Genomic DNA, 144,179 nt, shown 5'->3' on the forward strand with positions numbered 1-144,179 from the left:
CTCTCTCCCTGCCTTGGCTGTTGGGAAAGGCATGTCCTGCCCCACCTCTCAGCCAACCAGTGCAGGCAGTGTGGAGTTGTGTGTGTCTCGGTTCACTGTGAGGTGGGAGAGCTGCATGGAGCCCAGCACAGTGGCTTTAGAGCAGCCACAACCAGGGCAGCAGTGCTTAGCTGGTGGCTGGGAGGCAGTGCAGGGCACACACTGAGGGCAGGGCTAGTGCTGGGGGCTCTGAGGGCAGAAGGCTCTAAGAGGCAGGGGGATGGCACTGGGAGCAAAGATAATTCTGGGGGCTCTTGGGGCCGGGCTAGGACTGGGGAGCTCTAAGGGGTGGGAGGGCCATAAGAGGCAGGGGGCTGACACTGGGGGCACTGAGGGATCTGGGGTGGGGAGCTGGCACTGGGGAACTCTGGGGGCAGGGCTAGTAGTGAGGGGGCTATGGGGGCAGGGCTGGCAAGTGGGGTATACTGGGGCTGGAGCTAATATTGGGGACTGGAGGCTGGCACTGGGGGGAGTCCTGGGAGGATTTGGAAACAGGAGACTGGGCTTGGGAGGGTCTGGTGGGGGGTGGGGAGGGAGTTGCAAGGGGTGGGGCGCTGGTACTGAGGAATTTGGGATGGGGGGCTGGCACTGGGGGCCCTGAGGGCAGGAGGCTGGCACTGATGGGTGTTGGGTGCAGGGGACTCTGGGGTCAGTGTCTGGCACGGGGGGGGAGGGCCCTAGTGGAAGGGTGGGAGTTCTAGGGGTTAGGGCTGGCCCTGGGGTTCTCTGGGGGTTGGGGCTTTTTATATCACGGACCAGTAGCATTTTATTTGCATATTTGAATATTCATTATTTGCACAATGACTATGCAGACAGGCAAATAAAATCATATTGGTCCACCAAAAGCTTGTGAATGGGTTTGCTGGTCTGCAGTATTTAAAAAAGTTGGGAACCACTGCTATAAAGTTACGCACCTTTTTAGAAGGATGAATTTAAGGCTAAGCTGTTTCTCCTCTCTGCTATGATGCTAGGCCTACATTTTATGTGCAAGAGTTATTTCTTCGTTTGTCAAACCCATGTGATCTGTTACTGAGCATTCTTGAAAGCATCCCTCTCTGTTCCTTATCTTTCGGCAATTTCTCCTATCCGCCTCTTGTGTTTTTTTTTTTTCCTTCTCTACTGCCTCCTAGACTAGTCAATGTTAGGCTTGTCTAAAGTCACGTCAGCTTAGTTGTTTTTTTAGTTATGGAGGGTTCTGAGCATCATAGCAAATAATTCAGGTTTCTTCTTGCTTTGTAGTTAGAATACTATGTTGTCGTATAAAATAATCACTGATAAAATGTGTAGGTGATACAAACATTGGAGGAGCGGTAAATAATGGGTTACTGATACAATGTGATCTGGATCAGTTGTTAAGATGGGATCAGGCAAACAAGATGCATTTTAATATCACCAAATGTAAATGTATACGCCTAGGCACAAAGAATGTAGGCCATACTTCCAGGATGGGGGACTCTATGTGGGGAAGCAAAGACTCTGAAAAAGATAGGGGGGTTGCGGTGGATAATCAGCTGAACGTGAGCTCTTATCTTATAACGATAGCCTCAGGGAGCTTTGTCTATTTAACCTTTTCTTTGTTAAGTTAAGGGGTGACTTGATTTCAGCCTATCAGTATCCACATGGGGAACAAATCTATATATTTGAGAGAGTTTGTGCTTCTGTGTCCATCCGTCTGAGAGTCTGTTTGTTGAATAACTCTTCCTAAACTATCAGAGGTAGGACTACCTAAGCTGGTATGCAGCTTCCACTTATCATAACTTAAAGCAAAGTCAGGGTTTGATTATACTAGGACAATGGGATGTGCATAGAATGTGATTGTTTCTCATCAAATGGGAAGGGAGGGCTGTAATAGCAGGGAAAGTTAGACCCCAGAATAACCACAGGGGCCAGCAAGGACTCCAGCCCCAGGGTATGTCTACACTACAAAGTTAGTTCGAACTAGCGGGGTAATGTAGGCATACCGCAATTGCAAATGAAGCCCGGGATTTGAATTTCCCGGGCTTCATTTGCATAAGCGGGGAGCCGCCATTTTTAAATCCCCGCTCGTTCGAACCCCGTGCCGCGTGTAGCCACGTGGCACGAACTAGGTAGTTCAAACTAGGCTTCCTAGTTCGAACTACCGTTACTCCTCGTGGAATGAGGAGTAACGGTAGTTCGAACTAGGAAGCCTAGTTCGAACTACCTAGTTCGTGCTGCGTGTAGCCACGCGGCACGGGGTTCGAACGAGCGGGGATTTAAAAAATGGCGGCTCCCCGCTTATGCAAATGAAGCCCGGGAAATTCAAATCCCGGGCTTCATTTGCAAGTGCGGTATGCCTACATTACCCCGCTAGTTCGAACTAGCAGGGTAGAGTAGACATACCCCCAGGGAGCAGCCACTGGCTTGGAAAAGCAGCCTCTGACATACCAACCTGGCCCCAGGGAGCAGCTGTCATCTGTCAGCAGGGCCTCTGCCACCTTGGGCTGGCCCCAGGGAACAGCCACTGTCCTGGGCTGCAGCCGCTACCCTGAGCTAGCCCTGAGGAACAGCCCCTTCCCTGAGCCCTCCTACATTTTCCAACCTTGTTCCTTATTCCTGCACCCCCATCTTGTGCCCGGAGCCCTCACCCCTTTCCTGGAGCCTCTCCTCACCTCCAACCCTGACTGCACACCCCCAGCCGTCTGTCCTGAGCCTCTCCTCACTCCAACCCTGACTTCTGCACCCTCTATACTACCAGGTCCCTGCCCTTACTCCTCATAGCCCCAAGACCCTGCCCTGACTCCTGCACCTCCACATCTCCAGCCTCCTGCTCTGAAGGACTTGATCAACACTGGGTAATCTTCAAGTATTTCATAATGGGCTCTTCAGTTTAGCACAGAAAGATGTGACATGTTTCAATGGTTGGAAGTTAAAGCTAGACAAATTTGGATCAGACACAAGGCATACGTTTCTAATGGTGACAGTGATTAACCATTGGAACAATATACCAAGGTTAGTGGTAGACACTCCATTACTGACAATTTTTAAATAAGGAACTGGCTGTTTTTCTAAATGCTCCCCACTAGGAATTATTTTGGGGCAAGTTCTGTGGCCTGTGTTCTAAAGGATCTCAGACTAGATGATCACAATGGTTCCTTCTGGCTTTGGAAACTATGAATCTGTGAATAAACTGCTCTCAGTTCTTCAGTTGGATATGGCTTTGTGTCAGTGCGCTGAAACAGTCAGAAACCAAAGTGACTGGACTCCAAAGCTATCCCATCTATTACATATGTAATAGTGAAAACCTAATAAAGATTCAATCAAAACCCTTTGAAAGAAGAGCTTAAATTACATGCTCAGTCTAGATTAGTGTTTCTTAACTTTCTTAAAAAAATAAGTATCCCTAGTACCTACAGTTTTCAGACACACAACATTTTTTTCTACCATTTCATCACATTTGTTTAAACAACTTAATTGTAGCCGGGCAGGTGAATAAAATTTTGGGTGTAAAAAGTACAAAAAATAATTAAGTGATGTAAAACTTAAAACAAATTCAGTTTTCTCCAAATTTCAGTTGTTGGCATGTCCCTGAGACTTCTCCCGAGTACCCCTAAGGGTATTGGTACCACTGGTTGAAAAACACTTGTCTAGATTATCCCTAGTGGAGGCAGACAAAATCAAAAGTGACCACTGCATGGCGCCACTGCACCAGTATTTCTGAGGAAGTAGGACAAATGTATACAATTTTCAGGATTTCTCTTTCTTGGCTATATCTCTAATGCATGATTTGCTGTTTCTAAACAAAGCAGATGTTTCCCACTGTTCTCTCATTGCTGAAATAAACTTAGAATGAGTGATATAGTTTAAAATGTAAGCAAACATTGCCTCTCCATGGAAAAACACTGTCCATTTTTTGTTGTATACAGTAGTCTGGGAGTTATCCAGTAGCAAAAGATCGACAGAGACTAACTTCACTGCACTTTCTTGAAGAGAGAGAGAAGTCTCATTTTCTTCCTGCCAAAAGCTTGAGAAGAAGGGGTTGACTGTACAGGGGCTGTCTCCATGGCCTCCTCCTGAAAGTCTGAGGAGGTAGAAAGGACAGTTTAGTGGTGAGATCTATCCATTCATTCCCCCTCTTCTAGCCACCCAGCCTTTAGGAGATGAAAGAATTTCTCCAGGTGACTTCTAAGAGGTCATCTTGGGAAACAGCTGATCCCAGTGGCTTTCCCTCTACCAGGATCAGTAAGAAGTAGAAAAGTGGGATAACTCTTTGGACATAACTGAAGCCCATGCAACCATTGCTGGCATTCATTGCTGTAAAGTGCTTTGTGACTCTTGACGGAAGGCGGGGATGCCAGTCATTATGGTAGTAAAGTATTGCTATGATTTTTTTCATTTATTTTTTTTAAAACCCTTTACATGTTCAAGCTTAGTTTGGAGAACAAACTTCATTTTTGGTTGCTCAAGCATTGTCCTTCTAATAGCCATGGCCTAATTAATTTGTAAACTATCTTAAAATACTGCAACATCTAAACTGGGTCGTGTGGGCTTCTGCAAACTGAGGTTAGCTAGAAAGAAAACAGTGCCTCTTGGGACAGCGCTGCTCTGCAGTTGGGCAGTTATCACTCTCATTGAGATGCCAAGCATTTGCTCTGGTCTTGCGGTATCCCCTGAATACATCACTCTGTTAAAAGATCTACCGGAAATTTCAGTTAGTTCAGTTTAAATGCTTAGGCTAAAAATGTTCAAATCTGTCTGGAGAAATAGCTAGGTACCTCAATCTATGGATAGCTAGGCACCTAAACCTAAGGAATTGTCAGCTGGTTGTCAATGGTGTTGTGCACACAGAACCCACTGAATTTCAAAAAATTCAAATATTTAAAAGTAGAAGTGTTACCCGGTATTGCTTGGGTTCTTAACTCACTTTGTTTTTGTTTTTTGGAAAATACAATGAAAATGTACATGCTTCTCATTAATCATTGCTCTGGGGTGGGACTGGGGATGAGGGGTTCAGCATTGTCTTCCCTGAGGAGAAAGGACAACCCCAGACCTCTCTCATTTCAGTAGCTTGGGGCCAGGTGAGAAGTGCCCCTCCGTGACTGCTGTAGCTCCAGTGGGCACAACCGGGGGGGAAGAGGGGTGCATGTCCTGTGGCTGGGGCAGGTCCAGGTTTGTTTGCTCCCTTGTGCTCCCCAGCCAGAGTCAGGAATACAGCAAACTGTGCAATTTCCCTTGGCTCCCTGATGACAGAAGACAGCCAGCAACGTTCCCGTACATTCTGAGTGTCCCGAATCTGGGGGCGGGGCAGAGCTTCCCTCCCCCACTAGCTTCCCTAAAACTAAAGGGCATCTAGGTTGAGGGAGGCAGGAGGCTCAGGGCTGAGCAGTCCTGGATAGTGTGCGCGCGCCCCCAGACAGCCTCTTTCACCTGCCTGGCGATTTTGTGTCTTTTCTGTATAGTTTTCTGAGATGCAATCCCATTCTGGGTGCATCCCATTTTTCTGGCACAACCAAACCTTTACCTTTCAGGAAGCTGAAGACCAAATTTGGTAGACCTAGCTCTTACGATTTAGGAGAAGTTCCTAACCAAATGGACACACGGACAATCGGAGAAACTCTCTCAAATATATAGTCAATGGCTGGGATAGAAAGGTGTTCTGAGTGTCCTTACTTTCCAGAAAGATCTCTGATCTGCAACCCCATTTTATAGATCCATTGTACCAAATGTATAAATGGGGATCAGCCAGAAAGTACACAGTAATCAGGTAATTGATGCAGCAGTAATTTGGCTCTGAAGGATACTCAGTTGACAGTCTATTATCTTTGACAGGTTTGGTGTGAATATTTCCCAAGCAATCTGAACACCTGTGAATGTAGGTGATATTTGGTGAGCTTCTGGGTGTCTTTTAAAAAAAATCTGTTCTAGGAATTATATGAGAAAGTTGTGCAGCCTGTGCTATGTGGGAGATCAGACTAGATGATCACAATCATTCCTCCTGGCTTGTGAATCTATGAAAAATTGTATAATGAGTGGAATCAAAATGCCCGATCCAAACACCTGCCAACTCTGGGCAGTATGAAATCCAGACCCAAAGGTTGCTATTTTAACTGACCCTAGTGTTTTCCATTTCCTTTTTTGTTCATGCTGACATAAAAACAGAGGAATTTAAACAAACACACACAAAAAACCAACCAAACAAAAAAAAATCCAAGTTTTTGTGAAGGGCTTAATCTCTCCTATTGTGATGCAGTGCATGTGTTACCAAGTCTGTTCTTTTTGCTTATGGCTTTGTGCCTGCATTTGCTGATTGAGAAATAAGCCAAAAACCCTGTAGACACTGAGTTTGGTTTTGGAAAAACTTGTTGCAAAGCCACACTCTGGGCTGGTTCAGATCTGGGAGCTTAGAACCTCCAAATTCAGGGAATTAGTATGAATTTTTCTGGTTTTGGCCCATATTTCTTCATGATTTGTATCAGAAACTATTTGAAAATAATGATTTCTCAAGGTGGTTCTGGACCAAACCTCTCACTCTGCATGATGGGCGAATCCAGATCCTGTTCCATAGCCAAACTCTGCTGCTCAGCACCATCTCTAGGTATTTTGTCTTGCTCATTTAAGCCTGGAAGTGAGTTTCCTTAAACTCTAATATCAGTGTGTTGGGTTCATGGTATGTGCTTCTTGTGGGACATGACAGTATTGGCAAGCCTGCATCCCCACATGACTTTTTTGCTAGTGATTTTTTTTTTCTTATTACATTTAGTGCTCTGTAAAGTCACTCTTCTGTATTGCATTATATCTCAGCCGCGGAGACATTATCCATTATGTGTCGACAATAAAAATATATATTGTAGGGATTAATCCTATATTGGTAAGGGAATAGACTCTCTGACCTACTAACAGGCCTTTCCATTTCCAATGCCCATGATGCTATGAAGTCAATGGCATGTCAGAGAAGTGATGGAGCGAGAGAACAGACAAGCCCTTTTTCAGTTCACAGAACCCCAATTCTTTATTAATCACAGCTTGCACACAATGACATACAGGAAAATAGCACTAATGAAGAGTAGAATATGCAGGCAGCAACCTCCAGGGGGTAGGGACAACTTCAAAACGGCAGCTATTTTAGGGGTTATGTTAGGTTTGGTGATACCGTACTTGGCACAAGAGCCCTGTCTAATGATTCCTGCTGCATCAGCCCTCTTTTTCTAGATGTCTTTAAAGTAGGTCAGGTTAACTAACACTGAAGTGAACAGGTCATGTTGAGTGGAAGTCATCAACAGTGTTAAAAAAATGCAACAACCAGCTCATGGGTTCCAGGTGGAAATATTCAGTAGCCTCTTGTATTCTTACACATGTAATACAGTAGTTTCAAATGAATATCATAGATCATAGCATCTACAGATACAGCTACTTGATGCTGATTAATTGCTCCATCAACAAATCTTCAACTGGCGAATTAAGCTTGAGACAATTAGCATTTTTTATGGCTGTTGTGTACCATTTAGAATTTTTCATAGCTAGCTGTTTATAATATTCAGCTTCTTAACTTCAGCTCAGATTGATGTTGCTTGCCTTCTTATTGGTAACCCTTATTTAAAAAGTAATATTTGTTGCCTTTGATCTGATGAAGGCAGACAAAATAAACATTGCAATTAATGGGTTAATCGCCTGTTCATTATAAATGTAGATGTAAATAATTATGAACACACAATGTTTTAAGAGCATTTTATCTGGACAGCTTCATGTGGAGTCACAATACCTGTGACTTAGTTATTGTTTCGACAGAGCTTATTGATTACAAAGCCTTCTTGGCTATTAAGCGATGATTGGTCTCTAGCACCATAGACCTATTACTGACCTCCTTGGATAGTTAGAATTAAAATTGCAGGGAATGGAATTAGACTTGGGCTGCTTCAAATGAACAGACCTAGCAAATTCAACTGAGTGGAAATAGACAACATCAAAAGCCTGTTACAGGACATGTAAGATTATGAAATAACTTGCATAATGCAATACTTGTATTTTTTAACAAAAATGTAAGTATTTACAAAATAAGATCCAAGTTTTTTTAAACATCAAGCAAATCATTCTGCAAAGAGACCATATTGTTTTCATTTTTGTTTTTTGTTTTTGTTTTTATTGAGTTCTTGATTTTTTTTTTTAAACCATGTCATACATTTCCCATACTGATATCGCATGATCCGTAATAATATAGGCAGGGGAGTTTACTAATGGTGGGGATGTGTGGCATCCACCGTTGCTTTTTTCAGCCAGACAGTTCCACCTGGAGCTCCTTGTTTCTACGGACCTCTGCAGCATGCCTCTCCTGGAAAACATCAAGAAGGGAAAGGTTAAAACTCTTCCTTGCTGAATCTGCCCAGGAAGATTCTTAATGGCAACTCATTGCTCTGTGTGTACAGTTCCCTGTGCATCAGTAGCACAATAGTCTTCTGAGGATGTTGCTCATATAGGACCCAATTCTCCAGGCCAGCATGAGGCCTACTGAATATTTAAATTCGACTTCAGTCCTATTTTGAGGTCTTAAGTAGGATTTAAGTGGGACATAGGCTTTGTGGAACACCCTCTGCATAGGGGGAAATTTCACCCTAAGGACCAATTCTTCTAGGTGCTGAATGTGCACAACCCCCATTGCTTTCCAAAGTAACACTCCAAAATTTAAGCACAGCTGAAATGAATTGGCTCTAAGTAACCTTCTTGCTTGCAGGTTAACGTATCTTCCCATGTGAAAGGTGGCTATTATTACTATTTATATTACAACAGTGCATGGGGGCTGCAGTTAAGGATCATGGCTCCTTAAGGATCAAGATAGCCAGAGAGCTCACAATGTAGATGGTAGATGAAAAGACACAAGAGGAGGAAAACTAGACACATATGAGGGTGAAGAGTTGGGGAATGAGCACCAAAATGAGCAGAGATGAGCAGCAACACAGAAATCACAGGTCATCATTTACCCTAACCAGTGCCAGCAGGAGACATGTATAGTCATCATTTCAGAGGTAGCTTCTAAGGATAAGATGACAGTTTTATTTATATGTATGTAGAGATGCCCAATGCATGGGGCTGGCATGTGAAGAAAGGCGGAGATGACTGAGAGAGAATTGGACAAGCAAGCAAGCAATTGAGGTTGCCATCACCAGCAGAGTAAGTGCTAGGATCAACAGCCTGAGAAGGTACTATCTAGACACTGAACGCATGGAAGATGTGCAGTTAAAAGGGAACACTTCTAATTTAGGGCTCCATTCTGACTGCTCCTTTACAGATGCAATGTGAGGCAAAGGACTCAAAAGTCGCTCTTTACGAAGGCACCTGGGCAGGATGCAGGCAGAATGTAGCATAGAATCATAGAATCATAGAATCATAGGACTGGAAGGGACCTCGAGAGGTCATCGAGTCCAGCCCCCCGCCCTCAAGGCAGGACCAAGCTCCACCTACACCATCCCTGACAGATGTCTATCTAACATGTTCTTAAATATCTCCAGAGAGGGAGATTCCACCACCTCCCTTGGCAATTTATTCCAATATTTGACCACCCTGACAGTTAGGAATTTTTTCCTAATGTCCAATCTAAACCTCCCCTGCTGCACTTTAAGCCCATTACTCCTTGTCCTGTCCTCAGAAACCAAGAGGAACAACTTTTCTCCTTCCTCCTTGTGACACCCTTTTAGATATTTGAAAACCGCTATCATGTCCCCCCTTAATCTTCTTTTTTCCAAACTAAACAAGCCCAGTTCATGAAGCCTGGCTTCATAGGTCATGTTCTCTAAACCTTTAATCATTCTTGTCGCTCTTCTCTGTACCCTTTCCAATTTCTCCACATCTTTCTTGAAATGTGGCGCCCAGAACTGGACACAGTACTCCAGCTGAGGCCTAACTAGTGCAGAGTAGAGCGGCAGAATGACTTCACGAGTTTTGCTTACAACACACCTGTTGATACAACCTAGACTCATATTTGCTTTTTTTGCAACAGCATCACACTGTTGACTCATATTCAAGTTGTGGTCCACTATGACCCCTAGATCCCTTTCCGCCATGCTCCTTCCTAGACAGTCGCTTCCCATCTTGTATGTATGGAACTGATTGTTCCTTCCTAAGTGGAGCACTTTGCATTTCTCTTTATTAAACCTCATCCTGTTTACCTCTGACCATTTCTCTAACTTGCTAAGGTCATTTTGAATTATGTCCCTATCCTCCAAAGAAGTCGCAACCCCACCCAGTTTGGTATCATCTGCAAACTTAATAAGCGTACTCTCTATCCCAATATCTACATCATTGATGAAGATATTGAATAGTACGGGTCCCAAAACAGACCCTTGAGGAACTCCACTTGTTATCCCTTTCCAGCAGGATTTAGAACCGTTAACAACAACTCTCTGACTACGGTTATCCAGCCAATTATGCACCCACCTTATCGTGGCCCTATCTAAGTTATATTTGCCTAGTTTATCAATAAGAATATCATGCGAGACCGTATCAAATGCCTTACTAAAGTCTAGGTATATGACATCCACCGCTTCTCCCTTATCCACAAGGCGCGTTATCTTATCAAAGAAAGCTATCAGATTAGTTTGGCATGACTTGTTCTTCACAAACCCATGCTGGCTATTCCCTATCACTTTATTACTTTCCAAGTGTTTGCATATGATTTCCTTAATTACCTGCTCCATTATCTTCCCTGGGACAGACGTTAAACTGACCGGTCTATAATTTCCTGGGTTGTTCTTATTCCCCTTTTTATAGATGGGCACAATATTTGCCCTTTTCCAGTCTTCTGGAATCTCCCCTGTCTGCCATGATTTTTCAAAGATCATAGCTAAAGGCTCAGATACCTCCTCTATCAGCTCCTTGAGTATCCTGGGATGCATTTCATCAGGACCTGGTGACTTGCTGACATCTAACTTTCCTAAGTGATTTTTAACTTGTTCTTTGTGTATCCTATCTTCTAAACTTACCCTCTCTCTGCTGGTATTCACTACGTTAGGCACACCTCCAGATTTCTCCGTGAAGACCGAAACAAAGAAGTCATTGAGCATCTCCGCCATTTCCAAGTTTCCTGTTACTGCTTCTCCCTCCTCACTAAGCAGTGGGCCTACCCTGTCCTTGGTCTTCCTCTTGCTTTTAATGTATTTATAAAAGGTCTTCTTGTTTCCCTTTATGCCTGTAGCATGGTGACAGTGCCTGTCAGTACGGGTAGCACAGCCACACTGTGGACAAGAATCAGAACAACCCAAAATGGACATGAATCAGACCTGCAGTAGTGAGCTTCTAAGAATCCTAAACAGCCTTGACTGCTGCCAGTCAACTGCAGTCCATAAATAGCTCGCAGCTTTCACTGTCAAATGGCAAAGTAAGACCTAATGATATTATCAAAGAAGGTCACAACTCATTGCGATCTCATCCGAAAGAGCTGCTACAGACTGAAGCAGTCATCTGGATGCACCAGGCTGCATGTTAGCTAAAACATTTGAAAAGGAGAGCTTTTTGCAGAGGATGGTTCTCAGTCCTTTGGCTGGAGTAGCATATCACCTTTACACCTAGAATTAAGTCTTTGTGCTAGCCGAGAAGCTGCTGCAGAGGACAGACACCAGACACCTTTGCTACACAGTCAGGGCTCGTCTACATTGGCCCCTTTTCCGGAAGGGGCATGTTAATTTCAGAGATCGTAATAGGGAAATCCGCGGGGGATTTAAATATCCCCCGCGGCATTTAAATAAAAATGTCCGCCGCTTTTTTCCGGCTTTTAGAAAAGCCGGAAAAGAGCGTCTACACTGGCCCCGATCCTCCGGAAAAAGCGCCCTTTGAAGTAGGAATAAGATCCTCCGGAAAAGGGTGCTTTTTCCGGAGGATCGGGGCTAGTGTAGACGCTCTTTTCCGGCTTTTCTAAAAGCCGGAAAAAAGCGGTGGACATTTTTATTTAAATGCCGCGGGGGGATATTTAAATCCCCCGCGAATTTCCCTATTACGATAGCTGAAATTAACATGCCCCTTCCGGAAAAGGGGCCAGTGTAGACGTAGCCTCAGTGTTTTAGTTTCTATAACTTCAGAGAGCACCATCACACCTGGGTGGTGTCCTGCTATGAAACCAGTCAAGGTTCAGCAGGGACGTGGGAGTTGAGAGCTCCCCCTCACGATGTATATTGTTAGTGAATTCAATGCCCACCCTGTCTAGAAGAGCTGGGGATTTAGATATGCCACTGTGAAGGAGACCAAGAGGCTTTACAGCTGACATAGACATGGGATAGCCCTTGTATTGAGCTCAGTGTGTTGACCAGATCACCGAGAAGGGGCAACCTCATCTTTGGAATACTCACATTGAGTAGACGGCCAGCCCTGAATATTAGGTAGCTATCTTCAAAGTTCAGTGTTAAGTCTTTCTGTTCATTGTTGGACAATTTGTCTTTCCTTGGTCACTGGCTCTTATTTTACAGATCTTTTAAGTTCGATTTCTAATTGGAATAACCATTAATGGCTGTAAAACAAAGGCTGTCCTAGTTAATTTTAGATTTACTGGAACCTCTGTAAATTCAGATAGTCATGCTAACATGGGCCTATACTCAGAAACCACAGCTGTGAAATGAATTTAGGAAGTTTCCATCCAGAGTGTTTACAGAGCTGCACTGTTTCTGGCTGTTTGGCACATTTTTGGGGATAGTTTTTTCTTGCTGTCTTTTTCAGACAAACTAATTAAAAGGCTCCAACCTCATTCATGTATTTATCTCTGAGAATATAATCTGAAAACTCAATGACAAACATAAAATGACAAGAGCAACAAAGACCCATGGCCAAATGTCTGCAACTGAGGATGCCTCCAGTGAGCTTCCTATGTGAGATTTATACATTGTGTTCCTTTACAGAAACTGGCTTCATTGGGCTTTGATTGGTGTTAATCTCATCTGTAATTTGAAGGTGAAATTTCATGTGGCATCTAATTTTGTGTGGCAAATTTTGATAGTTAGGGCAGGCCTGATTTCCAGAGGCTGATCACTTGCATTTTCCACTGATGTTGGCATCCACAAATGTCATCTGATTGCAGGAGCCTTTGGCACCTGAAAATTGGGGCATTGACAATTAGAGGCTAGTTTTGAAGATTTTGGCCTCAATGTTTTATGATTGTTCCCTCTTCCATCGTCCTGGTTGCCTTTTAGTGTTTGTGGATTCATTTTTTAAATTAAGTTCTTATTTTTTTTGGCCAAGCCATGTTTTCTGGTCAGACAAGATCCCCAGTAAGGAGATGGTAATCTGTGCTCAGAAGCATTCCTTTGACTTTATGAACATGAGAACATAAGAATGGCTGTACTGGGTCAGACCAAAGGTCCATCTAGCCCAGTATCTGTCTGCCGACAGTGGCCAGCACCAGGTGCCCCAGAGAGGGTGGACCGAAGACAATGATCAAGCGATTTGTCTCCTGCCATCCCTCTCCAGCCTCGGACAAACAGAGGCCAGGGACACCAATTTTATCCCCTGGCTAATAGCCTTTTATGGACCTAACCTCCAGGAAATTATCTAGTTTTATGGACCTAACCTCCAGGAAATTATCTAACTAATAAAATGTTTAAACTAATAAAATGCATCCATGTATGTACATGTTATCAAAGGACTGTGATATAAAGGGACTTCCTGTCTGACATCAGTCTGCTTGCAGCTGATCCCTTTGCTCCCAATGATAGCTAACAGTTCTTTGAGTTGCTGGACTTTATGATGCGTAGTTAAGCACAATCCCAGGAACTTGGTTGAAACAACCAGTTGCATCCTTCTTTAGGGTATTTCACAGGACACTGCTCTCTCTGACTTGCCCAGCTCTGCTTCCTGATTTGACATCTCTGATACCAATTATCTACAGTTAAAACAATGAGATTGCATAAGATGAGTGCAAGATGGAGAAAAACGTAGCTCTAAAATGGACATCCCTCTTCATCAGCAACAGTTGAGAGGTATATACTCTTGTCTGCTGACATACAGGCAGTCCCCGGGTTACATGGATCCGACTTACATCGGATCCCTACTTACAAACGGGGTGAGGCAACCCCGCACTAGCTGCTTCCCCCCAGCAGACCAGGGAGACGCGAAGTGGCTTTTCTCAGCAGACACCTTAGCTTGAGAATAAAGGACTGAGGGAAGTGAGGTGTGGGAGAATAAAACTGAGCTCTGGAGTGATGTTTGGCTAGAGTTTCCCCTACAATATGTACCAGTTCCGACTTACATACAAATTCAACTTAAGAACAAACCTACAGTCCCTATCTTGTACGTAACCCGGGGACTGCCTGTATTAGATCCTTCAAAATAACAGCTCCTATTTATTACATACCAGCAGAGAAAAGTTACCACAGCCTGCAAAACAGGTTAAAAGGACAATCCCACATCTGGTTCATTGGCCTGTGCTTTCACCATTTGTTTTTTTTTAAAACTCTTCTGCCTCAGAGGGACGCATTAGGAATAGAACACTCTGTGCCTGGGGGAATTCAATCCCCTGGCTGTATATTGAAGGTGTCCAAAAATAGATCTAATCTCCCTCAATTAGGAGAGTGATTGCAACACAGTCTGTTATGGATGTATGTGGCTAAATATGAAACAAATGATTTATTCCACATTGTTCATAAATCCTGCAGAGAAGCCAAACATTAAACCCAAATGACCTTTCTTTGGTTTTTTTTTTCTACCTTTGAACTTGGGACCCTTGATTTTAAAAACAGACTTTTTCCATATGGGGAAAGAGGCAGTTCTTAGCCTGAAAGGGTAACAAATAAACCAGCCTGAGAGTATATCAGAGCTGGGTGTAGTCGAGATTGAGCTGATGTCATCTGATTTTTCAAAAGCAGCTAGTGATTTTGAGTGCTCAGCTTGTCACCGTAATGGGACATGTCTTTCAAAAAGCTCTGAGCATTCATCCTGTGAAGATAGCCCCCTTTTTAAGGAGCTTTAAGTTAAGGGATCTAAAATGGAGCCACCCAAAATCACAGTCCATTTTGGAAATTTTGAACGAGGGTTTCTTGCCTCCGGTTGTGTGGAGTCATGGCCTGATTACCTTTTCTTGAAGACGTTCAATAAGAGCTGCTAAATTAGCTTCACGGTTTTCTTTGATCTGTTCCATTTTCAGTATCAGCTTTTCCTCTGCCATTTTGCTGAAGTTATTGTTCTCTTCCAAAGCCTTCTGAAGGACTTCTCGCTCATGTTCTCTCTTTTCTGCCAGATGTTTCAGCACCTGGGCCTCCTGGGACTGGGGAAAAAAAAGACACATCCTGCTGAGACAATAGTCTACAGATATTCAGAAGACAGTAGATAAGGCAGCCTGAAAAATAAATAAAACTAATAAGTTAGTCTTTGATTAGAAAGGAGAAGTGCACTGAGTCTGGATTTTTGTGAGATCTGCCATTTTGTTTTTTTCTTGAAACGGTTGATAAAACTAAGGTAAGACAAATATATACTGTAGTATGTAAAAAATAAATAAATGTATTAATATTGACAGCATGTCCAGATTTTGACATTCTGAGGCCCTAAACTATGTCAAGTGTAAGAGGACCCATACCATAAAAATGATTTTCTTATTTTCACAGAAAGGACATTGAATATATAAACACAAAGCATTATGTTGTTACAGGGGAAAAAAAAGAGGATGATATAACCTCTCTTGTTTCCCTGTACAATATAGATGCCATGAATAAGAGAAATTCTTTTACTATGAATACATGAAAAAAGTTTGATTAATTTTGTTAGGAAAATATAAAGTTTATCTAGACTATATATCAAATATAATTATGAATTTTTGGTATGAAACAAGGAATTGTTGGGTTTTTTCTTTTGCCATACTATAAAATACAAAAGCTTCAGAGGGGTAGCTGAGTTAGTCTGTAACTGGAAAAAACTTAAAAAACAACAAATAGTCTTGCAGCACCTTAAAGACTAACAAACCAGCTACATGTTTTGTTAGTCTCTAAGGTGCTGCAAGACTATAAAAATATAGTGAAGGTTCCCAAAAGATAGAGGGAACCCAACACAACTTTATCCTCCTCAAAATTCACTTGGCCCAAATTCATAAAACAATCACTTGCAGTCTCAATCATGAGAATCATTGATAGCGCATGAAGCAGAAAATGGCATGCACACAAAAATACACAGTTGTAAATATGTACTGATCAAAAGAAGAAATAACACATTAATACTTAAGAAAATAAAGAAAAACAGGAGCGAAGACACTATAATACTGAGCGTGCTTGATTGTAAACAAAAGGAGGTCTTTTGGCCATTGCCAGCCAAGGAGGGTGTTATACATGATGTCACTGCTAGGATGAGTCCCTTATGAATATGAGCTTGGTAGGATTGCCTCACACCACTCAGTCTCTGACCTCACATTTTTCTGGATTTTATTGGTAATGAGTATCTATTTATTTAAGTAAGGAAGACATTAGCAAAAATTTTCCAGGAGCCAGTGGCCAACAAAATGTGGTCTTAGGATACTGATAGCAGACTTACTCCTGGAAATGCTAATTTTACAAGTGTAATTATTGCGGGGGAAGGTGTTTAGCCCTGGCCTCTCTCCTGTTAGTAATGAGCAATTAGGCCTTGTCTTCACTCCACGGAAGAGTGACATTGCTGCAATTGATCTTCTGGAGTTCAATTTAGTGAGTCTAGTTAAGACTCGCTAAATTGAACTCAGAGGGCACCCCTGCCGGTGACTGTTACTCCTATTCTTGCAAGGAGTAAGGGAAGCTGACGGGAGGATTGGCTCCCATTGGCTTCCCACTGGCTTAAAGTAAGCTGCCTCTAGCTACATATCATACATCACTGGAGCTGCATACCTTAAGCCGAACTTCCGGGTCTAGTGTAGACCTGGCCTTAGTGAAGGGCAAGGGAATTTGTGTAGCCAGATGTGTATATTTTTGTCATATTTGAGCAAAAATGTTTGTATTTAGAGACTTAGAAACTATCTGCTTTTTCCTATATCTCTTTTATTTATCAACCAATTTTGATAAACTTTGAAATGGAGTCACTTGAAATGGAGTTCTCTCTCTCTCTCTCTCTCTTTATTTTTAGAGGCCCCCATATTGCAAGTTGCTGAGCTGTCAGTTAGTGCTGTATTAAGGCATGAGCTAAGTTGCAAAGATCTGAAGGGGTGTTAGGAAAACTCTCTAGGCTCTCCCCACATCTGCTGTAAGCAAGGCTTATTTCAGTAACTCAGGTATGAGAGCATTGAATGTATGTGAGGAATTCAAATAAGGAAACATCTGATGGAGAATATTTGAGAATTCTGGATTATTAAGGTTATCATGAGACACTGTCTATACAGGCAGTCCCCGGATTACGTACAAGATAGGGACTATAGGTTTGTTCTTAAGTTGAATTTGTATGTAAGTCGGAACTGGCTCCAGATTCAGCCGCTGCTGCTGAAACTGACCAGGGGCTGACTACAGGAAGCTGGAGGCAGAATTGCTCTGCCCCCAGCTTCCTGGAATGAGCCACTGATCAGTTTCAACAGCGGCTGAATCTCGAGCCTGGGACAGAACAGCTGGGCTGCCAGGTAGGTCCCTGCAGGACCAACCCGGCAGCACCCCAGCTGCTCTACCCCAGGGTCCACAACAAAAGCCTGGTCTGCTGGGGGGGGCGCACTAGCTGCGCCCCCCCCCAGCAGACCAGGGACACGGGGAGTAAAGCCGCAGCGGCGGCGGGGTGCCGCGCCTCTGAGGTTTTGCCAAAGCAAAGCCTCAGAGACGCGGGACCTCTCCGCCTCCCTGGCTTTGCTCCGGGTGTCCCTGGTCTGCTGGAGATGGTCCCCAGCAGACCAGGGACACCCGGAGCAAAGCTGGGGAGGAGGCGCGGGAACCCGCCGCCGCTGCGGCTTTGCTCCCGGTGTCCCTGGTCTGCTGGGGACCGTCTCCAGCAGACCAGGGACACCGGGAGCAAAGCTGCAGTGGCGGCGGAGTCCCGCACCTCTGAGACTTTGCCAGAGCAAAGCCTCAGAGGCGCGGGACTCCTCTGCCTCCCCGGCTTTGCTCCCGGTGTCCTTGGTCTGCTGGAGATGGTCCCCAGCAGACCAGGGACACCCGGAGCAGCTTTTCTCCCCCCGGAGGTCGAGGTGGCGGGACCGCTGCGCTCTGGGCAGTCCCGCTGCCTGCGAGCTCCGGGGCGAGAAAGCCCTGTTCGTAAGTGCGGATCCAACATAAGTCAGATCCGTGTAAGTCAGGGACTGCCTGTACTCACCTTAAATATTTCAGTGGCAAGAGATACAGTCTTTTAAGCATGAGCACTTTATTTCAAAGTTATAGGGGATTTCAAGTCTAAAAATATGTAATTTTATCACTAGGTTTTGTATACTAGAACTATGAATTGTTTTGTTTTCCTCAAGCTATCTTTAAAAGTGTGTGTTTTAAATGGCTGCATATTGGCTTTAAAGTTCAGATTCCCTTAAGATGAATGTAGGAAGTTCAGATCTGATTTGGCTTCATTTTGTTTCTGTAAACATGAAGATGTTTTTTTTTTTCCCATACAAAAGGCTTAAGATCATTTTTTTTAATCGAAAGCTTAAAGAAAGTGAAATCCATAAGAAATCTTCAATGCATGCAATCTGCACCCTGTATCCCATTCCTCTTATTTATAGGATCAATTCCCAGACACATGAGCTTTGCTAGTTGTTTAGCATTACATTTGAAGTTTGAGCTTTGCTATTTGTTTAACACAGTTTGTTTAAAACAAAATAAAACCACTATACTTCTGATGCATGCCAACAAAGTTACAATGTTGAGACCATTCCGGGAGCTACTCAAGTCCAAAGTAAACATATTTATGGGGAATATTTGGAATAATCAACACTGTGGACTGTTCTATCAAATGAATCAGAGGAAGGAAGAATGGAGTAAAGGAATTAAATGTGGTAGAGGTCAGGTATGTGGAGATTTCAGTGAAAGTTATCCCTGTTTTCTGTAAAACACAGTAGAATCATGGAGTTTAAGGCCAGAAAAGACAACCAGATCATTTAGTTTGGCCTTGAAATATATCAAAGGCCAACAACACCAAATAGTACCCACATGCTAAGTCCAACAATGAAATTAGACGAAAATACTATAGCCCACATTTTAGGGGCTAAATTGAGTTTCCACCAATAAATGCAATTGCAGTAATAAATGCTCTTTCCTTTAACCCTCCTTGTAGTCACTGAAGTGAATGAACTGAAATTTTCTCACATGAGAGAGAGTGCTGTAATAAGTAGAGCCCTGTGTGGGTACAAAAATTGGTACCCTCATCCGCACCTGCAAAAATGATCTGTGGATATCCAACTCTATATCCTAAGGTATCTGCAGATGTGAAGTGGATATCTGCAAATTTGCAGGGTTCTAGATACAAAATTTGTATCCGCATCTGTATCTGTGTTATGCAAAGGAGGAAATAATACTTCCTTATTCGCTGTCTCCACATCATTCATGATTGTATAGATCTCTATCATAGCTCTGTCGTTCTTCCAATCTGACTATATATATATATATATATATATAATTAAATGGGGTGACCAGAACTGTTCTCAGTATTCAAAGTATGGGTGTACCATAGATTTATATAGTGGCATTATTTTTTCTGTCTTATTATTTATCCCTTCCTAATTGTTGCTAACATTGTTACCTTTTTTGACTTACAACATTTTGTCTTATATATCTGCTTACAAATGTGTAAGGCACCCTAGCACAGATCCTTTAGCTTATACTGATATTCAAGTATGCTGAAAAAGAGGCCAATGCAACAAAATTGTTTGACCCCACTTTTTTTTTTTTTAGTGGATGTTGTGAAAAGCAACTGTGATCCCAGTTTTCAAACAATGCTTTAATAGGAGTTCCAAATATCACATATGGATGCTTAGATAGACATGTAGACAACTAAATACCCATTTTAAATGTCAAAGTGCCTGTAGACTTTCCAAATGCAGGCTGTGGAGGTGTCTTTTTAAGACATTTCCAGTTGAAAATTGGATTCTGCTGTGTGCATATACAACCCTCATACCTTCTCGGTGTGGTGTAATGTGCCATTTAGTGGTACATTACACCATTTACAGAGAGAATGAATGAGTGTGCTCTGCAGCCTTAGGATGCATCTACACAGCAGGGCTAAAGTCAAATTAAGCTACCCAATTTCAGCTATATCAATTGCGTAGCTGAAGTCAAAATAGCTTAACTCAACTTTTGGCACCGCCTACACAGCAGGATGTCGAAGAAGGAGAGTCTTCAACTTCCCTAGCTCCTCGTGAAATGAAGGTTACCATGAGTCAGAGTAAGAAGTCCTTCAGCTCAACATTATTTTGAAATAAAGGCTTGCAGTGTAGACATGCACTATAACATCAGTTATTCCAAAATAATTCTGCTGTGTAGACATGCCCTTGGAGAATCAGCTGGCGTTTACTCAAGTGGTAGAGGCTCATGAGTTCCATCTGTTGGCGTTACACATATACAAGGCTGTTTTGTTTTCCTAGATTTATCTACTTTCCCTTGACAAGTACATCCAAAAATGCATTAAATCAGTTCTACATAAAGAAAGACAAAAGGATTTCTGAAATAGCAGGAAGTGAGTTGGCAGAGCAATTCCTTTTAAAGTTGAAATTTGCACTTGACTGCACACCCTATTAATTTTAAGAATATATTGGGGGAAAGTTCCCATTATGAAAGGTTCACTTGGATGCTGCAAAATTAATCCAGTTGCTGGATTTTTTTTAATTAACATGTTCAGCTGGAATTGCATTAACTTTTGGTGTATCTCAGGGTATTGTATATTGAAGAGATGATGATAATGAAAATAGATTTAAGACAGGATAAAGGTCTCCTCCTGCAATGTAAATACCAAAGACTAAGCATTTATAGAAAAAACAACACTGAGATTAAGTCATGACACTTTCAGGGAAAATGAATTTAATTGTTTCTTGCTTTTATGCATCAAAGTGAGGAATGGACTAGAACTAGACATTATGCCAACATACACAACATTGGTGTCTTCATAGATCTTTACCAGTACATCTGATTCCTCGCACGGGACACAGTCTGCCTTATTAGGTGCACTGCAGTAGTGTCTAGCTGCCCCATCTGTAATTGAGATCCCACTGTGCTAAACACTGTACAAATACATAGTGAGAGACAGATCCTGTCCTGAGAAATTATTTCTTGTATATCTGATAGAATTTGTCTGCTAGTCTGTTTGTTCAAGATCTTCTCCTAAATGATAAGCGCAAATGTGGTATACAGGTTCCTCTTATCATAATTTAAAGTGGGTTTGGTTGAGCTAGGAAAATGGGATTTGCCTGGAATGGGATTGCTGCTCAGAAAACCATACAGAAAAGGAACAGAATAACCAGCTAGGAGAAATAGGCTGGCTGGGGGTGCACCCTCCCTATCCAGGACTGTTCCAGCTCTACATCTCCCACCCCTAGGTGCTCTTTAGGGAGAGTGCAGGGGAGGGGAGCTGAAGCTCCCTCCCCTCTAATCTGTATGGGGACATTGCTGTCTGTTCCCCTTCATTAGGGAGCAAGGGGAAAGAGCACAGTTTGCTTCATTACTCACTATGGCTGGGGAATGCAGGAGGCAGAGGAATCTGGACATATCCCAGCCAGGGGACATGCACCCCTCCTCTGGCTGTGCCTGCTGGAGCTGCAGTGAGCATGAAGAGGTGCTGCTCACCTGGCCCCAAGCTGCTGCGGTGAGAGAGGGCTGTTCCTCTCTCCCTGGTGCAGGCTGCATACTGAATCCCTCAGCCCCACCCCAGAGCAATGATTTAAATGAAGCAAGTACATTTTCATTGTATTTTCTAAAAAAAACCCCAAATTAATTGAGCTAAGGACCTGAGCAAAGCCAGAGAAACCGTCTACTAATCTGCATAGGTAAAATGCACAAAAAGTGAGAAGGGAAACAAGTGCGCTGTAATGAAGTGACTGGTCAGACATTAGATCAGCAGAAGACCTAGGAATGGAATCCATGGATGAAATCTGCTCTGCTGAAGTCAAAGGCAAAATTACCATAACTACATGGCCCTCTTTTTGTCTTTGGTTTCCTGAGGCCCAGTCCTGTGTCCCTCCCATTAGCATGTTCCATTTTTGGCATCTCTGGTTTCTAATTTGTATTCCCTGTTGAGCCAGTAATGCTAAACTTTGTCATGGTTTTGCAGGGTGGAGAAGCTTCAAAGGTGCCCTTTTAAGACCATCACATGAAGCTTTCTGGACAGTTTTGCATACACAAATATAATTTTGTGTGTCAAAGACATTTGCATGGAGCTTATGTGTGCTCATAGGCTTTGTGCATGTCAGGTCTACAATCGGCTTCCCTACATTCAATGAATACATGCATACAGGGGTGGCAGGTTTGCATGACTTGTGGTGGTGTCCAGAGCTGGTTTAAGTTTCTCTCCCCCTGCCATATGCCTTGTACACTGATGTGAAGAGAAGGGCTGTGGGATTCGTAGTGCAGGAGAGAGCTGAGGATAGGGGCGTGAGAGAATGAGGGCTGTGGCTGGGGTGTGTGCCCTGGGGTGAGGGATTTGGCGTTTGAGAGGAGATTCAGGTTAGGGTTAGAGCAGAGGGTTGGTGTATGGGTGGGTGAGGGTTCTGATGGGCTGAGAGGTTTGGCATGTGGGAGGGACTCAGGGCTAGGGCAGAGGTGTGGGGCTCAGGCTGAGGGGCTTTAGGTGTGGGAGGAGGCTCAGGACTGGGCCCTTGGTGGGACATGGGCTTTGGGGTGGGGCTAAGGATGAGGAGTTTGGGGTGCCAGGCTCCCTTGGGGCTGGGGCTAAAGGAGGACTCACTCCAGCCCTCTGCTCACTAGCACCAGTGAGCTGGGGGAGCCCTCCCTTCAAGCTGGCCAGGCCTGCTGATGTGGGGAGAGGGCTAAAGAGGGCAATTGCCCAGAGACCTGAGTTATTTAAAGGGGCCTAGGGTCCAGGTCACTGCTGCAGTAGCTCTGCCTGCTCTGGGGAAAAGCATCTCTTGATTCAAAGACACTTTTGATATGCCTCATGCAGGTTCTGGGTGACTGAGACAGCAGAGTATCAAATACTGCTGTCTCAGCACCCCCCAGAACCTGCACAGGCATATCAAAAGTGTCTTTGAGTAAAGACATGCTGCCGCTTTTCCCCAGAGCAGGTTAGGGCATGGTGGTGCAGCTGCAGCTACTCCAGGCAGGTGAGGGGTGCTTGGGCCTTCTTTGGGTGGGGAGGCTTGTGACCCCTGCTGAGGGAGGGGATGAGGAGTGACAGCCAGCCACTGCCCAGAGTGCAAGGATGCTGTGGGGGAGGTATGTGGGGCAGTGGTTGGTGCTGGAGGAGAGTCCTGGTCCCAAACATTGGTGGAGCCATGCCCCATTGCTCTGAATTTTGGAGGAGCATGGGCACCATGGGAACATATAACTCACTGACTATGCATGCATAAGATTTGTGTTCCCAAGGCTGCACAGTCACAAAGATAGGCCATGTGCTGAAAATCTGGCCCTGTAAGTTGTGAACTGACTGACTCACAATGAGGCTTGTTTCATCTTCAGCTATAAAACCGTCACACAATTCAAAGTTCTTGAACCTCACCAACACACCTCAGGCTAACCTCTGAGAGCACGGGTCAGTTTCCAGGCCCATTCAATCCTTTCCTTTCTGCCAAAAGATAGTGGTAGAGGCAGAACAATTAATGATGATAGCAGGGGACCCCCTGCCACCCAGACCACAGTGCTTTGCCCCCAACCCTCATCCACACTGTACAACTTGGTGCTCCCACCTCCTCAGTAAGAGCCATCTGGAGTGCACTGTGCAGTGCTCTAGCGGCGACTTAAAGGGCCAGGAGTCAGCAGTGGTGGCTGGTAGCCCCATGTCCTTTTGAATCACCCGGCCCGGGGCAAATTGCCCTTGTGCCTCCCCTGCCTTTCTCCCATCAGTGGGCCAGACTGATAGCACATAGTTTTTTGGGAAACACTTTGAGACAACTAACACATTTCAACATTTAATCATCAATTGAACCAACAACCCAAAGACACCATCCCTCATTTATTAAGTCTTTGTGCCATAATATTCTATTTTCAGTATTTATTACGTCTTTCTGAGTGAGTGTGTGTCTAATCGCTCCAATTTTGATTCATCCTGATAATTAAATGCCATCCATCTGTCCCACTTAATTGGCTGGCTCCTATTACCATTGAAATAATAAAGTATCTGAAGCTGGTCCAAAACATTTCTTTTTAAAGCAAACTCAATGCCCTTGGTATATTAATGTAAAATATGAGTTAGCAATTTGACAACTGTGTCCCTTTCATGAAGCATTTTAGGGATTAGAAAAAATGCATAGACCTTCCATTAACATTAATGAGTGTTATGTACACATGTGGGGCATGAGAATAGACTTGCTAGTATATATGAGTTTTGAAAGTGCAATTACATTTTTTATGAGTTTTCTACTGGATTCTGTGTAAGGATCTACACTACAATTTATTTCAAAATAACACCCCTTATTCCTTAGTTATTTAGGGTATGTCTACACTAGCCCCCCAGTTTGAACTAGGGAGGCTAATGTAGGCATTCGAAGTTGCAAATGAAGCCTGGGATTTAAATATTCTGGGCTTTATTTGCATGCTCCCGTCCGGGTGCCATTTTTAAATCCCCTTAGTCAGAACTAACTGTCCGCGGCTACACGGGGCAGTCAAATGTTAACTCGAACTAAGTCCTTAGTTCGAGTTAACTGTTATACCTCATTCCACTAAAGACTTAGTTCGAGTTAATGTTTGACTGCCGCGTGTAGCCGCGGGCAGTTAGTTCGGACTAAGGGGATTTAAAAATGGCGCCCAGACGGAAGGATGCAAATAAAGCCCGGGATATTTAAATCCCGGGCTTCATTTGCAACTTCGAATGCCTATATTAGCCTCCCTAGTTTGAACTGGGGGGCTAGTGTAGACATACCTTTAGGGAGTTATTTTGAATTTAGTTATTTTGAAATAATTTCTTAGTGTAGACATTCCCTAACCGTCACAAATATTTGTGTGGTATATGAGCTAATTGTTCTAGACTGGAACTGATAATATACAGCTAATCATGATCTTTACTACCTCTGAGACCCTTTCATTTCATGTTTGATTATTCCTATTTTAGAACCTTGTAGGGAATAATTTTGGAATTAACTGGATCCATATATCTACTTTTTCATTTGATGTGCTTTAAGGGAAAAAAATATTTTGCCATTATATTTGGTTTAACTTACTTCTTCCTCTAATACCATATTATGGAAGAAAATTAAGGAGCCTAAGTAAATGGTAAATAGTTTTATTCCATAGCTAATAGCATTATTCCATAGCTCTTGGAATTAACTTAAGCCAGAAGAGCAATTTCACACCAGGTAAAGGGAATTTGATATAGTCTGAAGGTGAGATTTTCAAGAGGTCCATTTTTCACTTGAAATGCATAGGAGTTGGGTGGATGGTTCTCCCCTCTAATGTACACAGATTTGAATCTGTAATTAAATATTTGGGTTTTTTTAAGTCTAAATACCAATTTAACCCTTATAGCAGTCAATGAGATTTTGCAGTACATAAGAGTTATTTACAAGCATCTTGGGGTATGCCTACATTACAGTGTTTTGTTGGAAAAACAACCATTTTTCCACGAAACCTGAGTTACATCCACACTGCAATTGCATGGTTCCGAAAGTAAATTGAAACAACAGAAGGGTTTTTCCGGCATTGGTAATCCTCTTTCTACAAGGGAAGAAGCCTTTTTCCAAAAGAGCCCTTTCAGAAAATGGTGTGTGTGGATGGGGAAGAAGGAGTTCTTTCGAAAGAAGAGGAAAGAGGAAAAAGCACAGGTGCCCTGGTGGCTACTCCGTCCATAGTAATCACAGCTTAAATGCGAGATAACATCCACACTGAATGGATGCTATCTTTCGAAAAAGCAGATCGCTTTTTTGATGTGCTTTTGTGTGTTAATGCTCTCTTTCGGAAGAAGTTTTTTCAGAAGATCTCTTCTGAAAAAAGATACTTCCGAAAGAAACCTGCGGTCTAGACATAGCCTAAGGTGAAGAGCTAATGTAATTACTGCAGTCAGTGGCAACTCTTTTCTTAGCAGAATGGCATTGCCTAAGAAGCCCTTTGGGTGGGACAATTATAATATGAAAAGAAATGTCCTAAGGAGTCATGGAATTTGATACATTCAAATGCTATAAGACACAATTGTGCTCGGTATTAGCTGATTTCCCTTTGAGATGCAAGGAGAGGATTTTTCAGTAAGGATGCTCCTTCTCTTCAGTTTGGATGTTTATGTATGTGCAGAAGGGTGTGTTTGTCTTTCTAGGGCACACGCTGTTTTAGTATATATGGGGCAACACTGTCAGCATTGTCATCAAAATAGCATAGAGACAATGGCCTTATAGGTTGCTTCTGATCTCTCATGGCCACTCGACCTATTCTGAATAAAAGACCTCTGTTGGACCCACTTCCCACAACTCTTGCAATAGAAATTCTGTTTTAAGACTCCCATTTTCCATCTTGTTTGATTCCTTTTACAAGCCAAGGTGTCAGTGTTTTTGGTGATGGTGAGCTGAGGGTCCTAAAAACATCCTCTTTCTGAGCACACCACATGTTGTTTGGGAGAATTTTCATGGAAAATATGCTTTTTGGGGCCTAATTTGTAGTGGGCTTGGGATCAGCATGTGAGTGAGACTACAATGAAGTGATACATGAAATATAACAAAAAGAAAAATGACTTTAATCTCTTCTCTAGCAGCCCCTTCTTCCAGAGCTAACTCAGATGGCTGTAAGTCAGATTTTTATATCCCAAGCTGCATCCTGTAAGTAATATGCCTCTTCTAACAGGCAGACCTCTACCATCCTTATTCTTTATGCTTTTTTTGGTGACAAACTGCTATCTGAGGCACACACAGAGTTCCTGTCAATGGACTTTATTTACAGCAGATGGGAGAAAGAGTAAACCAGAACATGCTGTAACTTATACAGGAGTACCATTAGTGGGAGCTGTTACTCATTCCAATACACTTCCAGGCTCATTCTACCCTTCATTTTATATTGTCTCCAAACAAACACAGCTGCCACGCAGAGCAGCCAAAGGACAGTGAAACTGTTGAAGCAAAACAAAACAGGAAGGAAAACTAGCTAGATGGGGGAGAGAAGTGACAAATACTGACATGGTCAGTGTGCTCTCTGTTCCCTTACAATTTTTTAGAAAGGCCAGTAGGGAGAGAAAAAGGAAAGTGGGGGAAACACATGTTTCCTCTTACTCCTTGGAATTTTCTAGGAAAGGGAGTATCCCAGGCCCCAGTGTTGCACCCACAATTATCTGTCTGGGAATATTATCATTATCTCTCTTTGTGGATACAGAACAAATCTTTATTTTCCAAGCTCTTGGCATCCAAATTGTTTATCTGACTCCCCTGAATGCTATTTCACACATTCAAGAGATAGCCCCCCCTTCTGCATTTGTTTAGTCACAAATTATAATGTTTAGCACGAATCTCACAGGACGAATATTAATAATGAATAGTCACGCTGCCAGGCTTCATGTTGTGCCAGTCACAATAAACTGGTAGCTAGAGACCTGAGCTCAGGAATAACCTTGGGATTCCTGCTTCTCAATTCATGTATTCCTAGATTTTCAAGCTACAAAAGACCTTTATGGTGATCTAGGGTTGACCTCCTGTATAACACAAATGTCTGAATTTCACCAGTGATTGCTATATCAAGACCATAGCTCAGGATTCCCAAACTTTTTGCTGGCACAACCCCATTTTAATGAAGTATTTCTTGTCCGGGCCCCAAACAACATGAAAGATGCTATTTGGAAGAGCAAAATGGCATTCTCCATTTCAGTGTGACCTCACATGCACCATCTGTGTGAGGTCAAGGCGGGGAAAGGAGTCCGTCCCATGCTGTCGAAAAGTGGTTCTAAACTAAGGTTAGCAACTAGAAGTGACATCGTTTGTTTGTTAAAGGGTATAAAAAGATTGTTTTGTAAAGGTTCAGTACTAACACCTGCATGGCCAGTTGGAGCCAGCCAACAGGAGTTTAAGCACCACTCTGTCTAGCCCTTTTGTGAGTACTCTGATCAAATGCTTATGAATGTTTATAGCTATGTGGGGGTAATAAGTGCCTATTATTTAGGCTTTTTAGGCATGTTTAGAACAATTTAATAAATATTATTTGGCCTTTGGATTTAAGGACTTTGTGGTTGAATTAATGTCTTGCAATATCCTGTATTAATGAATTAATAATTCCAACCACATCTTACCTTGATTTGAAGACTTATTGTGGCAAAGAATCCACCAAATCCCTAGGTAAGTTGCTCTAACTATTAATTACCCTCATTGTTAAAAAGTCTTAAGGGTAGCCGTGTTAGTGTATAACTTGAAAAAAGCCTAAAAAACGAGTGGTCCTGTAGCACTTTCTCATTGTAAAAGACGTGCCCTTTATTTCTAGTCTCAGTCTGTCTACAGTCAGCTTCCAGCCATTGCACTTTGTGTTGTATTACTGGTTGTCTTTGAGTTACTGTTTGTGAAAGGGGACTACTTTTCCATTGCATGCAAGCACATCTAGAAGTGGCACATCAACACAACAAGTTTGCAGCTTCAAAGTTGCAAAGTATTACAGAGAATTCATTAGCTGTTGGTGTGAGGAGTAAGTGTCTGTGTGGAAGGACAGAGGCATGACCTTCTAGATATGAGGAATGCAATAATTCATGCAGAATTCTGGTGTCTGTCATAGGGATGTTAAATTTAGATGAATTAACTTATTGAATAGTTGATGTTGATTAGCCTATAAGGGCATCTGTGCCTTTGAACTGTAGTAAGAGTTCAGCGAGGCTCTTGTTTCGAAAGCAGAAGCCCCACAGGGAGTGTGGGACCAGCAGGGGATTCCTGCTGGCCCTGCACTCCCTGCGGCACTGCAGCCTTTGAGCCCCAGCAGGGCTCTTGTACATTTCAAAAGGAAGCTCCACGCTCCCTGCAGGGCTTCTGCTTATACGTTTCAAAAGCAGAATCGCAGCAGAAGTGACGTGAGTGGAAACCGCTTCAGTCCCCGCTCGTGCCATTTCCCACTGTGCCTCTACCCCCTGTGGAGATGGTGCTGCAGGGAACCGGCTTTTAAGCCAGCTCCCCCCAGCACTGGCTGGTGCTCCACCCTGGATGCCTCTCTCTGATAGAGGCAGCAAGGGGGGAAAGCGACTAGTCACATCACTATTCAACTATCCGATAAGCATAAGCTTACTGGATAGTCGACTAGTTGCTTACATCCCTAGTGTGTCATACGCCCCACTTCCCTTCTGTTTGCTGTTTCCTCTACAGTGCTTCCCAGTCTCCTTCCCCTATGACAGCACTGCTGACTGAGCTAATAAGCCTTACTCAGCTGGGTGAAATTAACTTCTGCAACCCCTCCTAAGAGAGTAGAAAGTTTGAAAGTTGAGGCTGATAGAAGGAGAACAAAAAAATTCTCAAGGGGAAAATCTCCAGTGTTGGCAAGGAAACATACTTCATGGAGTGGGCTGCTACTTGCCTTCATTGCCCACTTCCATTGGCCAATCAGATTCCCCAAACTACTCATATGAGAGGTGGAGTGCCTTGCATTGGCTCTAGCACAGAAAAAGAGCAATAGTCTCTAGATTCTATTTGCCTCCTCCCTTGAGGTTTGTGTTTTTTGCAGCATGTCTAATTAGGGTTCCCATATTTGAACTTTCAAAAAAGAGGACACTCCACGGAGGGAGCGTATCAATATCTATCAACTCATGTTTTATGAATGTGTTACATAGTATAACAGTATATCGTGGTCTAGATGGTACTGGGTCCTGCCATGAGTGCAGGGGACTGGACTCGATGACCTCTCGAGGTCCCTTCAGTTCTAGTGTTCCATAGTATAGTTATATAGTATAACACATTAATACAACGTGAGTTGGTAGATACTGATACAGATACATGCCCTCTCTTTTTTGTCCTCTTTTTTGAATGTCCTCTTTTTTGAAAGTTCAAATATGGTATCTCTATCTAATATGGCTTTGCATGTCTTTGCGGTATGCAGTGGTACAGGAAAGAGGTGTCTCTTTCTCTAGTGCTACTGCCAAAGAAGAGGAGATAAAATATCTTCTACTAATGAATGAAGCCTCATGAAAGATGGCCTCAAAGGAGGCATGTTCTCCAATCTCATAGGCAGATGGTGAGTACTGCAGTGGTGTTAGCAGACAGAGGGGCAAAACAAGGAAAACTAGCCACTCCACACAACAGGGGTAAACACTGGGTGGGGGCTTATCTTTAAACATTAATAATAATAGTGGAATTAAAAAGACACATTGGCTTTATTCTGAAATTGACAGCTCGAATGTCAGAAAATATGACTGTTATTTTGCCTTCACTCTAGTGTTATGCATTAGGGACTAGTGCAATTAATTTTCATCCAAATACAAAGCCATTAAGAGGATTTAATTACATATGATTTCTCTATTCTAATCCAAAGACTAGTAGAAATCCCTTTAGAGTCTTATTTTCATGCTGCTTAATGGTGATCACAATGTATAATTCAACTTAGGGCTTTTCAAACATAGAAATCTGGTGTGATAGTTGAATATTCCCAGACCAATGGGTATAAATTGTTACACCATGTTAGAGTTTTCCATACTGTTGAAAATAAACTTTAGCTTCTAACAGTGATAATGAGTTCTCATTTCTTATCTGGAAAGGGTGACGAGATCTTTCTGATTACCTATTTGGGGAGGAAAACACAGCATTTATATACCCACCCCCATTAAAATAATGGGATAATAATGGATTACAGTAAGAAAGAGCCTGTATAGGGGCTGGAGAAGTCTATTACTATCTTTCTTGGCAATAACTGAGATAAGAAATTCTTCAAACAACTGTACATGTTTATTATAATTTGTATTCTGCTAGGGGTAACAGGAGAGGAGAAATGGGAGATGAAAAGAAAAAAAATAATAAAGAGATGAGTATGAAGTGATAAAAAAGAGTGATAATTAAAAAGCTAAGAAACCAAGAGCACAAATAAGGAATCACTGAAATGTAGGCATCACTGCAGACTTTTTCATATGATTGCTAATCAAATTAACACAGTCCACTCTAACTCCTAATTGGTGTGAAACCAATTAATGACATTTGCTCAAGGCAATCAGTTAGTTGTACTTGATTTTATTTAAAACATGATCTAGAATGATTATGCCTGGCTATTAAAGTGGATGGGTAGAAAAAGGATGATGCTCATCCTGTGAATCTCCTAGTGTCCCAAACAGTGAATGCTATGTGGAGATCATCATTCCAAATGAACATATTTGTAGGGAAAAAGGAGCCATCCATGCTGGCAACTCTGCTGCCAATTTCCAATCTAATATATTATTAGGTTTCATATTGGAAAAAATACACACACTGATCATTAAAATAGCTTGGCCACTAAGGTTTAGATTTCACAGTAAAATATGTACAAATTATCAAGTATTAATTGTTGCTGTTTCATCCCCAGGTCTGTCTCTATATGCCAGCAGTGTTCTAAATGGATTAAAATAAGGTTAGATCCTCAGCTGGAGTAAATCCACATGGTCCCATTGAGTTTAACGGGGCTGATTCTCCTCACATTCCATTGGATGAGAGTTATTCCATTATTCCTGATTTAAACTAGTGTAACTGAATGGAGAAAGAGGCCATTTTATTTCATTCTGTAAGGAAACAGTCTAGAACAGGGGTGGGCAATAACAGGTCCCTTTGCCCCCCCCCCTTCCCACTAGGCACCCATGCTCCTGGCAGGGCGGGAAGAGGCTTCCCACGCTCCCCCACCCCCAGGCCAATCAGGGTCTGGGGGCAAGGGAGCGTGCAAAACCTCCTCTCGGCCTGTAAGGAGCACGTAGCACTTTGAAGTGCCACGTTCCTCGCAGGGCTGTGGCAGGGCAAAGGAAGCTTCGCACAGCTCCCCCACCCGTATGCCCTGATTGGTGCCATGTGCTCTTCACAGGGTTGGGAGGAGGCTTTGTGTGCTCCCCCCGTCTCCAGGTCAATAAAGGCCTGGGAGCGTGGGAGCTGCGCGAAGCTTGCTTTGCCTTGCCCCCACCCTGCATGAGTGTACGGCACTTTAAAGTGCTGTGTGCTCCTCACAGGGCAGGGTGGAGGGTGGAGGAAACTTCCCCTTCTGCCCCCAGGCCAATTAAGGTTTGGGGGTGGGGGAGCGTGTGATATCTCCTCCTGCCCTGCGAGGAGTGCGTAGCACTTTGAAGTGCCACGTGTCCTCACAGGGTGGGAGGAAGTTTCGCATGCTACCCTGCCCCCAGACGCTAACTGGCCTGGGGCGGGGGAGCGGCAGGGCCTCCATGGGCCGGATCAATGCATGTGGTGGGCTGGATCTGGCCCGTGGAGGCCCTTTTGCCCACCCCTGGTCTAGAAGCTGCTGTATGTGGTTCCAAGCTATAGCATGAGTCTCTTAATTTCTTTGCTTATTTTATTCTACCTTTTGACAAAAATCTAGAAACAGTGCTCTTATTTATAACACATGATAAGATCAAAGAGCCAGACTAAAGGATCAAAGACTGCTGAGCTTGTTTTACTTTTAGGCACCTTTGGTCAGCTTTTTTGAGTAGCCACTTTCACATTTCACTGGTGAGCGGGTGCAATTAGTGCCCGCTTAAGTAGCCTGAAAGGATCACCTCGAGATAACATAGATCATTTGGAGTCACAGAGATTAGATGCTCTTTTTTCACTCACCTTCTGTGTGGCAGAAGGAAAGGGGGAGTGGCCAGGACTGTCTCCAGTCTTCCCCTGCATTCTCAGTCTCTTGTGACCATTGTTGCTTGTCATAATTTAGAACAGCCCTCAGAATGCTCTAACAGTGTAAGTCTTGTTAGTCCTCTACAAAGCAGCCTTAAGTGCCAGAGATATGCACAGATAAGCTTTAATGACCTTTGCAGCCCATTCCCTGACTTGTGTACTTTAGCTAGAGCTGAGAAATAAATTGTCTATTTATCCTGTTTTAATGGGGCTTAAAATATACATAGCAAATGTAGTTTAACTTTGTAGAATAGCGTCAGAAGGGTAGCCGAGTTAGTCTGTAACAGGAAAAACTTAAACAACAAATAGACTAGTAACACCTTAAAGACTAACAAAACATGTGGATAGTATCATGAGCTTCCATGGGCACAGCCCATTTCTTCAGATGACAGGAGTATTAGAAGTCCAGATCCAAGAATAAATAATAGCTAAGTCTGTTCCTAAAAATGTTTGATAAGGGAAACTTCTTTGGCCCATCAATCAGGATGGAAGCCAGAGAGCTCGTCTGCTTGCTCCAAATACCCTGCATTTATCTCTTTTTATTGCTAGAAGGTTGACATCTTTGAAGAATATACACAATTAACAACCATGGAAGCCTGAAATGCTGAATAAGGTCATAAAGGGAAACTTCTTTATTCCACAAAGAGGTGCGATGGGGCATCTGCCCTGACCCTACAAGGGTTAAAACCAGTTTAGGGAGCCTGTGTGGTAGGTAGCCACAGGTGAGGCTGCGGATAATTAAAGGCCAGGTGGGGCTGTATAAATAAGGGCTGTAGAGTAGGAAGGACCTAGCTTCCATGGAAGTTAGAGGCTTACTGAGACAGAGCAGTGCTGGGGGAATGGCAGGCAGGCAGGCAGGGTTGGGGAGCTCTGGCCTAACACGGCTTCTAGGCTGCAGGGCCTGAGGGTACTAGAGCTGCAGGGAGACAGCCAGGATAGAAGAAGGCAGCAGATCTACACCTCTGCCAATGATGGGTGCCCATTTCAGACACTAAGATTCCTATCCACAGTTACTTTAGCTATATAATACATACTTCCTGCCCATTAAAGCTGATTGAATTTGGGTGGTTGTGGGGTTTTTTGGCTAAAAAAGCAGAAAGAAAAAATAAACAGTTTGTTTCATTCAACACTTTTCATTTTTTCACATTTCTGATGAAGAACCTTCTTGCAATGAATGCACTTGTCAGCCATAAATATCAGTGGAAAGAATACCAGTATTTCCATTGACATGTATGGCTCACTGAGGGTATGTCTACACTACAAAGTTAATTCGAACTAACAGCCGTTTAATAGGGGCTACACATACAAACCGCTAGTTCAAATGTAAATCGAATTAGCGAAGTGCTTAATTTCAACTAGGTAAACCTCATTCTATGAGGAGTAACGCCTAGTTCGAATTAAGTAGTTCGAATTAAGGGCTGTGTAGCCCCTTAATTCGAACTAGTTGGAGGCTAACCCTTCCCAGGTTGCCCTGGTGGCCACTCTGGGCCAAACCAGGGAAACTCTTCTGCCCCCCTCCCGGCCCTGGAGCCTTTAAAGAGGCACGATCTGGCTACAGTGCTTGTGCCAGTTGCAAGCCTGCCAGCACCCAGCCAGCAGACCCTGCACCTGACACGGCATGAGCCAGCCACCCGCTGCCACCCAGCCCTCCGTCTCTTCCCAGGACCAGGCTGGCGGCTCCCAGGAGCCTGCCCGGGGCCGCAAGAGGTGGGCGCCCGCCTGGTCTAGTCCGGAGATCGTGGACCTCATCGAGGTTTGGGGGGAGACCTCCAATGTCCACGACCTCCGCACTAGCCACAGGAATGTGGCCGGCTAGCGCAGGATAGCTGCCAGCCTGGCCACCAAAGGAGCAGGTTTGCATGAAAATCAAGTTGGTCCAGTGAGAACCCCGACCCTGAGCCTAGAACATAAGAACATAAGAATGGCTGTACTGGGTCAGACCAAAGGTCCATCTAGCCCAGTAGCCTGTCTGCTGACAGCGGCCAGCACCAGGTACCCCGGAGGGGATGGACCAAAGACAATGACCGAATGATTTGTCTCATGCCATCCATCTCCAGCCTTCCACAAACAGAGGCCAGGGACACCGTTCCTACCCCCTGGCTAATAGCATTCCATGGACCCAACCTCCATGACTTTATTTAACTTCTCTTTAAACTCTGTTATAGTTCTAGTCTTCACAGCCTCCTGTGGCAAGGAGTTCCACAGGTTGACTTTGTGCTGTGTGAAGAAGAACTTTCGCTTATTAGTTTTAAACCTGCTGCCCATTAATTTCATTTGATGTCCTCTATTCCTTATATTATGGCGACTAATGAAGAACTTTTCTTTATTCATCCTCTCCACACCACTCATGTTTTTATATACCTCTATCATATACCCCCTCAGTCTCCTCTTTTCCAAGCTGAAAAGTCCCAGACTCTTTAGCCTCTCTTCATATGGGACCTGTTCCAAACCCCTAATCATTTTAGTTGCCCTTTTCTGAACCCTTTTCAAGGCCAAAATATCTTTTTTGAGGTGAGGAGACCACATCTGTACACAGTACTGAAGATATGGCGTATCATAGTTATATACTAACCCTCCTCCTCCTTCCCCTGGCTTCCCCCTTCCAGCTCCCTCCTCCCAGGTTTCCCTCTCCCCTCTCCCACCCTCTCTCTTCGCCTCTCCCTCCTCCTTTTCCCAGTTTCCCTATAGGTTAATCCCCCCCCCCCAGTTTTGTTAAATAAAGAGAGTTTCTATTTTTGAACACACGTGTCCTTTATTTTGTACATCAGGAAGGGGGGCCTAGGGAGGAGTAAGTGGAAGGAGGTGAGGTAGGAATGGGGCACGAGCCCCAATGGGGAGGACTGGGGTGGCTCTGCGGGCTCCTCGGGGTGGAAGCTTTCCTGCAGGGCCTCCTGGATCCTGACAACCCCCCGATTGACCCTCCCCCCGGATGGCAGCCTGTGACAAGTGCAGCCGGGATGATGGCTGAGTGCTGTGATGGGCCGAGTGCGGGCACTCAGGGCACTCCAAGACAGGACTGCTTTGCTGTACCTCATCGAGTTAGACAAGCAAGCGGGGAACCCTGAGAACTGTCTGTCCAGGGTGGGGGTCGGGTCCCTTTAAGCACAGCCCTCGGCTAGCCTGAGGCAGCAGCTCCACACTCTAAGTCCTAACCTGATGCCCTGCCGGCACTGGTTCTGGCCAGTCTTAACTTTGGTTCAGGGTCCACTCAATGTGGACATGCTATTTCGAATTAGCAAAACGCTAATTCAAATTAGTTTTTAGGTCTAGATGCACTAATTCGAATTAGCTTATTTCGAATTAACTAATTCGAATTAAGTTAGTTCGAATTAGTGCCGTAGTGTAGACATACCCCGAGAGGTGTGTCATTCTGATGTGTGACTTTTCATCAGAAACTATAGGAAACTTTACTGCAATTGCATAAGGCAAGGCACAACAACTAATTTCTTCTAAAAAGTAAAGATACCTTTCTCCTTTCCTCAGCAGCTTCCAGCTTTTTCTGGATCTCCTCACGGGACAATTCTTTCTTCTTGGGAGAGGCTAAAGTCCGTGGTGCTTCTGAGACAGGAGATGGTGGCTTTAAGATCAGTTCAAAAGCCTGGCCAGAGGCACGTTTGTTGATTTGTTTAACTTCCATATCTAGGAAACAAAATTAGAAATGCTAAACCTACCATTGGAGGAGAAAATAGCATACTCTGGCGATGTAAAGGAAACTGCTGAGAATGTGCTGAAAATGGCTCTTCTGAGAGGTACATTTCCTTTTGTTAGTTGCAGTGCAAGTATAAATTAATCTTATAAAGATAAATATGTATGGCATTTTGGAACTAGAAAGGTGTGTGTGTGTGTGTATGTGTGACAGTGGAGATTAGTATGGACAAATACATGTATAACGTTGGGTGTGAAAAATTCTTTAATTTGCCTTTGACACTTTTAATAATAATAAACCTACTTTTGTAAACCTAATCTGTCTTTCTAAAGTTAAATTAAAAAGCAGTTGTTTGACCAAAAATAATCTGCATGTGGCCATGGTCATGTGAAATTAATTGGTGATTGCAGCCCAGTGATGAACAAGTGTCCATACTTGAGAGAATTCACTGTCAATGTGGCACCAAATTGCTGCTTATCTCAGCAATTAAACTAAGTATTGAATTGGAATGTAGATGGAACTGGAGTTATTCATGCATCTGAGGCTGAGATGTCATGATCAGATCACTTGGGGAAGTTTGCATAGACTGTTTCCTGCTGTACCTGTCCTATGGATGGATAAAGAATTTGTTTCTAAGGCTATCAATCCAGCAGCTTTGAGTAGAGATTAAACTAATTTTTTAAAAATGTTCTTCCAAAATTGCCTCCTTTTTATGCTGGTGAGGGCCAGGCATAGCTCTTGACCCCCCAGGGAATTAGTGATGCTCCACTGTTTTTGTTGCTGAAGCAGGTGCTAAGACTGCTATCCAGCCTCCCATGCAGCTCAGAGATGCAATTCCTCAAGTAGTTCAATTGTTTACCATTATGACCCCCATGTATCCACTCGCAAACAAAAATCCCCAGATATAATCAATTTAACAATATGGTTTCCCAAGCTTGGGTGACAGAATTCCAAGTTTACTAATAATTTAAGATTTCCCTCATTGATGCCTACTAGGGAAAGCACATTTTCTTTTTCGCTCTTTTTTTTTTTTTTAAGAAATGAATCAGCTGTGAATATTTGCAATTTCCTGGATGGGTAGCATTTCTTGAGGTACTAAATACACCATACATCATTATAAAATAGCTGGCTTTTTAAAATGAGATTTTGAAGTAATGTTTTTAGAATCTAAGGGTCACCATGATGCGGAATAGGCAATTGGTAGGAACTAACAACCAGAAACAGCAAGGCTATGTCTAAACTACATCCGTCTTTTGAAAGAGGTATGTAAATTAGACAGATTGAAATTGCAAATGAAGCTGGGATTTGAATTTCCTGTGCTTCATTTGCATAATGGCAGTCGCGCGGTCTTTCGAAAAAGGTATTTTGAAAGTGAAACCACTGTCTAGACGTAGTTCTTTTTTGGGGGTAGAACCCCTTTTTTGAAAGATCCTGTACTCCTGTACTCAAAATGAGGAGTACCATGTCTAGACAGCGGTTTCTGTTTTGAAGTACCTTTTTCGAAAGAACATGTGGCCACCATTATGCAAATAAAGCATGGGAAATTCAAATCCTGGCTTCATTTGCAATTTTGATCTGTCTAATTTACATCTCTCTTTCGAAAGAGGGATGTAGTTTAGACATGCCCCAAGTGAATTGTTAAATCAGCAAAGCATTGATTAAATAATATCAAACTGTGAGGGTGAAATGAGTCATATCCCAGCACTGCCAAATATTTTAACAAGCAGGATTACTTCCAGTGAAGGTTACTCACCATCATATGTATAGATGTTCAGGTTGCGAGGTTCAGGGTAAAAACAGGAGCAGATCAGAGACAGCATGGACAGCTCCTTCATCTTTTCCTTATAGGCTGAAATAAAAGATCAAATTAGCTTATATCAGTTTCCCAAATTTCTTATTGTGAGTTTTTAATGTAGATTTTAATTAGAGTAGTTAGCTGTATATCTGATAGAACAGCCTGAAAGATTTCTCTGGAATGTTTGCCTTGTACCATTCCTTCTGAATATGGAAATGTCTTAACAGTATGGGAATGTTGGGCACCCAGTACTGCACAGAGTGCTTCTGACCTCCATGTCTCCTACAACATAGTCTTAACTTTGGATCCTGTGCCCTCTGGAGATCTCTGACTTTTATGAGCTGATGATGGTTGGCCAGCAATGTATTTTAATCCTGGAATAGTGTCCTAATTCAGTGTCCCTCTGGAGCCAGAGGCAAGTGACACTCATGCAAACTTTACTGTTCCTCCAAATGTAACTCTCATCAAGATCTCTGAATTATGTTTCATAGATGGCTACAAGCGTTGTCTGATTCAAATACAAATGTCATCCAAATATTTATAATTAAACAAGAAATATGGATAAATTCATAACAAAATTCTCAGCAAAACTCTTTAGTATTCAAAACCAAAAAGGTTTTAACCACCTGCCCTATTGGGTTCACATCCAGTTCTAGTGTAAACCAATCTATATACCACATTCATATTAATTACCATTATTTATAATTTGTATTCTGGTAGGGCCCACAGACCCCAGTCAGGGTTGGAGGCCACTGGGACTAATAATAACAATATCTAGGTGTAATATAGTGTTTTTCAGCCATACTTCTAAAACAGTTTACCAAATAGGTAAATATTATCCACAATTTATGAATGAGACACAGACAAAGGTAAGTTGCTTGTTCAAGATTGCCAAGCAGGCCTGAACAAAGTCAGGAATGGAACCGACATCTTCTGAATACTAGTCAAGTGCCATAGCCACTTGTCCTTGCTGTACAAATGAATACTGTAAGACAGGATAGGAAGCAAATGCTGAGCGTCTGGGTTTGAAAATTTGCCTCCCACCCTCTCTTACAGTACGCAGAGTACTTGTGCACATTTTGTACCTTCAAAACCCCCCATTTGCATAGGGAAGTGCCTCTCAGAATGAGAAACTGTCTGTCGCAGATAGAGGCAAGTACAAGTTAGTCTCTGGGACATAAAAATATGCTCTGAATATGAACTATTACTGATATTATAACTGTCACATCAAATCAAATTCAGCCTGGATGTCACTGTATCAAATCAATAAAGCTATGCCAGTGGTGACTTTAAGACATTAAGTTTAAAATAATTAATAGAAATCCATAGTTATATAAAACTGCCTTTCAGTCTGTCATCTGAATGTTGCTTGCTCCTTTTTATATTTGGTAATCAAAAAGGGCCAACTGCAAGGAGTTTGATCATTTCCTGTGGCGGGTTGAGGGCCCTCAACTCTCATTAAAGGCCATGAAATTCAGGATGCAAAAGCTCAGCAGTTTTCAGGGCAAGGGTCTCAAATCAGCATTCAGTAGAGTACTGCTTAGAAGAAACTAATAGATCTTGATCACGGGACACCAATCAATCTGCCGAGAGCACACATGACCTACTGTAGGCCTCATTTTAATCCATATTGATCAACAAATACCCCAGCACAAAGTTCCACCAAGAGATCTTGCTGTCTGCATACTGAGGTTGGCAAGTCTTTGTGGTTTTGTTTACAGATGGTGAAAACATTCAGTTACATACAAAAACGGTAATGATGAGAACAATATTGACTAGGATGCAGTGAAGGAGTTTGGAGCACAGGTGGCATTATCTAGGATCCTTCCTGTCAAAGGTAGGGGCCCAGGCAGAGACAGGAGCATCCTGGAGGTGAATGCCTGGCTGCGACAATGGTGTCGCCAGGAGAGCTTTGGCTTCCTCGACCACAGGATGCTATTCCAGGAAGGACTGCTAAGTAGGAATGGCGTTCACCTTACAAGGAAGGGGAAGACTGTATTTGGATACAGAATGGCTAACCTAGTGAGGAGGGCTTTAAACTAGGTTCGACTGGGACAGGTGACCAAAGCCCACGCGTAAGTAAAGAACATTGAGAGTGGGGAAATGGGAAACATGGGGACTTGGTCGGAAATGGGAGGGAGTGTGGACTATAATAGCAGAGAGAAAGGAGGGACAAGGCAGAATTGGGAGGCAAGATCAAATCAGTATCTTAGATGCCTATTTACAAATTCAAGACAAATGGGTAATAAACAGGAAGAACTGGAAGTGCTAATAAACGAATACAACTATGACATCGTTGGCATCACAAAGATTTGGTGGGATAATACGCATGATGGAATATCAGTATAGAAGGGTACAGCTTACTCAGGAAGGACAGGCGGGGGAAAAAAGGGAGGAGGTGTTGCCTTATATATTAAAAATGTACACACTTGGACTGAGGTTGAGATGGACGTAGGAGACAGATGAGTTGAGAGTCTTTGGGTTTGGCTAAAAGGGGTAAAAACAAGGGTGATGTCATGCTAACGGTCTACTACAGGCCACCTACCCAGGCAGAAGAGGTGGATGAGGCTTTTTTTAAACAACTAACAAAATCATCCAAAATGCAGGATTTGGTGGTGATGGGGGACTTCAACTATGCAGATATATGTTGGGAAACTAACACAGTGGGCCAATAAGTTCTTGGACTGCACTGAAGACAACTTTTTATTCCAGAAGGCTGAAAAAGCTACTGGGGGGAAGCTATTCTAGACTTGATTTTAACAAATAGGGAGGAACTGATTGAGAATTTGAAAGTGGAAGGCAGCTTGGGTGCAAGTGGTCATGAAATCATAGAGTTCACAATTCTAAGGTATAGTAGAAGGGAGAACAGCAATTTAGAGACAATGGATTTCAGGAAGGCAGATTTTTGGTAAGCTCAGAGAGCTGGTAGGCAAGGTCCCGTGGGAGGCAAGACTGAGGGGAAAAACAACTGAAGAGAGTTGGCAGTTTTTCAAAAGGACATTATTGAAGACCCAAAAGCAAACTATTCCGCTACATAGAAAAGACAGAAAATATGGCAAAAGACCTCCTTGGCTTAACCAGGAGATCTTGCATGATCTAAAAATAAAAAAGGAGTCATAAAAAATGGAAACTAGGTCAAATTACAAAGGATGAATATAGGCAAACAATACGGGAATGCAGGGGCAAGGTTAGAAAGGCAAAGGCACAAAATGAGCTCAAACTAGCTACAGGCATAAAGGGAAACAAGAAGATATTCTATAAATATATTTGAAGCAAGAGGAAGACCAAGGACAGGGTAGACCCATTGCTCAGTGAGGAGGGAGAAACAGTAACAGGAAACTTGGAAATGGCAGAGATGCTTAATGATTTCTTTGTTTCGGCCTTCACCAAGAAGTCTGATGAAGGAATGCCTAACATAGTGAATGCTAGTGGGAAAAAGGTAGGTTTAGAAGATAAAATAAAAAAAGAACAAGTTAAAAATCACTTTGAAAAGTTAGATGTCTGCAAGTCAGCAGGGCCTGATGAAATGCATCTTAGAATACTCAAGGACCTGATAGAGGAGGCATATGAGCCTTTAGCTATCATCTTTGGAAAATCATGGAAGACAGGAGAGATTCCAGAAGACTGGAAAAGGGCAAATATAGTGCCCATCTATAAAAAGGGAAATAAGAACAACCCAGGAAACTACAGACCAGTCAGTTTAACTTCTGTGCCAGGAAAGATAATGGAGCAAGTAATTAAGGAAATCATCTGCAAATACCTGGAGGATAATAAGGTGATAGGGAACAGCCAGCATTGATTTGTAAAGAACAAATCATGTCAAAGCAATCTCATAGCTTTCTTTGATATGATAACGAGTCTTGTGGATAAGGGAGAAGTGGTGGACATGGTATACCTACACTTTAGTAAGGCATTTGATACGATCTCACATTATATTCTAATCAATAAACTAGCCAGATACAATTTAGCTGGGGCTACCATAAGGAGGGTGCATAACTGGCTGGATAACCATTCTCAGAGCGTAGTTATTAATGGTTCACAATCTTACTGGAAAGGTATAACAAGTAGGGTTCCGCAGGGGTCTGTTTTGGGACCGGTTCTGTTCAATATCTTCATCAACGATTTAAATATTGGCGTAGAGAGTACGCTTATTAAGTTTTCATATGATACCAAGCTGGGAGGGGTTGCAACTGCTTTGGAAGACAGGGTCATAATTCAAAATGATCTGGACAAATTTGAGAAATAGTCTGAGGTAAACATGATGAAGTTTAATAAGGACAAATGCAAAGTGCTCCACGTAGAAAGGAACAATCAGTTTCACACATGCAGAGTGGGAAGCGACTGTCTAGGAAGGAGTATGGCAGAAAGGGATCTAGTGGTTATAGTGGACCACAAGCTGAATATGAGTCAGCAGTGTGATGCTGTTGCAAAAAAAGCAAACATGATTCTAAGATGCATTACCAGGTGTGTTGTGAGCAAGACACGAGAAGTTATTCTTCTGCTCTACTCTGCACTGATTAGACCTCAGTTGGAGAATTGTGTCCAGTTCTGGGCACCACATTTCAAGAAAGATGTGGAGAAATTGGAGAGGGTCCAGAGAAGAGAAAAAAGAATGATTAAAGGTCTAGAGAACATGACCTATGAAGGAAGACTGAAAGAATTGGGCTTGTTTAGTTTGGAAAAGAGAAGACTGAGAGGAGACATGATATTGGTTTTCAGGTATGTAAAAGTGTGTGACAAGGAGGAAGGAGAAAACTTGTTCTTCCTGGCCTCTGAGTATAGAACAAGAAGCAATGGGCTTAAACTGCAGCAAGGGAGGTTTATGTTGGACATTACGGAAATGTTGGTGGTTAAACACTGGAATAAATTGCCTAGGGCGGTTGTGGAATCTATCTTTGAAGATATTTAGGAGTAGGTTTGATAAATGTCTATTGGGGATGATCTAGACAGTACTGGGTCCTGCCATGAAGGCAGGGGACTGAACTCGATGACCTCTTGAGTCCTTTCCAGTCCTAGTATTCTATGATTCTAATATTTGAATCCAACAGTACTATGGCAAAGCTTATGAAAGGTACAAAAAAGGACCTTGGTAACCTTTTTTTCACTGCTGCTGTTAAAGTAGCTCTCTTGAACTGGGAGGAATCTTTGGAATGATGTCAGTTGTTTGATACATTCTAGCATTATGGCACTCACATCAGAAAGGGAATTTTTGATCTCCAAATGACCTTTACAGTAGAATCACTTGCTACCATGTGGAATCATGCAAATGCTTCCCTGCATTTAAAATGGTGGCATTTTTTAACATTGCAGAATAACACCTATGCAGCAAAGCACCTAAGCCCATCTTTTTAAGAAAACTAAAGCATTGTGAAGTGTTTTGCTGAATCAGGGCTATAAAATATCATTATATGCATTTGCCCGAATTAGGTATCCTAGCAGTTCTGCACCTCCTGTGGGTTTTTTTTTAAAACTCTGCCAAGTATTTGCTATTTGCATTTTCTAAAAGCATTTACAGCAATTAGAAAAAAAACCTGTGATTTTCCAGCTTGTCATCTGTAGAACATGGCTTGAGAGATAAGTGTTGTGCTCGGCTCTCATTTCTGTGAGCACCCTATCTGCACTCAAAGCATTTCGGCGGTGGTTCTCCTTTTTTATCCTGGGTAGTGGCAGGATTTGGGTACTTTACCAGACTATACCATGCTCTGTTTTGTATTGATATAGTCCTTCTTTGCCCCAGCCTAGAAGGGCATTCAGCCAGAGTTGCAAATTGGCTTGAATAATCCTACCAGATTCTAGAGGCTACTGCAGCACCAGCAGCCAAACATACAGATAATATAGCACGTTACAAGGAAATATATGTTTTAGCTATTTCTATGGCCAGCATAACTGTAGTCTTTGAGCTCCTTACCTCTTAAATGCTATTAGCTACAGATAGTCTATCTGTGCCTCAGTGCCCTAAGGACTCGTCTTTGCTAGAACTGCTACAGCAGCAAAGCTATACTGATGTGGCTGTGCTGTTCTAGAGAGAGAGCTCTCCCGATGGCAGTAGCTATGTCAGCAGAAGAGCTTCTCCCACTGATGTAGCACTGTCCACACCAGCGTTTAGGTCAGTATAACTTATACTGTTCAGGGGGTGGCTTTTCACACCCCTGAGTGACTTAAGGTATACTGAAGTAAGTGCTAGTGTGTATAGGCCGCTAGGCTACATCTATGCCATGAGCCAAGGATGTAATTTCCCTTGCTCATGTATATGTAGTTGCATAAGCTCTCATTGAGCCAATGTAAATATAAACAGCTGTAGGCACAGTACCATAGGTAGAGGCAACAAAAGCCCCACTAAGCTGGACCAAATAGATACCCACCAGAAATCACACCTGAGCCATTTTCACTATCTGAGCTACTGCCATTATGCTATTTTACTTGAGCTAGCTTGAGAAGGGCTAGTGCAAGTATGTGTATGCAAGGAGGAGAATCACGCCCCTAGCAAATAGTATAGATGGAACCAAAGTAACATGCTTAATTCACACTCAGGATGTTTGTCGGAGAGAATTGTACCTGAGTCCCCTAGCTCTTAGATAAGCTGCCTTGCCATTGAACCCTCATTCTTCATGGAAATGCAGGCATTTTATTTAAAGAACATTTCTGTAAAACCATATATTTGGGGAGACAATGTTTATGATTGCATAAGGAACAATAACTCACTTTATATTTTAGATTAAGTGCCATCTAGCAAACCTCTTTTAGCATGATCCATTAAATTAATATGAGGTACAGTACCTATTTAACATGCATTTGACAAAACACTGATTTTTTTAAAACTACTTTATCAGTCCATTCACAACCCAGACTTTAAGAACCATCCTTTTAATTTAGTGAGGGGAAGGAAGAGATTCAATAATAGTAGTGATTCAATTTGGAGGAAAACCCTGCCAGATGTTTTAGAGTAAAGCTAATGAGCACATTTTAGTAATGGGGCAGGCACAAACTCAAAAGTTGAGGGAGCAGTTTTTAATGTAATTTTATTTGTTTGTTCTGAATTTTGAAAGCGAAGGAGATGGCAAGGAAAATGGGCATGATTCAAAGTCCATTGAAGTCCACAGGACTTTTTTCCTTGACTTTGGATCAGGCTCTGACAATTAGGTAACTAAGCTTTTCTATGCCTAATGTCTCATCAGTTTCTTATTTCATAGAACAGATAAGAACATAAATAGATGTAATATGTCCCAGTGCAAAATTGCCTTTGTGGAAAAGAGGCAGTGGAGAAGGAAGGAGTGCTGAGAAAGTCTTTAGTACTATCTTAATAATATGGTATGTTCAGCTGTTACGATTTTTATCATAATTGAGAGCTACTATTGTGTTTAGCCTTTTCTTTAATGACAGCTAAGCAATTGCTGTCTGGGCAACACTTGGTTGGTGACAGCTAATGTCATATAGCTGTTCTCTCAATAGGATGTTTCTACTGCTTCCACTCAAATTTGTGAATGAATCTTCCCTTTTTGCAACCAGGGTCTAAATTTAAATGGCAGAGGAATATGACACTGCAAGTGATAGCCACTCATTCACATGCTGCATCCATGTATAAACATCAGTTGTCTTCCTCCATTTGTCATAATGACCACGACTAGCTGTCAATGTTTGGTTAAGATTTTCAACAGTATCATTTTAAATGTGTTAACGGAACACACACACACACACACACACACACACACACACACACACACACACACACACACACACACACACACTTGCTCTTTTTGTTGATTCTTTTACAACTTGGTAAGAAAAGATTATAACAAGGTGCATCTTCCAGGGTCAGTTTCATTAACTGGCTTTGTTAATTGCATGACTCCTCATTCAGTCATCCATTGTGTACATAACAGTGTTAACTATTTCTGTAGTAAATGATATGTATCTGGAGCTTACAATTTCCTTTAATAAGGAAGTGACTAACAAAAGGTGATATGGATTAATTGTATGTTTCAACTGCAGTATATAAAAGCCTTTAAATCTCTAGGTAAGTATTGAGTTGGGGGAAGCAGGGTCTGTACTGCTGTCATCCACTAGCCAAAAGCAGAGGGGGGCTCTGCCATGCCAACTCTTGCAATGTGACAGGGTATTGTCATGATAGTGTATTTCTTAATGCCTGGCTCCTGGAATCATGTGAATATATCAGAATCCCAACTTTCATTTTTTTAAAGTAAGTTTCCCATTCTCGTGGCTGTAGCGAAAAAGCTGAAATCATAACCTGCATGCAATCTGAAGTCTCAGCAAGCAATTAAAAGGTACTGCTAACTTTATTATTAAAAATAATTTAAAGTCAATTGCATGATTTTGGCGGGTTCACTCTTAATTTTAAGTAGTTGGGGCTGGCAAAACTGAAGTACCCTCTCCTCTCCCTAGCTCAGGTGAGCAACTTCCTGGATGGCGCCTCCTTCTACTTGATTGATGCAGTGACAACTTCCCACCTATTCAAGTTTGCTTTCACAGCTGTTTGAGGTGAAGTTCCCTGTGTTCTCATCTCATTCTGTTTTCCTCACAGGCATGTCAGGCAACTGCCATGAAATAGATTGTTCATGACTTCCAAGGTTGTAGGTCATCAGCAAAATTATTTTAGATCAGGGATCCTATCCATGGAATTCCCTCTGTGAAGAATCTCACTATTGTTGCTCTCAAGTTGTTTCTATTTTGGTTGCAATATCTCTACCGACTCTGACCTCTCCTTTCCACCAGCTCTTCCTCTCTGGATTACTCCCTTTCATCTAGTTTGTTTAGGAAAACTTCTAGTATCACTAAGATGAGTTACAATCTAATTTTACTTTTTTTTTGCACTTCCTGGACACTCTGCCCAGAAACAGGTGCTTCAGAAATCATTTGATGTATTAGAAAAAAAAGAGTAGTATGTACAGCTCTCTTGGTTTACTTGAGGGTTTCATTATATTTGATGTTTGTCTTCAATTCTCACCTCCATGAGTCATGGGATTACATGAGAATCTCACTCAGCTTTCGTGGCTTTTTTCTTAATAAAGTAATTTCTAGCCCTCAGGATTGTGGAGAAAAGCTTGTAAACAAGAACCCTAGTGTACACTCAATGACCAGAAACCAGACTATAATGATGATGATTATTTTTTTTAATTTAATTTTAAAGTTAATTTCATGATTTCTGGAAGCCTGACTCATGGTTACAAAGCACAACTCATAACACAGTCCAGTTCCTTCCCCTGCTTCCAGCATGTTGTCAAATTGTCAGCCTTCTAGGATGAATTCTAATTATTGAACCTCAATCCAATTTTTTTTTCTGCTTTGGAAAAGACTGCTATGGAGAAAGGTAAGAGATAAGATTAGATGAAGCATGAAATGCATGATACACAAAGTTCATATTGTTCTGGTATACTATAGTCATATTTATATTGATCTCTCTGGGATTTCATTGACAAAAACACGTGGTTACATTCTGAAGGTTTACTTTGTTTATACTGACTGCAAAGTGCTGGGACATTTTGCTTTTTAACAGAAATACTGTCAATGTGAGGGCTGTGTTGTTCCTTTGAATGCGAAACTCTGAGTCTTTTTTTAGCCAGTAATTCTTCTTGTAATCCACAAATGTGTGCTGTATACTTGCTGTCAATTGAAAAAGGGATTACTTGATAATAATTGCAATTAATCTCTGATCGGATTTAAACATTGTAGAAACACAAAGAAAGATTATATAACTGCATTTGGCTCACATTTTTGTAGTTTCTCATTCTTTTGGGACAATATGCAAGACAACTCACAATATTGTCGGATAGAGCTCCCTATTATAAATAGTGGATTTGACAGAGAATTGAGACCTTAATAACTACCAGCAGTGAAGAAGGAGAAAGAAGAATAAAGGTGTGATGGTGTTCGGGGTGGTGTCATATCTCACCACCACCTTCCCTCTACGGTGCATCTACTGTGCACTTGTAGCTCAAAATAAATGACACAATTTGAGCTACACAAATTGCATAGCTTATTTCAAGTCAATTTCGAAATAGCTTATTTCGTAATTTGGTGCTGTTGAGACAGTACCAAATTTTAAAATAACCCGCTTTTCTGAAACATCTCTTACTCCTCGTGGAATGAGGTTTACAGGGACATTGGAACAATGAGCCCATTATATTTTTAAATAACAGGTTTGCTGTTAAGAAACGGGATAGCTATTTTGGGATACCTCCTGTATCCTGAAATAGTGCTGCAGTGTAGATGTAGCCTTAGTGTGAAACAGTCTTGTCTGTTCACTCTGTTGATCAGCTCCCTGTAACCATCACCTTCTGGCAACATAAGCATCATCTTCCTGGCCCTACAGGCCTTGCTGTGTCTGTTCAGGCAGCAACAGGCCCACGCAAACACGCTGATACTTGAGCTCTTTCTGTGGTGTTCAGCCCCATGTCCATTGAATTACCAAGCTTGCTGTTCCCAAGGGAATGGCACATACCAGCTTGTAAGAGTCGACTCAGCCCCACCTCTGTGCTTAGCACCACAACACTTAACCCAGGTCTACACTAGGGGGCATTGTCGATATAATGTATGCAACTCCAGCCATGTAAATAGCACTGCTGGAGTCAAGGTACCTTAAATCGAGTTACCAAGGCATCTCCACTGTGGGGGGGAAAGGAGAGGGTAACAGAAAATACTCTCCCGTCGACTCCCCTTACTCTTCTTGATTTAGTGGAGTGCTTGAGTCAATGAGAATCCTATCAGTGGTTGATTTAATGGGTCTTTACTGGACTCACTAAATCAACCCCTGGGGGATCAATTCCTGCATTGCCAATCTCCCAGTAAGTGTAGACAAGGCCTAAGATATGCTTATAGTGAAAAATAGAATAAGTTTATTATGAAGGACTAGAACTGCAGATAATGAGTAAGACTATTGGAAACAAATGGTTACATCTAAAATGATTATCATAGCATGCTTTCTAGAGACTAAACTTAGCTAACAGTTAACATGCTCTCTAGAGAAGTCCATCTCATCCAAATGCTTTCCAGCATTGTCAGTCAAACCTCACTGAGATCCCACTTTCAAGAAGCAAATTGGATGTCTGCTTAGGTGAAGATGCCTGTGTGTCTGCTCTGCCCTCCAAATATAGCCAAGAAAACATTTGAAGGGCACCTCAAGATGAGGGTCTCCCCTTGCACTATTTTCTTTTCCTCATAGTTACTTTCTGAAGGTCTTATGAACCGTCATTTGCATTCAGTTCAGAATGGTGATAGAAGACCCATTGTGAATGAGACAATACTCATTTTACATGGGATCAGCTAGATGGACAGACAGCCTTTGTCTGACAGGAAAACATGTTTTTTCACCTTTTCAGAAAGCAGTGCAATAAGGTGAATTTTCTAAGAAATCCATCACATTTTGATATTTGTGGTCATGGTAAGTGATGACCTGCCAAAACTGGAAGTTAGTTTGGAGTGACTACAGTAGAAGATATTGACATCCTAGCAAGGGAACTATTAACTAAAATAAATGGTAAAAAGATGAATTTTCTGCTTCATATCATAGCATCTCAGAAAACAGCATCCCTTATTGTGAAATTGCAGAAGGGAAACACTGCAGGGGGTGAAAATCAGTAGCGGTGAGACCAAGATCTATCCACATTAGAAGATGTTGGGAGCAGGTTTTACCACCCACCTATGCTTTTGAGTGCAATATGGTGCTACCCGTAGTTAAACAAACAAACCTACTTGACCAACACCTGAAATTTCTGCTCAGTTTTCACACAGACCTTATGCAACTTAAACTTATTCTCATTTCCAGATTTGGGTCAGTGATTTTTATCTTGGAGACTCTGCAAGCCCTGTGTGTGGGAAAATGATTCATAATACAAATGAATTCATTTCCACCAGCTTTGTTAGACTTGGGAATTAGACAACAGAATTCCAGTATCCAATGACCAGGGCTTGGAAACAATGATTACTTACCACTTCCCTGAAACCAGTTCCTTATTCTCAAGAATCTCAGCTTTCATTAAAAAAGAGGATGCTTCTAACAATTATATTTGAAAAGCAAACTTCAGAAATATGATTCAATTGTAATTAAGGACTTGTCTACCCAGGGAAGCTATTGTGAAATAAGGGAAGGGAGAGTTTTTGGATTTGACATAATAGATCAAAGCTTACAAAAGACCTTTATGAACTGCCAAACTCAGCTTCATGACGGGATTATTGCAGGATAAAATGATTGAATTTACTTCCCAAGAAACCAAAAGAGGGAAAAATAAGAATGGGCAATCCATCAAAACTGCTCATTGGGTTTAGAAAATATACAAAACTTTAAAACTCTGATTTTCTTTTTTGGACAATAATTCTAATAAGAATAGGGAATTGCACAGCATGTGTCTACCCAGTGAGAAAAAAGTAAATGGTACAAATCTACTCTATTCTCATGGCAATTTAAGTTTTTGAGCTAATATTTGTTTGCAATTTTGTGTCCCCTTTTGAATGATATGCCGAGATCAATCAAGATATGTAGGTTGAGCAGAAGTTTTTGTGATTTCTATCTCCAAAGAGAATTCCTTTTAAAAACTCACTTTAAATGTCAAATGTTCTTCCTACGTTAACTCAGAAAGGTAATGTAATCAATAATTATCATTGAATACTTCCCCAAAATACTGAAAATTATAGTTACTGTTGAGGCTCAAAATGGCATCTGCACATGAATATGCCCTTTAAGTGCAAGCCCAGTTTGTTCCTGGAATTGGGCTGCTTTTCATTATACACAGTAGTTCTAAAGCCAGCACAGCATATGCACCCACAAAACCCGTTTGGAGCCCTGTACAGACTATTTAAAGGGTACACATTAATTTTTTTTGGTTTGCATCTGCAATATGTAGGCACAAATATGCATATTTAATTTTCAGCATCGAGACACATGGGGTGGCTAGAGACTTTACTGAAAAATTTCCCCTAAAGTTTAGATTATTTAGTGAAGACTTAAGTGGGTATTGGCACCAGATTAATTACTTTATATGGCAATAGTATGATTTGTATGTAAGGTGCATAGTAGGATTCCAATATTTCTGTTCATTTTATTGTCTAATGACATGAGGTTAATGGTCTGGAAGCCATTAAATAACTATTTTACATTATTTTTGTTGACATAATTCTACTTGGTGAAGTTATGAAACATCAATATGATTATTATGGTTGCTTGTGACACAAGTTAATGGGGTTATTTTGTTCAGCTAATGCAACCCTATTGTTAAAATGATATTTGAATGGTGTTTTCTTGTCCCAGAAGAGAAGAAAAATGATAGAGATTCAGAGTGCATTTGAGACCAGAAATGCATGTGCTGCCCAGGCTTTGTTATAAAAATCCACTATATTTTGAGATATTACTAACTATGGGCCCTTTAATGATGATTTATGGTTACCTGTCAGTAGTGTCTCTAGGAAAGTGAATGTTACTAATCCTGACTTGTAGAAGACTGAGGGGGATGTTCATTTGTAGGAGGTGCATCTCACTTCACAGGAGGTCATCCTCTGTGTCTTAGACTGTCTTTGATGGACAACCGTGGTGCGAGGTGTAAATCAGGAGGCTGTGTGTTTTAGTTCTCCATCTGTGATTCATGACCTTTTTTGGTTTACAGACCATAAACTATCCAAAAAATGTTGCCCTGTGACCCACCGTACCGCTCACTCCCTGATGCAGCAAATGATTGTGGGATTTGGGTCATGAAATGATTCTTTTGCTGCTCTTTGGTATGTGACCAGTCCAAAAGTGATTTGGGGGCATGTGCTGCTGGGGTGCAGTAGGCTAGGCAGAGACTGCAGCAGAAGGAAAGCGTGAGCTTCCTTCTTCTACTGCCAACCTGCACTCCAGGCCTGAGAGATCCAGAGATTTTTACAGATCTCAGCTGAAAGGTGTAAAACACTGCCCACTTTTGGGTCACCCCATGGAATGAGAATTGCAGAGGAAATTAGCAGAGTAGCTTTCACTTATATTCTCAGCTGCTACAGTCTCCTTCAGACCAGCTCCTGATTTCATGCAAGAAAGCCAGTCACTTTTCTTATGCGTTAGAAAATGAAAATGGAGGCCACAATTTGAAAGGGCTACTCAGTGTAGTTCTAATACAATGACGTCCATCCCTAGATTGCTTTAGCTTCATGAGGTATGAGCTAAATGGGCTTGTATTCTATTATAGCACTCTGAGAAGAAACAGAACACTGTTAGGCTGGTACAGTAGCAGTCTTTGTATCCATTCTGCCACATGGCTTTATTTTCAAATTGTTTTGCAAAATGGTAAGCACTTTGATTTAGAAACCTATATCAACACAGACCTGATTAATCTGTTGCTCAGGCAAAGCCCTCACTGAAGTTAATGGGAGTTTCACATAAATAAGGATTGCAGGATCAGCTCTTAATAAATGGTTAGGTTTTTGAATGGATGGATTTGCAGTTCTCCAAGAATGTCACAGGTTGTAAGGAGTATCCTTCATATGGTTTGTTCAAATGGTTTTTGTGCATTCATATTCTTTCACCTGCATACATGGGTTAGAACCTGCCACCTCTGTGACAGATGTTAGTTCTGTAACACTGTGTGGGAAAGTGTGGGTACATAAATAGGGTACTGGTTGAGGTCCCAACAAAAATCAGACTCAGCATCTTGTACAAAACTCACACAGCAGCTGAAGTATTGGTCTCCCAAAAGCACAAGATATTAGAGCCCTATCAAATTCATGGCCATGAAAAAAAGCATCATGTTTCTCACATACATGAAATCTGATCCCTCTTATGAAATCTGAGGGATCATGGTCCAAAAGGGAGTGGTGGGAGGGAGCACCACCATTTATAAATGTCCCACCAGTAGCAGTGCAGAAGGGTAGCAATGCTGTGCCATGCCATCCTTATTTCTGTGCTGCTGCTGGAGGTGGTTGTGCCTTCATAGCTGGACTCCTGGCCAGCAGTTGCTGCTCTCCAGCTGCCCAGGTCTGAAGGCAGTGCTGCCACCAGCAGCAGTGTAGAAGGGTAGCAGTACCACAACTCCTGCCTATGATAACCTTGTGACCACCCACAACTTCTTTTTGGACCCCAACAATTACAACACTAGGAAATTTCAGATGTAAATAGCTAAAATAATGAAATTTACTACTTTCAAAATTCTATGACCATGATATTGACCAAAATAGATTGTGAATTTGGTAGGGCCCTAAAGATAATATGTGAACTACAGAATAACATGGACATTGTTGTATTTCAGGGGCTTCAGGGGATAGCCGAGTTAGTCTGTTACAGAAAAAAACAACAAATGGTCTGGTAGCACTTTATAGACTAACGAAACATTTAGATGTTATCGTGAGCTTTCGTGGGCACAGCCCACTTCTTCAAATGACTCGAGTTATGAGTTGGGGATATGAAAACTCGAAATAAATAGGAGAGAGGAAGGGGAGAGAAAAAAAGACAGGAGGGTGTGAGACAGAGCTTCATTAAGTATCTGGAGAATGGGAAACACCTAAGCAGATAAAAATCAAAGTCAATAGATAGATTCCTAAAAGAGGAAGGAAACCACTCAGGGAGCTGTTAGTACTTTCTGTGGTTATTAACTAGGTAGAGTCCTCACCACCCCCTATCATGATTGAGTCCATTAGCATGTGAATTGAATTTGTGGATGAACTGGGATTCCAGGGCTTCTCTGTGTATTTGGCTTGTAGAGCTGGTTTGTGACAAGACAGCTACTTGCAGGTCTGTCAGACTCTGGTTAGACAAGCTGAAATGCTCACCAACAGGCTTATGTATATTCCCTTTACGTATATCTGATTTGTGTCCATTGATTCTTTCCCGCAGAGACCGTCCAGTTTATCCAATATATATATAGCAGTGGGGCACTGCTGGCATTTGATGGCATAGATCAAATTACTGGATGTGCAGTCAAATGACCCTTTGATTTTGTGGCTTATGTTGTTTGCTCCAATGAGGAATTCACCAGTGTAGATATGTGGGCAGAGCTGGCATCTTTTTTGGTAGCAGGGCTGGGTTCCTGGAGGTTTATGATGTGGTTGTGTGGCATGGTTATCGGAAAGAATACATTTCAGGTTAGGGGGTTGTCTGTAAGCAAGAATAGATTTTTCTCCTAAGGCCTCAGAGTGAGGGATCATTTTCCAACATGGGTTGTAGATTGTGTATAATGCATTGGAGTAGTCTGAGTTGTGGACTGTGGGTAACAACAAGAGGAGTTCTGTTATTTTCTCTTTTGGGTCTGTCTTGAAGTAGTTAATGTCTGGGTATTTTTTTTGGCTCTGTCAATTTGTTTTTTCACTTCCCCAGGTGGGTAAGGATCTTTACAGAGCATTCCTAAAACTAAAATATCCACCTGGGGAAGTGAAAAAACAAACCAGCTCCCATCACCCTCCCACTGTAATTAACATAGCTGGAGTTGCATATCTTAAGTCGACTTTCCCCTTTAGTGTAGACCTGGCCTCCGTGTGATGTATTCTAAATGTGACTTGGTAAATAAAAGTTAAATTAAGAAATAATTAGCTAAGGCTTTGAAAGCTTGTTGAAACTATTGGTAATATAATGCAACGTATACAGATGGCATATGAAGAATTTGCTTAACCCAAACAGTTCACTCCACCATTTCCAGTGTCAGACTGCATTTGCTAATATGATTTTGGAGATAATTAGTATACAACCAGAATCTTAATCTCTACACAGCATATAAAAATATCATAAAGTAATTTTAAGGTTCAGATGAGAAAGCAAATGGATTCTCAACAAGTTGCCATAACACACTTACCTCAACCGTGTTGCACCTCAGCACTGTACTATCTTCTGTCAAAAAACTCAAATTCTGGCCTAAGGTGCCTACCTAGTGTGGAATCTTCAGGGCTGCCATAGTGTGCTGCTGAACTCCGATCTGGAGGTTTCTATCCTGCCGCCAGGAATGACTGCGCAATATTTATGCAACCACCCAAACGTTACCTGCTTCTCCATTGTCTTGCCTCTTGTGCAGCCATTCACAGCTATGCAGAGTGAGGTCAAAAGGAGTGTAATTACTGCCACTGGTGAACGGAGTGGAGAATTCTGATGTCAGAGCTTTACAATCACCTTCCTCTAGGGTCAGTGACAAAGCAAAGTGCAAGGCAATGAAGTGTCAAGCCCATAAACTCCACCTGTAGCCATTGGAGCTCTAGTGGATGACAATGAAGGGAGGGCAGTACCCCCTCAATGTCTCAGCCATAGGGAAAAAAGGTTTGCACCCCTTGGTTGGAAAGAGCATAAAATGGGCTGCACATTTCACAGAGCACACTCCCTTCTAGTTGAGCCTAGGATCTTCTACTCCATGGTAATTCATGTACCAGGGAGGGGAGTGAGATCACCTGAAAATTCCAGTTGCACTCATTACAAAACATTCCTCTGAAGCATCCAGCAGGGGTTAGTGCTGGAGACAAGGTACCAGGCTGTCAGAGACCTGCATTCTTCGTCTGTCCCAATATGTTCTTTTTTTTATTTCTTGTATTACAAGTAGAACCTGGAATCCTTCTCTGAGATCTGCACCCCATTGTGCTTGGTACTGTACAAGTACATGGTAGGAAAGAGACCCTGTGCTAAAATGTTTTCAATCTAAGCAGAAGGGACAGACCCAGGGTGGGAGAGGCGGGGTGAGGTGCCCTGGTCACAAAGCACATGAGTGACAAAACTAGATGTAGAACACAGGTCTCCCAGCTCAATGACTGCACACCCTCGCTTATGAAAAAGTGGTAAATTGTGCATTCTGGTTGGCAAAATACCCTTCAACATGCTGCTCCTACAGATTAAAGTAAATGAAAGCTTAATAGTTAGTGCCTAGCCAATGAGCCCATTTTTAACTAAAATTAGGGGACTGCACTCCCTGCTCACCATGCCCTCTTGCAGGGAGGTAGGCAACTCCTGCTCTCTTCCCAGCCACCAGGGAAAGCTAGGTTGCAGCCGCACCAGTCCAAGCCCCTTCTCCCTCCCCCTGTCATGCCAGCCTGGGCCCCTTCTTCTCCCCCCCTCCCCACCCAGCCTGGGCCCTTTCTCCCGCCTCCTGCTACCCACAGCTGCACTATCCGGGCTTCTCTTCCCCCGGCTGTGCCAGCTCATTGCCTTTCTCCTCTCCCCCCTACTCCCGGTTGTGCCCCCCAGGACCTTTCCCTCCCCTGTCCCCCTGGCTGTGCCAGTCTGGGCCCTTTTTCTCACCTTCCCACCCACGATCGAACCTCTGCTCCGAGACCTCACAGGCCCCATGCTCTCCCCCTCCGGGGGAGGGGTTTGCTTTGAGGCCTTGCAGGTTCCGTACTCTTACCCCTGCCCTCTGGGAGTGGGGGGGTGCTCTGAGGCCTCACAAGCCCTGCATAGCAGCCGAGCACCGGGGAAAGAGGAGGGGGGCGGGAGGGAGGAGGCAGGTGGGATGCAGAGTAACGTGATGATGTCACTCTGTCGTCCCGCAGGAATTTTTTTTTTAATACATATACAATGCTGCCACTGTGGGATAAACCATCATCCTGAAGCTGGTGGATTGTATGCATAAAAGAACTATGATGGCATAGGACTTTGTGGAAGACACAACTCCAGAAATTCTTTGCTTTTGTAGACTTAAATCTCAACCTCAGCATCATGTATTTGGGAAGGGTAGTATAATAGTACGATTATTTTAATAAAGTACAGTTACATTGTCTTCTATTTTGGATCCCATGATATTTTAGTGTGGTCTAAGCAGACTTTGATGATTCATCACTTGATTTTACATGGACCGTTGACAAACTGATATAATTTTATTTCATGTTGACAGAGCAATGCCTTGATGTTGTAATCCCAACATACTGGTTGTCTTGCCATTGTAATCTGGATTCCAAAGATTCACACTGTTTTTTGATGGATTTTTTTTTCATCATGGCATCACAGCATTTTTATTTTAATTTGCATTGATATCTCTTTTTACATTCTCATCAAATGTGATCACTTGTATTGACATTATTTTCAAATCACTGTGATCATTCTGTGGCCTTTCTCAAGAGAACATGAAATTAGCAGTGTTGCCAAAATACTGTGAAGCCTGACCATCTTTATGCTTGTATTAGGACAGTGCCTAGTGCATTGGGCTACTGGTCCACGAGTAGGGTTCCTACTTGCTATTGTAATACAAATAAATACTACTACATAATAATAATACTGTTCTTGCTCAACTGCTCTTCTGAAACTGTAGTGCCAAATCTGTAACTGGTGTAAACTGGCTTAGTTCAATAAAATTGTTATAACTCCATTGATGAAGTTACACCATTTTACAGCAGCTGGGGATCTGGGTGAGAAAGCAAATCCAAATAGTTGCTTTTAGGCAACACAAATATAGAAAATGAGTTTCTTATAATGAGAATGGATGTTCTATGTTGAACAGTTGAATCCACATTTCTTATTAATTCCCATCATATTCCACTTTTAAAATATCTTGGAACGCTTTTTAGCACTTTGTACTTTGAAGGCATCATTGCAGGAGCTCAGCTTCCTCGTAACACCAGGCACTGGAAATAAGATCCTAAATTAAATTACATGGTGTATGTCTCTGTTTTAGACAAATTTAGCTCTGAGTGCAATCAGCTAAATAGAAGTTTCCATTAACATGTAGAATTAATGACACTATAAATTGCAATGCAGACAGGATCTTGATTTTTATTTTTGCATAGAGATGTTCAGTGCTTGCTGAACCATTACAACAAGGACCATACCTATTGATATTACCCTTACATGATAATTACCTTGAGAATCCATTTTAGAGATAATCTATTGCTGTAAGAGCTGTGAAAGCAATGCCTCAGGTTAACCTAGATATGCCAGCTAAAGAAACTCCTATTTTAGAGTGTCCGTAAAAGGCAATTACCATGCAGGAACTAGTTATTTTCAGGAAATGATGTCTGTAATCTGACATAATTTTGGTGAGTATAATTTTCAGCATTCTGCTTGAAACATATTTAATCCCAAATCCAAATATGTGTAACCACTTCCTCTTTCATACTCCACAGTTACTACTGTGTTCTGCCCCCATTGCTAAATAAATATCAGAATGCAGATAACACAGGCTGAGATTTTTTTAATCCCACTTTGTCTGGAAATTTGGATTCAGTGAGATATTTAAAAAAAAGTCTTTCTATCGGTTTTAAAAAAAAGGTGAGTTTGGGTGCTTGTGTACATTTTCAACTGTCATTTGTAAGTGATGTATTTAAATGATAAAAGGCATGCATTAGAGTGTGTTAATTAATAATTATGTTTTAAATGTGCATACCAGAACAATACAACCACTAGTGAAGGCCACAGTAGAGTCTTTACTTAGACCTGGCCTCCCCACACTTTTTGTACTGGGAAAACTATGTTGGTTAGGGGTGTGATTTTGATTATCATTTCAACCCCTGGAATGGATGGAGTTATATTGGTATTAAGGGGCATTATTACAAGTATAGTTTATTCTCCTGCCTATACCGGGATACTTTAATACTGATGTTTCTGCATCCCTCCTGGGTGGGAGTAAGGTTATACTGTTCTAAAAGTAAGATATTTAAAGCAGCACAATTTTTGGGTATAGATAAATTGATGCCCTGATTCAGGAAAGCATCTTAACTTAGGAAAACTTAAGCCCATGCTCATATTTAATGTTAGGAGAAATTACGTTTGGTGCAAAACTCTTGCTGTTTTGAATAACTTTGAAAACACTACACAAAGTGTGCAAAGATGTACTTGTAGTCAGTCCCACCACATATGCACAGAGCAGATTCTGTTCTCAGGGAAACACAGGTCCTTCTAAGCAAAATATGAGTATACCCAGCCAACAAAATCATCAGAATCTTAATGTATGGTTCTTTTGCCAGATTGAAAACTGAGCATCCACCTGGAACTTCTATGTTAGCTATGTTTGCAGAAAGGAGGCATTTTTCCAAACATTTAAGTACATGCATCTTCTCCATTTGCTGTAAGCCATCTATGGAATATTGTAAGGCAGGCACACTTTCAAGATTGTCTAGAGATGTCCAAACAATTGAGTGCTCTTGCTAATGACACCAAGTCCACCACTTGAAGAGTGGAGAGCAGGAGGAGATAGAGGAAAATATTTACCAGGGTAGTACAGAGAATCGTTTATAAGTATTGGCACAGTAACATAGTTTGTGGAGGTAAACCAGAAGAATAAGAACACTTTAGAGCAGGGTTTCCCACCCTATGGGTCGGGACCCAAATATGGGTCACCATTACATTTCAAAAGGGTTGCCAAGTGTCTCCGCAGGTGGCTCTGCCTCCTTCCTCCCCCTGTTTTTGAATTGCCTTGGGTCACCAAGTCTTCCTGAATTGTCAAAATGGGTCCCCATCTGGAAAAGGTTGGGAACCACTGCTTTAGAGGATCAGATGCCTTCAGGTCAGCTGGGAGAGTCTACATTGTTTGCAGTGCCTAAAATGATATTTGTTTGGGAAGCGTTGCAAATAAAACACAGGTCCTATTCCTCAGCTGGTGTAGCTCAGTAGATCTTGCTATTGCGCAAATTTATGAAATCATAGTGGAAGCAGTGTGGGCAGATTTTAGAGCAAATGTGTGAACCAGCATATTTGGAAACATCTACATAAACCAAACTTGAAAACATACCCAAACAAAAATCAAAGTGTTTTATTTGCATGTTGTGTATTTTTTCTTTGTTTAGTAAAGCTGGCAATTTCAGGATATTGAGACTAATAATAGTCACTGGAGTTAGTGAGTGCTTACTCCTGCCATGCGATTGGTCCAACTCCCAGTAACCTTGATCCATGTTAGGTGACTGGACCAGAAAAAAAAGGCTTGTCTCTTACTACCACTCCTGTGTGCCACACCTGCATTACATTGTTTGAGAAGGAAACTAGATCTGGAGCAAATGGAGCCACTGGAATTCTTTAATATCAAATGGAATCTGGCAAAGAAAATTGGAGTGGTTGTTTTAAGGATTTTCCTAGAAGTGAGTGATACTGATGAAAAGGGTTAAATACTTTGCATCGGTTACACAGGGGAGGATTGCAGTGTAACCGATATAGTGTACAATTCAATTCACCTAATGTATATGAAGAGATATTAAGAGTGTCAGGGAAGCAGCTTCCAGCAAGGTGTGGGAGTCCAACAACCTGATGCAGCGCATGTCCTGCAACATTCTACTATTACAAATTCATCCTCATGCCTATTAAAGCATGTATGAATTTTTCTAACTCCTAAAGCTGGGCTAGATTATATTTAATTGGCAATGAAGTGATTAGTGGATGAAATCCTGGCCTCACTGACTTCAGTTGTGAAACTTTCATTGGCTCTCAGTCCTGGGTTTCACCCAATAATTAATCAATGAACTGGAAAGCATAATAGGAGGCAATGCTAATAAAGTGATATTTGTGACCTATTTCTAATGTTAATGTCATTCTATTACTTCCACTTATCTCTGTAAGATTTAAAGCCAAAATAATGCTATATTTTGTTATTATTAATAAGCACTTGATTTATGTTTCAACTAGTGCATTCTCCAAGTTCTTTATCAATGCATGAAAGCATTTTGATTTCTACTCTTAAGAAACTAATTCAATAGCATATTACTAGAATGTATCAGTAATAAGAACTAGGATTAGAAACATTATTGAATTATTTAACTAGAAAAGATGAAAAGTTTGACAGGTAAAAAGATTTATTTTCCCCTGTGAGGAGCTTTTGTTGGTGAAAACTCTCCCACAAATGTATTTAATTGACTAAAGGACAAGTGACTGCTGGTGAGAACTTAAATTGTAATATCACTGTAATAAGACTAGAATAAGGGCAACTGTCTGGAAGAAGCTTCTTGCATTACAAATAGCTTTGGTCAGATTTGCATAATAGTACTGCAATGACTTCCTGCAGATCTAAAACCAACGCATAAATGCATGACCTGTAATAGTTCATGCATATTGTACATTTTAAATGCAGTGCCAATTCTTAACCAAGGCTTTCACAGTATCTTTCAGCCCTCCTTCACAGACTGTGGGTCATATCTATAGATTGTTTCCTGACCTTAAAGACTGCATTAAGAAAGGGATTTCTGATTATTTAAAATGATCATTCATAAGGCTCTAATCCTGGAAACACTTACGCATAGGCATTCTTCTGCTGACTTCAGTAAGGCAACCCATGTATTTAAAAGTACCCAGAGGAAAGTGATTGTGCATGGATGAATCCCTGCTCCCCCACACTTTTGGACTCAGGTGACTGGAATGGGACTCCACATTGGCCTTTCTGTGTGGTGTCACTGAGGGTGGGGTGAACATCAGAATAGGCAGCTTTTAGAGCAGTCACCTAGGATGTGGGAGCCCCAGGTTCAAATTCCCTTTCTCGGTCAGGGCATGTCTATACAGCAGGGTAAAAGTCGATTAAGCTACGTGACTTGAGCTACATCAATTGCGTAGCTGACATCAAAATAGCTTAATTCAGCTTTTGGTGCTGTCTACACAGAAGGAAGTTGAAGGAAGAACAATCTTCCTTCGACTTTCCTTACTCCTCGTGAAATGAGGGTTATAGAAGTCAGAATAAGAAGCCCTCCACTTTGAAATAATGGTTTGCTGTATAGACACGCTCTTCATTATTTCGGAATAATGTTAGTTATTCCAAAATAACACTGCTGTGTAGACATAGCGTCAGAGAGGAGCTCCAACTACTGAGGTGCTCCAACTACTGAGCAACCGTAGATTCTCATGCTGGGTTCTTCCAGTATCTCTCTGTGAAGCTGTTCCACTGTAAATAAATAGTGAGTGATTAGAAGAGAGGTCTGGACCCCGAGTCACTCACTGTCTATGTGGGTGCTCTACCCACTAGACTACAGGATCATTCCCTTGCTCTCTTTCCCTTTCTCTGTCCCAATGATTATTTAAATATCTACTGGTTAACATGGCCTAACCTCATCTGGTATAAATCATTTTAGTCAGTTTCTACCATCTAAAGAGCTGGCCAAAGTATTTCTTTCTTTACACATTTTAGATATTAAAATGGGTGCCCATTACAAACTAACAGCACTAAACCAATTTGTATTTTTTAAAGACTAACCCTGTTGTTTCTCTGCCATCACATCAGAAAATATGGAGTCTTTTATGTTGCCCAACATTTTTCATTTACAAGGCTATTTTTCATTGCTGATAACTTTGCCAAACTTCAACTGTTTGGGTTGTAATTCTCTATGCCAAGTGTTTACTTCAGGTTGAATTTTCTGGGAAAGTTTCAGCCAAAGTGGTTCAGCCATTTCTGAGAATAGGGCTAGGGAAACATATGCTGTTTTGTTCATTTAAAATTTTTTACAACCATTTAGCTGAGAGGGGATAGCACCTCCATGCTTTAGAACTAGAGCCTGACAGTTGTCAGGGAGGTGGCTGTTATAACAGGGATGTGCCTTTTGCTTCTCCTGTGAAAATACACCCAAATTTGGCCAAGTTATAAATCCTTGAAAAATCACATCTCAATCTTCACACATGCTTAGTAGAAATGTGTTAGCATTTGGCTAAATTTCTCTGACAATTCCACGTGCACTGATCATTTTCCATCCCTGGCCTGCAGGGACTAAGCAGAACTTTCACAGCACAGCTCCTCCCAGTTGCTGGGGGGACATTGTAGTGCCAGTCTCAGGAACAGATTACAGAGTAACTACCTTGTGTTCTCAGTTTTCCCCTTGCTGGCACCAAGCCAGCAGGAAGAAGGAGGAAGCTGCCTTCCTGAAATATAAAGGAAACAATAGCTGGACTTAAGTGGCAGCAGACAGATTTGGACAAGGAACATCTTGGGGAGAGTGTCAAAGAGGGGAGATGGGGACTGGGAACTAATAGCAAGAGGGAAGACTGGGATCTGGTGGGAAAAATGAGGGCAAGGGGAAGTGGGAACCAGCTGGGGAATGCGGGAAGACTGAGATGGAACAAGAAGTGTGATTGAAACACACTGGCTGGGTGAGGAGACTAGGATGGGATGTTCACCATAAGGACTATAACTGGGAACCAGGAGATACTGGGGTTGGGGAGATAAGACCAGATCAGGGATAAATTGAAGAGGATGAAAAGAAAGGGTTACCCTTGGGGGCATAAAGAGAGAACCATTGGTAACCCTGGAGCTGTTTTTTAAACCCTAGGAAATGACACCCCAAAACAAGAGTGAATGTAGGATTGATTCCATTGTTTTTGAATGTACAGTACTATTATATGAAAATATTTTCTTGCAGACTGTGTTTGTTGTATGCAGTGTCTTGTGTTCGGGGCATGACATTTTTTTAGGTTGTTCAAACTTCATTTACATCTTGGCAGTGTATTCTTTGTGTAGGAAAGGCCCAGGGCTTTGTGGTTTAAAATTCTGTTGCACCATTGACAAGATGTATAGGTAATTCATTTATCCAGCACCTACACTATCTCCACTGCATTTGACTCACTAGTATATTTACTGTTCAGGTCTCCTGCCACTAGAGGGCAAATCCCTTATGCTAGGAGCTCACGGCAATGCACATTAAAGTTCACGAAATTTAGCTCCTGGCCTTCCTGAAATTTTTCTAGCGAATAAACTGAATTCCACTTCACCAGGGAATCACTTGAATTTTAATTATATTCAGATTTAAAATGAATATATTATGATTGTTTTCCAAGAATGAATTATTAATATTGCATTTATTAATTTAAAAAACGTAACATCTTGCTTTCCTGGCAAAAAGTCATTCTCCTTGGAAACATGTAGATCTTCAATAAATGCTGAAGAATCACTTTAAAAACCAGTGTGTGTGTGGGTTGTAATTACCTACTTATCTTTATAAAGAATCAGACTATGATACTGCAAACTATCAGACTGCAGTCTTGACAGCATTAAAAAACTAAAGGCATCAGAAAAGGTATCTATTAAATTAGAAAAGCAATCTTTTGTGTTATGCCTTTTCAATGTAATCTTTGGAGTTTCACATGCAGACTTCTTACACATATGCACAGAGTTAGTACCTAGAGAGAAACTGTTTTTGCAGTGACAATGAAAATGATGAATGATGTCAATTCACCTTTCTGCTCATGTGAAAGGTTTGAGGAAAACAAATACACACAGAATTGCTATTTGTGGTCTTTAATGAGGCCCAGTAAAAATGGGTTGCAAAATCTCTTTGAGAAATGATAGGGTCTGATTTGTGTATTACATTTTAATTTAAAATATTTCCTTGGGGATATATAGATTTCACTCTTTCTTGCATGCATATTCATGCATGCATGCTGGGTATGGCAATGCTTGAGTTCTTATGGGTCAGAGTGCCATTTATTGGCGCTGTCACCTGGCTGAGCCTGTAGGTGTTGCTGTAATTTAAATGTAAGTAATAACTCCTAACATTAACGGATACCCGTGGGAGCTGCATCAGAATAAGAATTTCAGGAATGAGCCTGGTGTACATCAAAAGGTGAACTGAATGAGTGTTCATTGAGAAATTTTAGGCCAAAAAGACATTTTATTTTTAAAGAAATGTAAAAAGTGGTGAAAAATTGGGTTGAAATATAAAGTGTTAGCCATAGGTGACCACTGAGAATGTATCTAGAAGTATATATATAAGCATGAACACGTCTTTTAATATGTTGCAAAGAAACAGTTAAATATCCACTGTGTTTATAGACTCACCTTATATTCATATTATATTCACTATATATCTGTATCTATCCTAAGGATTATAAAGACCCCTTTAGGAAATATAACACTAATAAAGTTTCAAGAACTGCCATAGTCCTTCATCTGATCACTGTTTTTTAAAATGTTTTAAACTGGTATAACATCAGAGGATCTCAAAGCACTTCTGTGCATTAAGAAATTTAATTTCACATCACATCTCAGAGGTAAATTAATCTTTTGGATGAGGAAATGGAGGCGCAAAGCAATTAAGCAACTTACCCAAATTAAACAAGATGTCTCTGGCAGAGCTGAGAGCAAAATCAGGTCCTATAACTCACAATTATGTGGCTTAACCACAAGATCATCTTTTCTCTGCAAATTAACTTTGATTGTAATTACAGATTCTTCACATTAGAATAATTATTTAATATCTGTATAAATGCTATTTAGTGATACTCTAACAATGAAAAAAATTGTCTAATAAAGGATCCACTAGTTTAATTGAACAGACCGATAAGGACAGCTTACTTTTATTTTCATGGAGTAACTAATAATACCCGATTGTAGAAAGGAAAGGGAAAACATAAAGATGTAACAAAGAATGACATAATCACAAAGCAGATATGCATGCTGGGTGCTGCTGAGATGCACAACACTTTGAAGTGCATTCTGTTTCAATAGACCGTTATTTTCTAAGATGGGTTTCTATAGTTAGGCTCCTAAATCCATGTGCAGGCACCTAATTTAAACTGTTCTGAGATTCAAAGTTCAGAACAATTATAACTCAGGAGTTGTGGGTGCTCAGTGTCACTTAAAATCAGGCCACTGTTTTGTAAGTTCTTAAATATGGATTTGGGAACACAATAGTAGACATGTAAATATGAAAATGTTGACTCCCATTTATCAAGAGAGGGATACTTGCTCTAGGATTAGCACCATTTATAAATCAAAGAAAGAATAGCAACTTAGGCAAGATCAAAGATATATGGAGTCTTAGGGCTCAGTCCTACCTTCAGATACGGGTGTATGAATTACAGTCAATCCAGTGACAACAGTCTGTATCAGTGGCCCCATGTGGCTCAGGGCAAGACTCAATCCTGCTCATGTTGAGTTCAGTGACAGAGCTCCAACTGACTCCCAGGGGTACAGGGTCTGGTCCCTAGTTTGGAGAGTCCATATCTCCCAAGCTAAATCAATCATCCATGTAACTGATACCATAGTAGCAGAACACATCTTTATATTAGAATCTTTGGGTTTGGAAGGGACCTCAGTAGATCATCTAGTCTAATCGCTTGCACTCAAGGCAAGACTAAATAATAACTAGACCATCCCTGGCAGGTGTTTCTCTAACCTTTTGTTAAAAACCTTCAATGATGGAGATTCTACAACTCCCTATGTAATGTGTTCCAAGGCTTAACCACCCTTACAGGAAGATTTTCCTGATGTCTTTGCTGTAATTTAAGTCCATTGCTTCTTGTCCTAACCTCAGAGTTAAAGAGAACAAATTTTCACCCTCCCCCTTATAACAATATTTTATATACTTGAAAACTGTTATCATGCCCCTCTTCAGTCTTCTTCTCTACAGAATAAATAAACCCATTGTTTTAGCCATTCCTCATATGTCATGTTTTCCAGACCTTTATTCGTTTTTGTTGCTCTTCTCTGGATTTTCTCCAATTTGTCCATATCCTTCCTGAAATACTCCAGTTGAGGCCCTATCACTATGCAGTAGAATGGAAGGCTTACTTCTCATGTCTTACTCACGATATTCCTGCTAATCCATCTTAAATTGTTGTTCGCTCTCTTTGAAACAATGTTACACTGTTGACTGATATTTAACTTGTGATCCACTATAAATCCCAAATCTCTTTCTGCAGTACTCCTTTCTAGGTTGTCATTTCCCAACCTATCCTGGAAAATGATCCCTCAATCTCATAGGCCTTGAGGGACAGGTCAATCCTTGCCTACAGATGACCCCCTAACCTTGAACAAATTCTTTTCAGAAATCCTGCATCATACCTCAAACATATTCACCCAGGAACCCACCCCTGCAAGAAACTCTGGTGCCAATTCTGTCCACACATCTGGACAAGTAACATTATCATAGGACCTAACCACATAAGCCACCACATCAGAGGCTCATACACCTGCACATCTCTAATGTAAGATATATCCTCAAGTCTAAGCAATGCCCCTCTGCCATGTATATTGGCCAAACTGGACAGTGTCTATGACAAAGGATTAATGAACACAAATCAGATATTCAAAGTGGTAACACACAGAAACCTGTTGAGGAACATTTTAACTTGCCCAGGCACTCATTAATGGATTTAAAGGTGGATATTCTCTTAGAAGTAATTTCAGGAATCAACCAGAGGGAGAGTCTGTAGAACTGGCTTTCATATGCAAATTTGATGCTATCTCTCATGGCTTGAACAAAGACATGAGCTGGATGGACCATTATATTCAACACCCAAAAGACATCAAAAGCTAAATATCGGGCACTTACAGCCTACTCTATTAGACTCATTTTGCATGGACACTTTAATAGACAGGTTTTTTCCCTTCCCCACTCCCCTCTTTTTCTGAGACTTAATTCAACCTTTGTGACTCTTGCTCCATATTTGTCATCTGAAGAAGTGAGTTGTGCCCACGAAAGGTCATGATGCTATCTCTGTATATCTTTGGTTAGCCTATAAGATCTACAGAACTATTCTTTTTTTTAAAAAAATCACATTATATTCATGCAATTCTTTGTTCTTTCCTAAGTGGAATACTTTATATTTGTCCATATTGAATTTCGTCTAGTTTATTTCAAACCATTTCTCCAGTTTGTCCAGGTAATTTTGAATTTTGGCCTGTCCTTCAGAGCACTTTCAACCCCTCCTGGCTTGGTATAATCTGCAAAATATGCATTAGCTAAATAATTTCTGAAACTATTGAACAGAACCACATTGGAGGACAGATGCCTGCAGTACCCCCCTCAATATGCTTGACTGTAAACCATTGATAGTTACTCTTTGGGAATGGTATTCCAACCAGTGATGCACTCACTTTATAATAGCTCCATCTAGGTTGTATGCCCCTAGCTTGTTTATGAGAAGGTTATATGAGACAGTATTGAAAAGCCTTACTAAAGTCAAGATATCCCACATCAAGTCTTTCCCTCTGTCCACAAGGCTTGTTACCCTCTCAAATAAAGCTGCTAGGTTGGTTTGACACTTTTGTTCTTGACAAATCCATGATGATTGTTACTTATTACCTTAATCTATTACCTCAATAGTTAATATCATCTAAATGTTTACAAATTGATTGCTTGATTATTTGCTCCATTATTTTTCTAGGCACTAAAGTTAAGCTGACAGGTCTGTAATTCCAGTGTTGTCTTTACTCCCCTTTTTATAACTTGGCACTGTAATTACTTTCCTCTAGTGCTCTAGAAGCTCTCCCACTTTCCATGAGTTTTTGAAGATAATTGCTAATGGCTGAGATCTCTTCTGCTAGTCAGCATTTTCAGATATTATACCTGATAATAGTAGTAAAACAGTTTTGCTTTATTATAATATCTGAATGAACAGTTGGCTTTAGTTTTTATGGAGAAAGATATCACAGAAGCAGCCTGTCAGCACTGATTGATTGATGTGATGTTTGCTCTTCCAGGAAGCATTGTTTATGGAAGCAGAGCTTCTGGGAATGTCAGTGTTCAAATATGAGTGACCAATAATTAGATAAAAAGGCAAACATTCAACATTTATTCTTCCATGGGGAAAAGATATCCTGTTTGGGCTCTTTGATTCCAGAGCACAACTGCCTTGTGGTCAGTTCTCCTGAGTTCTATCTGTGAATCTGCCACTAACATGTTGCTTGGTCTTTGTTAGGAAAAATATTTTCTGGAGTGTTTACTGAATTTGGATAACTCCATTTCTGGGTGTCTATTTAAGACCCCTAAGGGCTGATTTTTCAGAGGTATTGAATATCAGCAGCTCCTACTAACATTGCTTGAAGATGTGTACAATCAGAATCACTAAGTATCAGGTGTATAATGACTTAAATTAAGCAACCAAAAAAATGAATAATCAGTATGGGTCAACTTCTGCCCTGATTTACACTTCATACAATCCCTTTGATTTTGGTGTAGTCAGAAGGCAAGGCAGGGCATACCTCTGTGTTCAAAATTCCCCACCTGTAAGATTTTAATACTAACACTTAATGTCCTTTATGGAGTGTTGTATTTGGTTAATGGCTGTACAGCTCTTTGAAGTTGTAAAGTGCTATCTAAAGGCACACAGAGTATGATTATTCAGTCTTCATATTGTATATTAGGTTTTAAATTAATCCTGATTAAAGGTATTATTGTACAAATTCTTTGGGGCCTACTTTAGCATTTTCATTCTTAAGAAGCTAGATTTTGCCATAGGAAAATAATTATATTCTAGCAGCTTTGCACTGTAGCTTCCTATGCCCTCATTATTTAATAATAAAGAATATCCATGTAAAACAGAATGTAGTGAAATCTAGCTTTAAATTGCAAACATAAAGAAACGGGGAAAAATTAAATCCAAAATTAATTGCTGATTAAAAAGGTGCTAATCGCCAAAACTGATAAAAGTGAATTATATATATGAATGAAAAATCTTTGGTTTAAAAGCAGGGGTGTATGTGGATAGACATCTGAGAAGTTTTCACACTTTTGCATTTTGTGTTATTTTGCTCAGAAACTTGTGCAATGTCAGGCATGATGTCATATATGAGGTCATACTCATGCCCAGAAGTCTAGGGGGCAGATAAAGAAGTGCTGTCAGGTAGTATAAAACCCAGTAAGTCCTTGAGCCCCTTTTTTTAAATTGTCAACTGATCATTCATGAGAAGTAAGACTTATCTACTTTTTAGAAACAGGAAATGAATATAAATAGTATGAAGTCTTAATTTCAGTATGACTAAAATCTCCACTAATTTGATTTGGAGAATAACAGAGCTTCAAAGTATTTCTAATGCTGGACTTGAGTAAAGGTTTAGAATCATAGGATCGATTCCTGCCCAATTCAGGCAAAACTCCTCTTAACTTTCCTAGACCTTAGGCTCTCTTAAGCAGTTATATTCTGTATTGTCTCTATTTTTAATACCATTTCAAGGTAATTTCCCATTGAATTTGGCTGCCATTTTGAATACTAACTATAATTTTTTTACAGGAAACGTTATTAAAAAATTGGTTTCACCTTTATAAGAAGAAAAAACATGGTTTGGTAGGTTTGTAGAATATGAAGCCACATAATAATGGACGAGAACAAATTTTTTGGCTTTAGTTCAGCAGGGTACCTAACCTTATATCTAACTTTAAACACATGAATAGTCCCAATGACATCAATAGTACTACTCATCATCCTTAGAGTTAAGCACTCAAGAGCTTTACTGGATGTGCTCTGATCAAACCCTTAGTTAGTAAAATATTATGCAATATGATGTAGAGTTACATTACACAACAATATGCAAATTAATAGCTTCACATGTCTATTTATTTACTTGATGTAAAAATAATGCTATATGATGGTATTTGGGGAACACATATTCAGCAGTTAGGTAGTCTCTGGGATGTTCTTCCAATGCTGAGCCCATAGCTAAGGAATTAGGGTTTTTTAATAGAAGAAAAACTCGGAACCACTTTTGGAGCATTTTAATCAATATTACCGCAATATGCAAATGAGCTGAAGTATGATTGGTTGAGCTTCTCAGTTGTCACAATCATGCTCACCCTTCTTGTCACCCTTCCATTGTTGGTTGCAATTTTGAAATCAAACTGAACAATATTTTACAAGTATGTTTTACATTTTTCCAATGTTCTAATTGACAGAATCTTTTCAAAATTAAGTAGATAGGAGTACCAGGGTAGAAGGAGAGTTCTCTAAGATTTTTGTCTGAACATACTTTCATGTTCAAATAGCCTTTAAATGGACACAGCATAACATAGGTAATCTAGATTAGGCTTTTCAGACTCATTTCTGAGTTCTAATGACATTATACACCTCTTGAGGTAAACCTTCCCATTACCAGGCTGCCAGAATAACTGTTGGATATGGATAGCCCATTATCTCTCTAGCATTTCCAGCGTTCCTCATCATACCCAGCTCAAGCCAGGAAAGCTAGTGTTCCATCCAGTGCCAGATTTACGCACTAGGTGAGTAAATGACCTTTTAGGGCCTCAGATTAAGAAGGGCCTCTAAATAACACTCTCTAGTTTTTAGTTGCATTCTCACTTATATGCTGGTAGATATGCAAATATAACACTTAATTTTTCTATTTTCTGCCAATGCTATAGGGCTTCTTAAACTCAACATAGTTTAGAGTCTCAGCATGTCTTAATCTGGCCTTGCCATTGGACAAAATTCTGGCACATGCCACCTGAGGTCTGTTGTACATATGCTCAGAAAATTTAGGACAAAATTAAAAGAAACGGCAATCCTATGTGAAGTCAGACTGTAGTAAATCTAGTGCATATGTGGAATAAATAACTACAATCTAATTGGTCAATAATAAACACATACGGGGGGCTTATATCCTGAATTTTTCACTTTGTGAAAATTCCTGTTGGACTCTACATGAAATTTTGATTGAGTAAGGAGTTCAGAATTAGGTCCTGGGTTACTTTAATGTTGCAGAATATTGTGCCTGTGCTTAACTTTAAGATCATGGTTAGTTCCATTGGAGTAGATAGGACTATTCACATGCTTAAAGTTTGGTATGGGATTCAGTACCTTGCTGGCCTGGGGCCATAAGCATTGCGAGGAGTTTGATCCAGCACATATTAAGTGGATGGGAGTTTTGCTGTTGACTCAGGTGTTGACATGATCTGGCCCTTATTTAGTGCTTTGTAGTAAGGAAAGGAATTAAAAAAGGAATTAATTACAGAAGAAAAGGGATAAAAACATAGTGAATCCTCAATGGACAGGTGCATAAAAGCTTCATGCTCTGGTCCAGAACCAATGTGGCTTATTTATCAGCAACTGGGAATTTGCAAGTCTGGTTTTTTTTTCCAGATAGAACCAAGCTTACTTGCTAAAGAAAACACATTCCTTTTGCATTACTTTTCTATGGAAGCAACCCCTTGGCATAGACTAAAAGGCCCTGTTATATTTTAAATAGTTTCAAAAGTCAAATCTCTATAAAAAGTAAAGTCTAGAGACATGGACAATAAAACCATAACTCTTTTGAAAGTTTATAGAGAGAAGCTATTAAATACCTAATCAAACAGTTAAAAAAATTCTTCAATTTCAATGCAACCGATATTTTAAGGGAGTTTTATATATAGAGAGAGAGCTGTATTTCTTTGGGAGAACAACTAAGAGGCTCACTAATCAGGAGCTAATTAATAGGCTGGGAAGATTTAGTCAGTCTCTGGGTGAATCTAATGATTTCAACCACCTCCCCTGCTGCAGAAACCTTTATATTTGAATAGGGCCAAGGCCATTAATCACAGACTGAAGAGCCCTTCCTTCTATGGCAACAGAATTCCTAACAGTGCCTTCTGCAGTGATCAGTCTCCAACTGACTACAAATTATCAATACTGATTACCAGCTTGCTGCAACGGGGAGGGGACGGCGGGCTCAGCACTGCAGGGCTGGCTAGACTCCCACTGCCCTTGTCTGTCTGTTTGCATACAGAGCTGTCCCAGGCCTTTTCCCTAGACGTGACAACGCCAGATTAGACTGCCTTTACCCGCCCACCCCGTGCTGATTTCGCAGATCAAGCGAAGAGCACTGGTGGTTTTAAACGCAGACTTCGTGTCTGGCGCGTTCACCTTCTCTTTGGACAAGTGATGGAGAACAGAAACGGGCGTATTGCCCCAGCGGTTCAGGAGTGAGTCCAGGGGCTTGCTTTCCAGCGGCCAGGTAAAGGCGTTTAAACCTTTGCTTTGCTTATAGGCTGGGTGGCTGCTGTTTGGCAGGGAAGCATTTTGCAACTCTGGTTTCTCAAGCATCCTCCACAGGTCTCCCCTCCCCCCGCCCTTTCCCAAAGGGCGCAGGAAGGAATTTGGTGAGACGGAGTCTGGAGATCCTCGCAAAGAACAGGCTGGGAGCTGATGCCTTCCGCTCCTTTCTGCACCCGCTGGTCCCACCCATTTTCTCCACAAAGCCGCTCACCGCCAGCAGCGAAACAAAAGGGGGTGGGGGCGAATGTCCTGCGCGTGCCTCTTAATGTTAGCCCCCGGGCCGTGGTGATTTCCCCAGGCGGTGCACGACAGCCTAGAACGGGTATGTCCGGGCGGCAGGGGAGCAGCTAAGAAACCTGGATGCTCCCCATAGTCTGGCGCTGCAGTCATGGCTCCGAGCCTCTGCAGTCATTGGCCATCTCGCCCCTCAGCTCCCGCGGGGAGTGGGCGAGTCGGCAGAGCAGCGCGCTAGTTGGGTGGGGCTGCTGAAGCCACAGCCCGTTTGCCTGGGCGCCAGTGGGACAAAGTAAAAACCGCACCCGCTGGAAGCGAGGCCACAGCACGGGACTGAGGATGAGCAGAGAAGCTGCGGTTACCTACAGAAAATACGGTAGTTGGGTACCTCAGTTGCCCAGCGCCCTACTTTCCCGGGGCAGCCAGGAGCGAGGTTCCAGGCTTGAGGTGGCTCTTTGACAAGCAGCTGGGGGGTTGCTCTCCTAGGGGTGGAGGCCCGCAGCCTCAGCCTTGCCATCCCCTCCCCCCTGCTGTTTCCTGTCTGAGGGGATGGGAAGGCTGCCTGTGCGCTGGGCCAGGCTCCCTGGGCGTGCCCGTGCGGAGACAGCAGCAGCAGCCGTATGGGTGGGGTCTGTCTGCCTGCATTGTGCTGGGCGGCTGGAGTCCGTGGCGCTGAGCGCTGCAGGTGCCCTCTCCCCAGGAACTCCGGGAGCAGCGGTGCGCAGTGTTACACAAAGAAACCCAATGTCACCCCCTCCTTAAAACAAAGGGCGGGCCCGTTCTCTGCGAGGCGACGGGGTTATTTATTGAATTAGCAAAAGAGAAAAGTCTCCCTCTGAAGCCTGGCGCCAGGGACAGGGAGGGGTCTTCCATTTTCAGCCACGAAACGCGTCAGTTTCACTTCGCAAGGGGTTAGCTTTGAAACAATATCACACACAAGAGAGAGCTGAAATGAGGAGCGAGCCCTAGCTGGAGACCTGGCGATAAGGGGGCTTTTAAAGTAGCGCCCACACACCATATTTCAGAATAGGCAAGGTCACTTTTTGGTGTGTCACTAACTCCCCACCCCACCCTTTTATCAAATCAAATAACTCCCTTTGAAATGAGTGTTCAGCTTACTTGCCCATATCACCCAAGAGCAACCAGCCACCAGATCTCAGGCGAAGACTTCAAAAAAGCCCCCGGCTCCCAGCCCGCTCCCAGTTTTTTTTAAATAAAAACACAAAACAAAAAGATGTAACATTGTCTTAGCCATTAAGGCCTCTTAAGGGAGCACCCAAGACCGCTGCTGGTCCTAGGAAATAGTGGCTGATGCATTGGCTGAAGAAAAAGAGATGCGATTTCTTACCCATTGCTGTTTTAGCCATGGTGGGATGGATGCAGATTCTCAGAGGCTGTGAAGGCAAAGGGGTCCAGCTACAGCAGTGGAGAGAGAGAAGACTGAATAAGGCACTGAGTCAGCAGCGTGGGGCTGTGCAAGAGAAGGAGCAAGAGGCAGGAGCCCATGAATAATTATCACTCCTCTACTCAAGCAGATTGGCTCCAGAGGTCCCCTGACATGACTCCTGCGGAGCTAGAATCTCCAAGCATTAAATATTGATCCACCAATGGTACTGGAGTACAAAGTGCCAGAATGGAGTTTGAAATGGAAATCAGTCCTTGAATGCCTCTCCCCCCTCTCTTTAGTTTTAATAGTACAGTCCATGTCAAATGTTTTATGTCTTACATGAAAAGCCTATTGGGGTTGAAAGCTCTCCTGTTGCTACCTGGAAAATACGCACAGATGCATTTTTTTAGCGCATTTTAACACCAATATGACAAAGGGAGAAATAATTCAGAAGTTTTCTGAGCCATTTCAGCATAACTGTAGTTTTCATTAGTCTGCCTCTGGCATTACTGTACATTGGCTATTGCAGCACACACAGATGCTTGTACAGCAAATTCTTGCATTTCAGTATTTTTCATTTTATTTTTCAGACTCATCTATCGATGATACATTCAGTGGTAAAGCCTAGAGGGTGACAGTGACCCTAATTAATATGTGCAAAGTGCTCCAGAAAATGCAAAGCAGTCTCAATGTGACAATTATTATTTCATTACCACACTGGCCACCTCTCTGAGGCACCATCAAAACAACAATGGAAATTAACCTGACTTGCTTGGCAAAAGAGTGTGGAATATGAGTGACTACTCAAACATCACCCCAAAAAGGGTTGCCTGGGGCTTGAGGCATTATAAGGTATTTATCATCTTTGGGAGAGAAAGGTTTTCCTTCATTGTCTTTAGGGGAAGGGCAGTGATTTGGCTGGAAACAAATTAAGAGAAATCTGAAAGTCATCTGAAGCTCTGGGTTGAAATATGTTGGAACCCTAATATATGTTCTAGTTGGAAGCAAGCCTCTGCCCAGGAGTAAGCAGTGTACAGAGCATAGTATGGGATGGAGGGGTGAATAGGTTATCTTATCATCCTTTACTATTGCATTTATCTAATTACTACTGGACTTCCTCTTCCAGAGAATGTATCTTCAGTTTTGCCCAGAAAAAAAAGCTTAGAGATAAGAATTACAGCACAGATAGATGTAGGCATCTGGCGCATTTCTATTTAGGGGTAACAAAGGTGGGGAGGAAGAACCATTCTAAGGCGTCTGTCTGTCTGTTTCATATGTCCATTGCCACCATAGGCTTCCAGAGCGTGCTAGGCCAAGAGTATTTTTCTCCTTCCTCCAGCTGTACCATTCTCTCTCACATTTGCCACAGCTCAGTGATTCTTGTGATCCCAGCATCGCTTCCCAGTGCGGTTGGTTGTGCCAAGAAAGGCAGCCTCCCTTATGACAGCACGCTATGGCCACCTTTCTCCTTGTCCGTCTCCATCTGCAGGGTGGCTGGTTTGTGTTAACGAGAGCAGAGGGCTGGAAGGAGGCTGGGGAGGGGAAGCCACATGCACGCGGAGAAATGCAGCCTGTAGGGTGTGGGGTGCGTGTAACCGCATCAGGGTGCGCCTATTGCAGCGTCCAGGCTCTTTGAGGTGAGCTGCCAAGAGGGCTTTAGTCTGTTGCCCGCTGGAGCTGAGCTCGTGAGGTGGCTTGCTGGGGTGAGGTGAAGAGTTTAGTTCCCAGACTGCCCCACACAGGACTACTCAGCTACACAAATGGCAGGGAAATGGCCCCGGATTCCCACGCCCTTGTGAGTGGGTTACAAGGTCCAGTCCGTTGTGGGCGGAGGAGCAGGGGGGCGGTTTGGGGAGGAGGGGACAGCTGGCGGGTGTGTGAATGAAATGGGGGATGGTACTGGGGCAAGGAGAAGCTGGGATGGATGTACCAGGGGTTGCTGCTCCTGCGGGGCAACTGCGAGGCTGGAGCTAGGGAAGACGCCGGGCTGACCTGGGGGAACCTCCCGAAGGGACCTAGCCAGACACTCCCACTGTAGCTAAACTCCCCAGACTAGGGTAAGTCTTCTCCTTTCATCTGGGCCACCAACCAGACGTTTCGGGAAGGAGCCGGGAGCTCTCCAGGGTGCTGAAACTTCTCTGGGCCTTGCGAGGACTGAGCGATAGCTCCTCGCATCCTCCCCTCCCCCATATTGCAGGCCCAGCTGGATCCAGGGCCGTTCCGATCCGCTGCAGCAGATGAGGCGGGGGAGGAGGCGAGATGCTCCGCAGATCAATGCACTTGCTTAGCTCTCCTGCAGACGGCCCCAGCCACGCCGGGGCTGAATGCGGAGCCTGGATCCATCGGGGTTTGTTTCTGCCCCTTGTCAAGTTTATAACAAGCAAGAGCGGGGCATCCCCAGCTCACAGGCTCATTGGGGTTAGCCTGCGCCCCCTCCCCCGCCAGGGCACCCCGCCGCTCTCAGCTGTCTGGCTGCATTGCCTGGAGGGAGCCTGCCCTCTGACTAGCCCCTCAACCTCCGGGCTCCCGCAGCGCTCCCGAAGCCAGCTCCGCTCCTGGGTTGGATCAGCTTTGTCCAGCCAGGAGGGGACCGTGGCTTTGGGAAAGGGGAGCCGCGCAGAGCAGGCGGGAGGTGCTTTTGCGTCTGTCGGGGGAACTGCAGGTTAATGGCTGCTCCGAGGCTTTGCTCGCCAAGCCCCCTGCCCAGCACAGCAGCGATCTGCCGAGTGCCGCTGGCTTGGCACCGCGCAGCTCGGCCGCTGCTTTTCATTCCAGGCGGCGACGGACACACCCGTCTGCTGCCCCCGGGTCACCCCACCCCAAAGCTCTCCCCCCGGAGGAACCCATGGTCCCTCCCAGAAGGGAGAGAGGGGCCCACGCAGTGTGATTTGCAAAGAAGGGTGTGAATGGTGCAGCTGATGAGTAACTGAGGGCGGGGCTGCTGGTGTCTTTTTTTTCTCCGGCCACCATCAGCTGAGACATAGAGAGAGGAAAGCTCAGAGCCAGCCCCTGCCTCTCCCTCCCCCATCCGCAGGGATAGATGAGGAGCCAAATCGAGGAAGCTTTTGCTCTCAGCTGCCGTTCAGGCAGATCCCTCCCTCCTCCCCCTTTCTATTTCTGAGCCAATTCATGTTGCAGAAAAGCAGCCCCCTTCCTGTATTGTCAGGCCTGGGAAGAAAAGCTGTCTCTCTCCCCATAGGAGGAGGGAGGCACTGGGCACTAGAGCGATTTCTTTGCCGAGAAACGTGCCCAAGAAACTACATGAAAATCGATGCCACCTCCGGCACTTGACAAAACACTTATTGCTAGGGAGTAGGGATCAGACACTCCATATATCATTTCAGATCCACAGCCCTGGTCTGGTGAGTTCAAGGGGGCTTTTAGAAGCAAATGTGGTTTCCCAGAAAAGTCAAGCTTGATCTTCTCTTTCAGGGGAACTTTATTGCCAAAGGATGGGGATGACTGAAGCTCCTGTATGATGTTGTGGTACATGTGTGTGTTGTTGAACTCACAGCTGCAACCTGATTTATGAATACAGTCTGAATTGATTTATGAATGCCATCCTTAATTCCCTCCAAAGGGCTGGAGACGCATGGGGTGAAGGAGGAACTCTGGTCCTGGCTCTTCTGTGACCTTGGCAAAGTCTTTGAACCTCTTTCTTCATTTTCCCTAGCTGTCAGCAGCAATAATAATTGTGCCTCTGGGTGGGACTGAGCAGATAAATGTTTATATAGCACTTTGAAGAATACCAGTTCTAGAGAAGTGCTAAAAAATGGAAGAGATTTATATTAAGTCCTTTGCCTTGCCAGTGCTGGGAACAGCACAGGTCCCAGTACAGATCTTAAGGACCCTGGTGTTCTCCTCTGTCCATTGTGAAAATGGACGCTTCATTCCTACCCTTTGTTTTCTATCTTTTAATAACAGTGAGTTGTCCTGTGGCACCTTACAGACTAACAAAAATGTATAGTATCATGAGCTTTCATGAGCAAAACCCACTTCCTCAGATGAGCTGGAAGCATCTGATGAAGTGGGGTTTGCCCACAAAAGCTCATAATGCTATATCTAATCTATCTATCTATCTATCTATCTATCTATCTATCTATCTATCTATCTATCTATCTATCTATCTATCTATCTATCTATCTATCTATCTATTTGTTAGTTGCTAAAGTGCTACAGGACAACTAGTTGTTTTTAAAGTTACAGATTAACATGGCTACCCCCTCTGAGACTTTTTATCTTTTAATCAGTCACAAAAAAGTTCTACTGGATGGGATGAGTGTCTTCTATAGCAAATTGTGAGCTGAGAGGCCTTAGTGGGCCATCCACACATAGCTGTCTAACTCTAATTATAAATCTATCTGGGGGGGGGGGGTGTCACCCTGGCATAAAACATATGTTTGAGATACAGATACATAGCTAATATTCATAATTCCAGTTAGAAAGCTAATACATGGATTTAACCAGGATAACCACACGTAGTAGATTTTATCATGTGAGGTGGCAATGGAAAAGTTATGCTTTGTATGCAAGTTGTTGCAGTTGTGTAACAATGGGTCCACATCAGTGGGAGGCAGTGCTGACTCCCGCTATTGCTCATTAAAGGGGGAATTGCAATGTCACAGTCTATAACCAAGCAATTTATAAGGCCCAGCTCTGAGTCAGGGTGGGACAGAAAGACAAAGGTTTACCAGGGGTGGTTCAATAGCAGTTTAAAGCTCTGGCTGGGTCCTAGCCGGGCAGAGGTCAGGTCTCCTAGCTGGCAGAGAGCCAACAAGTGCAGGTGTTTTGCCCCCACAGGGGGAATCTGTCAGCTGAGGCGCACCCATTCCACTGCAACCTAGCCCAGGGCCCTGACAGTGGCAACATGGCAGCCACTGGGTCAGCAGGGATTTGGACAATAACACACCAGCCAGGTCTGTGAGTCAGTAGAGATCCGAGTTGCAATGTGCTGCACACCCAACCTCCATTTCCTCAGCTGCCATGGGGTCAGCCATCCCTGGGACACTTCTCCATTCCCCTGGGGGCCTATCTGCCTTGGGCCCTGCTCCTCAGGATCATCAGGGGAGGGAGGTGCCAACAGTGTGTCCATTGGTTCCCATTCTGGCAGGGGCCCAGGTGGTTCAGTCCAGTCATTGGGTCCTGGCGAGGGTCCTGGTGGCCTTGGCGGGTCTTCAGGCCATGGCAGTGGTCTCCATGGTCCAGGCCAGCCACCGAGATCTGTCAGGGGTCCTTCCGGCCCAACCCAATCCTCCCGTTAGGTGCAGCATGGCTGGGCCCTTTGCTGCAGGAGCTGGGACCAAGAGTCTGACCTGTTCAGCCACTGGCTTCAACTGAGCGCTGAGCTCTTATATCCTGGGTCCTGCGTCCCTGATTCCTGTGGGTGGGACTGGGTGAGGCTGGATCTGCCCACCAATGGTTCTAAGAGGGGCCTTCCTCTTCCAGGTCAGAAAGAGGCCATGTTGTTGGCCTACACGTCTCATAGGTAGGAACACTGATACAAATGGTCATTTTCAATTGTACAGCATCACAACAGGATTTCTGAACCCCAGATAAGTGGGAGACGCCCTCCTCATTTGTATGTCATACCCACAACTAAGTTAAAATAACGCTGTAAATGTTGTCAAGAACTCAAAAGATAGGAGATGCCAAAATTAAGTTTGCTAGTACAGCTTTAATTCAACTCCCTTGTGCATATGAACTATGATACATTGTTTCATCACATGATCATATGCTGTTTTTTTCCTACAGGACCCTACCTCCTTCAGTGCACAAGATGGACAGTGCTTATTTAATGAGCAGCTATTCAACATTTCATTTTCCCCTTATGTGCAGTCCAATGCTCTATTTGCTGCTGACCATTGGAACCTATTCTGAGGACAGAATTAATAATTTTTTCACTGGGGGTATGTCTACACTACCCCGCTAGTTCGAACTAGCGGGGTAATGTATGCATACCGCACTTGCTAATGAAGCCCGGGATTTGAATTTCCCGGGCTTCATTAGCATAAGCGGGGAGCCGCCATTTTTAAATCCCCGCTGCTTCGAACCCCGTGTAGCGCGGCTACACGGGGCTCGAACTAGGTAGTTCGGACTAGGGTCCTATTCCGAACTACCGGTGAAGGAGTACCGGTAGTTCGGAATAGGCACCCTAGTCCGAACTACCTAGTTCGAGCCCCGTGTAGCCGCGCTACACGGGGTTCGAAGCAGCGGGGATTTAAAAATGGCGGCTCCCCGCTTATGCTAATGAAGCCCGGGAAATTCAAATCCCGGGCTTCATTAGCAAGTGCGGTATGCATACATTACCCTCCTAGTTCGAACTAGGAGGGTAGTGTAGACATACCCTGACTTTTCTTGACACTCAACCCTTACTTCAAAAGCGGCGAGGAGTCCTGTGGCACCTTATAGACTGCGGGTATGTCTACACTACAAAGTTAGTTCGAACTAACGGACGTTAGTTCGAACTAACTTTAATAGGTGCTACACTAGCGCTCCGCTAGTTCGAATTTGAATCGAACTAGCGGAGTGCTTAGTTCGAACTAGGTAAACCTCATTTTACGAGGACTAATGCCTAGTTCGAACTAGCTAGTTCGAACTAAGGGCTGTGTAGCCCTTTAGTTCGAACTAGTGGGAGGCTAGCCCTCCCCAGGTTTCCCTGGTGGCCACTCTGGCCAACACCAGGGAAACTCTATGCCCCCCTCCCGGCCCCGGACCCCTTAAAGGGGCACGGGCTGGCTACGGTGCCTGTGCCAGGTGCAAGCCTGCCAGCACCCAGCTAGCAGACCCTGCACCTGGCACGGCACAGAGCCACCCACCCGATGCCCCCCCAGCCCACCCCCTCTTGCCGGGACCAGGCTGGCGGCTCCCGGGAGCTTGCCCTGGACCGCAAGAGGCGGGCACCTTCCTGGGCTAGTGCGGACATCGTGGACCTCGTCCACGATCTCCGCACTAGGCACAGGAAAGTGGCCGGCTTGGGCAGGAGAGCTGCCAGCCTGGCCACCCAGGACCAGGTGTGCATGAAAATCAAGGGGGTCCACTGAGACCCCCGACACTGAGCCCTGAGCTTACAATGGCCGTCCTGGGTCAGACCAAAGGTCCATCTAGCCCAGTAGCCTGTCTGCCGACAGCGGCCAACCCTAGGGACCCTGGAGGGGATGGACCGAAGACAGTGACCAAGCCATTTGTCTCGTGCCATCCCTCTCCAGTCTTCCACAAACTTTGGGCAGGGACACCACTCCTACCCTCTGGCTAATAGGACTCCATGGACCCAACCTCCATGACTTGATCTCACTTCCCTTTAAACTCTGTTCTAGTTGTAGCCTTCACAGCCTCCTGCAGCAAGGAGTTCCACAGGTTAACTATTTGCTTTGGGAAGAAGAACAACTTTCTCTTACTAGTTTCAAGCCTGCTACCCATTCCTTTCCTTTGGTGTCCTCTAGTCCTTCTTTATGGGAACTCAGGAAGAACTTTTCTGAATGCACCCTCTCCACCCAACCCCTGCTCTTAGAGACCTCTATCCTGTCCCCCCTCCATCTCCTCTTTTCTAAGCTGAACAGTCCCAGTCTCTGTAGCCTTTCTTCATCTGGGACCTGTTCCCAACCCCTGATCATGTTAGTCGCCCTCCCTTCTCCCAGCCTTTCTCTTCCCCTCTCCCACCTCCTTTTCCCAGTCTCCCCCAGTTTTGTTCAATAAAGACAGAGTCAATGTTGGAAGAAACGTTATCTTTATTTTGTACATCAATAAGAAGGGGGGCTAGGGAAGGGTAAGTGGAAGGAGGTGAGGGAGGAATGGGGTACGAGCCCCCGATGGGGAGGACTGGGCTGGCTCTGCGGGCTTCTGGGGGTGGAAGCTCTCCTGCAGCCCCCCAATTACTCCCTCTCCCCAGATGGCAGCCTGTGGGAAGTGCAGCCGGGCTGATGGCCGAGTGGTGTGATGTGCCCAGTGTGGGTACTCCGGGCAATCCAAGCCAGAACTTCTTTGCAAGCGGGGCACCCCTTAGAACTGTGTGTCCGGGGTGGGGGTCGGGACCCTTTAAGCGCAGCCCTCGGCTAGCCTGAGACAGCATCTCCATGCTCTAAGTCCTCCTTTTATGCCCTGCCGGCACTGCTTCCGGCCATCCTTAAGCCCTGTTCAGAGTCCACTCAATGTGGACTTGCTAGTTCGAACTAGCAAAACGCTAGTTCGAACTAGTTTTTAGTTCTAGATGCGTTAGTTCGAACTAGCTTAGTTCGAATTAAGTAATTCGAACTAAGTTAGTTCGAACTAGCGCTGTAGTGTAGACGTACCCTGCCTGAAGTGTTGGAGCAAAAGCTTTTGTGGGCAAAGACCCACTTCATCAGATCCACTCTTGCATCTGACTAAGTGGGTCTTTGCCCACGAAAGCTTATGCTCCAACACTTCAGTTAGTCTATGAGGGTACGTCTACACTACAGCGCTAGTTCGAACTAACTTAGTTCGAATTAGTTAATTCGAACTAAGCTAGTTCGAACTAACGCATCTAGAACTAAAAACTAGTTCGAATTAGCGTTTTGCTAATTCGAACTAGCAAGTCCACATTGAGTGGACTCTGAACAGGGCTTAAAGATGGCCGGAAGCAGTGCCGGCAGGGCATCAGAGGAGGACTTAGAGCGTGGAGATGCTGTCTCAGGCTAGCCGAGGGCTGCGCTTAAAGGGTCCCGACCCCCACCCCGGACAGACAGTTCTCAGGGGTGCCCCGCTTACAAACCAGTCCTGGCTTGGAGTGCCCGGAGTACCCACACTGGGCACATCACACCACTCGGCCATCAGACCGGCTGCACTTGCCGCAGGCTGCCATCTGGGGAGAGGGGACAATCGGGGGGCTGCAGGAGAGCTTCCACCCCCAGAAGCCCGCAGAGCCAGCTCAGTCCTCCCCATCGGGGGCTCGTGCCCCATTCCTCCCTCACCTCCTTCCACTTACCCTTCCCTAGCCCCCCTTCTTATTGATGTACAAAATAAAGGACACGTGTTCAAAAATAGAAACTCTGTTTATTTAACAAAACTCGGGGAAACTGGGAAAAGGAGGTGGGAGAGGGGAAGAGAGAGGCTGGGAGAGGGGAGGGGGAAAACTGGGAGGAGGGAGCTGAAAGGGGGAAGCAAGGGAAAGGAGGGGGTGGGGAAACTGAAGGATCAGGGGTGGGGGTCTCGCCGGGCCGACCGCCTCCCAGTACAGCGAGGGAGGGGGCCTCGGCGTCCCCGGGGGGATGGGGTGGAGGGTGCGGAGGTTGAGGTGGGGGGTGTGGATATTGAGGAAGAGGTTGTGGGGGTTGAGGAGGGAGAGGTGGGAGGGGGAGCAGGAGTGGGAGGAGGGACAGCAGTTGGGGGGACAGCTGGTGCGGGATCAGCACGGGGCACCATGCTCTGCAGCAGGAGCTGCAGGTTGGTGCTCAGCCCTCGGAGCTCAGACAGCAGCTCGTGGCGGACCTGCAGGTCTTCCTGCATCCACGCCCGTAGTGTGCGGTGCATGGCTTGCAGGGCCCCAAGGTGCTGGTCCCAGTATTCCTGCTCCGTGCTGGCAGTCCGGAGCAGGCCGCGGGTGCGGGAGCATGTCCCGGGCGGGGTGGTGCGCCCGGCACGAGCAGCTGGTGCAGCTGTAGAGAAAGAAGAGAAGGGGTCAGTTCTCCCTGGGGACGCAGAGGATGATGCCCAGCCCCCTCCCCAACTCCGCAACGTGAGGGTGACCATGTCCTGCACCATCACAGCCGCTGTGCTTGTACAGAGGCCATGGTCAGGATGTCTGGCTCTCCCCGGGACTGGGAGCTGCCCCAAGACCGCACCCATGTCCCTGTGCCATGTATAGTGTGGCCGGGGCGGTGGGGGGAAAGGGGAGATGTCCCCTGCCTCCGTGTAGAGGGGACATGTGAAGGGAAATCATCCTGCTGGGTCCTGCCCCGGGGTCGGGAGCATGTCACGTCTCTTTGCACAAGCATGTGCCTATTGGGCAATGGCCCCTGGGTGTCACGCAGCTGGAGCCACCTGCCCAAGGGTGGCATGGCACGTGCTCGCACGTGCACAGGTGTCTGCGTGATCCGTGGAAGGCACGGCCCACGCGCGCGGTCCCTGGTCTCCCTGCCACCTCCCCCCCGAACTACTTAATTCAAACTACTTACCTGGTACAGTCTCCCTGGACGACGCTGCTGGCGGTGACCCTTCTGGTGCGCCCAGGTCAGGGCCCTCTGGTCCCGGCTCGATGTCCCCCGGGCTGGCACGGACCGCCCTGCCCCCCAAGACTTGGTGGAGGGCAGTGAAGTAGGGGCAGGTGGCAGCCCCTGCAGTGGCGCCGCCTCTTGTGGCCCTGGCGTACGCCTGGCGCAGCTTTTTAATTTTAATGCGCACCTGCTCCTGGGTGCGCCTGTGTCCCCTGCTGGCCATGGCGGCTGCTATGCGCCCATAGACGGCCGCATTCCTCCTCCTAGTGCGGAGATCATGGACGTTGGGGACCTGCCCCCAAACCTCAATGAGGTCCATGACCTCCGCACTAGTCCAGGAGGCCGCGCGCCTTCTACGGCCCCTGGCTGGCCCCTGGGTGCTGGGGGACTGGGCAGGGGACGGCTCGCTGCCACTGGCTGCCTGGCTCATGGTGGGGCCACTGGTTCGGGGCAGAGACTCCTGGCAGGGCTGGCTGACTCCAGTGCCGTCTGGCCAGAGTCTACCCCTTTAAGGGCCCGGGGCTGGGGGAGAGGAGAAGAGTTTTCCTGGTTGTGCCCAGAGAGGCCACCAGGGGGAACCTGGGAAGGGCTAGCCTCCCACTAGTTCGAACTAAAGGGCTACACAGCCCTTAGTTCGAACTAGCTAGTTCGAACTAGGCGTTAGTCCTCGTAAAATGAGGTTTACCTAGTTCGAACTAAGCGCTCCACTAGTTCGATTCAAATTCGAACTAGCGGAGCGCTAGTGTAGCACCTATTAAAGTTAGTTCGAACTAACGTCCGTTAGTTCGAACTAACTTTGTAGTGTAGACATACCCTAAGGTGCCACAGGACTCCTCGCCGCTTTTGCAGATTCAGACTATCACAGCTACCCTTCTGATACTTAATCCTTATTTCATAACACATTTATTTTCACCATGCCCCCTCTGAGGAAAGAGAACAGAGTATTATGCCTAATTTACAGATGGGAAACTATGGAACAGAAAGATTAAGGTTAAAAGTATCCACATATTTTGGACAGAAATTTAAGATGTCTAAGACCCGATTTTTCAGAAAGCTTTATATGTTCAAAGCACAACTCTCATTGATGTCATTTGCACCTATAAATGCTCAGAACTTCTGCAAATCAGATCTCAGCATCTCAAGTATGACATCTAGAAAATTAAGCACATAAAAGTAGTGATTGTCCCACATTCATGGCAGTCTTCTGCCTCAAAAATGCCCTTCCCTCTAATTTCTGTTATTTTTTTAAAAGTCAAGATCTAAATGTTCTGGCATTTTCTCTCCCTCCTCCCCCCTCCCCCCATTTCAGTCCAGGGTGACTCATTGTTGATCAGAGTAGAGAAACTCCTTCCTGACTGGATATGCTTTTCAATTTCAATTTGTCTCAGTGTTGTTGCTTGTTTGAATTAAATAATGATTCAAGATAGTCAAATAATGAACTCAAATGGAATTAGTTAATCAAAGATTATCAGAGTTTACTACAGCACTAGACAGAATACAGAAAGAATTGATGCATTATCACCCTTGATGTAAGGTAAAGAGCTGGACTCCGTATTCCCCCAACTAACTTACAAATCCTTCTGCCCTTTTTATAGGGTGTACAAGAATGAATGTAAGAATGGCCCTACCGAGTCAGATCAATAGTCCATCTTCCAACAGTGGCCATGCCAGGTACTTCAGAGGAATGGACAGAACAGGTTATCAAAAAGTATTGCATCCTGTTGCCCATTCCCAGTTTCTGTCATATAGAGGTTAGGGACACTTTTGAGCATGGTTTTGCATTTTTACCCATCCTGGCCAATAGCCATTGACAGACCTATCCCCCATGAACGTATCTAGTTCTTTTTTCCAACCCTGTGATAGTCTTGGCCTTCTTTGGCAAAAGTTTACTGTGCAGTATGCAAAGAAATACCTCCTTTTGTTCATTTTAAACCCGGTGTTTGTTAATTTCATGTGATGACCCCTAATTCTTGTGCTATAGGTGTAAATAGCACTTCCTTATTTATTTTCTCCACATCTGTCATAATTTTGTAACCTTCTATCATATTCACCTCCTTAGTTGTCTCTTTTCCAAACTGAAAATCCCAGTTTTATTAATCTCTCCTTCATACCTCTAATAATTTTTGTTGCCATTTTCTGTACCATTTCCAAATCCCATCTATCTTTTCTTGAAGGAACTCCTTTTTGAAAGGAAAATACTTTCCCAGGATTAATTTTACCAGATGTTCTCTTTTCCTAATTACTAATAGAATTTCTTTTGTGGTCCTCAGTTTAGATGGCTGATAAGCAAAAAGGAAACTCTATTACTTTAATCTTTATTACTAATCACTGTGGCAACAGACAGTTCTTAAAGCGTTAAAATATCTTTCAGTGGGTTATTATTTCATCCTGTACCAAGAACAACTGCAATAACAAGTATCCTTTGTTGACCCAGTTTTGTTTATAAGATACACATATAGATATTTTTCATTAATTGGACAGGTCTCTTCCCTGGACACTTGGACTATATTAGGAAAGTCAGAGTAAAAACCAGCATTAAAAGGTTGCATAATTTCAATTGTCCTTCACCCATTATATTCAATTGAAGGATAATTAATGGTTTAGTTTCAGTAGATACAGGACACTAAATACACAACTTAAAAACGATTGTGGTTAGCACCCAAAAGAATTATGAGAGTTTAAAATTTGCTTCACTGTGTCATATAGTTGTTAACTAAAGCCTATGAAAGGGCGGGCATGTTTTGTAGTTGTAGGAACAGGCCCATTTAAAATAGCTTTCACTTTCAGAAGATGTGGATGAACTTGGCCTCTGCCCACCCAATGACTCAGGTCAGGGATTTTCACTCCCCCCACTGTACACTTTGACTGGGAGCCTGCTTCCTGGAGCTTTTTCAGTCCCTTCCCTATATGTACTTCTCATGTACTGTTGAATACAGAAATATCATCTATACAGCAGAGCGCAAAGTCCTGGGATCCATTTAATACCTGATTAATGGGCCTCTGGAACATGGCTCCTTCATTAATTAATCAGAGTGTGTGGGGGGGGAGGGGAGTAGTGCTTAAACACAAAGAGTCCAAGGCAGTAATGCATACAGACTTTTTCTGTGATTAAGTGTCCAAGGAAATTTGCCAGTACCCCTTGACTGAATCTAAGGTACTTGGATATATATAACCAAGCTAAATAATTAACATATTATCCACACTAGGCAGAGGTGTAGCTTCTGGGACTGTAACCACATTACATTTTCTATAATCCACACAGTACCTTATTGTACAGTCTTCCTTTGTGACTACAACAACTGGGGAAGCCCAGGGGCTGTGAAAGACTGCTGTGATTCCCATGTCTAGCATGATTTGCATCTCCCCCATGATTGGTTCCCTCATGGTTCCGGTTGTCCTATAAGCTCTATTGGTTACTGGGTGTGACTCATTGGCGATAATATAATGTTCTCACAGCTGAGTTAGACCAGATTTTCTAGACAACACTCTTTTTTTCTTTTTTGGCTTTGTAACACAGACATTTCTTTCTTTTCTTGTGGGGCTAAGGTGTGTCTAGATTACAAGGTTTTTTCAAAAAAAGTGGCCGTTTTTTGAAAAAACTTCCCAAGTCTAGACTCCTGCTATATTCTTTCATAAGTAAATTGAAAGAACATGGCAGTTTTTTGACCATGGAAACCCTTGTTTTATGAGGAAAGTGCTCTTTCGAAAAAAGGCGCTATATATTGCAAACTGTGCTTTTTCGAAAGAGAGCATCCACACTGCCTGAGTGCTCTCTCGAAAAGGTGGCTCGCTTTTTCAAAAGTACTGGTTGTAGTCTAGACGCTCTTTTCCGAAAGAGGCTTGCAGTCTAGACGTAGCCTGAGTGTTTCATGTAAATTGCTGCTTTCTAAATGTGTCTCTCTTGACTCTGAGGGATTCCAGTCCAACATCTGGCTTGTTATACTGTTCACTTCTTTCCTCCATGTGTCATAAGAACATAAGAATGGCCATACTGGGTCAAACTAAAGGACAATCTTGCCCACTATCCTGTCTGCTGACATTGGCCAATACCAGATGCCATAGAGGGAGGGAACACAACAGGTAATCATCACATGATCCCTCTCCTGCCATTAATTTCCAGACAAACAGAGGCTAAAGTTATAAGCAACTGGAAACAGAGTCTTATAAAAGTATGAGGCAACCTTAATATACATGAGCCTCCTTAATCTGAACCATGGGGAACAGAGTATGCCAGATTAAAGAATTTGTCATGGCAGGGAGGTTACTGGAGGGTGTGGGCATGAAGGGGATGGATATGGGGTGCTTATCTGGTACCCTGCTTCTGGTGCACATGTGGCTCCACACTCCCCACTGTTCCCATTCACTGCCCCCCGCCACTGTGGCAGTGGTGGAAAAAAGTTTCAGATGAAACATGTTCTCCAAACACAGAGCCACTTCCTCCTCCATATGCCAGGGTTTGTACCACAAGTGTTCCTAGATTAGGGACACCCAGAGCATGGAGGTTCATGTGTAATAGATGGTTTTACCAGCCCTGCCTATAATATAGATGTAAAAAGCAAGAAAGGGGAAGAATCTATCTATAAATCAATCAATCAATCATGGGCTAATTGATAAGTACTTATATACTTTATTTTTATCTTTCCTTATAAATCAGTCCCTACTGTTCAAGTTACAAACATAGTGAGGCAAAAATCTCAGTTGCATTGTGTCAGGTACATGTATGCTGTGTCTACACTGGGCCACTTATTCCGGAAAATCAGCCGCTTTTCCGGAATAAGCTGCGAGCTGTCTACACTGGCCCTTGAATTTCCGGAAAAGCAACGATGTTGAACTGTACAAAATCAGCCGCTATTCCAAAAAAACTATTCTGCTCCCGCTTGGGCATAAGTCCTTATTCCGGAACACTGTTCCGGAAAAGGGCCAGTGTAGACAGCCCAGTAGTCTTTTCCGGAAAAAAGCTCCGATCACGGAAATGACGATCGGGGCTCTTTTCCGGAAAAGGGCATCTACATTGGCCACGGACGCTTTTCCGGAAAAAGGGCTTTTCCGGAAAAGCATCCTGCCAATGTAGACGCTCTTTTTCCGGAAATACTTATAACGAAAACTATTCTGTTTTAAGCATTTCTGGAAATTCATGCCAGTGTAGACACAGCCGTAGAGTTGGAGAAAGACTAGGAGTACATTTGTAATACTGCTTATTATAAGTTAACCATGATCATAGTTTGACTCTTGAAATAGTCATGCTCCTTTCATTTACTTATGCAACACTGAAGCAATAAAATGGTTGTGTGCTTTTATACTTGTACTAGCATCACTCCACTTCTTAAATCACCCACTTGACTGGGCACAGGGAATCAAAAAAGCCATTCTTTTATAGCTAGAAGATAATTTACATAAGTCAGCCCTAGAAGGTGTCACTGTTAGCTATCCCACTTGGCATTAACTTCACAGTTTGGAATGCTGAGGTTTTGTTGTTAAACCACTATTAAGGAAGGATGGCATCTGAGTCAGGTTAATCTTTTATGCTGCCAGTGTTGTACATTGTGGCCACCATACTGTTAAAAGTGACACCACCAGGAAGCTGAATAATGGTCTAATACTATTTCTTTTTATTTCTTCTGGATATATGGAAATGATAGATTCACAGTAAAGTGAGAATTATATATATATATGAAATGTTTATCTCTACATGTGGTATGTGAGGCAGATTTTCAAGCTGACTGCACATTTGCTGATTCTACACAAATATTATATTATGTGTCATTTTTATTATGTAGGTCTGTTTCCATAAACAAGATTTCTGTGCAAGAAAAATAACATTTCCATTTCAGGAGAGTGAGCAGTTATTGTTTAGATTCTGCAGTAAGCACTCATGTGATTTCAGAGCGTCCATTTTGAACTCCGGTTTCTAAACGAAAACCAGCAGTTTTGTTGTTCAGTTTTAACACAATAGAATCATAGGGTTGGAGGAGACCTTGAAAGGTCATCGAGTCCAACCCTCTGCCCAAAGCTGGACCAACCCCAATTAAATCATCCCAGCCAGGGCTTTGTCAAGCCAAGACTTAAAAACCTCTAGGGATAGAGATTCCACCACCTCCCTAGGCAACCCATTCCAGTGCTTCACCACTCTCCTAGTATAGTAGTTTTTCCTAATATCCAACCTAGACTTCTCCTGCTACAACTTGAGACCAATGCTCCTTGTTCTGCCATCTGTCACTACTGAGAACAGCCCCTCTCCATCCTCTTAGGAACCTCCCTTCTGGAAGTTGAAGGCTGCTATCAAATCCGCCCTCACTTTTCTCTTCTGCAGACTAAATAAACCCAAATCCCTCAACCTATCCTCTGAGTCATATGTGCCTGCCCCCTAATCATTTTTGTTGCCCTCCATTGGACTTTCTCCAATGCGTCCACATCCTTTCTCTAATGGGGCCCCAGAATTGGATGCAATACTCCAGATGAGGCCTCACCAACATCAAATAAAGGGGAATAAACACTTCTCTGGATCTGCTGGCAATGCTCCTCCTAATGCACCCTACTATGCCATTAGCCTTCTTGGCTACAAGAGAACACTGTAGACTCATATCCAGCTTCTCATCCACTGTAATCTCCAGGTCTTTTTCTGCCGAGCTGCTGCTTAGCCAATCAGTCACCAACCTGTAACAGTACCATCTGTGAACTTGCTGAGGGTGCGGCCCGTCCTTTTATCCAGGTCATTAATAAAAATGTTGAACAAAACCAGCCTCAGAGCCAGCCCCCAGGGCACTCCGCTTGAAACCAGCTGCCAACTCACCATCAAGCCATTGATCACTACCCATTGAACCTGACAATCAAGCCAGCTTTCTATCCATCTTATAGTCCATTTATCCAATCCATACTTCCTTAACTTGCCGGCAAGAATACTTTGGGAGACCGTATTAAAAGCTTTGCTAAAGTCAAGATATCATGTCCATCACTTTCCCCATAACCACACAATCAGGTACCTTGTAATAGAAGGCCATCAGGTTGGTCAGGCATGACTTTCCTTTGGTGAATCCACGTTGACTGTTCCTGATCACTGTGCTCTCTTCCAAGTGGTCCAAAATGGATTCCTTGAGGATCCCCCTTCATGATTTTTCTGTGGACTGAGGTGAGGCTGACTGGTCTGTAGTTCCCCAAATTGTCATTCTTCCTTTTTTTTTAATGACTGTTTCACACCATGGTGTGAAATGTAACAAATTATTTTGGGAAGTTTTTTTCTTCAGGACCAAGCAGAAAGTTTAGAATATGCTTAAAGATACTATCCAAGTGACTCTTAACACCCCAAAGGTTATGGCATTTCAGTTTTCTTCATTTAATTCAAAGCCCATTGAAGTCAATGGAAAGACTGTTACTGACTTCAATGGGTTTTGGTTTATCCCTTAATCTCTTAATTTGATTACAATGGTTTACTGAGGGCTGATAACTTTAGTCAGACACTTTGGAATTCGGTCTTCCTTAAATAAGTCCTCATGAACAGGGGTGCACAACCTTTTTGCATTCGCGACCCCTAGACCCAATTTTCATTGAGCAAAAAAAAAAAAAAAACACGGCCCCTTTAATTGCTGCTCCGCTCCTGCTACTCGCCCCACCCCCACCATGTGTATGGGCGCCAAACAAGTAAAAGAAAATACTGGCCATCCTGGATCAAGGCACTGTGACCGCCCCCTCTGCCATCCCCTGGAGGACAGCCGCATCCCCTGCTCACCACTGCTCATGAGGAATGCTCTTTTGTTCCTTTTATTCTCCTGAAAAGGTCCAAATAGTGGTCTAAGTAAACCTCTATTTATGTATGACTACCACCAAGGTTCCCTCTAAGCTGTGAGGTACCATGGCTCCACAGCTGCTTAATCAGCCCTACAGCTCCCTGAGGGAACCCTGAGCTCCTGTCTGGGTGGGGCTGATTAAGCAGCTGCAGGGCCCTGTTGCCATGCATCTTAGAGGGAACCTTGACTACCACCAGCATAACCTACATTTGTTTCTTTCAGTGCAACAGATGGAGCATCTTGGGGTAGAATTAGGGTTGTGTATTAAAAGCCATTGTTGTTTGTAGAGCTCTGCAGCATTTGTTGAGGAAGTACAAGATGTTTAGTGAATGAAGCAGTGGATTTCAGGTAAAGAAGAGGATGGAGTCCTAGTTAAGATAGCCTCTGCCAGATAATTTCTGTATTATGGTAGGCAAATCAGTTAAACTAAACGTTTCAGAAGTGGCCAGTAAGTGTATACTCCTCGTTTGTGGGTGCCCATCATGGCACCCTGGAGCCTGATTTGGAGAGAGCTGGGTTTTCACAGCTACAAGTAAAAGCAAAGGATCTATATGTTAACGATATAAAGTATAATATTACCCTGCCCCTTTCACAGGGCTGTGATAAGCACAATTTAATTAATATTTATGAAATATGTGAATGCTAGTGATGACTGCCACACATAAACCCAATAGAAAATTATACTTTTGTCTTTGGATCAGGGCTGGAATAGTGTGCAGTAAATAAAGCACAGCTGTAGATACTGAACAATTTTTATTCAATGAGGACAAGACAAAATATTGAATAGTTTCCCTTTAAGTGAGCCCTGTTCATTGTATACACCAAATAAGATGGGGGTCCCAAGGGAAAAATAGTATGTGATTGTGTGCATGCATTGCTGTACAGTTTTTAATTGCCTAAAGGGGTTGAATTAAGGTTAACCTTAATTTTAACTATTCCTAACTTTTGAGTGCTTGAGATTACAACATTAAGAATACTAAAAAAAAAATTATTTGGGATATTTTACTGGTTTACAAATCCTTGTCATGTAAATATCAGAACAAAAGAACAATCAGTACGATAATGAGCTTTTGTTTAGAGCAGGGGTGGGCAAAATCAGGCCTGCAGCGGACCAACCGTTTCTCTTCAGCCTACCAGGCTGATTATCAGAGCATGAGTACTTACAGCCAGCTGCACGTGTTCAGCTGCCCCTCTCCCCACCTTGCTCCATCGTGCAGTTGGGCTGCTCCCAGGTATTCTCTAGCGAGGTATGGAGAGGAGATGGAAGAGGGGATGCTGAAGTCAAGGTGTCCCTCTTCCTTTGTAGTGAGTGTGTTCCCCTGTCCCCATAGAGCATGGGTCAGGGAGAAAGACACACAGAAGAGCAGCTCCCATCAGAAGTCTGGATGGTAAGTGACTCTGGGGAATGCCTGTTTTAAGAGGCAAATGCACTGTTTCTAAGATTTCAGTGCTGGTGCACGGTCTCTCTCTCTCTCTCTCTCTCTCTCTCTCTCTCTCTCTCCCACACACCCACTCTCCTCCGCCTAGAAGAGATAGGGTATGGGGAAAGGAGGAGGAAACAGAACAGGACAGCTTTCCCTGTCTTAAAGAGACAGCTCATGGCTTTTCTCAGAAGCCTACCCAGAAGCAGCCAGCACACTGTGTCACTGTCATACACCCTCAGTCTGTGCCATTCACACAGTCATTGTCACACATACACAGACAGTTTCCCAGTCTCTGTGCCACACACACTCGATCTGTCACAAAGCCTGTCTCACACACAGAGTCTCACACACATACATACTCTCTTTCTCTCTGTAGCCCCCATCTTCACCCTTTCTGCCCCAGCCACCAACCCTCCCAAGGAGATGGGGGGGGGGGGGCAGAGCCAGCCCATGACCTCATACCAAAATTCTTTGCTCCCCCCTGCTCACCAGAAAATTATTGCCTACCCCTGGTTTAGAGAAATACTATACATTAATATAATCATCTGCTCTGTCTCTTTAACAGGGTGTGACCAGATTACAGAAAGCCTTTTTACACTACTTCTGATGAATGCTTTTTATGCATTTTTTTCTGTGTAATGTATATAGGTTCTTATATCGCTCTCATCATGATAAAGTCTGAGTACCTTCAAACTCTTCCACTGGTGCATAATGCAACTTAGCTAAATCTGTCTTGTGTGGTTCTCTCTCTCATCTTCTCCTCCGAGTGAGAGCTGTATGTGCACTGTGGTGTTTTGGTTTAGCAGAGGTGGTAGTCTGGTTTAATTATTTTTACCCCTTACTATGTGTTATTAGAGAAGGCAGAGTTGACAAATACCACTGCATTTGGAGCAAAGGGTGATGAGGATTGTGATGATCCTTAGTTCCTATGGGACCTCATTCCATTTCTTGGGACTGTCCCCTGAGCAGACTGCCTCCTGGTGGCATAGTAGTTTCTGGTGAAGAGTAACTAGTCCTGGAAGATGGTGGTGAAGCTGCTTTTGGGGCCTGTGGTTGGGCTGCAGGATGGATGGGCCTCTATGTCATACAAGTTTACAATAATAAGATATTGCTGACTATCCTGGAGCTGTATAATCTTCCCACTAAGCCTCATACATGGTAGGGATTCTCCTTTAAGGGAGGTAATATTGGAGTGACTGTGGCTAAGGAGAATGGCTGGTATTGCTGCTTTAATGGTGTGAGGGCTATCAGGTGCCAACACCAGATATGAAGGTCACAGGTTTAGCATTGATTCCCAGGATCCACGGAGACCAGCAGTCAATGGGGGCAGGATCCAGTGGCCTGACTCAAAGCCTCTTGAAAACAATAGAACACTCCCCACTCACAATCCACCCAGACCTGTCTTGTACATTAGAGAGTCACACACAGTCTGAGTTCTTTTTAGTCAGTCTTGTCTGGAGACTTTGGAGCTCTCCAGTTGTTTGATAAAATGAATGCAATTTGTGCCAAGGAGTTATTGGTCTGAAAGGTATATGCAGAGCATTGCTGAAATAAAGCAACTGGCTTATTACATTTTGACAAAGAATTGTTCAAAGCAGAAGAGTAATTGCCTTAAGTACTGCATTGTACTTTGAATGCTGTATCACTCCCATCAGGTGCCAAGACATGGACTGCGTGGCAGAGTTCTGGTTGTGCCCCCTGGGTCCTGCACTCTCTGGCAGATTTTTAGTATGCCTTACAGTGAGCCTCCCACTGCCTCTTGTTTCTTTCAGAGGCAAGGCTTCCCTGCTTAGTGAGCCATTTTCATCACAGGCCAGTCACTAGCTTGAAGGGAAAAACCCCGTCCACAGTCCAAAGGTCCCTTTTTCCCTGGTGGCAGCTGACCAGGCATGGGGAGGGTTGAGAGAACCCACTCCCACCTACTTACTCCAGGTTCCAGCCCAGGGCCCTAGGAAGCAGCCACTAGTGGGGCTCCTGTCCGCATCTCTGGGCCACATCCCCAACCACTCGTACAGTACCGTTTCCCGGGCATCTTGGCAAAAGCCCCTCCTGCTTGTCATTTATCTGCACTTTCATCCCTCTTCTCCTTACCCCTCCTTGTCAGAGGGGAAACCTTTTATAATGGACCAGCAGGCCCTAAATAGCTGTGGGTGTCCCATTAGCCTGCTGCTGCAGGCCAGCTCTTAATGTGTCCTAACTGCTGGGCAGCAGTCTCTAGCAGCCTCTTCAGGGAATAGGAACCTGCTCATCCAACTACCTTGATACCTGCCCTCCATCACAAACTACTGCAGCTTGCTATCTTTGGTCTGCCTCAGCTGGTTCTGTTTGTGTAGTGATGGGAGGGAAGACATCCTATCTCCCAAGTTGCTGGAGCTGTGAAGGAGTCACCCATGTCTGCTAGTGAAACTCTGACCCTGTAGTAGCCTTATGTTGCCTATGTAACAACTCTATGGCATCCATGGACAGAACTCCCTGTTTGGCAATGTTCCCTCTAATCTTTTCCATCCACGTGCAGATTTTTTCTGTCCATGTGCAGAATAATTTTATGTGCACCAAGGCATGTGTACATGTGCCCCACCAATACAAATGCAAAACCTAGTAGTGGGCACTCTGATAATCAGCTGAGTGGTATTTGAATTTATCCTAAATGGTTGCACACAGCTTAAAGGGAGCACTGTTGCCTAGTGGTGTGTGCCTGTCCTGCCCTTTTTTTTGGACCTCCACATGCCTCATTCTCTGCATGCAGCTCTGTATGATTCCCTCATGGAGCTATGCTTCATGCTGTACACTGCGTGTTCACCTCAAATGCTGCTTTCATTTCTCTGTGCCTCATGGAACCATAATGGGTCCTTTTCACCAGTGAGGAAGGGGCCAGAATGAGTGATACCATCAGTCTATAATGTACACTATTTTCACTATTGCATGGTTGAATCCTTTTTTGAAATCTGGAATTCAAGTCTGAAATATTAATGTAATCACTATGGCCAGAAGGAATGAACCTACTCCAGTAAACCAACAGAAGAAGCGAAAGGGAGCCTTATTAAACCACAGAACCTAAAAAAGACCATGAGCTATTATTCATGTGAGCTAATTCAACAAGCCAGTTACATCAGTAACTCACTTTTATCTTTTTCTGGTGCTAAAAATTCCTGTTCAACTTCTGATTTTATATTCAGTTAAGTAATATTATATTCTAATCATGTAAGTTCTCTGACTTTAATCTGAAAATAAAATGAACAAAAGCTGCCTTCTTTAAACACCTATTGCATGGTGCTTAGCTGTTGTAATATTCAAACCCGTAAAATGATGTGGTGCTTGGAGATTCTGGTCTTATTGGCCATTGGCCAACTGGGTTTGGATAGGGAAGGATTTTTATTTTTAATTTTGAAACTTTATTCTTGGAGTACAAGTAACATCCTAATTTTTCTCCCAAATCAGATGTTTGTGATTTAATTTATTTGTGCTCCTCCAGGGATACTAGTAAAAATAGATGCCTGGTCAGATCATGGAGAAACCTACAGATTACAGATTCTTATCCACCTAAGGGCAGCAGAAGTATAAAGTCATTACCATAGGAATACAGGAAAATGAGGAGGTTCTCAGAGCATTTTCTAGTGAACAGGTACGTACACCTAGACTGAGGCCTGAATGTGAATGAATGAAGCATCCAGTTACCTTTATAGATAGTCCATCCAGCTCAGATCTGAAGAAGAGGCATAATGGCAGAAGAGTTTGCACTTCCATTGCCTGCATCATTTCTTTTCAGTGGGTGGAACATCAGTCTCCACAGCTTTCAGTCTGGCAACTTTCATAAGCAATTAAAAAAAGTCTCCTTGATAGGCAAGAAGGCTTCCCAGGCCTTTCAGACTCCCTAGCTTGTTACGATATTAGGCAAGACTTATATCATATTTACAGCTAGCTGGAAGATAATGCTGTTTCCTGGCAACTTTCAAGCTGTAGTAGGAAGACGTTCTGGAACATAAGCCCTTGTATCAGAGGCCTGGTAGGAGGTCTGAGGCCTGGGCTAAAATAATCAACGTTTTGCTGATATAAAGGAAAATTAAGTTGCAAGCAAGATGTAAGACCTGCTCCCAGTATCTGGCAAGAACAGGGCAATTGTTGCAGAAACACACATTTCTAACTTGTGCTGGACACGGCACATGAATATGTAGTCAAACACATTCCAGAAAGGTGGCACCAAAACACCTTGATACCAAATATGTTCCTCAACAATAACAGGAACACGCTGGTCCATTGTAAGGAAAAGGTCAGGATAACAGCATGACACAGAGAGAGGTTTTGATCAAACCAACATGTACAAAATAAGAGAGGCCTCTGGATGAATCAGTAGGTGGCACCTTGATACATTAGGAATAATATGCAGCTTGTTTGCATTTGTGTATAAAGATGTATCTCAGAGGCAGTGTCTTTGGCTGAAAGGAGAATGGAAATTCCTGCCATTTGCTGAGCTAGTCTATTATCATGAGCATACATGTGTTAGTGTACCTGTAAGCATTGAGTCAGGGCATTATTACCATGTTTCTGCAGGAATAAACCTGATTAAGTTCCTTCACTGAAAATCAAGTCTATAGATTTATTGGGTGGTTCATTTGAGAGCTGTCTGCACAGAGCTGGGACAGCACACAGGGAGGTCACACGCATGCAGCCAAACATCTGATGACAAAAGGTTTAAAAAATTGTTTTCTTGCCCAGGTTAGATTGGCAGAGGACCCCCTCCCCCAATTCAAAGCCTAACATTTTCACCCTTGGGTAGGGCTATGATTTGAAACTTCTTTTAATAACATAATTCAGGGAAATCTCATTTGCATACAACATTGCTACACATATTTTACCAGGACAATAGTGACCAGCAAATTATAAGGTTTCAGATGATACCTCATGAGGCATTCTTTGTACAAAGATTATTACAATATTATGTAGGATTTAGACACATGTATATATATATTCCCAGTGCTCTTTGCAATCAACATGGGTCTTAACACACAGCATAAAATGTAAAAAAATGTTTTGATGTTGTCTTAAAGTGATGTAGGCAAGAAAACAGACTATAACCTAATCTCAACTGATACCATTGCATTAAGGTATTGCAGTCTACCATATCTTATATGAGATCATGTAAGAAGGGCACACACTGCAAATATAACAATGGGAGATTCAGGAAGACAGCTATACAGTTCTTTGCTTCCACCAATTTGGGTGATAAAGTCCTTGGTGGATTATCAGTGTAGAGTGGGTAGACTGGAGTGGATTGAGTTCCATCCCTTAAAGATGTTCTTGAGGACTTGCTTATTGCATGCATCATTAATTAGTTGCCTGGCTGAGCTGAAAGTTATTCAGCATTTGATTTTTGGCACAAGAGATTCAGTCATACAATTGTAACTTTCATTTGGTGAAATCCTTGCCCTGCTGAAGATCATAGATTTGTAGAGTTTGAGACGAGAAGGAACCGTTAGATCATCTAGTCTGACTTCTCTGTGGGGTCCCATAACTTGTTTTTTGGCTAAAGCATATCTTTCAGAAAGACATCCAATTTGAAGGAAATCTCAGTAGATGGAAAACATCAGTAGATGGAAAAAGCTACCACTTCCCTTGGTGACTTGTTCTGATGGTTAATCACAAGCACGGTTAAAAATTTGTGCTTCATTTCCAAATTGAATTGGTTTGACGTAAGCTTCCAGCCAATAGTTATTGTTATGCCTTTCTCTGTTAGATTAAAGAGGCATTTAGTTTGGTGGTATTTTTTATCTGGAAAAGTACTTATACTCTGTAATCAAGTCATCTCTCAATCTTCTTTTTTTGGGGGATGAACTAAGCAGTTTGAGCTCTCTAAATCTCTCATATTGTAAGATATTTTCTGAAGCCACGGAATCATTTCTGTGGTTCCTTTCTGCACACTTCACATTTTCAGCATCTATAAAAATGCGGACACCAGAACAGTAAATAAAATTCCAGTATCTGTTTCCCTGATGCTGTATACAGAGGTTGTGACTTCCTGCTGAATGGGACTTCAATGGAACCAGGATTTCATTCCCAACATTTTACCTTCCATTCTACATGTCTGTTGCATTTTGTGTGTCAAATAGGTCACTCAGAACTTAGAAATTGATTATACCAGTATGCTAGCTAATACAATATTCTGACTGTGGCCAGCGGCCAGTGTTGGCCACTGACCATGACTGAACTGATTTGCATGGCTGAACTGACCACTCCTGCAGTTTGAATTAGAGGACTGGAAGTTGTCGTACAAGAAAATCCCAGAACTATGGAGTTTTAGTTGACAGAGGTGAGAGTCAGGGATTCATGTATGCTACATGTTGACTGTTAGGCTATGGCTTTGGGATTATTGTTTAATATCTTGCCTCAGTTTCCCCATCTGTAATATCTGGACAAAATTAAATTAACCTTCCATACCTTTGAGAGAAAGGCAATTAATGCCTTAAAGTATTTAGTTTTACTATAGCAATAGAGCTTTTCAGTATTCTTGAATTATTCAGACAATTATAATATTTGCATTCACTGTACATTTAATTTTACACTATAATCTCTCTCTTCTGTATAACAAATTATACAAACAAAATCCTTAGCGCTCAGATCTGCCCTTTAGAGAGAGTAAACTGTATTATTCCATTGGTATAAGGGCAACATATTTAAACACTAAGACAAAGCAGAGCATGTATTAATTCATACCTAGTGAAATTTTTACAGACCTTGATCTGGCACAATTTGCATTCTAGAATGTGTTACTACTGTTTAATAATGCTATTTAGAATATATACTGAACTAAAACATAGTATATTCTATACTCTTAAAGTGCTGTATTTACTTTTGAAATGATTGCTTCTAAGAATTCAGATGTGATTTCTTCACAGTGATTTATACCTCATTTCAACCACTGCTCAGAATTCTTAACAGGCTATTCAAATTCTTCCACTTGTAAAATATATTAGAGTAAGGATTGCAGAATAGGGTCCTGAGGTTAATATAATTTTTTCGATATATGAGTACTTCACTGATCCATAATAATATGTGGGCAGGGCTGGTGACAGACTTTGCTGGGCACTGTGGGAGGAGAGGGGTCTTGCCTCTGGCTCCCCTGGAAGGGTCTTGGGCAGAAGGGGTGGAGATAGGTATAGCCAGCCCTCAGCACTGGACAGTGCTGCGCAGGGCTCCAGCAGCAATTTTTAAAGCGCCCAACTGGCCCACTTTGCCCCCTCCCCACATTGAGTCCCTTGTGAATTATGGAATTTGTTGAATTTTGAGATTAAACTCTAAGAAAAAAATCAGAGAAAGGTTGACATGGGATGTAATTAGTTAAAAATGAAAGGATGCTGGTGGCATAATTAGTGCAAATCAACATGGTTTTAAGGAAATTAAGTCTTATTATATCAACTGCATATTATTTTTTCAGTGAAATTACAAATTTGTTTAACAAAGGTAACTATGCTGACATAATATTATTTAGACTTCTGTAAGGATGTAATTTGACTTAGAATAAAATGAGATTTTGATTAAACAAAATTAGCACAATACTAAATCAGTTCAGCCCATATTGAATGAATAAAAAACTGATTATATGAAAGATTTTAGATAGTAATTGTAAATGAGGTTTCATCATTCATTGTGTATATGGGGATTCCTAGTGGGGTAAGCTGTTCTGGGACCAGTGCTATCCAATATCCAATCATATGGAAGAAAATATAAAATCATTGATGTTAAAATGCACAGATGACACAAAAATTGACAGCATGATAAATAATGACTAGATGATCCTTATTGGACTTAATAACTATGAATTGATTAAACTTACTATTGAGTCCTGTGTTTACTACACTTTCAATCATCTGCTCCTTTTTCCAGTGCCAAGGTTGGGTAGAGCTAAAGTTATGAGCAGAGTCTATCCATGTCTATTTGAAACTGCTATTTTAGCCTGATGGGGTTGCTTGGATGTTATATGCTGTGTTACACAGCTCTAGTCTTGGACGTTCATGGTCTCTCTCCCTATGCACTTTTCCACAGGGAAAATGGTTAGGCAGTTGGTTTGGGGCCATTCTAGCAACAATACCACACCAGTGTAGTAGGTGTCTTTTGATGTCTTTACGCACACAATGAACTTTCAGTCTTCTATAGATGTTGCCATTTCTTCGTCAATCTTGTCATGCTTAGAATACAAAACAGGTGCCTCATTTCAAACATGCAGCTTTTGTTCCTGAGGCTTTGTCGGTACCCATAAATTCATGTGGGTACGATGAAGTTGTGTATGTAATCTGGTTCTAGCAGACATAGCCCCTGATTTAAGATTCCAAATGTTTTTATTCAGGCATGAGAATGTTCTGCTGTCAGTAGCCAGGCCTGCCGACAGGGTGGGGCAAAGGGGCTGTTGCCCCAGGGCCTGGTAATACAAAAAGGTTGGGCTTTCTCCTCCAGAGAGAACCACCAGCTGTTCTGAACAGCTGGGGTTTCCTCTAGGCGCCCATGCCCCTGGCAGTGGGAGGAGACTTCACATGCTCTCCTCCCTCCCCCCCCCGTTAGCACCCAGGCCAATCAGGGTTTGGGGGCAAGGGGAGCAGACAAAGTCTTCTCCTGCCCTTCCCCTATCCTGCAAGGAGCCCACTGCACTTCTAAGCACTGCACACTCCTTCCAGGGCAGGGACAGGGTGTAAGGAGACTTTGCATGCTTCCCCCCGACCTCCAGGTCCTGATTGGCCTGGAGGTTGGGGAGCATGAAGTCTTTTGCTCCTGCCCTCTAGCCATGGTGCTTGGAGTCAACCACCAGGGTTGACTCTAAGTGCCGCACACTCCCCTATCCCTAGCCCCTGATTGGCCTGGGGACAGGGGAGCAGCAGGACCTCTGTAGGCCAGATCAACCTGCTTGGCAGGCTGAATCTGGTCCATGGTGCCCTTTTGCCCACCCCTGCTATAGAGGCTCATGCACTAATCTCCACAGATCCCAGGTTTGGTTCTGCCCATCGGAGCTACATAAGCATCCATTTTTTACTCCAGTTTTCACTTGAACTCACTCTGTCAACTCAGCACTGACTTGTACTCTGTGTTAAGCTGTGCTATGGAGACTCTACAATCTTTGAACTAACTTGTTGATAAAACCACATGAAAACTTTTCACAGAACCTCTCCGCTAAAAAAATTCTAATGCTCTCTTTAAAGTCAACAAAGTGTAAAACAGGAGTTTGTAGAACTGTCTCTCTAGGATTTGTTGAAGGCCAAATATTTAATCTATGGTTGAGTGTTGAGGTCAAAAGCCATCTTATGATTCAGAAGGGACTTCCTCTGCTCTTTAATTTCAGGTTACAATCACTCTGCAGAATACCTTGCCAGGAGTATTTAAGCACCTCATTCCCATGTAGTTGTTATAATTTATCAGGTCACCTTTCTGAAAGAGTAGTACAATGAATGAGCATTGCCAGTTGTCAGGGACTTCACCCTTCATCCAAATGAGCTTAAATAGTTTTCATAGGAGTGTGACAATGTCTAGTCCACCATGTTTTAACACTTCAGGCAGCATAACATCTGGACAAGGTGCCTTGTTTTCCAGAGACCTCACTGCAGTTCCTGCTTCCATTATGTTTTTCATTTTTGTGGCTAACTTTTCAATTAATACTCTCAAGGACAGCTAAGTCAACTTGACTATTCATGTTCAACAGCCAATAAAACTATTCTTTCCATCCTTTCAACTTTTTGATCTTCATCCATATAGTTCCTTTGAGCACTACATAGCTGACTTGTTCCTGGTGTTAGCCAGATTACTATCAATAATTTTTCTCAAAAAGCCCTCTCCCATTACTCTTTTTGAAAGTGTTGTTCAGGTACGTTGCCTGCTCTCTTGAGCCCGTCTTTCTTAGTCTTTGAAGCCATTCTTTTTTAGTTCCTTGTTGAATTGTCTGTATTTGTTTTTCTGCTTAGGCAACTTTCAGTTTTCAGATAGGCTTCCTTTATTCTTCTTGCCCACTTTTCAATCTCTGGTGTCCACAGTCTTTCCTTTGTGGATATGACTTCATCCCTATAACCTCCTTAATTGTGGCATTAATGATGTCCAGGGCTCGACAATTAATGTAATCTACTTGCCAGTGGCGAGTAGATTACAAGCCGGCACAGCCACGCAGCATGGTCAGTGCATGCGCAGCGCAGTCTGTGCATGCACAGCGTGCCGTACCACATGGCTGGCGAGCGGGACTCGTCGCGGTTTGGCGAGCCCATATGATGTCTATTAACTCTTCCCAGACTGCTACTACTATTGTATCATCTAGGTCCAAGAGAGGGGCAAAGCAGCCACTGACAGCATTCTTGGTTGCAAAGTGTGGGTGGATTTCTTGCTAGCTGATCTTACTGACAGGTCAAACTGTGTGGTACTTTATGTGAGAGCAGGCACCTGATCGGGCCACAAACCCAGTATCACACTCTGTCAGGGAGTCTGCCCCTGACGTGGGCTGTGTCCCCCTTCTCAGGTCCCGGGTTTCGGTCCCGGCCCCTCTATCAGGGCATATACGGTACAAGAGTCCAGGCCCTTCTCTCAGGGCATATACAGTACTAGAGTCCCAGTACAAAAGTCCAGGCCCCTCTCTCAGGGCATATATGGCACTAGAGGCCTAGCTCCGGGAAAAAGCTTCTCCTTGTCGGGGTGATTTCCCCGGGTGCAGAAAGGAGTGGTGGAGGGACCGGGGTCTCCCTCTCCGCCGGGTCCCAGCCCAGGGCCCTGTAGGCAGGGACTTTTGCCGCTGCCTGCTCGGTGGGGACTCCAGCCGATACACACCGAGCTGTGTTAATGATCCCTTGCTCATGGCTGCTTCCTACCCCCTGGCGTCCCTCCCAGCCGTCTGCCTGGGTGGTGGTCCTTGCCGGGGCCAGGGCTGGAGGCATAGAGGGTCCGGTCCCTCAGGTGGGGCTGGCTGCTGGCTGCTCTCCCGGGAGAAGATGCGGACCCTCACTCAGGTGTCAGCTGCTGCAGGAACACCAGGGATGCAGCCTGGGTCCTTCTAGCCTCCGCCTGCCTCCTCTCCTGATGGGCTCCCTCCGCCTTTATAGGCTGGCTCTGCTGGGAGCATGCCGCTCAGGGCCGGAAGGGCGGGGCTCTTTCAACCAGCTGGTCCTGGGCTACTCCCAGCCCTTCAGTGCGGGGCCTGTTCTCCCCCTCACACACTCCAAACTCGTGTGGTAAAACCCTGGCAAACTTAATGGGTAGGATGGGATGGGACTGATTAGATGGGGGGTGGCTGGCAGCCCCAGATGTTTAACCTAGAAACATACAAAATGAATGAAAATCAAAGTAGTATCCAGTCTGGATTGGATGAGACCCAGCCTAAAAATGTCCATGCCAGCCATTTGGGAATCTTCAGCTGCTGTAAAAAGTTGGCTTGGAAATAACAGATTGCGCAGCAGCAGAACAAGAATGCACCTTGGAACATGGACTATGAGAATGCTATGTGACTGCCAGCATGTTAATTGATGGACTAGAAACTAGAGCTACATCCTTTCCCATAGATATTTTTGGTACTTGTGAAACACATTAATGTGCTATAAAATCTTTTATGCTGGATGGTCAGACTTTGCTCACAGAATTGCCCATGCTAGCAGAAAAAACTTACAGTACTTGGAAAAGCTATACTTGCATCTCATTTATTCCAGCACATAAAACTTCCAGGGAAACATGGCTTGGTGGCTATAGTACTAGATTACTCACCACCAAAGATGCAGAAGTCCCAATTATACCAACAGGGTGGCTCACTGTTTGCGGGCAGGGACTAGTCAACCTTGATCACAGATCCTAGATTGAGTCAAGAACTGAACTGCATATTTGAGAGAGTTTGTCTGTCTATTTATCTGTCTATTCAAGAATTCAATAAGAGCTAGGACCACCAAATTTGGTATATAGCTTTTTTTTATCATAACTTAAAGCAAGGTAAGGTTTTGGTTGTGCCAGGAAAATGGGATGTGCCTAGAAAGGGATTGCTTCTTATAAAACCATACAACAAAGAAACAGAATCACCAGGCAGGTGAAAGGGGCTGGTTGAGAGTATGTCCCCATCATCTGGGACCACCCCAGCTCTGAGCTTCCCACCTCCCAGGTGCTCTTTAGGGGAGGATGGATAGGGGGAATGAAGTCCTCCCCCCATTCATACGGAAACATTGCTAGGTGTTCCCCTTCAGGGAGTGACGGGAAAGTGCACAATTTTCTGCATTCCTCACTTTGGCCAGGGAGTTCAGGGGGGCAGATGAACCTGGACCTGCCCCAGCTGAGGAAGATTCACCCGCTGGAGCTGCAGCATCCATGTCCAGACACTTCTCAACTGGCCCCAATCTGCTGCAGTGATAGAGGGCTGGCTCTCCAAGGTATCCTGCATATTAATCCTTTCATCCCTAGCCCCATTCCAGAGCAATGTTTAAATGAAGCATGTACATTTTTCATTTCATTTTCCAAATAAATACAGCATTTTACGCCATGGTAGTACATTCTTAAGATAACTCTGTATTCTCCCATGAGATTATAATATCAGTGTCCTTTCATACTGATATTACGGAGTGAGCACAGGCCATTCAGAGAGGCTCTTAGTTATGAGTTTTGACTTGACTCACTAAAAGACAGCTGCAATGCTGAGTCCATTCATGACTGTAGAAGCTGTGTTACATCAATTTCCCATAGCTTCTTTGGCCTTCTGCAAAAGTTGAGTGCTATTTTATTGTGAAGTAAGTCTTTTATTTTGTGGTTTACTCTAATTACAAATTGTTAGAGTTGGCCTAACAGTTTAGAAATGATAAACTTATCTTGCATGACAGTTTAATCACCTAATTATTATCTAAAGTCAAAAGTTTTATTGTATTATATTGCATTCTTGGGGTTTTACAGATTAACACCCGATAAAAACACATGTAATAAAATATATCAGGTTGTTATCACATGTCAAAACCTAGGAAATAACTTAAAATGATTGTTTTCTGGTGAAACCATATTTGAATAATAGTCTTTGTTGTAATATTACAGTTATAGAGAAGCTATTGTAGAGATGAATGTCAGTGTACTTTCTTATATTTAGTATTTTTTCTCTTCTAATTTGATTTTGATATTATTCTATGGAAGTCCAGTCTTGCTTCCATGGAGTTCATTGTCTTCAGTGGGAGTAGGATAAGATTCCTGCTTCCTTACTCGTGTCAAGTAGCACCTCACTCCATGGTTAGTGGAGCTACTTGGAGAACCTTAGTTATAACTGCAATAAAGGGCCCCAGGTGAGGGTTTGATTGTGCAGGGTGCCTTTGAAATAAGTGCTGGTCATATATGGAACCAGGCTTCTGTACTGTGAAGAAAAATCAGCAATGCTTTCCCTCTACACTGAAATGAACATAAGTGAGCGGGTGACAGTGGATCTGATGCAGCAGGGGGGCAGGCGGGGAGAAATAGGGAGTAACCAGGACATAATGCTGTTCACTCATTGTAAACAATGTGAGTAGTGACCATAGTTAGGATTTTAATTGATTCCTATTGCTAAGCAGAGGATGTGGCTTATTTGGCTCTGCTTCTGAGATGAACCTTGAAGAACCTCAAAGGCTAGCCACTGATTAAGAAATATGTTTGAGGGTTCTGAGAATACAGCATTCCTCAGAGATGGCTGTTCAATGTTTCATGTGATATGCTGGGCCCAGTATTCACCAGCTTGCAGTGTTTCCTCCTCAGTTCATTGAATTGTGAGTAATTAATTGCTATGCTGAGCAGTTCCACTAGTGACTTAGCTTTGCCTTTTCAAAGCCCTCATGAGCGACTTTGCTAGAGTGAGCTGAAAGGCCACATATTATAGCTGAAATTAGTACCTGTGTACTTACAATAGTTTTAGACCAAAGATTCTAATTTTTCTACAGTCTTGGGTTAGATCACTGAGGTATATATCAGAGCTGTAAAATGTTCACGTTCACACTCATTTCCAAAAGCACGCAGAACTTGATTAACTTGAAATTTGGACAGATTCCCTGAAAAGATTTTGTGATACCCACCTAGGCTGATTTATACATACAATATTACGGGGACTAATTTAGCTACAACTACTCAAGAGAGAGATCTCGGAGTCGCTGTGGATAGTTCTCAGAAAACATCAACTCAGTGTGCAGTGGCAGTCCTGTACTCAGTGTTTTCATATGTTCCCAATACATACTACAATTTAAGAACATAAGAACATAAGAATGGCCTAACTGGGTCAGACCAAAGGTCCATCTAGCCCAGTAGCCTGTCTGCCGACAGTGGCCAGTGCTAGGTGCCCCAGAGGGGGTGGACCGAAGACAGTGATCAAGCAATTTGTCTCGTGCCATCCATCTCCAGCCTCTGACAAACAGAGGCCAGGGACACCATTTCTATCCCCTGGCTAGTAGCCTTTTATGGACCTAACCTCCATGAAATTATCTAGCTTCTCTTTAAACTCTCTTATAAAGTTTATGGATAATCTCTTATGCTTCTGGATTTGTGGCAGAAAAGCACACTGTATATTTATCCCATAGATCTCCATATTTTTGCTTATAGATTGACAGTAAACCTGCTTCCCCCATGCACAAAGAGGTTATCTTGATTTTGGCATAATGGTTCTCCTATGGCTTTTGCAGTGCTTGTTAAGAGACATAAAAGTAATTATGCTTCTGTTACCATGGCATACAGTACTTTTGCTGGTACTGTAATACATATAACTCAAGCCAAACATTATGTAAATATCCTTGAAGCAAAATCAAATGGTGAAAACATCAACTGCTGGAGAGACTAAAATACACCTTTAAAATACACATTTAAAATATTTTAAATGCAAAATCACAATAATCTTGCGTGCACTGATTTGTATATTTGTAGCCTCATTCATTGTTTTAACTCAATGAGGGGATATCTCTTGTGGGCAAAACAATCATACAGTAGGGCATTAGTTCTATATCCTCCTTGGATTGGTGAGCAATAATTGAAGCTTATTGTATAATGCTTATTTGTTTCAGTACTACCTCATCATACTCTCTTGCCTCCTTTTCTGTTTGTCTCATCCCCCTTTAATCTTGATATAAACCCTTTGGATCAGGGACCGTGTCTTTCTGATTAAATATTGTTCTGGGTTTGTGCAGCAGCTAGCTCAGAAGAGTGCTGGTCCTGACAGGACAGACCCTTGGCACTACAACAATGCAAATGATACTATTTAATAATTAGTCATAGATAATCCATTATAATGAAATATCTAGTGTCCTTATGAAATGGAATCAGAACTGAAAAAGTTTGTATCATAGAATCATAGGGCTGGAAGGGACCTCTAGAGGTTTTCTAGTTCAGTCTCCTTCACTTAAGGCAGGACTAAGTATTATCTATTAGTTTAGTGGTTCTCAACATATTTACCATTGTGGGCTACATATGTAGCTCTCTATGTGTTATATGGGGCATACCCACACAATGGGCACATACTTCTCTGTGCTGATTGGTCCTCAGCTGAAGTATTGTGTCCAGTTCTGAGTGTCACATTTAAGGAAAGATGTGGACAAATAGGAGAACGTCCAGAGAAAAGCAACAGAAATGATTAAAGGTCTAGAAAACACAACCTATCAGGGAAGATTGAAAGCACTGGATTTGTTTAGTCTAGAAAAGAAAAGACTCAGAGGGAACATAATGACTTTCAAGTACCTAAAAGGTTGTTACAAGGAGGAGGGAGATACATTATTCTCCTTACCTCTGAGGATAGGATAAAAAGCAATGGGCTTAAATTGCAGCAAGGGAGTGTAGCAGGGCAGCCATCCCACTCCAAGGGAAAAAAAAGGTTAAAAACAGCCTTGAGAGAGGGTTGTCCTGGGGAACCACGAAGAGGTAAGCTAGTGACAGCCAATCAGAGCCCAGCTAGAGGAGAGGAAGACACTGTTGCTCCAGCTCTAGAGGGAGAGGGACCTAGCTTCCTACTAGTGTAGGTACCATGGACAGAGCAGTGCTGCAGGGAGGCAGCCAGAACAGGTGAAGGCAGCATGTCCACACTCCTTTGCCTATGGTGGGTGACCATTTCAGACTGCAGTTTGCCCCTGAGGTAAGAGGCTAGATGACAACTGAGAGCGTGTCATTGAGGCAAGGTGGGCATAGAGGGTTGGAGGTTCCTTGAGGACAAAGACCCTCGAGTGCGGGGCCACTGCGGCAGGGCAATACCCCAAAGAAAGAGCATCGTGGCCTGAAAGGGATGCAGGTCCTGAAACAATGCAGTGGAGAACTGACAAACAGGTAACAGCAGGCGTAACACCACCCTGAAATGGACACTCCAGGGCTGGATTGAGCTGATTCCCCCAGGGACTAGCAGGAGGTGCCACAGCAGTGAGTACCCTGTATTATATGGAGGTTTAAGTTGGACATTAGGGAAATCTTCCTAACTGTCAGGGTGGTTACACACTGGAATAAATTGACTGGGATTGATATCATTGCCACCATCCAAATGCAAAACCTCTTAGAGAACCCAGGAAGTTGCACTTGGGAATTCCTTCCTGTGAGGTACCCCCAAGGTCTTTTAACGTTCCCTTTGGAGAGAACTTGAAAACTTAGCTGTTCTAGTCAGCTGAAAAGGAAACTAATTTCTCTTGGTAGTTTGGCTGTGCAGTCTTAGGCATGTGCATACAGATCTTCCCACCTTCTAGGACACAGGAATCAGATCATGGTTTTAAAAGGGTGATCTTTTTAAACACTAAGAACAACAAAAAGTAAACACACTCGGTGAAGCACTATTTGACTTTGAGATGTTACAGAGCAAATGGAAAAGAAAAAGATTAAAAACAGAGAGAATTGCTTCCTTGGGATTCAGCTTGGAAAGTTACAGTGGAAGGGAGTAGTTACACGTGAGCAACACAGAGAAATCCAACAAACCCCCAAATAAAGAAAATAACCTGATTACATTTGACTAAACATTCTCTGTTCTACTCACATATTTGTAGTTTCAGGACTTAGTTCTTCCCTAGGCACGGATGTTGTTGGATTCTCCATGCCTGGCTCCCTACCAGTCCTTCTAAGGGATATCATCTGGCCATACACAGGCACAGGAAGGGCCACTGCTTCCAATTTAAAAGCCCATAGTCTGTTTTCATTGGTTCTCCTGCCCTCCAACTTGCTTGCTGCTTCCCTAGCATTGTTGGGGGCTCGAAGTTCCACTGTCTATGGTTTTAACCCTTACAGGCAAAGGGTTAGATTTAAAGCATTAACAGCTACTGAGAAAAGATTTTAGCTAACAGAGGGTATGTCTACACTACCCTCCTAGTTCGAACTAGGAGGGTAATGTAGGCATACCCACAATGACTAGAATGTCCAGAAAATGTTGCCCCCATTCACCACACTGCTGCTTTCCCTTCTGTGTCTTTACCTGAGACAGTAACATAGGAGCCATAGTAATTTCCAATTAAAAATGATTAAGCTCCTGATATAGCAAGCCACATAAGCTTTTATATAACTTGAAGCACATTACCCAGTGTTCAGTACCTAGCTGAATGGGGTTCTTAATAAATAAATATAGACTGAAGCTCACAAACGGATTTTTTTTTATTTTGGTCAGTTATATAAAATCCAAATGCTAAAAATGTCTAGTAAACAGTATAAATCATAAATGGCAACATTCTAAACCAAATTTAGAAGCAACAATTTCTTCACTCCTCACAGGAGTAATCACACAAAAGAAAAATGGCAATTTTTTCCTATGTCTGTATGCTCAACCTTCGTCCAAAGATTACATAATAATAATTAACTGTGCAGATTTTAAATTATTGACAGAAATGAGAGATGTGCATTAGTGCTCAGTTGGTTTGATGGGACCTAGTAGATTATTCTTTCCCTACAAGTTGCCTTAATCCTGACATGATTGCTTTCTTTTTTGAATTCTGCTGGGTTTTACCTCTGAACTACTGACCTTAGAATTAATCCCATTAGCCCATTTTTTTTCTTTGAGCAATTAGTGTCTTTAATACAAACCCATTTTATCTGGTGTTTTATAGACATTTTAAAGGCTTTTTATGGTTAAACTTTGACTTTCACTGAAGCCCTGACAATTACTAAAATTGTGGTAAATTTTTAGCTCCTTTTCTCCTCCAGTCAGTATTCCTTGTCCCAGGGCCTGCATTCCAAGATCTTTAGCACTGTCTTCTCTCCCTGTGTTTACCCCACCCCCATCCTGCAACATCCTATTCACAGCTGTTTTCAAAGCAGCTAGTCCATTGTCTCTAAGGTACACATAGGGATGTCCTTGTGGATGACCTTTGTGGTCTCAATTACTTTAAATGATAAGATCTTTGTGGAAGAGCAGAATGGGTTTGTTTGGTTACTTTTTTTTTTAATAAATAGTAAATGTAACAAAATGTGCATTTTGGGATCTTGGGGTGGTGCTAAAATGCTCCATTAATTGGGGTCAAAGTCAGCAAGTAGTTTTGGATATAAAATATTGTTCCCTCTGGTATTATTAATATTAATATATACTGAAATGAAACATTTCAACATTTTCATTCCAAACTACATTTTTTAAATTGTTGATTTGAAATTGCAATTTTGTAACATTTGGTTTCATCTGACAATTTTATTTCAGTTTTTCATTTTGGGAAGAAAAACACAATCAACAAATAATTCTGTTTCAGTTTAAAGTGAACCGATTTTTATCCTCCAGATTTTTCAGGTTCAGCTGTGAAACTGCAAAATCAATTATTTGCGCAGTTCTACTTTGAGACAGGAATATGCCTTTATATATGACTTCAAACTGCAGTGTAAATTTATGGTGCCCTAGAGATGGTCTGGAATAATAATAACAGTAAAACTAAAGACATATGAAAAGAAAAGTAACAAAGGAAAGGAGGTACTCCAAAAAATATCATTGCCAGTGAGATTGTTGTTAGACAATTGTGTAACAAGGTAAGTATTCGGACTTCTTTCAGTCAGATTCTAGTCTTATCTTTTTATTATTCCACTGGTGCACTTAGACTTTTCTATTAATCTGACAGCACAGTATCCATTATATCAGCTTTGTTGCCTTTATAAAATAATCCTCACAAACAGTTCTGAAGATTACTTTCAAGCCTGCTTTAAAACATTTTCAAGAGGCTACACAGAAGTTTTGTTTCCCTATTTTTTTCCCCTTCCTTTTTGTTGTGGATGGTGGTATAAATGTATACATGTAGAGTTTCAATCAGTAGCTTCCATTGATTACTTTCACAATGCTGCATTTAGGACCTGATCCTTCACCGTGGAAGCTTCCTCCTAGCTGCTAGGTGCTGAGTGTCCTCCACAACTGCTAATATGCTTGTGGATTGTGGGTGCTCGGAATGACACAGGCAGTGCCAAGCATCTCCTCAATTCAGGCCTTTATTCATTCTTAGTTTGGGAAAAATCATGGCTATTGTGTTTTAGCCAAAAGGAAGGGCGTGACTGTCTGGTGAGATATTAATTACTTCGATTTAGCTCAGGAACTTGGGCTGGGTGCTCTTCACAAACATGGCTAACAGTCATTTTTATACAGCTTCCAAGAAATCCAAGAAGTCTTTTTATAAGGCATTTGGGTTTCCTGAGTATAACACCAGCTATTCTAAAGGACTTATTGAAAGGGAAATCTGTTTCCTCAGTTGTGATGTAATATATAAAAAACAATTAAATCTGTTACATTTATCTGTTGTTGTCTATAATGCTAACCTGTGAGCCTTTGCACAAACTTTGTCACAGTGTGTTAAGGACAAACCCTGATGACTCTTGCATAGATTATTGTCATCATCTAGTCTGATCTCCCATATAATACAAGCCATAGGACAGGGTTGGGCAAAATGCGGGCCCGCCAAGCCACCAGATCCGGCCTCCAGATGCGGTGGGGAACCCCAGGCAGACTTGACTCACCCCACCTACATGCTGCTCAGAAAAGCAGCGGTCAGGCCATTTTTCTTTCACAGCTGTGAGCCCAGAGGGGATAGGTGTGAGGGGGGAAAGGCTATAGGCACTGCTGGTAGAATCCCATTGGCTGGTTTCTGGCCAGTGGGAGCAGCCTATTTGAATATCGGGTAGCACATGAAGCACAACACCCTCTTCCCCTCAGCACATAGTTATTCACACATGCAGATGGCCCCAGAAGCCTGGGCAGGGGTAGGGCAGGCAGAGACGCTGCCTTAGAAAAATGCTGGGCTGCTGACCAGAAGTCACCCAGATAAGTATCCCTGCCAGAGCCTGCCTCTGGCACCCCAGCACCTCTCTTCCCCAACCCTTCACTCCTGAGCCCTATTCCATATAACCCAAGCTCTCTGCCCCCCTCCTGTACTCATATCTCCTCCCAGATCTGGCACCCCAATCCCTTGGTCCAGATCACAATCCCCTCCTGCCCTAGGTCAAAACCCAAACTCCTGCACCCCAGTCCAGCACCCCAGGTCACAACCATTTCCTATATGGGGGGAGGGATAGCTCAGTGGTTTGAGCATTGGCCTGCTAAACCCACGGTTATGAGTTCAATCCTTGCAGAGGCCATTTAGGGATTTGGGGCAAAAATTCATCAGGGATGGTACTTGGTCCCCCTGTGAAGACAGGGGACTGGACTCAATGACCTTGCAAGGTCCCTTCCAGTTCTCAGAGACAGGCAATCTCTATAATTATACCCAAACTCCCTCCCAGACCCCATACTCAAGTCCTGTACCCCAATCCATTACCCCAAGCTCCCTGCTGCACCCAACCTCCATTCCAGAACCCTGCATTTCCTCCATTAAGATCATGGAAGAGTGCAGCCCTTGACCACTTACCATATTCTTGGAGTGGTGCCTCATCAAAAATTATTGCCCACCCCTGCTATAGAATAATCCCTGAATTCATTCTTGTTTGAATTAGAGCATATCTTTTAGAAAAAACATGGAATCTTGATTTTAAAATGTACACTGTTCGAGAATCAACCACAGCCTCTGATAAATTATTTCAATGGATAATTACCCCAAATGTTTAAAATTTGCACCTCATTTGGCATTTGAATTTGTCTGCTTTCAATTTTCAGCCATTCAGTCTAGTTATTCTTTGGTGTGCTAGATTGCAGGGCCCTCCATTACTGAATTTATGTTCCTCATGTAGATACTATGATCACCATGTAACCTTATATTTAATAAGCTAAATACATTTAGCTCCTTGAGTCTTTTACTGTGCAGCATGTTTTCCAACCTTTAATTATTCTTAATTTTCTTCTCTGAATCCTCTCCTGTGTAAATTGGAACAAAATCATTATAAGGAATCCTTTTGTTTCTAACACACTTATCAAACCTTCTCTAAGGGTATGTCTAGACTACAGGGTTTTTTCCAAAAAAGTAGCCTTTTTTTGAAAAAACTTCACCTGAGTCTAGACTGCAGCCACATTCTTTTGAAAGTAAATCGAAAGAACGTGGCAGTTTTTTTTATCACGGTAAACCTCATTTTACGAGGAATAACGCCTTTTTTTGAAAGTACTCTTTCGAAAAAAGGCACTATTGAATGCAAACTGTGCTTTTTCGAAAGAGAGAGTCTAGACTCTTTCAAAAAGTGGCTCGCTTTTTCAAAAAATATTTTTGTAGTCTAGACGCTCTCTTTCGAAAGAGGCTTATAGTCTAGATGTAGCCTAATTGTCCTTAACTCTGCTGACCACTGAGTTAGTCCTTTTGGTTTTCTTGATCAACTTACTATGATTCCTACTTATAATTTATATTAATTGCTATCAACTGTACATGTTTTCATATATATTGTTGGGGTATGTAAGGGTTAAGTAACAACCTGGGTAACTGTTACTGTGGTATAGGGAAGAATTGCAAAGGTAGCACTATTTCTTCTGCTTGATAAAGTTTTCTACATTTTCTCCTTCCTGCTTGCTGAGGACAAGGAATGTAACTTCTAAAGAATACCCCATGTATAAAGTTGTGTTATCTTTCATCTCCCTAACCATTCACTTAGAAATATATTCAGGGTCACAGCTCCTTCTTCCCGCTTGTAAGCTGCTGATTCAGGGAGTTTGTGCTGTAAAAACTGAATGTTTCAGCTAAAAGTGCTGTAAATAGTAAACAGAGGTGGATATAATTATATTCATCACATGGTTATGACTTTTCGTCATATGGGTGTTCATATTACTAAATAAGGGTATGTCTACACTACCACCCTAGTTCGAACTAGGGTGGTAATGTAGTCAACCGGAGTTGCAAATGAAGCCCAGGATTTGAAACGTGAAATGAGGAGTAACGGTAGTTCGGAATAGGAAGCCTAGTCCGAACTACCTAGTTCGTGCCGCATGTAGCCGCGCGGCACGGAGTCCGAACTAGCGGACATTTAAAAATGGCAGTGCCCGGCAAGATGCAAATGAAGCCCGGGAAATTCAAATCCCGGGCTTCATTTGCAACTCCGGTTGACTACATTACCACCCTAGTTCAAACTAGGGTTGTAGTGTAGACATACCCTAAGGGACTAAGAGGAGTTGTAATAGATACGTGTATTTACATACTAACTTGGATAAAAGAGTGTACCTGTGGTTAATTTCTTGCTCATTCTAATTGTTTGGGGCTCGAGGCAGAACGAGTATCTGCAATAAAGGAGTCTGTCTACTCATCCACCTCTGGGTCCCCCTGTTCTTTTCTTTCTCTCAGTTGATTTGGCTCATAATTGCTTTCAGCTTTGTAAAATTGGCCCTTTAAAGCACCATCTAGAAGAATTACTGGTTTGTACTTTATTCTGTTTGCACACAACAAATGTAAACAATTGATGATTACACACTGTGGCACTCTGTACCTCAAAGCAACACCCTGGAATCCCCATATTCACCACTATCATACAATTATACTTTGTACAAAGTTAATCAGTTGAATATTAATGTCCTGTTGGATTGTATGTGCTATCATTGTATTTGAAGTTATGAATTTTTGCTATGTGTGTGTTACTAAAATATGTTGTGAGGTTCGGAACATCCACAATCACTTGTGAGGTACAACAGCCAAGTAGCCAGACAGCATTAATGGCTCATTAACACCCATCAAGGAAATAATCCACTGTCCCAGAACAGTATTCAGTGGAGACGTCTCAGAGAAAGAATGCACACAGTGAGACTGCTTGTTCTATGTCATAGCAAAATACCTGTTCAGGGATCTGGAAGAAACTATGAACAAGGGAAAGTAACATCCTAACTTGGTCTCTCCTCTGACTCAGCAACTGAACACCTGGAAGAAATGTCTGGAGGACATTTGTCTGGGGAGGGTGGAAAGTCCCAGCCTGTGTATTGAAGAACTAAACCTCATCTGTCAGGGTTAGACGTTGCTTGGGAATTCAAATTCTGTTTATTCAAAACTCAGACTGCCAAGTTATTTTTGTTTCTTAGGCAACCGAGTTTGAGTTCTGTGCTTGCTACTTACAGTCACTTAAAATCTGTCTCTCTATAACTAGTAAATCTGTTTTATATTTTACCTAAAATAGCGAGCCTTGGTTGAAGTGCTTGGGAAATTTCAACTCTGTTTACAAAGGGTAGTTGAGGGAGGAGCAGTATGGGTAAAGAATTTACACTGCTCCGGATTCTGACCATTTCAAGCTAGTAAAGTTCTGGGGTGCAAGGCTGTGGTGCTAGACCCTCTCTAATGTTGGTACATGAATGGCTGGCAAAGCTTTAATGTAACTCAGTTGGGTGTGTCTCCACCTGTGGATGCCTGTGGACGGTTGTGTAAATGCAGTACCTACAAGAGGTTTGCACCTTGGCAAAGGCATTGCAAAGTGAGAACGATACTCCAAGGTGGTGCAAGTGATGGCTCGGGGTCCCACAGTCCCGGTTGCACCCCAGGGACCAAGCTGCGCACAAAAATTTTTAGGCCTGTCCAACTCACCTGCAGAGCCACACAGCAGCCCTCACAAGCACTCACTTTCCTGCTGGACAGGAAGGTGAGTGGTGGTGGCAGTGGCCTGGTGGGTTCTGGCGGGGCTGCTCCTCCTCCATTTGCTCCAGCTGGCACCAGGGTGTGGTGAAGCTGTCCCTGCTTAGGCAGCCTCACCGCCCCCGGTTCCAACTACAGCAGGTGGGACTCCACAGCCCTCTTCCTCCACCCCAGCCCCCAGCTGGCCTTCATCACCAAATCAGGCCTTAGCATGCCCTGGCTCACCTCCACGTGTGACCTATATGTTAACTGGCTCCTTCAGGCCTTGTGTGGGTCAGACATTCTATCACAGCCTGCTTGCTGAGGAGATTTTTTTACTTTTTGCAGTGATGAAGATGATATGCAGAGAGGAGGGAGTGGAAAATTCTCACCTATGGATCAAATGTTGCAGAGGGAAATAAGAACTCCAGGGACTCACCCAGCAAGTTTTGGGCAGAACAGCGGATGAAATGGGCATTCTTTTGTAGCAGGGGCATCCAGTTTCAATGCTTGACCCAATAAGGTCAGAGATAATAATCTAGTCACCACATGATGGAAGGCGGCTGCTTGGGGGCTTGGGGCCAGAGTTGCGACATGGCCCTCAAACCTATCCCTCAGCTCTCAGCTGCAGCACCAGTCAGGTGGGCACCCTTACCCCAGGAGCTGCTGGCCAGCTGGCTGGGAGTACGGGACAGTGCAGCCCCAGCTCATCCCTTGCCCACCGGTTGAGGGAGCTAGGCATCCCACCCTTGCTTCCCCCCCAGCAGGCAGCTTCCTGGGGCCCAGGCAGCGTAGTACTGGGCCCACCCCACTCTGTAAGAATGGGGAGCCCAGCTCCAGCCTCTCCCTAATGAGGAGTTGTCACTTCCCTGACCTCTCAGCCTTCATCCTGAGTTTCCTCTGCCCTGAATCCTGCACCCCCTGAGCCACCTCATATCTCCCACCCCCTGCACAGCTGATTCCTATAACACAGGGTCATGCACCTTGTTAATTAACCCTTGGTTTGGTATTTTTCGTGTATAACTCTGTGTGTGCATGTGCGTGTGTGCACACATGTGCACACACCTGTGATATCAGTTTTGGTGCATAAGACAAAACTCACTTTGCTCACAGCTGGGAAATCTTAGAGGGAACACTGCCAGGGATCCTGACACATATGTAGTTAAAAAAACACTAATATAGTTCTGTGATCAATTTCTCTTCAACTTAAGATAAGATTTAATATAGAATCTCCCCCCCCCCCCCCCCCCCGCTGGTTTAAATATCTTTTGAGTTAGAAAATGGTCATCTATAATTTTTAGAAATTCCAAGCATGTTTTGCCAGGCCTCCTCTCTGTTCCCACTATTTTGTCCCTTGGTGGACTGCTCTTTCCTTTTTCATGAATTTGAAAGGGTGATGCTTTCCAAATCTGGTTGTAGGAGAACTCCTCAACCTTGCTGATTCTCTGAGGTATCTTCACTTGGCCTTGAAGATAATTAATCTTTTCTTCTACCATAGCCATCAGCTTGTACTTCGTACAGAGGAAATCCCCTTTGACTTCCTTTACGAAAGAAAACATGGGAAATCCATTATTTAATGCAACCCTGTTCCACCATTGTATTAAGTGTAGAAAAGTTCATAGAAAAATAGCATCACATGTACTTGATTTGAACTCTCTCCGAAACTCTCCAGTTTGCTGCTCATGAGTTCATCTGTCCACTGATTTTCATACTAAACCTCACAACTTGTCTTTAGCCCCTCACCATCAGAGAGTGATTAACCATTCAGAAATTTCAAATACCAGAGTTGATCAAAAGATCCAAGAATCAGTGCCTCATGACCCTCACCAAGATAAAGACCTGTCTTACTTGGCTCATGGCCTCGCCACACAAGTCCTAGAACTAGAATAAATAGGCTATAAGTATGGGAGGGTATGTCTACACTACCACCCTAGTTCAAACTAGGGTGGTTAATGTAGTCAATCGAAGTTGCAAATGAAGCCCAGAATTGAGATATCCCGGGCTTCATTTGCATCTTGCTGGGCGTCGCCATTTTTAAATCCCCGGTAGTTCGGACTCCGTGCCCGCGGCTACACGCGGCACGGAGTAGGTAGTTCGAATTAGGCTTTCTAATTCGAACTACCGTTACTCCTCGTGGAGCTTTCTAACTAGCTTACCCTAGTTCGAACTAGGGTGGTAATGTAGACATACCCTTACATACAATGCAACTCCTCCTCCTTTTCTACCCTGTCTGTTCTTCCTGAACAGTTTATATCCTTCCATGACAGTGCTCCAGTCATGTGAGTCATCCCACCAAGTTTCTGTTATTCCAATCAAATCATATTCCTTGCACTACTTCTCCCCTCCCATAGAAAAACAGCATTTCTGCTGTGTGTAGAAAGAAGCCAGGATTGGCTCTCAGAATATAAGCAAATCAGTCAAAGAATGCATCTCAATTGCAGATCTTTTTCTGTAGATTACCGTTAAAAATGTTGAATAAGCACTGTGTGTTGAACAGTTTCAGCTAATTATAATGTTTCATTATAGAGTAGCATGCCAGGACTTCAACTGTGAGTAGCTGGCCCCATGAGGATCACTAGGGCTATGTCTGTACTGCATGATTATTTCAGAATAAGTTATTCCAGAAGAAATACTCTGACATAGCTTATTTCGAAATAGCACATCTACACTACAGGGAAGCATGGAAATTAGTCTGAGGCAGGCTCCTCTAATGTGGATGCACTACCTTGATTTAGAGTCCCATAAAGCACTGGGGAGTAATTACTTTGGCCTGGGGGAGGAGTTATTTTGAAATAGCAGCAGTGAAGCGGGTGTTATTCCTGGTGGAATGAGGTTTACAAATGCCAAAATAAGCCACCTTTAATTTAAAAATTATTTCAAAATAATGGGCTAGCCGTGAAGATACTTGCATAGTTATTTTGGAATAATGGACATTATTCCAAAACAACGCTGCTGTGTAGATGTATCCTAGCAATTCGCTGGAAGAAAGCAGCAGAACACTGACCTGCTCTTTCATTGGAAAAATGAGTACAAGGTTGGAAGAGGAGAGATCCTGTCTTCTAATCCTGGCTCTGCCACCACATTTCTGTGTGGTCTTGGGTAAAACACTTGTCTTTTCTCTTTTGGTTTAACTGTGGGTGAAATGGAATTAATAATTCCTGCCTACCTCACAGAAATGTTGTGAGGATTCAGTAGGTGATATCTGAGCAGCCTCATTTTAATCTGTACATTTACCATTTACATAGACGTACGGTGGTCTACCTTAACAGTGAAAGTAAATAAAGAAGAAAAATATCAAACACCCAGGTTTTAAGTATGCATTTTTGTTCAATACAAAAGTAAACAAATTTAAAATATCCCATTTGTAATTAGCTTTTAGTAACTATGGTCCTGCTTGTCAAAACTTCAGTTAAAATCAATAGGAGGTGGACTCTGAAAATCAGGTTTAAAATTTATTCAGAACTAAGAAGTGTGTTTATTGGAGTGACAATATTTTATTTGGAATAGCTTAATTTTATATTTAAAAATATCATAAAGACACTTGCTGCTGTGGATTGATAGCCTGAATAGCATTTCACAAATCTCAGCTTCTCTGTTCATGAGAGAACACATATGACAAGCTATAAAAGATTATTCTATATAATGGCTTGCTGTGTAGTTTTCAGCTAGATCATCAAGTGATATTGACATTAGGTAGAACAGTGTTTCTCAATCTTTTCAGGTTGGCAACCTTCTATTCTTCCCCTACATCAACTATATATTTTAGATAATTTGTCTATGTGTTCAAGACCTCCTCCTAAACAGTAAGAACTAGACCCACCAAATTTGGTATAGAGCTTTCTTTTATTATAACTTAAAGCAAATAAGAGTTTGGTTGCACCGGGAAAATGGGATGTGCATGGAATGGGATTGCTTCTTATAAAACCAAACAGAAAAGAGACAGAATCACCAAACCAAGTACAGTCTTCAAAATTAACATAGCTTAAATCATCTCTTTATTTTAGTAGGTTACATTTAACACAGTACTGCACTGTATTTGCTTTTTAAAAATTTTGTCTCTGCTTCTGCTTGACAGCATACTTCTAGTTCCTAACAAAGTGTGTGGTTGACTGGTCAGTTTGTACTTTGGTGTTCCTAACACTGAGAAGCTATTATGCATTGAATTCTGATGCAGTTGTTTTGTACTAACATATTTTACCAATCCCCTCTTGAGGTCTACAATATCTGAAAAGTAGAGAAAGGGGACCCATCTTTGTAATGTAACCTTTATTGTATTATTTTTAAAATTGTCTTTCAGGTCTAACCTTCATAGCAGAAATTCGCAAGTAAATAATCTTGTTAGAGATAATCCTTCTCTCTCAGCATCCTCTTTGCAGGATAGACTGGCTAACATGTCTCATGATTTTTAATTTGTGATCCATTTGCTTTCAGATCCATTTCCTAATTACCAGTATTGTCCATCTCACCTGCACTCTCCTTTTCTCAGGATAACAGATTTTGCAATAGCAGCTTGAAAATTAACGGATCACGTTTCTATTAAAATGGCTTATGTATAATTTCTATAGGATGCTTTGGAATTTCAGTTTTTTACACAGTAATTGAATTGAGTGTCGGGTAATATAATGGGTTTGAAATCTGATTGCAAGAGATTGTTTTATCCTATGTGATTGCCATTTCCTTGGCAAATTCAGCATTCTCACTTGTAAAGGAGGATGCAGCACTGAGAGGATAGATAGTGTCCAGAGGGGAGTTTGGGAGCGGGGGCTGGTAGTCAACAGAGGTGCATTGACCTAAGCACTTGGGGTGAAACACTGACCCTGTTTATGTTTATCGTGCATCGGGGGCTTTTTTCCCCCCAGACATTGTCTTTTTAATCTCCATCTTCTATTCTGGATGATTTTTTAAATATGAGGAAATATCAGATCATTGCAGATCAGAAAGTACCCCAACTGGTCTGCTTCTCAACTGGTCACTCCCCTGCATCCACCGCTGACTGGTCTATTTCCCTGCAGCCCAAGCTAATGGATCCCCACTGACCTGCTCACAGCACACCAGAGTTGTTGGCTCTGCTGGTACTTTGGAGAGAGGAGTATGTGCAATCCTTGCTCAGCTGCAGCCATAGGAACTTTGATACCTTCCGTGAGATTTCTCATGGCACTTTGATAAAGGAGCTGTCACAGATATACCAGTAGGTAAAGGAATCAAATCATCACTCCTGTGCTGTACTGAAAACCTGCTGCTTTTATAAGGAGCTGGATGGCATCCTTGGCAGCAATCCTTCCTCCATTGCCAAGAGCTCGATGGATACTTCAGTGGGTCTGGAGAGAGCAAACAGCAGAATCAACGCTGAGGATGAAGGCTGTAAGGAGGTGAAATTGAAGCATGGTGTGGAGCACATAGCAAGGTTGTCCAGTGACATGGCAAATCAGGACCTCTTTTCCACTCCTGCATGGTCAGGCAGACCCAGCCATCTGTCTCTGGTGTACATGATGCAGTAGAGGAGAGCTCTGGTAAGTGATCTTTTTGAGTTGATGCTGCTTGCTTATATGAGGTACAGCTGACCTTTGTTATGTATAGTTTAGAAGTGGATGAAGGGACAGAAATCTACAGCACTAGCTGTGTTTGTCTGTGCTTCACATTCCCCTGTGCAGCTAAACAATGTGGCAGAACAGTGTGATAATTGACACCAAGATTTCACAGGAATCCTCCAGATAGATCTCAAGGAAATTTTCCTGGAGATACTTGCCAATGCTCTGCTGAAGCTTCCTTGGCAGAACTGCTTTGTTCCTTCCCTCCTTGTAGGAAATTTCCTGTACCAGTTGGTAATGGCTTGAGTCTGAAACAGCATGCATGCAGATAAATCCTTGCTTACCCTCAGGAATGAGATATCGGCTTCAGTTACTCTCACTGTGAAAAATGGCGGCAGAATTTACAAAATTGTCCTTAATTGCTTGCACTGATCCCCTTAAAAACCTTGAATTTTTTGCACCATCTTGAGCAGGAGTTTGTTGAGCTGTTTGCTTGCCAAGGAATAGTGAGAAACCAATTCATATTTAAAAAGAGGAGCATTTTGTTGTAATATTTTGATGCTGTGTCTGCACTAATAATTGTGAATCTGTTTGTTGTGCTTTTGAAGATGTGGCCATCATGGGAACTACCTGCATACTGGTGGAGCATCTCCTTTAAGGAGGAGTAAAGAGGACATGTTTTGATAGGTGTTGCAATCCTCAGAGGCCTAGGCTGCGAATAATGTGACTTCAAAAGAAATTTATAAAATAGGCAGGACAGAAAGGAGAGGCAGGAGTGAATTTTAATAGCCAGGAACAGATGATAAAAGTGATAAAGGAGAAAACAGAGATGTTGAAGTCCCTAATTATGCTGTCAGCTGAATTCACATATGCGTAGACTCCCACCTATAGCCAATACAGAACTGCTTTCCATGCCCTCCCCAAACTCTTCCCACAAATTTTTCAACTTCCTTGTCCATCTCAAAACAGCGTTCACTCCCCCACTTCAGACAGCTTTGAAAATGATAGCTGGACTCACACATAACCATAAGAGCCTACACTGTCTTCATTGTTATCTCTCTTCCCACCGAACCTTTTGTGTATGTTTTTTATTAGTATTTAATATAAATATACTCTCTGAAAGATAACCAATCTTTATTTGTCTCCTACACATAGTGGCTGTGGCTGGAATTAATTTACAACAGCAGTCGGATCATTTGCTGAGTATAAATCACAGACAGAATCATCAGCATTTTCAGGCACGGTGAGAAATTAACAAAGCATCACAGAGTGTTGTGTAGAAACACATTACTAGAGCTCATTGTCAAAATGGTGCCTCAAAGGCCCCCTGATCCAAGGAGCCATTTGTTGTAACCTTCTAATGGCCTCTGGTATCTGGTTACTCAAAATGAGCCACTAGGCAATCTGCCTCCTTGCTCCCCCTCAGGGGAAACTTTTCACCCTTAGACTCTCAAATGTTATGGAGCACACAGCAGACTGCAATAATCATGGGAATAGTTTCCTCATTTAGGACTGACCTGCCATAAAGACAGCACCACCAGCATGCTTTTAATACAACACAGACACATTTTACAATCGTTCTGCACCTGCTTAACCTATTGTTGAAGAGCTCTTTGCTGCTGTCCAGGTTTCCTATGTAATTGTTCATGAGCTATGGAAGTAAGAGGTATGCTGAGTCTTCCAGAATAACGATGGGTATTTCAACATCCCCCATTGGAACCATCTGGTCTGGAAAATAAGTCCCTTTTTTTAGCTTTTTGTATAGGCCAGTGTTCCTGAAGATATGGTCATCATGTATTTCCCCAGACTACCCTGTGCTGATATCAGTGAAACACCCAAAGTGATCCACAAGCACCTGAAAGCACCTGCAATACCATAGCAAAGTACAGGCAGTCTTTGATTTTGTGGTGTTTGACTTTTGACAACAGGCACTTATGACATTTCTGAAATGACACCGTGATTTGACTTACAATCAGTGGTTTTGACTTTATGACACTCAATCATGTAATGGAGTGGATGGTGGTTCCAAGTTACAACATTTCAACTTACTCTGAAATTTTCAGGAACCAGCTATGTTGTAAGTTCAACCCCCTTGTAATTGATGTACTCTGTTGCAAGAAGGGCCAGGACCAAAACTGGGATGCGAGAGCCACCTATCATACCACCATATTTAAAGAATCCTATTGCCGCACAGACATCCACTATTTCATCCACATTGCCAAAATACAATTGATGGCTAAACACACTTGTCTTAATGCAATCCCAATGGTAGACTTTCTAACTCCAAACTGATTTGTGATTGACTGGTAGCAGTCTGGAGTTACCAGCTTCCACACAGCAATCACTACATGCTTCTCCACCAAGAGGGCAGCTCTCATTTTGGTGTCCTTGGGAGGCAGCGCTGAGGTAAACTCTGCACACATTTCCAGGAAGGTGGCTTTCTGCACCTGAAAGTTCAGCAACAATAGCTCATCATCCCAGATCTGCACAGACATACGAGCCCACTACTTAGTTCTTGCTTCCTGGGCAGAAAAGTGATGCCCCAACTGTTACAGTTCCGGGGGATGCGAGCACCCGCCCTGGCCCAGGTGGAGCCCAGAAAGCCCCCTCAGCCTGTCTCTGTTTTTCTCTGAGGTGTCCCTATGGGTGCGAGCTCCCGTCCCCTAGGCCAAGGATGGGGCCCAGTGAGCCCTCCGCCTGTCCAGCTTATGGGACCGCAGGGTCTCCAGGGTCTGTGTGCCTTTGTGTGCTTTCTGCCTTAGGGAAATTCTATATAAGGCAAGGAAAGTAAACAATGAGGCTGCATCTAGACTGGCAAGATTTATATAAGGCAAGGAAAGTAAACAATGAGGCTGTGTCTAGACTGGCAAGTTTTTCCGCAAACTTGCCAGCTGTCTACACTGGCCGCTTGAATTGTGCAAGAACAATGACGATCTAATGTAAGATTGTCAGTGTTCTTGCGCAAATATTATGCTGCTCCTGTTCAGGAAAAAGCCCTCTTGGGCAAATGTATTTGCCCAAGAGGGCCAGTGTAGACAGCTAAAAAATGTTTTGCGCAAAAAAGCCCCGATGGCGAAAATGGCGATCGGGGTTTTCTTGCGCAAAAACGTCCGTGCCAATCTAGACTCTCTTTTCCGCAAATGCTTTTAACGGAAAAACTTTTCCGTTAAAAGCATTTGCGGAAAATCATGCCAGTCTAGATGTAGCCTGATTGTCTTCAGCTGGCTTTACAGACTGTCTCCCCAGCCAAACAGGATACATGAAAACATCTGGAAACCAAAGGATTGTAATGAGAAGGGTGGAGGAGAACTGCTGTATATTAAAGGTATATCTACAGTGCAGCTAAGGATGAACTTGGGTAGACAGATTCATGCTAGAGGAACTCCGGCTAGAATGCTAAAAAAAGCAATGTGGATAGTGCAGCTTGAGCTCTCAAACTTCAGGGGTTTGCTGAACAGGGTACCTCCTTAAGGGGCTCTGCAAAGCAAGGCTGAAGTTGCTGAAAAAGTTAGTGATGGGATAGAATCTCTCAAAAGAGATGACATAGACTAAAAGTTTAGGGCCTAGAGATGTGGACTGATAAATAGGGTCAAATTCAACATGTTTATAGTCATGTGAAATTTAAACAAACCTTTGCCTGCTATTAATTAACTGCTTCAAAAGGGAAAATTCAATCTAATTTATCAGAATAATAGGCTAAAAATTCAGTAAAAATATATGTTATATGAAGCACACACAACTTACTCATCAGTTTATTGAATTAATATCTTCTTTGGAGTATATTAAGTGACAGCTTATTTAGGAGAATTAGGAGCTAAATTGGCATTTGAAGAACCTCACAATAAGTTTATTGTTAACTAGCTCATGGTGAAACACAAAACATGAGGAGGGTCAGTTTGATTCTCTCTGAGGATCTCAATGCTTTACAAAGATCCATTCATTGGGCCTTGCCATAGACCTGCAAGGTGGGTAAGTATTCTTATCCTCAGTTCACACATGGGAACATAGTAGTGTAGACTGGAGAAATTGAAATGAGATTCAGTTAAATCCCTGTTTCTTACGACTCTCAGCAGATGTGCTCACTTAACAAATAAAGGGATGGGTTTTTTTTTCTAACAGTTCCTCAGGAGAATTACGTTGGGCTCTCAGGGCACATCTACATGGGAATGAAAGGCCCACTAGATGGCTGTGGCTGGCTTGGACTCATGGGGCTGTGTAGAGGTTTAGGCTTGGAATCCCCTCACCAGAGCTTGGATTCCAGCCCTAGCTTGAAAGTCTACATGGCAGCTTTTCTGACCCGAAATTCAAGCCCCATGAGCCTGAATCAGCTATTCAGGACAGACATGGATGTTCAGTGGCTGTATACCCTGAGCGGCAACTGGATCCTTTCCTCCTTTCAAATAATTTTGCAAATATAGATGCCAAAAGCCATATTCTGCCCTTGGTTAATTTTGTAACCAACCTTAAAGAAGAAAGCTGGTGAGTAGGGTGCTAGCCTGGGATTTAGGATACCCATGTTCAGTTCCCTGCCCCCTGACAGGTTTCCTGTATGGCCTTGGGAAAATCACTTAGCCTCCGTGTGCCACAGTTCTCCATCTATAAAATGGGGAAAACAGTATTTCTTCAGCTCACATGGTATTGGAAGGATAAACAAATTAAAGATTATGAAGCTTTCCAATCATAGGGGTCTAAAAAATACCTACCACAGACAGAATGAAGGCTAACTGAGTTAAACAGATACCGTTCAGAGGAGAATCTGGAGACAATGGAGCTGCACCAGTGAGACAAAGAGCAGAAGGTGGCTGGCAACTTCTTTACTACTGGGAGCGATATGGAGCAATGGAAGAATCCTGTTGAGTGTTCCACATGCAGAATGATGTTCGGTACTGGTCATTAGAAAGGGGACCAAGCTAATAAAAACTGGAATGTAAATAAGCACATGTAGGAGTGATCTAGTTCTGATAAAATCCGAATTGTGGGAGCCTTCATTCAAAACTTGAACCAAAGCTGACCTCCAACCTTTTCTGATTTCCAATAAATTCCCAAATCTCTCTTTTTAAAATCATATGCACATGTTCTTTCTGCCTTCAGTCAAAACCAGAAGTAATATTATCCAAATGGGATAAGAAAAGCTCTTCCTACATTATTTCTAGCTCATCTGAAAGCAGGTTATGTGGCAAATGCATGAGCAAGGCAATTCTCTGAAATCTGTAGCCTAATTATCTGGAGAAATAGGTCACGGTAATTGGATAAGCATTGGATAAGTATCTTAATTCCTGCATGTTCATTTGGAATCAACTTAACCTCCACATTAAGATTCTGATTTTGCATCCACTGGCTTTAATGATAGTGAGTCAAGCTCTGTAGGGCTGTTCCTGCTACTGAGCACCATGAAGGATTGAACTTCATTGAGATTTGTTTCCTGTCTCTGGAATATAGGCAATTACTAAATTAATAACTACCATCGTTCTCCAAGAAGGTTAAAAGTTACAAAATTTTGACCACATAATCTCTGTTTCTCTAGGCACTTATGATGTGTGAGGTTCCTTTTATTATGCAAGTCTCTCGAAAGGAAAATGAAAAAGAAATTGAAGTTCCTGACAGCAGTGAGAATGAGAAATGCTATCAATTACCTGCAAAAGAAATTTCTGTGGTTGCTTTACATATGAGTGATATTAATCAAATTAATATTTTGCATTGAGAAAAAAAATCAAATAAACTCCCAAATCTGGAGAAAAGCTTATAATTCTGGGCTAAATAATGAAGGAAGTTGGAAGTACAACTGTGGACGAGCAAGAAGAATCACCAGAAAGAATAATAAATCAGAAAATATTGCAAAATCCTAACGAAAACGTAAGGTTTACATGTTCTATTATTCATAATCCCTTAACACTATGAAAATGTATGCACTGCTCCCACAGAGGCACTGGCAGATCCTTAACACATTCTACTGATGTTCACAATCAGCCTGATCTTTCAAGGTTCATTTCAACTGCTTTTGCATGCTCTCAAAAATCACAATGTAACATGGTAACGGGGAGGCTTGTCTACACTTGAAATGCTATAATGGCATAGCTGCATCACTGTACTTGCACTGCTCTAGTGTTTCAGTTTAGACACTGCCTATTCTAACAGGAGAAGTTCTCCTGTAAGTGTAGGTAATCTGCTTCAATGAAAGGTGATGCCCAGGTTGACAGAAGAATTCTTCCATTCATCTAGTGCTGTCTACATGAGTATGTCTACACTAGCCCCCTAGTTCGAACTAGGGAGGCTAATGTAGGCATTGGAAGTTGCAAATCAAGCCCGGGATTTAAATATCCCGTGCTTGATTTGCATCTCCCCAGCCGGTCGCCATTTTTTGAAATTTACAAGTCCGGACTAACAGCCCGAGTCTACACGTGGCAGGGATCCAGTAGTTCGAAATAAAGCCCTAGTTCAAAATACCTGTTATTCCTCCTGGAATTATATTTAAATCCTGGGCTTGATTTGCAACTTCGAATGCCTACATTAGCCTCCCTAGTTTGAACTAGGGGGCTAGTGTAGACATACCCCATGGGACTTAGGTCAGCTTAACTGCACTGCTCAGGGATATGGATTTTTGTATACCCTCTGTGTGAAGTAGTTAAGGTGACAATTTTCTAGTTGTAGGTCTCAGAACACTTGTCACCTGAGAACTGTTTATGGAAGCTGAGTTGGTAGCCTACCTGAAATTCATGAGTAGGCAGGGTGAAAGGAAGGAAAACTGACATGACGTGAAATTAGTTTTTAATTTAAAAAAATGATTATATTTTCTTACAATCCCCAGGACCAAATTTCCACTACTAAGCTCTGGAGAAACTTACAGGAAAGGATCAGGAAAATAAAGGAAAACTCTGAATTTCTCTTTGTGGAGTTTTCATTGAACTCTTCCATTGAGAGGATGCGGTTCTCTCCAACACCCTACTCTGCCTTCCAAAATGTGTAAGAATTATATGGGGATCTATAGTGAGGACCTATGGGCTCTAGCAGGGTGGTTCCTTAGGAGCCCCTAAAGACTTTGATCAAGCAAAGCACTTAACTTTCATCACCATCAGTGATCGTCTCAATTCGAGGATGATCTCTACCACGGATTTACATGTGTCCTGAGATGACTCGGGAGTCTGATCCTGGAACCACGGATCCACCTGCAGTAAGTACAGACATTTCCCGGCAGGCCACCTACCTGCTGGGAGAAAGTTCTTTCTTTTTCCTTCCTTCTTTCTCTATTTTCTGCTTTTAGGACAAGATGCTTCATCTTGAAACAGGCTGCTGCCTGATAAAGGATGTGGTGCCAGTAGGGTTGGTTGGTGTTTTGCTCCTCCCAGCTAGTGAAGTTCACATTAGTTTTCTTGAGATTTCCTCTGACCATCACAGGGTCTCTGGCTGTGGATGAGCTGAGAGTTGGCATGTCATCTGACCCTGCTGCCTCGTTCTTGGTTTGCATAATGGCTCATGTTATTTCTTTGAAGATGGGTGCAGAGGGATTGGCAAGAGATTCTCTTTCATTGTTGTTGAGATACAGCGTTGATAGTGGCATCAGAAACAGCTGACTCATAGTTCAGGAGTAACATGAAATGTCGCTTTCATCTGGCTTTGACAGCTGAACCTAAAGTATGTCAGCCCATCTTGAGCTCCGAGTAGTGTGGACCCATGGACCATAAATGGTCATTATTGGCTGAAAAAAGCTCCTTGTGTCATTTTTATCAGTATAAAGCTCAATCTCCTCGGCCTTTTCTCACCACCCCTTATTTTTGATGTCACAGATTTTCCTTTGGGCTTCTGCCTCGAGTTGCTTGTATGATTCTTACTTCTGCTGGTGTAATATTTTGCCACATGTGATGAGCTTTTCTTTTCAGATTGAACAGACACTGCATCTTTCTCCTCAAAACAATCTTGATGATGGGCGGGGGAGGGGAGAGGTGACATAGCCAATAGATTTAGCACATGCCGAGAAAATTTTACCGTCTTTCTCCTCTAGCTTGTGAGATTCTGCAACTTTTCATTGTCAGCACTGTCCTTACTCAGTTAAAGCAGTATTGGAATACATACTTATTTGGCTAATTTTGTCCAGGAGCCTGACAAAATAGAGCAATTGTGTGAGGATTAGTGAGCTTTCCTGGATGGCTGTTTAGGTCCATACCTAATTCAGCACAATGACATCATCTGCATCATGTCCACAAATTTGCACTTTGTAAGAAACATAATGTGTATTTCAAGGCTGTTCCCCACTCTGGCACTCTGAATGCAGAAGGTTGTGGCCTGCAAAAGAGCTTCAAAACCTTGCCTCTACAGGCCCTGGTTACAAAAACTTCTCACCAGAATCCTAATACACAAATTTTGGCAAATTTGCTGCCTCCATTAAGTTCTTTGATCCCCTAAAAATTAGGTGTGAACAGTTTAAATCACCAGGGGTATCCCAAGGTCTTTTGCCCCAAAAGAGCTTGATAAAGAAAAGAGAAAAACAAGCTGCAGTTTTTGATAGCTGACCCCTAAGTCAGAGGCATAAAGATACAGAGACCTTCCAGGACACAAGAATAAAATCATCACCTGAAAAGAAGTGATTTTTATTACAAAACAAAAGATAAACTTGATAAAGCATACTTGGTTGATAGATGTACAGAGCAACTAAGGAAAATAAATAAAAAAAAACAGAGAAAAGTCTCAGCACAATGGTTAGATGATAGTAAACGGGGAGGGGAGGCACAGATTCACACAAAGCAGTTCAAACCAAACCACAAAATAAAATCTTGATTGGTTCCCCCAGCTCCCTGGCCAATACCTTTGCCAGGTAGTCTGATACCTTTGCTAGGTACCTGAGTTAACCTCTTAGTCACCGGGTGCTGGTCAGCACTCCTCCTGTTTATAACAGTGTATAAAAGTGCTCTGAAATGGAATTTACCTCTTGCAGGAAATTTGGAAACTTAAAAATTTGGCTTCATCGTGAATCAGAATGAAACGTCAACATCTTGGATTTTTTCATGAAATGAAAATAATTCATAAGAACATTAGAATGGCCAAACATGGTCAGACCAAAGGTCCCTCTAGCCCAGTATCCTGTCTTCTGACAGTGGCTAATGCCAGATGCCCCAGAACAAGTAATCATCAAGTGATCCCTCTCCTGTCACCCATATCCAGTCTCTGACAAACAGAGGCTATGGACACCATTCCTATCCATTCTGGCTAATAAGTATTGATGGCCCTAACCTCCATGAATTTATCTAGTTCTTTTTTGAACGCTGTCAAAGTTCTTGTCTTCACAGCATCCCCTGGCAAGGAGCTCCACACGTTGACTGTGTGCTGCAAGAAGAAAAAGTTCCTATTGGTTTTTTAAACCTTCTACGTGTTAATTTCATTTGCTGACCCCTACTTCTTATGTCATGGGAACAAGTAAATAACTTTTCCTTATTCACTTTCTCCATACCTGTCATCATTTTATAGACCTCTATCATATCCCCCCTTAGTTTCCTCTTTTCAAAGCTGAAAATTTCCAGTCTTTTTAATCTCTCATTTGAACATTATGGAAATGTTTTAGAGAGGTAGCAATATTAGTCTGTTTCAGCAAAAACAACAAGGAGTCCAGTGGCACTTTAAAGACTAATGGATTTATTAGGGCATTAGGGTATACACTTTTGTGAGCTACAACTCACTTAATCAGAAGCTGAAGAAGAAAGAAAATGAGAAAACTTCAAAGAGCCTGCAACAGGGAAGCCTCATGGATTGGGGCCAGAGCTGTGATCCTCTGATACCTGTGATGGCACAGATAAACATGGAGGTGGGGGCCTGCCAGGGACTAACACTGTGGACTGGATCTGGCCCACGGGCTGGATTTTGCCCATCCTTGGGTTAGAAGATCTCTTGAGGTCCCTTTCTGCCTTATGTTTCTATCTTCTATATGAAATTATAAAAGTCAGTTCCCTGTGAAATGTTCAACAAATTCAATATGTTTCAGTGAAATTTTTCTATTTAGTCTGACAGAAGACTGTTCTGTCAGATTTTTTTGGCCAAATTTTAAAGCAATATTGTTATATTGAAAGGATGGTTGGCTTTGCATAGAGATAGGGAGTGTGCATTCTGCTAAGCTAATGTATAATTTCTGGTGCTCCCACTGATGTGCTATACTATTGCTAAATATTTTGCAGAGTCACAGGTATGTATCTGACTACTTATAACAGGTGTTTCTTACTGATATCTGAATATGGAAGATATATGGATATTGGTACTTTTAAGAGGGTAAGACCAGATTTATTGTCATCTTTCTCAGAAGCGTAGGCTCTGGATAAAGATAGGACTTAGGAGAATTAAATTGTAGTGCCAGAAACTGGATAACTTTCCAACATATGGTGTTAAGAAGGTATTCCCAGAAATAGAACTATTCAAAGATTTATTTATTTATTTAAAAAAGATATGCTCTAAGGTCAAACAGGAATGATTTGGTGGAAGTTCTATGGCTTGTGTTATATTGGAGGTCAGACGAGATGATCACAATGATCCCTTCTGGCTTTGGAATCTCTGAAGGTGTGACAGCTACTTGTAAATTAGACTGGGAAATATCCCAAAGCCAAACAATTCCTCCAGCAAGAGTCTATGTCTTGCTTTGTGTTTCAGTTTGTGAAATCATTTTTTCTATGAAAGCTGCACTGATGATATAATCCTGTGATCATCAGCTGGTGGTGATTCACCCAGGAGCACATTTCCAGCAGATTGTAATTACTGATCTGTGCGGGTGCTATACTTTGCATTACAATATCCGTCTGCAGCTAATCAGATGTCACATGGTGAGTATATTTGTTTTAGGTAAATTTCTATCTAGATCAATTAGTGACTGGCTGATGTTGTCCAAACATGATTTTTTTTATTTCTTAAACATAACAAAATTGATGAATGCTGTTTATTTAACTGTTATTAGCTCTCTAACTGTCCTCATTAGTATTTGAACTTAAAAATTGTCCTGTCATGAATCTTTTGTAAACAATGCAGAATAGGCCATCTCATATTTTACTTGTGCTTGGAACTGTCTGGATTTTTTTCTTGGAATGACTCAGTCTGCAACTGTGAGCTGCATCTGTTATACAATGGCAGGGCATGTGTGTGAAGACAGCTGCCCCTGATTTCCCCAACACCAAAAAAAGCCTTTCAGCTTTTTATCTACTTGTTGGTTTCACTCTGTGAAATTGCTGGGTCAGGGTAGAGATTTAGAATTTGTGATCAGAGCTTAAAGTGTGTTTAGTTTGACTCACATAAACAATATAATGTAAAGGATTATTTTTCTATTTTCTTAAGCATGTTGGCTGAGGGAGTGAACAATGGAGGAATAGTGAGATACTTAACCCACTGGTATGACTCCTGAGGGTGTTGTTGATGCAAATTATGGCATTCAGAAGAGCAGATTTAAGAAGATGATGGTATGCTGGAAGGTATTAATGACTATCATCAAGCAGGATTTTGATCTGTAAACAGTCGCAGATTTTGTTAAATGTTATGGGTGTGCACCACACTTCTTCCAGGATAGATGGAAAGTGCAATTAACTTCCCTTTAATGCAGTGATAGCTAGAAAGAGCAGGACATTACTACCCAAGGCAGTAAAGCTGATCAGAAGCTAAACTGTGTTGGCTGAGGGGTTTCCCTGGGTTTATTGCAAATGAGAAGGATGCGGGTTGACTGGCTGTAGCTGTCTGCGGGGCAGAACACTAGGAGAAAGTGAGAGAAGCAGTGGCGATATTAGCTTTGGGTGGAAGCTTCTTTTGGATACTTGCTGGAAATGTAGATATGGATTTCTGAGGAAGGAAATGGCCTCTGTGGTTAGTTTCTGGTATGTTTGGGGAAACAGAACTTCGTGCTCATCCTTTTTAATTAAACAGAATTGCGCAAAAGAAATACCTGATCCATACAATCAATTACTCCTCCTCATGGAAACAACTTGGCAAAGTCCTGAATATTGGCCAGCCACTCAGGCCCAAAGGGGAAACATTGTGGTTTTTTGTGATTAAGGCACAGGACAAGATTAATGAAGAAACTTTAATTTCTCCTGCTGAAGGTCTCCTTTTTAAAAAAGTAAAACACCTATAAAAGACTTTTAAATGTCCTGTTTTGATGTCTGTGTATATTACTGTCTGACAGCTGTCATTTCCATTTTTCTAGAGCCATAGCTGATGGAATTATATCAGATAGATGCACTGTATCACATCAGATAATGCAACAACCTAATATAATGTTTCTGGCGAGTGGAAAAAAATGACAACACTGAGCCCTATACATCAGCAGATATGCAAGTATTATTCCTAGTTTAGAAATGAGGGAGATTGTGACTTGTCTAAGATAGTACATAAAGCATGTGGTAAAGCCAGGAATAGAAGCCAGGACTCCTCCCCTAAAAGCCTTTGCCTCAACCACAAGACTTATTCTTGCTTCCTTTTAAAACAAAGCTTTCTTAATGTCTCTGCTTTGAGTATAAATAATTCATCTTGAGCATTTTTTCCTTTTTCTTTTAGTTTTTGGAAGAATAAAATCTCTCCAGAAGGCAATTATAGACAGTGTCAAATTGTCGCAAGCTCAAAATTTAATAATTCTTGTAAAAGAACTTTTAAAATTATTTTAAAAGCCCCTAAGATGGGACATAAAAACATAATAGAATTTTGTAGTAAACCAGATAAAAAACCACAACCACTGGAATGAGTTTTTCCAGTGTACTGTGCACATGAAAATGAGGAATGTCATTATGCAGTACAGTATATAGCCCTGATTGTGCAGCTGACAGGTGCAAGGTAAGTGCATTAGTAATGAATTACAGAATCAGCGTCAAGATGTTTCATTTTGACAGTGTAAGTTTAACAGGATTCTAGGTGGCTTAGTAAAAGGGCCTGTGACGCTATGCTGTACTCCAAGGCTACGTCTACATTGGCAAGACTTTGCGCAAATACTTTAATGCAAGAGAGCGTCTACACTGGCATGTGCTTTTGCGCAAGAGATGTGCTTTTGCGCAAAAGCATCCGTGCCAGTGTAGACGCTCTCTTGTGCAAGAAAGCTCCGATGGCCATTTTAGCCATTGGGCTTTCTTGCGCAAGAAATTCATGTTGCCTGTCTATACTGGCCTCTTGTGCAAGAACAGTTGTGCAAGAGGGCTTATTCCTGAGCGGGAGCATCATAGTTCTTGTGCTGATTTCACACATTAGAACGTCAGTGTTCTTGCACAAGAACTCCCCGCCAGTGTAGACAGGCAGCAAGTTTTTGCGCAAAAGCAGCTGCTTTTGCGTAAAATCTTGCCAATGTAGACACAGTCCCTGTGCAAGGCATTCAGAAAGAGTCTAGGTCAGGGGTGAGCAAAAGGGCATCCACCGGGCCTAGGGACAGGGGAGTGCGTGGTGCTTAGAGACAACCCTGGCAGTTGACTCTAAGCGCCACTTGCTAGAGGGCAAAGGGCGTGAGAGACTTTGTGCTCCCTCCGCCCCCAAGCCCTTATTGGCCTGGGGGCAGGGGGAGTGTGTGAAGTCTCCTCCCACTTTGCAAGGGACTCGGCACTTAGAGTCAACTGCCAACTGCTGCTCAGGTGGCTGGTGACTCCAAGCCTGGTGGTCCCTTGCAAGCCGGGGGCAGACTTTGCATGCTCCCCATATCCCCAGGCCCTGATTGACCTGGGGGCCAGAGTGGGAGTGCACAAAGTCTCCTCCCATTGCCAGGGGTGCAGATGCCAAGAGGGAACCACCAGCTGTTCTGAACAGCTGGCGGTTCTCTCTGGGAGGGTGGGGGCAAAGACTTCACATGCTCCCCCACCCACAGACCAATCAGGGTCTGTGGGTGGAGAAGCACGGAAATGTCCTGGCCCTGCCCCTTCTGCCTGAGGTGCCGCCCCTTCCAGGGTGGCCCGAGGCTACTTTAGAAATTTCTGAAGTGGGCTCTGGTCAAAAATTATTGCCCACCCTGGTCTAGATCCTCTCTTAGAAGGTACTGTGGTTTTGGATTAGGCAACAGAAATGAACAACGCTATAAGAACCCTAATCCCTGCTCATTCGCTTGCCCACAGTGCTCAGGCCACAACAGTGAACTGGCAGATCTCCACTAGAAAAACAAACCAGCAAAGCCTAATGGCAACATATAACTAGGATGCAGTAATGTGGCTGAAGTATAATATACATAGAGAGGATTAGAAAAAAATGCAGGGGGAATTTTAAAGGAAACAAAGCAATATAGTCCTGCATCCAGATTTGTATGGCCCTTCGGCCAATCACCACAATCCCTCCAGAGTTGCAATTTGCCAAACTTGTTCATTTTCCACATAACCCCTATTTGTCCTTTTAGCAAAGATATTTAAGACCTTGGTTACTTCTGTGCTCAGCTAACCACTGGCTAGTATCATCACTGAGCCTTTATCCATGACTGTACTGGGCCAGATATTCCAATATGCTCAGCATTTCAAAGAACACAGCTTCCTTATAGGTACTGAAATAAGCAGTGGTCTGGAGTCTTTTGAAAATCTGATTATGGTGGTGAGTTCAGAGAACATAAAAAATCTGTTTCTGAGCTCTTTAGAAAATCTGGCCTCAATGTGCAAGACTATTTACAAAGTGAACAATAAGTCTCCATCTTGAACAGTTTAATAATTAATCATTCATACTGGATGTCACTAGGTTACGCAGAAAAAAAGTAGGAGGAATAATCATATCTGAGTCTGCAGGAGAGCATATTTGTCTGAGAAGCTAAAGAAAGAAAGACAAGAAATTCCACAAAATCAGATCTCTCATAAAGGAGTTGAACTGGAATGGGGGGTGAGGAGAAACAGGTAGAAAGAGAGAAGGAAAAAGTTAAAAAAAACCCTAGGTATTACAGGAAGAAAATTATCATTCCCTTGTTTAAAAAAAAAATCTGTTGCACCATCTCTTAGGACTTAGTAGTCACAGTGCTATTTTCATGTCACAAGTTACAACCCAGATCCATCATATGCTGTTGTCACCCTTAAACTTTTAACTGTATTACTAAGCTCCTGTGGGAATTACCTTTGTAATGCTGCCAGAAGCATTGTATGCTGGTGTTAGTCATTGCAGAAATAGCAGTCACATGAGTTAAAGCTGCTTGGAAATCATGCAGTCACTTTCCCTAACAAACCAGAGATGGCTTTTAAGAAAAGTTATTCATTCATCAATCAGTAGGTTTCCTTGCAAAAGCTTGCTATTTTGCTACTTCCTCATTTCCCTTAATCCCTCTTTTTGGCTTGCACAGCTCCCACCCCTCTATTTGTAGAGTCTCTTCTTGTTTTTTGAAGAGGCAATTGTGATGATCTAAAACAGAGTCTGGGATTTTTCTTGTTCTTTTATGTTTACTCAAATGGTTTGATATTAAAGTATCAAGCAGTACAATTTTTCCCCATCGTTCATATTGCCATAATGCTGCAGCAAAAGGCAAATAAATTGATTGAGATTCTGGTAGACTTATTCAAGCAAACTGTTTTAATCTGCCTGGTCACTCAATCAATGGATTTAAAAGTAGCCATTCTTCTACAAAAGAATTTCACCATCCAATTACAGAGAGAGAGAGAGAGAGAGACTGCAGAACTGGAATTCATCTTCAAATTTGACAATGTTACTCTGGGCTTGAATAAAAACATTAACTTGGTTAACACATTAAAAACCAATTTCCCCTGCCTTTTAAATCTGCATTCCACATCAAAAGCTATGAATGGGACACATCCAGCCCACTTAATTAGCTTCATTAACATGGATCCTACAATTAACAGGAACTTTTTTCCTATTATATATATCTTGGATTCTGTTATTTCCACTCCAACTCATCTGATGAAGTGGGTCTTACCCAGGAAAGCTCATGGTACTGTATATTTCTGTTACTCTCTAAGGGTATGTCTACACTACCCCACTAGTTCGAACTAGCGGGGTAATGTAGGCATACCGCACTTGCAAATGAAGCTCGGGATTTGAATTTCCCGGGCTTCATTTGCATAAAACCCCGCTGGTTCGAACCCCGTGCAGCGCGGCTACACGGGGCTCAAACTAGGTAGTTCGAACTAGGATTCCTATTCCGAACTACCGGTACACCTTGTGGAATAGGAATCCTAGTTCGAACTACCTAGTTCGAGCCCCGTGTAGCCGCGCTGCACGGGGTTCGAACCAGCGGGGTTTTAAAAATGGTGGCTCCCCGCTTATGCAAATGAAGCCCGGGAAATTCAAATCCCGGGCTTCATTTGCAAGTGCGGTATGCCTACATTACCCCGCTAGTTCGAACTAGCGGGGTAGTGTAGACATACCCTAAGGTGCCTCAGGACTAGTCATTTTTCAAGCAAACTAGTTCCCACTCCACAAATAGCTCACTGAAGTCAGCAGAACCGTTCCTGGAATAAGGTGCCACTCAGTATGAGTAAATGGATGGATCAGAATCTGACTAAGTGAGCATGAAAAAGCAGAGCAGCACAGCATAGAAGATAAGGTTCTGAATATCTATGATATCCTTCTTCCTCTCACTTGCTTTTTGCTTTATCACAGAATAAGAAGCTATTTTCTTTTGTGCAATCCCCTCCAGAGACAGCATTCTGTTTCCTATATAATTTACATGGAAAATTAACCTTTTACCCTAGGCCCTGATTTACAGAAACAGAAATGACGATGTTTACACATGGCTCAGCACCTTCAAGAGGCTTGAAAAGACCTTAGGAGAAAGTGGGTAATTTGTTTTTACTGAACTTTATGTAATATTAGATCAGTTCTCCTTCTGTTAAGAAGTGTTTGTTACAATAGGTCAGTATGGCTTTAAAACATTTTATGAAACATTAGTGACAACAATAGCCACTGAAACTCAATACAAAAGACCTATTAGCAAGTGGGAGGATGTAGCAGAAAATCCAGAGGCCCAAATTAAAATCTGGATGTAAGACCATAATGATTGTTAACTGAAATGGAAAGAGAATAGAATTAACTTTCAAACTGAGACCCCCATTTACTGTGTTAGCTCAGTGCAGCAGTTCTTCTGCACATGGGGAATGGAACTGTGTGAGGACTTCTGCAGGCCTGCAATTTGGGGAAGCTTGTCACAATCTGGTCCTAGTGCACTTGCCAACATATGTGGGTGCAGGGAATGGCATTCTTTACACTGTTCCTGTTGAGCGTATGTTAAATAAGTTATTTTATTTTAATTTTGCAAGTGCCTAAAATTAGAACTCCCCAAGCTTCTAGATACAGCAGGCAGCCAGCTGTGTTCTGATCAACCGACAGAAGCCATCATTGCTATGTAAAGAATGATCTCCCTGAGCTCCCCAATCACCAACCCCAGCTCCCTAATATAACAGTAGCACCTGTCCCCCACCCAACAGATGAACATTTGTTACATTCTTCTTTGAAAAAGTGTCACTTAGGAGTTTTCTACCAGGTGCTGACCCAATGCATTTAAGGTTCCTTTATATTGTTGTTCTCTTGATGAACATTTTCAACATATTAATGGGCAAGTTCTCCTCTTAGCTGAAGTGCTGCAGCCATATAGATGCCAATGTGACTTCCAAATGTTATTATATAGATTGAGCAGAAGTGGGTGGAGCATAGAGAAAGGGCTTATTTGCATGGTGCATTTTGTCTTCACCAGCTGGGGTTTAACTGGCCCATGTGGATCTTACAAGTATGCACTAGATCAGGGTGGACAAAATATGTCTTGTGGGCTGGATCCGGACAACCAAGCCACTGGATGTGTCCTGTGGGAGCCTTAGTTATTCACGAGCCACTGTTTTAAGAGGAGGGCTGCTCCATGTGGCTCTCTGCTCTGAAGGGACGGAGAAGCTTCATGGGATCTCCCTGTCCTCGGCCCAATCCTCAACTACTATTGGCCAGAAACAACCAGCAAAAAGGAGCTGAGAGATTGGCTTTTGGACAGAGGCAGCACAAGGCTCTTCCCACCTCCGACAGCTAAGAGCCACGTGGGGGGAGCAGCCTGAAGTTTTATGTGATTTGAGGCTGCAGCAGGGAGGGAACCCAGCCTCCCTTGGGGCTGCTGCAGGGTTGCTGGCCTGGAGATGCTTAGTTAAGTGTCTCCCAGCCAGAGCCTGCTTCTGGCACCCCTGCCCCTCTCATACCCCAACTCCCTCCCCCAAGTCACCATCCAAACTCTCTTCACCTCCTACCCCAACACACAACTCCCTCCCAAACTTTATACTCCTTCCTACACCCATCCCCAAGGCCAGAATCGTCTCCTGCACCCACACTCCCTCTCTAACCTGACACCCCAATCATGGGACCCAGGTCACAACCCTTCCTCCACCCAAATTCCCCCTCAGACCTCAGACCCTCTCCTGCACCTCAGTCCCTTACCCCTTTTGCAGCCAACTTCCATCTTAGATCCCACACCTCCTCTGCAGAAAAGTGCAGCCCTTGACCACTTTCCGAAATCTTGGAGTGCTCTTCCCCCAAAATTATTGCTCACCCCTGCACTAGATGATCCCTAGCGGACATTACTTCAATTCTATTTCAAACAGTACTATAGTAACATGCATTTGGGAGATTTAGTGAGTGCCAGCAGAGACCACATGAGTCGGTGAGCGTAAATTAGAATTTAACACCATACCTGGTGCAGCACCATGTAAGCTGATTTAAATGCACCCTGTTCCCTCCCCTTAGCCTCTCAGTATAAAATCAGGGTAGGGATCCAGTATTATACTAGTAAAAATGGAGTAGGTAAATTCATCTTTCTGGTGTTCCAGGCCAGTGGAATGGGAGACATCTGGATACCCATATTTTGAATTGGGTTTAGGTTAGAATGATACTGGAGTGAAGACTGAAGTGCTATGTAAACGCACTTTTGGATGAGCAAAAGGTTCTTGCAGACAATCCCCTAGGAAAAATGCTGGTTATAATCACTTTCTAAAATACTGCATTAACATTAAAAAGAAAAGAGGAATTAAATATATTACATTTCTAAAAACTACAGTGAAATGAAGCTTGGGATTTGATATATACCATTACAAATAATAAAAATCATAGTTATGGTTAAAGCCTAATTCTTCACCTGCTCTGTGCACAGATACAAGAGTGGTTTCAGAGCAATTCTTGAGGTTCCTAGTCATAATGCAAAACAATACACAGGAACAATGATCAAGGATGACATGAGAGACTTAGCTTGGAAATGTTTTTGCTTGTTTCAATTAAGTTTAAATCAGTTGTTTGATATTATTTTAACAGAGGCTTTAAAATATATTTATATTGTTATGCACATGTTATACATTTTACAGGACTATGCTCAATGGACCAAGATATCACCCAGCTAAATTATTTGACAATTACTTTTGCTGTTTACCTCCTTCTAGTGTTTCTTTGTTAACTTTGTTCAAGACAAAATTTTGCCATGATGTCTGAGTGCATTAATAATGAGAATCATCTCAAATATCTATCACTCACTTCTGGGCAGGCAAATATTTCACTGTCCTTTAAAAAATGTTCAAAGTGACACAGTTAGGGGCACATGAATATTTCTGTGATCCTACTGAGCAATTTCATCGAGCTGCAGGTGAGAGGTGACCCCATTTACATTCTCTAATTGAACTGGCTTTCCCCTGGGACAGGCAGAAAAAAATCTGATATAAAAGAAATTCACAGAACTAATAATCTGGGATTGCTGTGTCTCCTGTAAGTGTGGAAGATTTCAGTGCCACATTTTATGGGTTGGATCTAGCCATCTGAGAACACCTACCCCATTATTATGTGTAGGGCACTGAGAGTGTGCTGAGCAGAATTCAGAGCTTTGTCTTCTGATGCATAACTGAAGTCTTGTTCAGGCTTTCTTCCCAGATATCACCAATTTATTTCTTTGGATCCCTAAGTCCCCTCCTTGTAGATGGCTTCAGATATGGCACACACCCTTTTCTAGCAGAGTGGGCTAGGGTTCTTCACTAATATTAATGCCACTATTAATATTAATATTAATAAAAAAGCAGTGCAGTGGCTATCTCCTCACTTCCTCAGAAATCAAATGTATTCTTTGTATGATGGTACTGAGCTCCACCAGTGTGGGAATGAGAGAGGTGAAACTACTTTTCAGATAAGGTCTCTGACACTGCAGCTAGTGGTATTGTCACCAAGTCATGAGACTGCTGCTGGATACTCGAATAACCATGGCCATTCAAAATGCCTGCTTCCTTCTGTGGCTGGGAAGAGATTGCCTCCCTCCCCAAAGGTTTTCAGTTGCCCAAAATGTGTGCAGCCTACCTCACAGCGGTGTTGGTCAATCGGAGCACGTCATTCTGACATCCTGCTTGCTACTTTCATTCCTCACAGAATGCTAGATTTAAATCAAAGCCTTATCACTAATCTGTAAGCCCTCCAAGGAACTGATTTAAAGAGTACCTCTGTCACCACAATTACCTTGTCCTCTCTCAGTAGCAAGCCCAAAATTTTGAAATTTGCTTCTGATGGAGGTGAGGTAAAGTCACTTTGCCAGCTTTACTTTCTAGTAGCCATAACAAAAAACAGTAAGGCTAGGTCTACACTAAAGGGGAACATGGAATCAAAATATGCAACTCCAGCTACATTAATTACATAGATGGAGTCGACATATCTTGTTTTGAGTTTCCCTGTCTTTCCCACAGTGGGAGGCCAATGGGAGCCAATGCTGTCATTGGCTTCCCTTATTCCTTGCAGAAACAGGAGTACTGGATGCTGATGGGGGGGGGAGGGTTCCCTCTGAGTTTGATTTAGTGAGTCTTAACTAGATTTGCTAAATCAAACTCTGGAAGATCGATCACAGCAGTGTCAATCATCCATTTAATGAAGACATGGCCTACGAAAGGGGAAGGTGGACTTGGAGAAGACATTTAAAAAATCCTGATTGCCTCAAAGGAAAAAAGAAAAGTAGAAGGTCATGAGATTTTACTATATTAGACATTCAGATACATGGAAATAAGTGTAGTATAAATGCTTACATAAACAGCTTCATGGACAGGTGTGTTTTATGTGGTTTTGTTTCTAGATACTAGTTTGAAAATATGTATCCAGTCATAAAAATTTACCCTACAAAAAGGCTGGACATATATTCATCATAAATCATCTTCTACAAACTGTCTCTTTTTTGTCAGCACTGTCAGTGTCTATAATTTAAATGATTT

General features: G+C 42.7%; 1 protein-coding gene across 1 annotated transcript; it reads right to left on the reverse strand.

Moving 5' to 3' along the window:
* Window positions 1–6,985: 6,985 nt before the first annotated feature.
* Window positions 6,986–74,512, reverse strand: STMN2 (stathmin 2). Its single transcript, XM_006131558.5, has 5 exons — window positions 74,301–74,512; window positions 38,155–38,250; window positions 36,222–36,394; window positions 15,038–15,229; window positions 6,986–8,323 (listed from the first exon to the last, which is right to left on the reverse strand). Exons 1-5 carry the CDS (start codon window positions 74,317–74,319, stop codon window positions 8,264–8,266), a joined length of 540 nt encoding a protein of 179 aa, XP_006131620.2. The 5' UTR covers window positions 74,320–74,512; the 3' UTR covers window positions 6,986–8,263.
* Window positions 74,513–144,179: the final 69,667 nt, after the last annotated feature.

The sequence above is a fragment of the Pelodiscus sinensis genome, chromosome 2 (assembly GCF_052426305.1).
Source record: "Pelodiscus sinensis isolate ZL-2025 chromosome 2, ASM5242630v1, whole genome shotgun sequence".
Classification (NCBI taxonomy): domain Eukaryota; kingdom Metazoa; phylum Chordata; order Testudines; family Trionychidae; genus Pelodiscus; species Pelodiscus sinensis.

Bases quoted from the DNA above. Each gene is read 5' to 3' on its own strand.
- STMN2 (XM_006131558.5), bottom strand. The intron at 36,395-38,154 runs GTGAGTAACCTT...TTTGTTTCCTAG, and splicing joins GAACATCTATACATATGATG to ATATGGAAGTTAAACAAATC. The intron at 8,324-15,037 runs GTAATCAGGCCA...GATGTTTTCCAG, and splicing joins TTGAACGTCTTCAAGAAAAG to GAGAGGCATGCTGCAGAGGT.